The sequence below is a fragment of the Sebastes umbrosus genome, chromosome 21 (genome assembly GCF_015220745.1).
Source record: "Sebastes umbrosus isolate fSebUmb1 chromosome 21, fSebUmb1.pri, whole genome shotgun sequence".
Lineage (NCBI taxonomy): Eukaryota > Metazoa > Chordata > Actinopteri > Perciformes > Sebastidae > Sebastes > Sebastes umbrosus.
Window position 1 is genome coordinate 24,144,192 of NC_051289.1, and position 106,114 is coordinate 24,250,305.

A 106,114-nucleotide genomic window follows, 5' to 3' on the forward strand; every position below is an offset into this window, starting at 1 on the left:
TTAAGAATTTTACTTAATTTTATTTCATTAGAATCTTCCTTTTTTTGTACATAAAAGTTTACTTAATTTTGCACTTACAGAATTTACTTAATTTGTATGATTTTTACTTATGTATTCAAGGGATTTTGTACTTTGTGAATTTTCTTAATGTTGTACTTAACAAATTTATTTTATTTCAGTAGAATTTGGCTTATTTTTGTACTGAAGAATCCTGCTTATTTTTTATTTAAGAATATTGATTCATGTTGTAGTTAAGGAACTAGCATTTTTATAATTGAGGAATTTTCTTTATTCTAAATAATTTTGCTTAATTTTGTACATAATGAGTTCACTTCATTTTGCACTTAAAGAATTTGTTTAATTTCTATGAATTTTACTTACTTTTGTATTCAAGGAATTTTCTTAATTTTGTACTTTGGGAATTTACCTAATTCATATTCAATTCAATTCAATTCAATTCACACATTTATATTGAGGATGTAACTTTTACTACTTCTTTTCTAATGAAGGATTTTGCTTATTTCATAAGAATTTCACTTAATGTTGTAATAAAGAATTTTGCAAATTTTCATGATTTTCATAATTTAGTTGTTTTTAAAGAACATTACTTAATTTTGTAATTAAGGAATTTTCTTTTTCATACGAATTTTACTTAAAGGTCCCATATTATAAAAAAAAAGAGATTTTCATGTTTTCATTTCATTTTTTATTATAAAGCAGGCTTCAGTCCCATATAAATACTGTGAGAGTATCGAAACACTCAATCCACAGGGAAATACACACAGCCCGTATTCAGAAACTCTGCATTTGAAACAAGCTGTCAGGATTTCTGCCCATTTGTGATGTCACAAATATACAATATTTAGACCATTGGCACAATTTTTATCGTAAACATTGTAAATGTGTCCCAGTTCATTCCTGGTTGCAGTGTATGTGAATGTCATCAGCTGACAGGAAGTAAACATGGACCCAAGCTGTTGCCTAGCAACGCAATTCTGTTACAACTCCGTCAAAATGCACTAAAACGGAGCGTTTCAGACAGAGGGTAAATACAGGCATATTCAAGCAGACAGTATGAGGAAAATAAAACATTTTTTTAACATTACAGCATGTAAACATGTTCTAGTAGAAACACAAAATACAATTTTGAACCTGAAAATTAGCACAATATGGGACGTTTAATTATATTTCAGTAGAATTTTGCTTATTTTTGTATTTAAGAACTTTGATTAATTTTGTAGTTAAGGAACTTGCTTTTTATAATTGAGGAATTTCCTTTATTCAAAAGAATTTTGCGTAATTTTTTAATTAAAAGTTGTGTACTTGGATTTTAATACGAAATATCCTCATAACTAAGCAAACAATCTGAATAAAAATATAAACACAGGAGTCAAGCAGGAGTCAGAGATTAAAACATGAATGAAAATGTGGGGTTTATTGTACGTGGAGATGACGTCACTTTAGGACGCACATATTGCACAGAGAAATGTAGTACTAGTACTACTTAAGTAAAGTACTTTAAGGGTTGTTGAAGTCGGGTCCAGGGGGATCATTATTGGACGACACCATGTGGTCAAAACCAAACCTGAGCGTCATTAGAAGGAGAGTTTTTGACTCACCTGTGCAGATCTATGTCCAAATATTCTGTTTTCATGTCCCCATTGTTGCTGTTGGATCAGGACTCAGGTTTGCTGGGAGCTTCAATACACAGAGAGATGAAGTGATTAAGATCACTGTAAGAAATCTACCTCTACTATGACCAAACTATGACTATGAATTATGACTTACTGGCATTATTACCAGAATAGATGTGATCATTGTTAATTTATGAGGAAAGCTTCATATGGTTATTGATTGTCGCTCTTTGAGAAGACAGAGGTGTGATGATGCAGCTACCTGATTTAAGGAGCTTTTATTTCCTCCTCAGTTTGACACACTGGGAGATATCCATGTGACTATATGTAGTGACTGACTAACCGGGGAAGTGGGAGCAGGTGAGCAGGAGGTCTGCAGGGCTAACGAGGGACAGGTGAGACTAATCATGGAGGGGCAGACAGGAAAACACAAGGCAGGAAGTGAAGTTGTAGTATCAAAATAAAACAAGAAACATGAATGAATAACATAAAAAGCCAGGAGATGTAGATCCTCTAGATAAATGATCATCCTGTGATGCAACACAGTCCAATCCTCACAGAAAGTCAGAGGACAGAGAGCCAGACTGTGACAGACAAAGTCAGACATCTGAGATGCGTCCAAACGGACTTTCACCGTATTCACCGTATTGTGACAGCTGCCGACCGAAACACGTGAGGCCAAATCTTCAGATGTAGAAAAGCTGTGGTATCACTGTCTATTTCAAAACTCCGTGCAACATGAAAAACACTGGCGTAGTCGAAAAACTTTGTATTAATCCCTTTTATTATGCCGGCCTCCCAAAGTGCAATCAGTGCTTAATATTTACAAAAAGTGAAAAAATAGAAAATAAGCTCTGTACAAAACATCAAATAGCACTGAAAATAGAGTTCCACAATAACTCCATGCTTCTCTTTCAGAATAGGCAAAAACAATGCAATCTATATGTTACCTTCCTGAGTGTCACCTTCTCTGTAACCACTCCAAGATCAGACTGACTTCAGCTGGCCAAGATGACCCCCTTTTAAACCAATAGCCCCTCCCCTGGGCGTATTACTTACACAGAAAAATAACAATTAACAACATTCTTCATCATAGAAGATATTTATAGTCCCTTTAACCTAGGCATATTTTACATATAAATTATATACCTCTGTCTAAACATTCCCCCCCAACCAAAACAAGTTAATTTGCAACAAAATCACAATTCAAAATAATAAACATATTTATGCTGATCACATGATCTCAAAAACGCGCGAGGGCACCCTCTTTAACGGGGGGATTTGTTACGGCCCTGTTTCGCTCATCAAACCCATGAATGGGACATGACAGGATGGACAGGCAGCGTTTCAGCAGCTGGTGAGTGAGAATAATGTTTGTGTGAATATATGCGTATAGGAAACAGCAGAACGATCAAGTGTGCACCTTTGGTCGCACTACTGACAAACAGTTTAGGGGAGAGGGATATGTCGCGATGTGTTTTAACTATGAAGTGAATCAGGAAGGGAGTGGAGAAATGTTTGGCGTGTGTGTGTGTGTGTGTGTGTGTGTGTGTGTGTGTGTGTGTGTGTGTGCGTGTGTGTGCGTGTGTGTGCCTGCGGTGTGTGGGGCCTGAGGTGATGTGTGTGCGCTGCCCACAGTCAGTGACGGCTACTCCGTCACAATCACAAGCTGGAGCATAGAGGGGAGAGTGTAGAGCAGCAACACCTCACCTGACTGGATACCTATCAACACTTTATTATACACTCCATCCTCTAGTTAGGACGTCTGCTCTGCTAACGATGACATGTTTACTGCTAATGATGACATATCAAGAACTAATTATGAGATATCAAGTCATAATTATGAGATATTAAGTACTAAGTATGAGATATAAAGTTATTATTGTGAGATATTAACTACTAATTATGATATATTAAGTCATACATATAAAATATTAAGTACTTATGAGATATTAAATTCTTATTGTGAGATTTTAAGCCATTATTGTGTGATATTAAGTACTAATTATGAGATATTCAGTTATTATTATGAGACTTTTAAGTTATTATTGTGAGGTATAAAGTACTAATTATGAGATATTATGTCATCATTATGAGATATTAAGTATATCAAGATATTTAGTTTATTTTTAAGTACTAATTTAATATTTACTACTTATTATGATATATCAAGTACTAATTATGAGATATTAAGTCTTTTTTGAGATATTAAGTACTAATTATGAGATATTTAGTCAAAATTATGAGATATTACATCTTAATTATGAGATATTAAGTCATAATTATGAGATATTAAGTCATAATTATGAGATATTAAGTCATTATTATGAGATATTTAGTCATAATTGTGAGATATTCAGTCATTATTATGAGATATTTAGTCATAATTGTGAGATATTCAGTCATTATTATGAGATATTAAGTCATAATTATGAGATATTAAGTCATAATTATGAGATATTAAGTCATTATTATGAGATATTTAGTCATAATTGTGAGATATTCAGTCATTATTATGAGATATTAAGTCATAATTATGAGATATTAAGTCATTATTATGAGATATTTAGTCATAATTATGAGATATTAAGTCATTATTATGAGATATTTAGTCATAATTGTGAGATATTCAGTCATTATTATGAGATATTAAGTCTTTATTATGAGATATTAAGTCATAATTGTGAGATATGAGTTACAACCAAGTGTGGTGGTTCATTCTGCTCAGAAACAACTGAGATATTGATGTGTTGATTGACAGCCAGATTAACCAATCGGTTGGTTGTACCAGCTCACTTAAACAGCGGGCGGGACTGAAACAAACATTCACAGCTTCAGATCAATTTCAAAATAAAAGGCGGAGACTGAAACACGAGCCGACACAAGAGCCACGAAATGTGAGTTGATATGAATAAAGAAAGCAGCAGAGCTGAAGACATCCTGCAGCTTTCTGAAGGACTCGTTCAAGTGAAACAACACAGAAACATGATGTCAGTGAACCGACTGAGACAAAGTCAGTAAAACAAGCACCAGTTACCAAGGAAACGACACACTGAAACACTGAAATATCATCCAGCACCATTTATGATCAGCATGTTTCCTTCCTCACTGATTGATTACTTGAATAAGAGAACGGACAGATTCATCAACTATTAATATAACGGTTAGTTGCAGCTGTAGTTCAGTCTGCTCTGAATGACTCTCTGCTGAGGTTAACACATTTAACTGGAAATGATAAGAACACTCTGACAGCATTAATCTGAGAGGAACATCTCAGCCTGCCCTGGTTGTCAAGGTAACAGAAAACCACAATCCTACAATCAGTGATCTGTCAGCAGCTTTTTATCAAAATATCAGTTCACAGAAATGCAGCTCAGAGGAGTGTTTTTATTCAGACATAATAAATATATATTGATCTTTAAATCAGAGAACAAACTGATCACACACACCAAGGCTGTATTCTAACCCTCATACTATACTAGTAGTACTCATACTACACTAATAGTACTACTTCATACTACACTAATAGTACTCATACTACACTAGTAGTACCACCTCGTACTATACTAGTAGTACTCATACTACACTAGTAGTACCACCTCGTACTATACTAGTAGTACTACTTAATACTACACTAGTAGTTCTCATACTATACTAGTAGTACAACCTCGTACTATACTAGTAGTACTACTTCATACTACACTAGTAGTACTCATACTACACTAGTAGTACTACCTCGTACTATACTAGTAGTACAATCTCATACTTTACTTGTGGTACAACCCTTATACTATACTAGTAGTACAACCCTTATACTATACTTGTAGTACAACCTCGTACTATACTAGTAGTACAAACCTTATACTATACTAGTAGTACAACCTCGTACTATACTAGTAGTACTACCTCGTACTATACTAGTAGTACAACCCTTATACTATACTAGTAGTACAACTTCGTACTATACTAGTAGTACTACCTCGTACTACACTAGTAGTACAACCCTTATACTATACTAGTAGTACAATCTCGTACTATACTAGTAGTACAACCCTCATACTATACTAGTAGTACAACCCTTATACTATACTTGTAGTACAACCTTGTACTATACTAGTAGTACAACCCTTAAACTATACTAGTAGTACAACCCTTATACTATACTAGTAGTACAACCTCGTACTATACTAGTAGTACTACCTCGTACTATACTAGTAGTACAACATCATACTACACTAGTAGTACAACCATTATACCATACTAGTAGTACTACCTCGTACTATAGCTACTAGTAGTACTACCTCACACTATACTAGTAGTACAACATCATACTACACTAGTATTACAACCCTTATACTATACTAGTGTGACAGGGTCAAAAATGACTTGTGCATGATTTATGTTTTATGGTTGTTTTTATTCTATTTTGCATGTTTTATGTTTTTTTTTTCTTTTTTTGTGTGTTTTATCCCTGCATGTTGCTTGTTTGGGTTGCTTTTAATACGTAAATTGAAGTGTGTTTTTAAGATGTCATGAACTAGACCTGTGGACAGCCACACCCCCAATCAAAGAGACTGATTAGGAGAGGAGCGGCAGGTGTGGCGGAGCGCCTGCAATTAGCAGGATGCAGCACAGGTGGAGAGGACAAAAAGGAGAGAGCGGCTCACAGCAGCAGGGAAGGAGATCTTCAGTCAGAGACAGTCCAGGGACAGCGGTGCAGCAGAACAGCTCTCCTGACTACTACCTACCAGCCCAGTGACCTGAGAGTTCCTGTGAGACTACATGCAGCAGACCGTGTCCGCCAACGCAGATTCACTCAGAAAACGTAAGTACCCTTTGGTACATTTACGTGGCGGACACACTGAAATAGGCCAGGATAGCTTTTAGCTGGAGTTGTGATAGCCAAGTAGTGGAGAACACACTACTGGCCCTGGTCTCTATTTCACAGTTTCGGACGGTGCTGGAGAGACTGCCGAGACGGGCAGACGGCTGTAGGAGTACGGGAGGAGCTAAGACGTGGACACGGGAGGATCTAACTGGTATTTTAAGTTGCGGCCTTGCCATTGGCTGTTGGGCCCGGGCCACACTAGTAGTACAACCTCATACCATACTAGTAGTACTACCTCGTACTATACTAGTAGTACTACCTCATACTATACTAGTAGTACAACATCATACTTCAGCAGTATTACAACCCTTATACTATACTAGTATTACAACCCTTATACTATACTAGTATTACAACCCTTATACTATACTAGTAGTACAACCTCATACTATACTAGTAGTACAACCCTTATACTATACTAGTAGTACAACCCTTATACTATACTAGTAGTACAACCCTTATACTATACTAGTAGTACAACCTCATACTATACTAGTAGTACAACCCTTATACTATACTAGTAGTACAACCTCATACTATACTAGTAGTACAACCCTTATACTATACTAGTAGTACAACATTATACTACAGTAGTATTACAACCCTTATACTACACTAGTAGTTCAACTTCATACTATACTAGTAGTACAACCTCATACTATACTAGTAGTACAACCTCGTACTGTACTATTAGTACAACCCTTATACTATAGTAGTAGTACAACCTCATACTATACTAGTAGTACAACCTCGTACTGTACTATTAGTACAACCCTTATACTATAGTAGTAGTTCAACTTAATACTTTACTAGTAGTACAACCCTTATACTATACTAGTAGTTCAACCTAATACTATACTAGTAGTACAACCTAATACTATAGTAGTAGTACAACCCTTATGCTATAGTAGAAGTACAACCTCATACTATACTAGTAGTACAACCTCGTACTGTACTATTAGTACAACCCTTATACTATAGTAGTAGTACAACCTCATACTATACTAGTAGTTCAACTTCATACTTTACTAGTAGTACAACCCTTATACTATACTAGTAGTACAACCTCATACTACACTAGTAGTACAACCTCATACTATACTAGTAGTACAACCTCATACTACACTAGTATTTAAGAGCTGGTTTAAAGGCTAAAGCCATGGTCTAGTACACTGCAAAATACATCACTTTAACCGTTGCATTCTGCATACTACTCAGGAACGCAGTATGTACTTTTTTATTATTATATTATGTATGATAGTTTAACCTGCCTACACGCAGTTGGCATTGAAACGTTAGTCTTTAATAAAGTTTACTGCCTTAAAAGTCCTTTATTGTAAAAAGTGAGATTTTCATGTCTTTTATATTATAAAGCAGGTTTAAGTGATATATAAATACTGTTAAACTATCAAAACACTCAATCCACAGAGAAATACACACAGCCCGTATTTAGAAATTGTGCGTTTGAAACAAGTCGTTAGGATTTCTGTCCATGTGTGATGTCACAAATCTACAATATTTAGACCATTTCACAGTTTTAAACGTAAACATACTAAATGTGTCCCAGTTTATTTCCTGTTGTAGTGTATGTAAATAACATCAGCTGACAGGAAGTAAACATGGACCCAAGCTGTTTCCTAGCAACGCAATTCCGTTGCCATTCCGTTGAAATGCGCTAAAACTGAGTGTTTCAGACAGAGGGTGAATACAGGTATATTCAGACAGACAGTAAGAGAAAAATAATGTGTGTTTTTTACATTAAAGCATGTAAACATGTTCTGGTAGAAACCCAAAATACAAGCATGAACCTGAAAATGAGCATGATATGTCCCCTTTAATCCCTGTGTGCTCCAGTGTGCTTGGACCTGGTCTCTGAAGTCTCTCCTGTTACTGGATTGCCCTACTCTGTGAGCACCAGACAGGCCTACTGTTGCTTGTGAAGCGGTTGAAGCACGTTTAACCTCCTTTCTTCACTCAGTGTAAATATAATCTTTGAAAAATGTTATTGACTCAATACAACGCTCTGAGGAAGTAGTGGTGGACAATTTCACCATTATCCCCCAGTAAGCACAGTTTTGTAAATGGGTTAGAGTTTATTGGTTATAATTCAATCAGGAAAGACTCGTATGAATTGAATGATGATTTATTACAAAATGCACAAATTATGAATAGTAACAGTCTTCGGCGATTTAGACCCGATGTGAAATAATAAAGGGGAAGTGAAGCTGTAGTAGGATGTAGAAATATTCCCCCCGGGTCTAGACACTGGTGGTGGTGGTGGTGAAGACTGATGCAGATCCGATGAATGAAGTGGAGCAGGATTACTCTGATGTGATGAATCTGGAGGTGATGGGGTGGTGGAGGGTCGCGTCCGTTAGTGCTGAATGCTGACACTGAAAGCGCATAGAGGAGAATGGTTTTTAAACTTTTGACAGCAGCCTGTGATTGGTTGAGGGAGATATGGCAAGCTCTGATTGGTCGCTGAAAAGAGAGTCGCCCATAATCAGCTGACATATTAATAGCCCATGAGAGAGAGAGAACCAGAATGAATGAGAATGAATGAGCTTGTGGCAGCTGCCAATTCTCTGGTGCTTGCTGTTGTTTCCCTTTTCCCTGGTGTTTTTTTGGTTGAGTTGCTGAGTGATTAGAGGGTTATTCAGTTCACCTGTTGCGCAGGGTGTGGGGATTGGCTCTTAAATGATAGTTGAGAGCAGCTTGGTGCATTCCCCTCTTGGCCAATCAGGGTGTAACGACGCCCTTTCTGTAGGGCTTAAAAGAGGAGGGAAACTGCACACCCAGTGTCATTCTGATCTCTCCTTCACTCAATGCAACATGTGTTATCAGCTTTATCAGAAACTCTGGTCTGTTTTGGGCCCTTTTGGGATTCTGTGATCTTTGTGTTTTGTTTGTTGAGAGTGTTGACTCTCCTAGTTGGGGAAACAAGTTAAGTGCCAACCAATTGGGTTACCTGCACTGGGACGATTAGGTGCTATTTGTGCAACAGCTGGCTTGCCACTTCTGTTGTCCCGAGCTTAAATTCCTGGGTCATGTAGTGAGCAAGGAGGGAGTGCGAGCAGATCCAGCAAAGACAGAAGCACTTTGTGACTACCCTGTGCCTAGAAACCTCAAGGAAGTTCAAAGGTTTTTGGGTCTGGCTGGATGGTACCACTGTTATGTCCCTAACTTTTCAATGATTGCGGAGCCCCTGAATGCGCTGAAAAAGAAAGGAGTCGTGTTTAAGTGGTCAGAGGAGTGTCAGAAGGCATTTCAATGTCTTAAAGACCATCTGACCTCTCCTCCTGTCCTTGGTCACCCTGATATGTGTAACACATTTGTCGTCTACACCGATGCAAGTTCTACGGGTCTAGGGGCAGTTTTGGCTCAGAGATCGAACACTTCCTCTAGAGAAGAGGTTATCGCTTATGGCAGCCGCTCTCTAACAAGGTCAGAGCAAAATTACTCCACGACAGAACGGGAATGTCTGGCTGTGGTGTGGAGTCTGGAGAAATGGAGACACTATCTGGAAGGGAAACCTTTCGTTGTTGTCACTGACCACTCTTCGTTGTTGTGGGTCTTTAACACCAATAAAGCTAGCTCCAGGCTTATACGCTGGGCACTGCGTCTGCAGGAATTTTCTTTTACGATTGAATATCGTAAGGGTAAGTTGAACAACGCACCGGATGCTCTGTCGCGGGCCACTGGTCCGGCCTCCCTTGCATTGTACACTCGTTCCCTGGCACGGGATGAGAAGTTTGTACCTTTTCCTCTGACTGATGAGGATGTCTGGAAAGCCCAGAGGAGTGATCCAGACATCCAGAAAATATATCAGGCACTGCTCACTGATGACAAACCTGGCGGTGAAGCAGACTCCGGTTTTGTCATTTTGGAGGATACGGTTTACAGGAAAACCAAACATCTTGACCGTGGTGACCTATACCAGGTATATGTTCCACAGTCACTTCGTCCAGTCGTCTTGCATGCATACCACGATAACCCTTTGAGTGGTCATTTTGGACGATATAAGACCCAGCAAAGGATTCGTGAAGTTGCATACTGGCCGAAAATATGGACAGATGTCGCAGAATATGTAAGATCTTGTACTATTTGTCAGAAATATAAACCTGAGTCCAGGAAGCCTGCTGGCTTGCTCCAGCAGACAAAGGTAACGGAGCCATGGGAAATGCTTGGTTTGGACCTCATGGGCCCTCTGCCTCGTAGTTCCCTGGGAAACACCCAATTACTTGTTGTGGTAGATTATTATAGTCATTGGGTTGAGTTGTTTCCTTTACGTAATGCTACTGCTTCCACAATCAGCAAATGTCTGCGGAAGGACATCTTTACACGTTGGGGTGTCCCAAAACATGTCTTATCAGATCGGGGACCTCAGTTAACATCAGAGGTTTTCAAAGAGTTGTGTGATAGCTGGGGGGTTGTCCATAAACTCACAACTGCCTATCATCCACAGACTAACATGACTGAGCGTATTAACCGCTCACTAAAAAGCATGATAGCTTCGTATGTTGGAGAGAAGCATAAGAGTTGGGATCGTTTCATACCGGAGTTGCGTTTTGCCCTGAACTCCGCAGTCAATGAAGCCACCGGCTTTTCCCCAGCTGAGTTGCTGCTTAGAGGATCTTTGAAGGGACCTTTTGCCAGAGCTTTTGAGCCCTCTTCTCAGGTCCCACGTGCGCTGAAAAATGTCCAAGCTCTGGTAGAGTCCAATCTGGCACAGGCAAAAAGGAAACAGGCTCATACCTACAACAAAAACAGGCGACATGTCACATATGAAATGAAGGATAGGGTCTGGATGAAAGCCCATCCCGTCTCCAAGGCTTCCAAAAATTACACAGCTAAACTGGCCCCACGATGGATTGGTCCGTACCGCATTGTTGAGCAGGTAGGCCCTGTGAATTACAGGATTGTGCGTGAGGACACCGGAAAGGATCTAAGGGTGGTTAATGTGTGTGATTTGAAGGAGTGTCGCCCAACCTCTGTTGAAGTGGAGGCTCAGGAGAGAGAGGCGGTCATGCGCATTTTTCTGGACAGTGACACTAGTGATGAGGATGAATTTATGGGTTTTTTGTGACATTGTATTAAAGGTAAATAACTGTCTAAAGGATGTGTGTAAAACACCTTGGAGGCGGTGTTTATTATATGGGGGAGGGAGTGTGGCAGCTGCCAATTCTCTGGTGCTTGCTGTTGTTTCCCTTTTCCCTGGTGTTTTTTTGGTTGAGTTGCTGAGTGATTAGAGGGTTATTCAGTTCACCTGTTGCGCAGGGTGTGGGGACTGGCTCTTAAATGATAGTTGAGAGCAGCTTGGTGCATTCCCCTCTTGGCCAATCAGGGTGTAACGACGCCCTTTCTGTAGGGCTTAAAAGAGGAGGGAAACTGCACACCCAGTGTCATTCTGATCTCTCCTTCACTCAATGCAACATGTGTTATCAGCTTTACCAGAAACGCTGGTCTGTTTTGGGCCCTTTTGGGATTCTGTGATCTTTGTGTTTTGTTTGTTGAGAGTGTTGACTCTCCTAGTTGGGGAAACAAGTTAAGTGCCAACCAATTGGGTTACCTGCACTGGGACGATTAGGTGCTATTTGTGCAACAGCTGGCTTGCCTTACAATAGCCTAACGCCTGCAGGCTGTATTTTTGTATTCTATTCATTTGTTGATTTTCAATGAAACCCTTTATACCCATTTCTTTTAGTGTATTTTATTTGGGAAAACTTTAAAGGAGGGTAAAAGGAAAAACACAAACCAATATTTCAGTTTCCTTAATTGTTTGTTAATATAGAGGCATTTGTTCATTATTGAAGAGGCATTTGTTCATTATTATTATTAATAAGGCATTTTATTTTATATTATTATGTGGATGGGAACTGTTTTTCAGTTCTGACTGAACAACTAAAGTCTGGGGAACTCAGTACCGCCACAAGCTTGCACCCCTAGTCTTCCTGTCTGAATTTTCGCATAAGCTTCATTAAGCAAAAGGTCCTTATGCTGAATTGCAGGTGATGTACTTAATAAGTCAAAATAATAGTTAAGCAAATAGTTAAGGCCCTTCGTCTGCCAAAAGCGTTCTCAACCACAACCGCATCCGTCTGCTTGTTTAGTGGTTGTACTCAAGTTGCTGGGGGTGTCAGATGTCCGTTGTCTGTGAGAGATTTCATCAGGCAGCTTTTCAAAAGATAGGCTGCGTCACCAAGGACATATAGTACCCCACATCATGTCCCCAAATATTCTTTGTTTCATCAGGGAGTAGCAAACCCACATCCACCAGACCCCCACAAGCCTGACAAGGGCAGCACTCTGGCATCATGCAGGCTCCCTGGTGCTCCGTTTATACATTCCTATAAAGAAACCTTTTCCATCCACAACAGCCTGCAGGGTGATCGAATGCCAGCCCTTATGGTTGAAATATTCTGTGTGGTATTGCTCTGGTACAAGAAAGGGGGGATGTTACATACATACATGCTCAAAATATGTTGCCATTTCCTTTAAAGGTCCAATGTCGTGCTCATTTTCAGGTACATACTTGTATTTTGTGTTTCTACTAGAACATGTTTACATGCTGTAATGTTAAAAAAAACTTTATTTTCCTCGTACTGTCTGCCTGAATATACCTGTATTTACCCTCTGTCTGAAACGCTCTGTTTTAGTGCATTTCAACGGAATTGCAACAGAATTGCGTTGCTAGGCAACAGTTTGGGTCCATGTTTACTTCCTGTCAGCTGATATTATTTACAGTACATACACTGCAACAGGAAACAAACTTGGACACATTTAGAATGTTTACATATAAAACCATGTAATGGTCTAAATATTGTATGTTTGTGACATCACAAATGGACAGAAATCCTAACAGCTTGTTTCAAGCGCACAATTTCTGAATACGTGTATTTCTCTGTGGATTGAGCGTTTCGATACTTTCACAGTATTTATAGGGGACTTAAGCCTGCTTTATAATAAAACAAAAATTGGAAATTTCACTTTTTTATAATATGGGAACTTTAACAATGTTAACCCAAACCTCAGCTGCTATGGTGGGTTATCAGAAAATGAATCATTTTTTATGGTCGTAAGAGTTGTTTTGGAAGGTAATGACAAACCTTTATGACTATGTGTAATATCATCGACACAAAGCTTCAAAACGCAGCACAGATTCCTGTTAAAATAATCACAAAATAAACGTGGAAACACTGCATTGATCTTTGTCGGCCTTACAACAAGTTCTTGTGTGTATGTGTGTGTGTGCGTGTGTGTGTGTGTGTGTGTGTGTGTGTGCTGATGACCTGGTATATGTGGAGGAGAGTTGAGGACAGGTGTGTCTTTTCTGCGAGGTTTTCTCTTCTGGTCTGCCTCCTGATTCTCTGCGCAGAGAGCCACCCCTACTCCTCCTTTTCCTCCTCCTCCTCCTTTTCATCATCTCTAATTTCCTGTCCACCACCAGGCTCTCCAGCGCCTCCTCGTCTGTCACACATCCAGACAAACCCTGACATCGTCAACCATCTTCACCAAAAAGAAAGGACCTTAAAGGGACTGTTTGTAAGAATCAGAAATTGCTTGTTAACAGCGACACCTGTGGCCTTTAAGTCAACGGAAGTCAGCGTCTTGTTGCTCGCGCTCGTGCTCGCTCTACATAGACATGAACGAGCATCGCTCAAAACAGTGAGGCGACACACGTCAGCTAAAAGCACAATATCACTCTATATTTCACCTGCTTGGCAGTAGCTTGTGAGTTGATATGAATAAAGAAAGCAGCAGAGCTGAAGACATCCTGCAGCTTTCTGAAGGACTCGTTCAAGTGAAACAACACAGAAACATGATGTCAGTGAAACGAGTGAGACACAGTCAGTAAAACAAGCAGCAGTTACCGAGGAGACGACACACTGAAACACTGAAATATCATCCAGCACCATTTATGATCAGCGTGTTTCCTTCCTCACTGATTGATTACTTGAATAAGAGAACGGACAGATTCATCAACTATTAATATAACGGTTAGCTGCAGCTGTAGTTCAGTCTGCTCTGAATGACTCTCTGCTGAGGTTAACACATTTAACTGGAAATGATAAGAACACTCTGACAGCATTAATCTGAGAGGAACATCTCAGCCTGCCCTGGTTGTCAAGGTAACAGAAAACCACAGTCCTACAATCAGTGATCTGTCAGCAGCTTTTTATCAAAATATCAGTTCACAGAAATGCAGCTCAGAGGGGTATAAATATCATGTGTAAAACTAAAGAGAAGTAAGTGATAAGTGAAGCTGCAGCTCTTCCAGTGAGGACAGCACACACAGAGCAGACAGACGGTCTACCTGGACGTCATGGATCACCTGTTGCTGCTGCTGCTGCTGCTGTGGAGCTCAGGTAGGACTCTGCTTTAACCATGATGTGTTATTATTCACACCTTTATATTGATCTTTACAAACAAACTGATCACACACACCAACATGCAACCGCATGATTATCCATGATTAATCACGATTAATCACAAATTAATGGCACATTTTTTTATCCGTTCAAAATGTACCTTAAAAGGAGATTTGTCAAGTATTTAATACTCTTATCAACATGGGAGTGGACAAATATGCTTGCTTTATGCAAATGTATGTATATATTTATCATTGTAAATCAATTAACAACACAAAACATGACAGATATTGTCCAGAAACCCTCACATGCACTGCATTTAACATAAAAAATATGCTCAAATCATAACATGGCAAACTGCAGCCCAACAGGCAACAACAGCTGTCAGTGTGTCAGTGTGCTGACTTGACTATGACTTACCCCAAACTGCATGTAATTATTATAAAGTGGGCATGTCTGTAAAGGGGAGACTCGTGGGTACCCATAGAATGGCATTAAAACATATTTGCCTAGACCAGGGGTCAGCAACCTGCGGCTCTGGAGCCACATGCGGCTCTTTAGCCCCTCTCCAGTGGCTCCCTGTGGATTTTTAAAAATGGAAATGAATAACTGTTTTTTGTTTACATTTTCATGTTTATTCATCATTGTTGTAGGTCTATGGTACGACGGTACAACGGAGTATTAGGGCACACATTGAGGAAAAAAAATGAATCTGAGATTTCGAGAATAAAGTCATAATATTATGAGAATAAAGTCATAATATTATGAAAATAAAGTCATAATATTATGAGAACAAATTCATAGGTTTACGAGAAAAAAAACGTAATATTATGAGAATAAAGTCATAATATTATAAAGTAGTAATTTTAAGTGTTATTTTCTTTATTTTTTGTAAAGTTATGACTTTATTCTCGTTATATTCCAACTTTTTTTTCTCGTAAAGTTAGGACTTTATTCTCGTAATAATACGACTTTTTTCTGGTAAAGTTATGACTTTAGTCTCGTAATATTTCAACTTTTTTTTCTCGTAAAGATATGAATTTATTATCGTAATATTATGACTTTATTCTCGTTATATTACGACTTTATTCTCGTTATATTACGTTTTTTTCTTGTAAAGTTATGACTTTATTCTCGTAATATTACGACCTTTTTCTCGGTAAGTTATGACTTTATTCTCGTTTTTTTACATTTTCATTTGTATTCATCATTGTTGAAGGTCTATGGTACGACGGTACGACGGAGTATTAGGGCACACATTGAGGAAAAAAAATAAATCTGAGATTTTGAGAATAGTGTCACAATATTATGAGAATAAAGTCAGAATTTAATAACGTAGACATTTTAAGTGTTATTTTCTTTTTTTCTTGTAAAGTTTTGACTTTACTTTATTCTCGTAATATTAAGTTTTTTTTCCCGTAATGTTATGACTTTTTCTCGTAAAATTACAATTTTTTCTTGTAAAGTTATGACTTATTCTCGTAATATTATGACTTTATTTTGGAAATCTACAATTTTTTTTCCTCAATGTGGCCCTAATACTCCGTCGTACATTTGCACTTTGGCCCTCACTGCATTAGACTTATATACTATATAGTTAGACTATAAACTGTTTTACCTTCATCACAATGCTCAAATGTTTTGCGGCTCCAGACAGATTTTTTTTTTTTGCCTGAAATGGCTCTTTTGATAGTAAAAGTTGCTGACCCTTGGCCTAGACGCATTAACTTTGACAGCCCTCGTATAATCTTTCATATTTTCACCAAATCAAACTAAGTTTTTGATTCTATTTTTAGTCAGTTATTATTTCTGCAATCAATGTACCCGAATGTATACTCAGTAATGATCTCTCTGGACAGTAGTTTTCATGAGATTGAGACTTATGACACATTGAGAGGAAACGATGCAGCATGTAACCAGTGACGATGTCTGTAAGCTGCTATGATTGATATCAGCCTCACTGTTTCCTGTTCACTCTCCTACAGCCGTATCTGAGCTGCATTAAAGGTCCCATATCATGCTCATTTTCAGGTTCATACTTGTATTTTGTGTTTCTACTAGAACATGTTAACATGCTGTAATGTTGAAAAAAATCTTTATTTTCCTTATATTGTCTGCCTGAATATACATGTATTCACCCTCTGTCTGAAACGCTCTGTTTTAGTGCATTTCAACGGAATTGCAACAGAATTGCGTTGCTAGGGTCCATGCTTACTTTCTGTCAGCTGATGTCATTCACATACACTGCAACAGGAAATAAAATGGGACACATTTATAATGTTTACGTTTAAAACCGTGTAATGATCTGTATATTGTATATTTGTGACATTACAAAAGGACAGAAATCCAAACGCTTGTTTCAAACGCACAATTTCTGAATACGGACTGTGTCTAGTTCTCCGAATATTGAGCGCTTTGATAGTTTAACAGTATTTATATAGCACTTAAACCTGCTTTATAATATAAAAGACATGAAAATCTCACTTTTTACAATATGAGACCTTTAAGTTACTGCTAATTCTAACACAACATTTCCTGCTGCTGCTGCTGCTTCACATTAAAACACCTCAACTGGACAAACACAGTGGGACTTTTATTGTAAAACAGCCACAGGAAACCCAACTTATTCATCACTGAGGTCAAAAACGGGAGAGACCATAGACATACACAGTATATATACATAGACACGTATACATAGACACGTATACATAAACATATATACATAGACATACAGTATATATATAGACATATGTACATAGACATGTATACATAGACATGTTTACATAGACATACAGTATATACATAGACATATATACATAGACACATAGACACGTATACATAGACATGTATACATACTTATATACATAGACATGTATACATAGACATGTATACACAGACATATGTACATAGACATATATACATAGACATATATACATAGACACCACATTGACCCCTGGATCGTACTTCAATGTGGGCGCCATATTGGACCTGGCCAGACTGGCCTGTAACCCTACAAGTGAACAAGGGAGCTGCTGTTTTTCTGGATATAAAGCACTATAACGTCTACGTTTCTAAACCAATTTCAACGAGTCGTTATTATATTCAAACAATTATGATCTACGAGGAGTAACGTTAAGTCAACATAACAATATTTTCGGAAAGATTTTGGTGAAAAACTGTTAAATACGTTAACGTCACTGCTTCAGGTTCATGGATTAGCGGTCTGTCCTTCGATATGGTAGATTCAATCAATTATTAGGTCATTATTAAAAACTAGTACTATCAAATCACATTTTGCTTTAAGCATTTTTAACTTTATATATATAACCTTACATCTTTACAAAACGTTTGTGTCTGTAACATCAGATAAGAGGTAGCTAACGTTCCTTATTAACTAATCGATATAAGCTAATGTTAGCTAATGTTCCTTATTTTTAACTAATTGATATCGGCTAATGTTAGCTTATTGATGTTCATATCTAACATATCGTGTTTAAAACATGAAATGTACGATATGTATTAAAAATAATATGTGTGTAATATTGTAAACAAAAAAAACTAATGGCATGTCTTGGTTAACATTTACACTATTAGATTATTTAGTTTTTTATAATTGCTGTATTATCACCATTATTTCAATAAATTCAGATCATAACTAATATTATTATACTAATATTTATTGTTACCATTGTTTATTTATACACTACTATTTACCTGTTATTCTGATTGATCTTATTGGTAAGTATTTAATAGTAATATCAGCAGCAGTGTTAGTCGTAGCCTATAGATTGAAAGCATGATCGCTAAAAGGGAGGAAGACATTTCATTGTACATTATATTATATTATATTATATTATATTATACAGGGACCTCAGTATTATAGATTATATATTATAGATTAACTATCCAGAGTCTAAGTAACTGGAGAATAAACTTAATTTTTCAACTACTCGTAGATCATAATCCCTTTAATATATAACGACTCGTTGAAAACGGTGGAGCAGCTCCCCCGTTCACTTGTATAGGGTTACAGGCCAGTCTTGCCAGGTCCAATATGGTGCCCACGTTGACATATCGCCGCAACGGGCTGAAGCTTTCAATGCAGCATCTATGTATATATTTCTAAGGGAGAGACTATCGTGACTCGCTGGGCGCGCCGACCCAGTATGATGCCCACCCCTACTCTGCTTCTGTTTGGCTATACCCTTCCAGGCATTCCAGGCATCTGCTAAACGCTAACATTAGCCTAGCTATAATGCTAACCAGCGTAATGAACTAGAAAGGCCCGGATATTGGTAGTTTTACGAAAATTGATGGTGAATCAAAGTTAATTTAAGAATGAAATACCATACAAAAATTAAAAAAAAACGCAGTCGTTGATTCGTAGTGGCCAAACGGCGGTACTACAACTTCCGTGTCCGTCACGTGAGGCCATTGGGCCGATTTTTAATATTTTTTTTACAAAAGAACCAAGATATTGCTACTGATGGGCAATATACACCAAGTCAAAGTTATGACAAGCATTATTGTGTGATTAGTTAAAAATCACACAAAATCCCAGTTTTGCAGTGTTATTTGTGCACAATTTATGTTTGAAATGGTCAAGTTTCTGAGAAATAAAAAGGCAGCTAGCCATAAATAACTAATTATTTACATAACAGGCAGCATTTTTAATTTTTGTATAGCTTGAACTTGTTATTCTTGAAGTCACTGAGAATTGAGAAATAATAAACCCTTTTTAGTAAAATGTGTTTATTTGCAAGTTTAGCATGAATAAATGTTTGTGTTTACATTTTTTGATATAACTTTTTTAATTATAAAAACTCCATAATCTTATACACACTTTATTCTGCTTTCATGATATAATTTACCCCACCACCTTTATTAGTGCACAGCGGAATGGAGTAGATCCTGAAATTAGCACCGCTATGTACTGAATCGAGGATCGATTTTGAATCTAATCGTGACCCCAAGAATCAAAATTGAATCGTGAAATACTGGAAGATTCACACCCATATTTTACTGCATACTGCAGACTAAATGAAAGATTAAGTTTGCAGACTGTAAACACTGAAGTATACTCAAGCAAGACGTATCATATGACTGACTGGCTGGTCTCAAGGCACCCCACCATCTGCTCTCGCATCTCAGAAAACATGGCAGCAAATTTCCAAACAGGCATTATTTGGATCAACTGACCACATATTGGGAATCTAAATGTTTACTTTCTCGCATTAATACATATTAAAACTAAATAAAGTGACATATTAACAGCTTTTATCTCACATGACTGACGGCCAGTACGGTCTCAAGGCACCCCGTCAGGGGCTTCGTCACATCTCCAAAAAGTTACTTAAACAATAAATATTTGTGTTTTTCTACAGGACTCCAGGCTGAAGAAAATCACAACTCAACAGGTAAATTAAAAAAAGAGAAATAAAGAAATAAAGTCAAGTCTCAGTTTAATCTTTTCTTAAATTCAGTTCTTTTACTGATGACTCTCTTGTTTCTGTTCAGAGCCTGATGATGTCAGGTTGGTGGGAGGAGACAGTCGCTGTGCAGGAACACTGGAGCTGAAACATCAGGGAGACTGGAGACCAGTGGATGGCTATTGGACCCTGAAGGAAGCAGTTTGCAGAGAGTTGGACTGTGGCTCTGCTGTTTCTGTAGAACGGAGAAAGGAGTCCTCATCCAGATCTGTGTGGAGGATCAGGTCTGACTGTGTTCAGTCTGGATCTGCTCTGAGGGAGTGTGTAACACCACGTTTCTCTAAATCCATCCTGGATCTCACCTGCCTAGGTAAGCCCATCAGTGACATCATCTGTGACATCATCTATGACAGTAATGTACCCAGGTTGACACACATGCACCAGCTAGAATCACAGCAGTCTGTCTTTGCAGGCCATGATGGAGTCTGTTGATCTGCTAGGTAATCGGTGTTACACGGTGGTCTGACACACACCGATTACATGACATCCCTACCTTCCCCACCGTCGTCTTGCTTTTTTTTACAGAAATAAAACCTGTTTAGTTAATTTTGGCGTATCAGCAGCATGTTATCAATAGATAGTCTGACGACGGACGCTACAATGTGAAAGTGAATTCATCTGCTCCGTAAGGAGTCAGCTCAGAGTAGCAGGAGTCAGATTTCACACACACGAGACGAGAGAGAGAGTTGACAGACAAGACGATGACGGAGGATTTGGTGTCGAAGTGAAAAGCAAACGCGCCTATTTGGCAATATTTCTCATTTAAACCCAAATGCTATGAGGGAACCAAAATGTTAATGAGGTAATCGCTGCGAGGAGGACGGAGCGGTCACAGCCGGTGTGTGTGGCGCAGCGGCGCCTGGTAAACCCCTACAGCCCCTCAGCAAACGCTCTACTGGAGAGGCGAGACACACCGCCACCAGACGGTAAAGATCAGAGTCAGCGCGCTACACATGTTGACCGTCATCTGGTCTTTTAAAATGTCCAGTGTAATCGGTAACACACCAATGTTGTCATAAGTTTATTAACCGGTGGGAAAATTTCCTCACCGTCACATCACTGATATGAAACATACATGTCTGCTGCTTCAGGAGTTCCCTCGGCCAACCAGACACCAGCCTGAAAGGACTCCTTCTTCAGCTTGACAGCTTTCTAATGATGAACTAATGTTGGAACTGTTCTGAGTCCAGTTTGAATCACTGAATTGTTGTTTCACGACATCTTTTTATTGAGTGTCTGGTGTCTTTTATCTCTCTCTATTTTATCTTCTGTCATCTCTCCAGACTCTGTCAGGCTGGTGAATGGGACTAGTCTGTGCTCAGGCAGACTGGAGGTGAAGTCCAACCAGTCTAGCCGGTGGTCCTCAGTGTGTGAAGCTGACTTTGACCAGCAGGATGCAGAGGTGGTCTGTAGGGAGCTTGGCTGTGGGGCTCCTTCAGTCCTCCAGGGGGTGATCTATGGAGAAGTGGAGGATCCAATGTGGACCAAAGAGTTCCAGTGTGGAGGAAAAGAGTCTGCTCTCCTGGACTGTAGAAGCTCAGGCTCAGAGAGAAACAGCTGCTCAGCTGGCAAAGCTGTTGTACTCACCTGCTCAGGTAGAAGAGGAGCTGCTGCTCTGATCTGGTTCATTTCTGTTCTAATGAAACTCACTTTATTCTTTTACTGATGACTCTCTTGTTTCTGTTCAGAGCCTGATGATGTCAGGTTGGTGGGAGGAGACAGTCGCTGTGCAGGAATACTGGAGATGAATCATCAGGGAGACTGGAGACCAGTGAATGACCCTTACTCTGACTGGACCCTGAAGGAAGCAGCTGTTGCCTGCAGAGAGTTAGACTGTGGCTCTGCTGTGTCTGTAGAACTGAGAGAGGAGTCCTCATCCAGATCTATGTGGGAGTATCAGGTCTGACTGTGTTCAGTCTGGATCTGCTCTGAGGGAGTGTGCAATATCATATACCTCTGTCTACATCCTGCATCTCACCTGTTCAGGTAAGCCCATCAGTGACATCATCTATGACAGTAATGTTTCCAGTATGTTCCTTCCTCCGTCACAGTAACAGTCGGTGGTTTCCATTGGACTGAACTGTAAAGTCATCCAGAATTAACATTAGAGATATCTACAACTACATTTTGACTAGTCGTAATTACATTGTGACTAGTCAGAGTTCTTATTCCAGATATCTATAAGGTCATTGTGACTAGTCAGAGGTCTTATTCCAGATATCTATAAGGTCATTGTGACTAGTCAAAAGGACATTTAGAGATATCTGTAGTTCAGTCCTGACTATGCTAAATAACAGTTACAGATATCTCAAACCTCATCATGACTAGTCAGAGTTGTTGTCATGACGTTGCTCATCAAGGCTTCCCATTGGATATCGGCCCAACAAAGCATCTGAACAGTGTCAGCAGAAGCTTTTGCTAACTTGGATAGTTCGGTAAAGTTGGGAAGATTCACAGATTCAAACTTCCCGGATCAATAACTCATCAGACAAACATAGTCAAAACACCGACGAGGGCTCTTTCTAACCGTAGTGAGGTCCTCTGAGCTGGACTCACGACATCGGTCACTACGTGCAGCTGGCTGTGAGACGAGTGGTCGGGGACCGCTGTGAATCAGATAGTTAGAAGATTAACATGAAATAGAAAGAGCTCATCATCGAGAAATCTGTGGCCAATGAGAGCTTTGTTCACTAGAGAGTTGTGCTAGAAATTCTCAGCCTATTAATTAGAATCAGAGTTATGACTAGTCACAATGTAATTACAGATATCTGGTATTACAGTTATGACTAGTCAAAACAACGTTGCAGATATCTCTACTGAATCTCCTGTCCAGCTATTAAATGTTAAAACAGCTTGCCGTGGGCGCCTGGCTAGCTCAGTCGGTAGAGCGGGCGCCCATGTGTGGCCAAGGCTCAGTCCTGGCAGCGGTGGACCCGGGTTCGAATCTGGCCTGTGGACCTTTCCGCATGTCATCTCTCTCTCTCCCCCTTTCCAAGACTCTATCCACTGTCCTATCAATAAACGCTTAAAAAATGCCCTCAAAATAATAATTTAAAAAAAAATAAAAAATAAATAAAAAAAAAACAGCTTCCCGTAGAAGTGGGCTTGTTTCTGAAAGCTTCAAACTCTCCACAGACTGCTGAGCTTCACCTGACAGGACACACCTGTCTGTCTATAGGCCTTTCCCATTTCACAGTTTGTACATCCTCCATTCCTTTCCTCGCCTCCTCTCCTCGCGTCTTAATCCCGCTCACGAGAGACGCGAGCTGAGGAGGCGAGGAAGAGACGCGAGGAAGAGAGGAGTTGAGGCAACAGGCTTTTAACAAAATGAGACCTTGGAGCCTCGGAGCCGTCATTTTAAAGCCACATCAGTTAAATATGACATGTGGCACATTGCCACGCCTCTTTGCTACGTCACAGGTGTCTCTGTTCGCAGTTCCATTTCATCAATTTGTGTGTTATTTTAACTAAATTCTATATTCACAAATCCAAATACTTCATGACCATGTCAGACAATATATTTCCTCTATATCTGAATGTACAAACCAAAAAGCTACTAAAACATATAAACCACTGTAAGCTTTACAAGATAGTGATCTAACCCTCCTGTTGTCCTCGGGTCAAATTTGACCCGTTTTCAAACTTCATTTTATCATAAATATGGATTTCTTTCACGTAATTGCCCCAAAATTGCATGAGTGGTTCCCTTCTATGGTCTTTGCAAAAAAAGTTAATGACCACTATTTTCATTGCATTATGGGTATTTTATTCAATTTTGTAACACCTGTTGTCTTCCCAGGTCAATTTTGACCCGGTGGTGCAATGTGTCACACTATTGTGTTTTTCAGCAAATAAACACACAGATGCACAACCACACACATACACACACCTCAAACACACCTCACACACTCCTCAGATACGCACGTGCATACACACACACACAAACACACGCTCACACACACACACACACACACACACACACACACACACACACGCACACACACACACACACACACACACACACACAGCCACATTACTCATGTACTCACACATTACTGTGTTTTCCAGCATATGAATACACTACTAAAACACACTTGCACACAACCACGCACATACACACACACTTGGACGCACCCACGCGCATATGTACACGCACACACTTGCGCACACACACACACACACACACACACACACACACACACACACACACTTGCGCACACACACACACACACACACACACACACACAGCCACATTACTCATGTACTCACACATTACTGTGTTTTCCAGCACATGAGTACACTACTAAAACACACTTGCACACAACCACGCACATACACACACACTTGGACGCACCCACGCGCATATGTACACGCACACACTTGCGCACACACACACACACACACACACACACACACACAGCAGCAGCAATAGTCACCCATACTCTATACTGGGCATTGTACATTTCCAGCATATGAACACACACACACGCGCACACACGAACAACCACACGCACACAACCACACACACACGAACAATTCAGATATGATTCAGATATGCACGCGCATACACACACAACACACACACTTACTCACACACGCACCCATACTCTATAGTGGGCATTGTACATTTCCAGCAGATGAACACACACACACACACACACACGCGCACACACACGAACAATCACACGCGCACAACCCCCCCCCCCCCACACACACACACACACACACGCACTCTCACGCACACGCGTACACATCTTCAAAGCTACAGGTGTGTAAACCTGATTTTATCACAACTTTTTCCTACATCGGAACCAGAGCTTCCAGACAACACAAAATCATGCCACGCACAAACACACATGCGCACGCATGCTCGCATGCCACACACACAAACTGAATGTATCACTATTGTGCTTTCCAGCACAACTTCAAAGCTAAAGCTGTGTAAACCTGTTCTTATCACATCTTGGATGTACCGGTCCCACCATGGGCCTTGTTCAGGCTGCAAGCCCAAATCCATTTTGTGATATATACATACATAATAATAAAACATATCCAGATTGTATCCAGATTGATTTTAGAAAGTCTGGACAGCAGAAAAAACATATGAAATGCAAATTTGAAACTGCGATTCCAAACAGATTTCTACAGATGCGTCTCAGGCCGGACGTTCTGGCCTCCCAAATTGGATTTGAAAATGTGGAAGTGCTGGGCAGAATCCATGCTGCTGCTAGCAGAGAGCTATGGAGGACAACATGTAGGACAACAGCAGTCAATGGACAGAAATAAATTGTCTGCTGGCACTTTCACTCTGCTTTCACTTTCTGCTGCTGTAGTCTGTAGACTTTCGCAGTGTCTACCAGCTTCCATCGCTGAGTTTGTCTGGTGCAACGAAGGAGTTCTGCACCGCGACTTTACTAAAATGGTACCGATCGGTCGCCAGCTATTTTGACAAGCATAATTGCTACTGTGCAGCAGTAATGACACATTGTACAGATGCAGGTCATTGTGGACTTGGTCTACCTCACACCGTTTTCCCCCCGAATATGTTAAGTGTCTTTGAGATCCCTAAAAAGCGCTATATAAGTTTAATATATTATTATTATTATTAGCTTGTCTTCAAAACTTTCTGCCATTGTTGTCACAGCTGACATGCCTACTGACCCCTGACCCTGTCACAGACATCACCATACTGCCCCTACACTGCCCCTACTGTTCATGTTCATATTGCGTCTTGCGGAAGAGTAGCGCTTATTTCTGTTTACATGCAGAATCAACACTCCATACAGATACCAGTCTGTGATAATCCAAAATAACTAAATTTCTGCTTATCTTACTCAAAAACAAGTGGTATAATTTCATGTATATGAGGCTTATTGACCATACATTCCAAAAAGAGCTGTAAAACTTGTGGTTATGAGTTGAAATGAAGTTGGCTAAAAATGTGTCATTATGTGCTGTCATTGAATATTATAATATTTATAACATTCTGACTAATCTTTGACATATACCAGTCTGTGATAATCCATCAAAATATGTTCCTACAATTTTGAGTAAAGTCCAAATAATTCATAATTTCTGCGTTTTTTTCCTAAAAAAAATTAGGTTTAATTTCATATAAATGAGGATTATTGACCATGAATTTTAAAAACAAAGTGTAAAACTTGTGGTAATGAGTTGGAATGAAGTTGGCTAAAAAGATGTAACACAGAATTGGGTGATAATTTATACTGCATGCCTTATATAAACAGTCAAACCAGACCGGGTCAATTTTGACACCTATTGTCTTCCCGGGTCAATTTTGACCCGGGAAGACAATAGGTGTCACTATTTGCTGCCATTCAAAAAATAAAAATGGCAGTAAATAGTGACAACTATTGTCTTCCCGGGTCAATTTTGACCCGGGAGGAAAATAGGTGTCACTATTTGCTGCCATTCAAAAAATTGAAATGGTTTCAAAAAATGTTTTTGACTAAACTTTGACATATACCAGCCTGTGATAATCCATCAACATTATGTTACTCTGATAATAACTATAGTCATAATTTCTGCTTATTTTTACTCAAAAAATAGGTAAAATTTCACAGATATTAAGTTTATAACCCTAATTTAAAAAAAAAAAAAGTGTAAAACTTGCGGTAATAAGTTGGAATGAAGTTGGCCAAAAAGGTGTAATACAGAATTGGGTGATAATTTAGAGTGTATGCCTTGAAAACAGTCAAACAAAACCGGGTCAATTTTGACCCGGGAAGACAAAAGTTGCATGGTCGACGGGAAGACAACAGGAGGGCTAACTTTTATTTATTATTTAATCTCTTTTATTACAACCTTTAGTCCCCGTGGCGTGTTTGTAATTGTAGACTTGAGTTGTATACACAAGTGTTTTAAACTTGACAACTGCCTCAATAAAGTTGATAAAAAAAAATTAAATAAAGCACAGGTGTCGAGAAGACTTACACAAAGTATACACAGCAAGCCTCCTTGCTCCTCCTGATGCATTTTAGGAATTGGGATGTCCTTCAAGATGGAGCGCTGAGATCGATTTCTGGATCACAAGCTGGAGCATCGAGGATCAAGGAGGCACAAAATCAAGTCCATTTAGTTGAATGAGGGTCAACAAAACATAAAAAAATAAGTTTAAATGGAAATGGTGGTACATTGAAGACTCTGTTGTGCTACACCAGGGGTCAGCAACCTGCGGCTCCGGAGCCACATACGTCTCTTTAGCTCCTCTCCAGTGGCTCCCTGTGGATTTTTAAAAAAATTAGTGTAAATAAATAACTGTTTTTTTTGCTGTGAGGGAGTGTGCAAAATCAGATACCTCTTTCTCCATCCTTGATCTCACCTGCTCAGGTAAACCCATCAGTGACATCATCTATGACATCATCTAATAATGTACCCAGGTTGACACACACATGTGCCAGCTAGAATGGCAACAGACTGTCTGAGCAGCCATGATGGAGTCTGATGAGTTGCTGCCTCCGTAAATCAGCTGCTGAATGCACCAAGATGTTTATTCTCTTCCTGGTTTCCCATCCATCCCCCTGCCTCTACTATTGACCCTCTTCTAGCCACTGTCAGTGAGCAGTGAAAAGATGTGTCCTGATGATGAACTCATGTTGGAACTGTTCTGAGTCCAGTTTGAATCACTGAATTGTTGTTTCATGACATCTTTTTATTTAGTGTCTGGTGTCTTTTATCTCTCTCTATTTTATCTTCTATCATCTCTCCAGACTCTGTCAGGCTGGTGAATGGGACTAGTCTGTGCTCAGGCAGACTGGAGGTGAAGTCCAACCAGTCTAGCCGGTGGTCCTCAGTGTGTGAAGCTGACTTTGACCAGCAGGATGCAGAGGTGGTCTGTAGGGAGCTTGGCTGTGGGGCTCCTTCAGTCCTCCAGGGGGTGCTGTATGGAGAAGTGGAGGATCCAATGTGGACCAAAGAGTTCCAGTGTGGAGGAAAAGAATCTGCTCTCCTGGACTGTAGAAGCTCAGGCTCAGAGAGAAACAGCTGCTCAGCTGGCAAAGCTGTTGGACTCACCTGCTCAGGTAGAAGAGGAGCTGCAGCTCTGATCTGGTTCATTTCTGTTCTAATGAAACTCACTTTATCCTTTACTGACGACTCTCTTGTTTCTGTTCAGAGCCTGATGATGTCAGGTTGGTGGGAGGAGACAGTCACTGTGCAGGAACACTGGAGGTGAAACATCAGGGAGACTGGAGACCAGTGGATGACCCTTACTCTGACTGGACCCTGAAGGAAGCAGCTGTTGCCTGCAGAGAGTTAGACTGTGGCTCTGCTGTGTCTGTAGAACTGAGAGAGGAGTCCTCATCCAGATCTATGTGGAGTATCAGGTCTGACTGTGTTCAGTATGGATCTGCTCTGAGGGAGTGTGCAACATCATATACCTCTGTCTACATCCTGCATCTCACCTGTTCAGGTAAGCCCATCAGTGACATCATCTATGACAGTAATGTTTCCAGTATGTTCCTTCCTCCGTCACAGTAACAGTCGGTGGTTTCCATTGGACTGAACTGTAAAGTCATCCAGAATTAACATTAGAGATATCTACAACTACATTTTGACTAGTCGTAATTACATTGTGACTAGTCAGAGTTCTTATTCCAGATATCTATAAGGTCATTGTGACTAGTCAGAGTTCTTATTCCAGATATCTATAAGGTCATTGTGACTAGTCAAAAGGACATTTAGAGATATCTGTAGTTCAGTCCTGACTATCCTAAATAACAGTTACAGATCTCTCAAACCTCATCATGACTAGTCAGAGTTGTTGTCATGACGTTGCTCATCAAGGCTTCCCATTGGATATCGGCCCAACAAAGCATCTGAACAGTGTCAGCAGAAGCTTTTGCTAACTTGGATAGTTCGGTAAAGTTGGGAAGATTCACAGATTCAAACTTCCCGGATCAATAACTCATCAGACAAACAGTCAAAACACCGACGAGGGCTCTTTCTAACCGTAGTGAGGTCCTCTGAGCTGGACTCACGACATCGGTCACTATGTGCAGCTGGCTGTGAGACGAGTGGTCGGGGACCGCTGTGAATCAGATAGTTAGAAGATTAACATGAAATAGAAAGAGCTCATCATCGAGAAATCTGTGGCCAACGAGAGCTTTGTTCACTAGAGAGTTGTGCTAGAAATTCTCAGCCTATTAATTAGAATCAGAGTTATGACTAGTCACAATGTAATTACAGATATCTGGTATTACAGTTATGACTAGTCAAAACAACGTTGCAGATATCTCTACTGAATCTCCTGTCCAGCTATTAAATGTTAAAACAGCTTGCCGTGGGCGCCTGGCTAGCTCAGTCGGTAGAGCGGGCGCCCATGTGTGGCCAAGGCTCAGTCCTGGCAGCGGTGAACCCGGGTTCGAATCCGGCCTGTGGACCTTTCCGCATGTCATCTCTCTCTCTCCCCCTTTCCAAGACTCTATCCACTGTCCTATCAATAAACGCTTAAAAAATGCCCTCAAAATAATAATTTAAAAAAAAATAAAAAATAAATAAAAAAAAACAGCTTCCCGTAGAAGTGGGCTTGTTTCTGAAAGCTTCAAACTCTCCACAGACTGCTGAGCTTCACCTGACAGGACACACCTGTCTGTCTATAGGCCTTTCCCATTTCACAGTTTGTACATCCTCCATTCCTTTCCTCGCCTCCTCTCCTCGCGTCTTAATCCCGCTCACGAGAGACGCGAGCTGAGGAGGCGAGGAAGAGACGCGAGGAAGAGAGGAGTTGAGGCAACAGGCTTTTAACAAAATGAGACCTTGGAGCCTCGGAGCCGTCATTTTAAAGCCACATCAGTTAAATATGACGTGTGGCACATTGCCACGCCTCTTTGCTACGTCACAGGTGTCTCTGTTCTCAGTTCCATTTCATCAATTTGTGTGTTATTTTAACTAAATTCTATATTCACAAATCCAAATACTTCATGACCATGTCAGACAATATATTTCCTCTATATCTGAATGTACAAACCAAAAAGCTACTAAAACATATAAACCACTGTAAGCTTTACAAGATAGTGATCTAACCCTCCTGTTGTCCTCGGGTCAAATTTGACCCGTTTTCAAACTTCATTTTATCATAAATATGGATTTCTTTCACGTAATTGCCCCAAAATTGCATGAGTGGTTCCCTTCTATGGTCTTTGCAAAAAAAGTTAATGACCACTATTTTCATTGCATTATGGGTATTTTATTCAATTTTGTAACACCTGTTGTCTTCCCGGATCAATTTTGACCCGGTGGTGCAATGTGTCACACTATTGTGTTTTTCAGCAAATAAACACACAGATGCACAACCACACACATACACACACCTCAAACACACCTCACACACTCCTCAGATACGCACGTGCATACACACACACGCACACACACACACACACACACACACACACACACACACACACACACACACACACAGCCACATTACTCATGTACTCACACATTACTGTGTTTTCCAGCATATGAATACACTACTAAAACACACTTGCACACAACCACGCACATACACACACACTTGGACGCACCCACGCGCATATGTACACGCACACACTTGCGCACACACACACACACACACACACACACACACACACAGCAGCAGCAATAGTCACCCATACTCTATACTGGGCATTGTACATTTCCAGCATATGAACACACACACACGCGCACACACGAACAACCACACGCACACAACCACACACACACGAACAATTCAGATATGATTCAGATATGCACGCGCATACACACACAACACACACACTTACTCACACACGCACCCATACTCTATAGTGGGCATTGTACATTTCCAGCAGATGAACACACACACACACACACACACGCGCACACACACGAACAATCACACGCGCACAACCCCCCCCCCCCACACACACACACACACACACGCACTCTCACGCACACGCGTACACATCTTCAAAGCTACAGGTGTGTAAACCTGTTTTTATCACAACTTTTTCCTACATCGGAACCAGAGCTTCCAGACAACACAAAATCATGCCACGCACAAACACACATGCGCACGCATGCTCGCATGCCACACACACAAACTGAATGTATCACTATTGTGCTTTCCAGCACAACTTCAAAGCTAAAGCTGTGTAAACCTGTTCTTATCACATCTTGGATGTACCGGTCCCACCATGGGCCTTGTTCAGGCTGCAAGCCCAAATCCATTTTGTGATATATACATACATAATAATAATAATAAAACATATCCAGATTGTATCCAGATTGATTTTAGAAAGTCTGGACAGCAGAAAAAACATATGAAATGCAAATTTGAAACTGCGATTCCAAACAGATTTCTACAGATGCGTCTCAGGCCGGACGTTCTGGCCTCCCAAATTGGATTTGAAAATGTGGAAGTGCTGGGCAGAATCCATGCTGCTGCTAGCAGAGAGCTATGGAGGACAACATGTAGGACAACAGCAGTCAATGGACAGAAATAAATTGTCTGCTGGCACTTTCACTCTGCTTTCACTTTCTGCTGCTGTAGTCTGTAGACTTTCGCAGTGTCTACCAGCTTCCATCGCTGAGTTTGTCTGGTGCAACGAAGGAGTTCTGCACCGCGACTTTACTAAAATGGTACCGATCGGTCGCCAGCTATTTTGACAAGCATAATTGCTACTGTGCAGCAGTAATGACACATTGTACAGATGCAGGTCATTGTGGACTTGGTCTACCTCACACCGTTTTCCCCCCGCTATATAAGTTTAATATATTATTATTATTATTAGCTTGTCTTCAAAACTTTCTGCCATTGTTGTCACAGCTGACATGCCTACTGACCCCTGACCCTGTCACAGACATCACCATACTGCCCCTACACTGCCCCTACTGTTCATGTTCATATTGCGTCTTGCGGAAGAGTAGCGCTTATTTCTGTTTACATGCAGAATCAACACTCCATACAGATACCAGTCTGTGATAATCCAAAATAACTAAATTTCTGCTTATCTTACTCAAAAACAAGTGGTATAATTTCATGTATATGAGGCTTATTGACCATACATTCCAAAAAGAGCTGTAAAACTTGTGGTTATGAGTTGAAATGAAGTTGGCTAAAAATGTGTCATTATGTGCTGTCATTGAATATTATAATATTTATAACATTCTGACTAATCTTTGACATATACCAGTCTGTGATAATCCATCAAAATATGTTCCTACAATTTTGAGTAAAGTCCAAATAATTCATAATTTCTGCGTTTTTTTCCTAAAAAAAATTAGGTTTAATTTCATATAAATGAAGATTATTGACCATGAATTTTAAAAACAAAGTGTAAAACTTGTGGTAATGAGTTGGAATGAAGTTGGCTAAAAAGATGTAACACAGAATTGGGTGATAATTTATACTGCATGCCTTATATAAACAGTCAAACCAGACCGGGTCAATTTTGACACCAATTGTCTTCCCGGGTCAATTTTGACCCGGGAAGACAATAGGTGTCACTATTTGCTGCCATTCAAAAAATAAAAATGGCAGTAAATAGTGACAACTATTGTCTTCCCGGGTCAATTTTGACCCGGGAGGAAAATAGGTGTCACTATTTGCTGCCATTCAAAAAATTGAAATGGTTTCAAAAAATGTTTTTGACTAAACTTTGACATATACCAGCCTGTGATAATCCATCAACATTATGTTACTCTGATAATAACTATAGTCATAATTTCTGCTTATTTTTACTCAAAAAATAGGTAAAATTTCACAGATATTAAGTTTATAACCCTAATTTAAAAAAAAAAAAAAGTGTAAAACTTGCGGTAATAAGTTGGAATGAAGTTGGCCAAAAAGGTGTAATACAGAATTGGGTGATAATTTACAGTGTATGCCTTGAAAACAGTCAAACAAAACCGGGTCAATTTTGACCCGGGAAGACAAAAGTTGCATGGTCGACGGGAAGACAACAGGAGGGCTAACTTTTATTTATTATTTAATCTCTTTTATTACAACCTTTAGTCCCCGTGGCGTGTTTGTAATTGTAGACTTGAGTTGTATACACAAGTGTTTTAAACTTGACAACTGCCTCAATAAAGTTGATAAAAAAAAATTAAAAAAAGCACAGGTGTCGAGAAGACTTACACAAAGTATACACAGCAAGCCTCCTTGCTCCTCCTGATGCATTTTAGGAATTGGGATGTCCTTCAAGATGGAGCGCTGAGATCGATTTCTGGATCACAAGCTGGAGCATCGAGGATCGAGGAGGCACAAAATCAGGTCCATTTAGTTGAATGAGGGTCAACAAAACATAAAAAAAACGTTTAAATGGAAATGGTGGTGCATTGAAGACTCTGTTGTGCTACACCAGGGGTCAGCAACCTGCGGCTCCGGAGCCACATGCGTCTCTTTAGCTCCTCTCCAGTGGCTCCCTGTGGATTTTTAAAAAAATTAGTGTAAATAAATAACTGTTTTTTTTGCTTTGAGGGAGTGTGCAAAATCAGATACCTCTTTCTCCATCCTTGATCTCACCTGCTCAGGTAAACCCATCAGTGACATCATCTATGACATCATCTAATAATGTACCCAGGTTGACACACACATGTGCCAGGTAGAATGGCAACAGACTGTCTGAGCAGCCATGATGGAGTCTGATGAGTTGCTGCCTCCGTAAATCAGCTGCTGAATGCACCAAGATGTTTATTCTCTTCCTGGTTTCCCATCCATCCCCCTGCCTCTACTATTGACCCTCTTCTAGCCACTGTCAGTGAGCAGTGAAAAGATGTGTCCTGATGATGAACTCATGTTGGAACTGTTCTGAGTCCAGTTTGAATCACTGAATTGTTGTTTCATGACATCTTTTTATTGAGTGTCTGGTGTCTTTTATCTCTCTCTATTTTATCTTCTATCATCTCTCCAGACTCTGTCAGGCTGGTGAATGGGACTAGTCTGTGCTCAGGCAGACTGGAGGTGAAGTCCAACCAGTCTAGCCGGTGGTCCTCAGTGTGTGAAGCTGACTTTGACCAGCAGGATGCAGAGGTGGTCTGTAGGGAGCTTGGCTGTGGGGCTCCTTCAGTCCTCCAGGGGGTGCTGTATGGAGAAGTGGAGGATCCAATGTGGACCAAAGAGTTCCAGTGTGGAGGAACTGAGTCTGCTCTCCTGGACTGTAGAAGCTCAGGCTCAGAGAGAAACACCTGCTCACCTGGCAAAGCTGTTGGACTCACCTGCTCAGGTAGAAGAGGAGCTGCAGCTCTGATCTGGTTCATTTCTGTTCTAATGAAACTCACTTTATTCTTTTCCTGACGACTCTCTTGTTTCTGTTCAGAGCCTGTCAGGTTGGTGGGAGGAGACAGTCGCTGTGCAGGAACACTGGAGGTGAAACAGGGAGACTGGAGACCAGTGGATGACCGTGGCCGTTACTCTAGCTGGACCCTGAATGAAGCAGCTGTTGCCTGCAGAGAGTTAAATTGTGGCTCTGCTGTTTCTGTAGAACTGAGAGCGGCGTCCTCATCCATATCTGTGTGGAGTATCAGGTCTGACTGTGTTCAGTCTGGATCTGCTCTGAGGGAGTGTGCAACATCCGATACCTCTTACTCCATCCTGAATCTCACCTGTTCAGGTAAGCCCATCAGTGACATCATCTATGACAGTAAAGTTTCCAGTATGTTCCTTCCTCTGTCACAGTAACAGTCGGTGATTTCCATTGGACTGAACTGTAAAGTCATCCAGAATTAACATTAGCGATATCTACAACTACATTTTGACTAGTCGTAATTACATTGTGACTAGTCAGAGTTCTTATTCCAGATATCTATAACGTCATTGTGACTAGTCAAAAGGACATTTAGAGATATCTGTAGTTCAGTCCTGACTATCCTAAATAACAGTTACAGATCTCTCAAACCTCATCATGACTAGTCAGAGTTGCTTTTATGACGTTTCTCATCAAGGCTTCCCATTGGATATCGGCCCAACAAAGCATCTGAACAGTGTCAGCAGAAGCTTTTTCTAACTTGGATAGTTGGTAAAGTTGGGAAGATTCACAGATTCAAACTTCCCGGATCAATAACTCATTAGAGAAACATAGCCAAAACACCAACGAGGGCTCTTTCTAACCGTAGTGAGGTAGACAACGAGCTACAAGCTCATTTTAATCACAGAGAGCCTTTAGTCCTCCGAGCTGGACACATACATGAGATCGGTCTATTTGTGGAGCTGGCTGTGAGACGAGTGGTCGGGGACCGCTGTGGATCAGATAGTTTAACAAAGATTAACATGAAATAGAAAGAGCTCATCATCGAGGAATCTGTGGCCAACGAGAGCTTTGTTCACTAGAGAGTTGTGGTAGAAATGTACAGCCTATTGTAGTTTTATTGTCTCCAGACACACTTTATAAACCCATACGGCTTTAAATTAAAGATATCAGTTGTGGATATCCATAATGAGAAACCCCATACACATGAATGGCAAAAATAGTTTGAATGGTACTATTCAAAATGTAATTACGGATATCTAGAATTAGAGTTATGACTAGTGTAAATGTAATTACAGATATCTAAAATTAGAGTTATGACTAGTCAAAATGTAAATACAGATATCTGTATTACAGTTATGACTAGTCAAAACAACGTTGCAGATATCTCTACTGAATCTCCTGTCTAGCTATTAAATGTTAAAACAGCTTGCTGTAGAAGTGGGCTTGTTTCTGAAAGCTTCAAACTCTCCACAGACTGCTGAGCTTCACCTGACAGGACACACCTGTCTGTCTGTAGGCCTTTCCCATTTCACAGTTTGTACACACGTAGGCAAAATTGTTGGTACCCTTCCGTTAAAGAAAGAAAAAAAATTACTGAAAATGAACTAATGAAAATCAGATATTGCTTTTGAATTGTGGTTCAACAGAATCATTTTAAAAAACAAACTAATGAAACTGGCCTGGACAAAAATGATGGTACCCTTAACTTAATATTTTGTTGCACAACCTTTTGAGGCAATCACTGCAATCAAGCGATTTCTGTAACTCTCAATGAGACTTCTGCACCTGTCGACAGGTATTTTGGCCCACTCCTCGTGAGCAAACTGTCTCAAACTGTCTCAGGTTTGAAGGGTGCCTTCTCCAGACTGTATGTTTCAGCTCCTTCCACAGATGTTCAATAGGATTTAGATCAGGGCTCATAGAAGGCCACTTCAGAATAGTCCAATGTTTTGTTCTTAGCCATTCTTGGGTGTTTTTAGCTGTGTTTTGGGTCATTATCCTGTTTGAGGACCCATGACCTGCAACTGAGACCAAGCTTTCTGACACTGGGCAGCACATTTCACTCCAGAAGGCCTTGATAGTCTTCAGATTTCATTGCACCCTGCACAGATTCAAGACACCCTGTGCCAGATGCAGCAAAGCAGCCCCAGAACATAACCGAGCCTCCTCCATGTTTCACATTAGGTACAGTGTTCTTTTCTTTGGATGCTTCATTTTTGCGTCTGTGAACATAGAGCTGATGTGACTTGCCAAAAAGCTCCAGTTTTGTCTCATCTGTCCAAAGGACATTCTCCCAGAAGCTTTGTGGCTTGTCAATATGCATTTGGGAAATTCCAGTCTCGTTTTTTTATGATTTGGTGTCCTCCTGGGTTGTCTTCCATTAAGTCCACTTTGGCTCAAACAGTGACGGATGGTGCGATCTGACACCGATGTACCTTGACCTTGGAGATTACCTCTAATCTCTTTGGAAGTTGTTCTGGGCTCTTTGGTTACCATTCGTATTATCCGTCTCTTCAATTTGTCATCAATTTTCCTCTTGCGGCCACGTCCAGGGAGGTTGGCTACAGTCCCATGGACCTTAAACTTCTGAATAATATGTGCAGCTGTAGTCACAGGAACGTCAAGCTGCTTGGAGATGGTCTTATAGCCTTTACCTTTAACATGAAGGTCTATAATGTTCTTTCTGATCTCCTGAGACAACTCTCTCCTTAGCTTTCTGTGGTCCATGTTCAGTGTGGTACACACCATGATACCAAACAGCACAGTGACTACTTTTCAGCCTTTAAATAGGCAGACTGACTGATTAAAAGTTTGAAAATACCTGTGATGCTAATTACAGGACACACCTTAGTTTAATATGTCCCTATGGTCAAATTATTTTACATCTTTTCTAGGGGTACCATCATTTTTGTCCAGGCCAGTTTCATTACTTTGTTTTTTTAAATGATTCTGTTGAACCACAATTCAAAAGCAACAGCTGATTTTCATTAGTTCATTTTCAGTCAATTTTTATTTATTATTACTTTTGTCAGTTTCAAGTTATTTCAGTGACCATTGTGGGTTTTTCTTTCTTTAACGGAAGGGTACCAACAATTTTGCCTACGTGTGTACATCCTCCATTCCTTTCCTCGCCTCCTCTCCTCGCGTATTAATCCCGCCCACGAGAGATGCGAGCTGAGGAGGCGAGGAAGAGACGCGAGGAAGAGAGGAGTTGAGGCACAAGGCTTTTAACAAAATGAGACATCATTTTAAAGCCACATCAATTCAATATGACGTGTGGCACATTGCCACGCCTCTTTGCTACGTCACAGGTGTCTCTGTTCGCAGTTCTATTTCATCAATTTGTGTGTTATTTTAAGTAAATTCTTTGAAGACTCTGTTGTGCTACGCAAGGGATCAGCAACCTGCGACTCCGGAGCCACATGCGGCTCTTTAGCTCCTTTCCAGTGGCTCCCTGTGGATTTTTTAAAAAATTAGTGGAAATAAATAACTTTTTTTTTGTTTACATTTTCATTTTTATTCATCATTGTTGTAGGTCAAACTACGACGGTACGACGGAGTATTATGGTCACATTGAGGAAAAAAAAAAAATCTTTTTTCCTCATAAAGTTATGACTTTATTCCTTGTTATATGACTTTTTTTGTCTTAAAGTTATTAGTTTATTTTCGTAATACTACGACTTTTTTCTTGTAAAGTTATTACTTTATTCTCGTAATACTACGACTTTTTTCTCGTAATATTATGACTTTTTCTTGTAAAGTTGTAACTTTATTCTCGAAATCTAAATTTTTTTTCCCCTCAATGTGGCCCCATACTTCACTGCAAATGTTTTGCGGCTCCAGACAGTTTTTTTTTAGTTTTTTTTTCTAAAATGGCTCTCTGATAGTAAAGGTTGCTAACCCCTGTGCTACGCAAATGCACTGCCTTTATAATACGACGGGGTTTGTGCACGTCGCTGCTGATTGGGATTCACCTCTGACACACCCACCAAATGAGAGGAAACGCACCTCAAAAGCCTGTTGATCACCATTTAGAGGAAACACGCCGTTCAACCCGGAAACCGTAGCAAACCAGTGGACGCTGTTTTCAGACTGAACGTGCCCCCAGCTCTCAGCCAATCATCTCTCTGTATTTACAGATCTGCTGCTTCAGCCCAACATCTCTGGGTCCTCCTCTGTGGACGGGGTCTCCGAGGCCCAGCAGCAGGGGTTTCACGTGTTCAGGGGCTCCGCTTTCAACATCAGCTGCTCCGTCCAGCCACAGTACCCAGGAGGCTCCTTCCAGCTCGCCTTCACCTCCTCCAGCTCAGCACTCAACTACACCAAGCCAGCTGTCAATCACTCCGCCCACTTCCTGTTTCCTGCCGCAGAGCCCGCCCACCAAGGAAACTACCGCTGTGTTTATCACGTCTATGTTTTTTCTCACGACTTCTTCTCTGAGAGCCGTCCGATCTCTCTCACCGTCGCAGGTAAGATTCAAGAAGTGATTTTAGATTTCAGGTCACTACAGTTTGTGTTTAACGGGAGCTGTTGGACTCGTGATGTGATGTGATGTGATGTGATGTGATGTGATGTGATGTGATGTGATGTGATGTGATGTGACGTGATGTGATGTGATGTGATGTGATGACTGTCCATGTTTTTTGATTAGATCTAAGGCCTTTTATCATCAGAGCGATCGTCCTGCCTCTGATTCTGCTGTTGGCGAACATTGGCCTTTACTTCTACTATAAGGTACTGACACACGTCTGTTGTTCAGACCGCTGACTGACATGAAGCACTCAGTCCGTGTTTATTGAAATGAAGAGAGAGGAGTGATGCAGGATGTCACATCTGTGTGCTTTCATGTGTCTCCAGGCCAAAAGGGGGCAGAGGCCGGGCAGACGGGAGAAGGCTGAGCCGGATTATTATAACCTGGGTGTTCCTGCAACTGAAGGAGGGCCGACTGAAGAGGAAGGAGCTCGGGGAGCAGATTAGCACCTCCAAGGAGCTCATCTCACATCCAGATGGATTTATAACACACAACCCAGCAGCAGGTCATTTTAGATTAATGTTCCCTTTAAAAGGTCCCACATTGTAAAAAGTGAGATTTTCTTTTTCTTTAATATTATAAAGCAGGTTTAAGTGCTTTATAAATACTGTTAAACTATCAAAACGCTCAATATATGGAGAAACACACACAGCCCGCATTCAGAAATTGTGCATTTGAAACGAGCCGTTAGGATTTCTGTCCATTTGTGATGTCACAAATATACAATATTTAGATAATTTGACGGTTTTAAACGTAAACATTCGAAATGTGTCCCAGTTTATTTCCTGTTGCAGTGCATGTGAATGACATTAGATGACAGGAAGCAAACATGGACCCAAACTGCTGCCTAGCAACGCAATTCCGTTGCAATTCCATTGAAATGCACTAAAACTGAGCGTTTCAGACAGAGGGTGAATACAGGTATATTCAGGCAGACAGTATGAGGAAAATAAAGTTCTTTTTTTAACATTACAGCATGTAAACATGTTCTAGTAGAAACACAAAATACAAGTATGAACCTGAAAATGAGCAAGATATGGGACCTTTAAACAAGAAGGCTGGATTCATTATGTCACTTTATATACTATATTTGTCTTACTCTCAACATGAAAACCAACAATGTGTTAGTCTTTTCATACTTTCTGACTTTCTGTCAGAACGTATGTAGGCCATTGGTTCCTACCGAAGATGTAAATCTCTAAAAACACCTCACAAACATAAAGTGTCATTGAAAACTAGACTTGAAAGCAGGAATACCGGCAGGAGTCTGACCCAGGCCGATCGGGAACAATGCTATATATTACATCAAAATAACTGTGAAACATTGATATATATCCTTTAAACTCTGAGTTACCAATGTGCAAATCAAATTTGAAGACAATTGAAGAATGAAATCCTGAGATAAGAGTAAAAACATGTCACAGAGCCACCGACTGTTGGATCTGGAGCACATCCAGGGTTGGTGAAGCACATCTGCTGCCACGTTGACAATCTGTTGATGTTTGTGATTCACCAATATATATAATGAATGAATCAAAGTCATGTAGCTAGCAAACAAAGTACAGTATTAAAAGCCAGAGGCTGTTTTCACATCAGTTTCATCTTGTTAGTGACACGTGAACTTTATAACCTCACTTTAGCGCTCCCTTGTGGTTCACATGGCTCATTTATTGTTGGAAGCACACACCACATTAAGCTAAAACAAATAACCATAATAATACAAATGGGAGCAAAAATAAAAGAGTACTAACAGCTTGTAGTGTGATGAAGGAATTTTATTATTTCATTAGAATTTTGCTTAATTTTGTACATAAAGAAAATTGAGAATTGAGAATTTTACTTCTACTACTTTTTTTTCATATGAAGGATTTGCTTATTTCATAAGGATTTCACTTAATGTTGTAATCAAGGATTTAGCAAATTTTCCTAATGAAGTAATTTACTTATAATTTTAAGAATTTTACTTAATTTTATTCATTAGAATTTTGCTTTTTTTGTACATAAAGAGTTTACTTAATTTTGCACTTAAAGAATTTACTTAATTTGTATGATTTTTACTTACTTTTGTATTCAAGGGATTTTGTACTTTTTGAATTTTCTTAATGTTGTACTTAAAAAAAATATTTTATTTCAGTAGAATTTGGATTATTTTTGTACTCAAGAATCTTGCTTATTTTTTTATTTAAGAATATCGATTCATGTTGTAGTTAAGGAACTAGCTTTTTTATAATTGAGGAATTTTCTTTATTCAAAATAATTTTGCACATAATGAGTTCACTTCATTTTGCACTTAAAGAATTTGTTTAATTTCTATGAATTTTACTTTTGTATTCAAGGAATTTTCTTAATTTTGTACTTAAATTTACACAAATTTATAATTGAGGATGTTACTTTTACTACTTCTTTTCTAATGAAGGATTTTGCTTATTTCATAAGAATTTCACTTAATGCTGTAATAAACAATTTTGCAAATTTTCATGATTTTCATAAATTACTTGTTTTTAAAGAATTTTACTTAATTTTGTAATTAAGGAATTTTCTTTTTTCATAAGAATTTTACTTAAAGGTCCCATATTATATAAAAAAAGAGATTTTCATGTTTTTTTATTATAAAGCAGGCTTCAGTCCCATATAAATACTGTGAGAGTATCGAAACACTCAATCCACAGGGAAATACACACAGCCCGTATTCGGAAACTCTGCATTTGAAACAAGCTGTCAGGATTTCTGCCCATTTGTGATGTCACAAATATACAATATTTAGACCATTGGCACAATTTTAAACGTAAACATTGTAAATGTGTCCCAGTTCATTCCTGGTTGCAGTGTATGTGAATGTCATCAGCTGACAGGAAGTAAACATGGACCCAAGCTGTTGCCTAGCAACGCAATTCTGTTACAACTCCGTCAAAATGCACTAAAACGGAGCGTTTCAGACAGAGGGTAAATACAGGCATATTCAAGCAGACAGTATGAGGAAAATAAAACATTTTTTTAACATTACAGCATGTAAACATGTTCTAGTAGAAACACAAAATACAATTTTGAACCTGAAAAATAACACAATATGGGACCTTTAATTATATTTCAGAAGAATTTTGCTTATTTTTGTATTTAAGAACTTTGATTCATTTTGTAGTTAAGGAACTTGCTTTTTATAATTGAGGAATTTCCTTTATTCAAAAGAATTTTGCGTAATTTTTTAATTAAAAGTTGTGTACTTGGATATTAATACGAAATATCCTCATAACTAAGCAAACAATCTGAATAAAAATATAAACACAGGAGTCAAGCAAGAGTCAGAGATTAAAACATCAATGAAAATGTGGGGTTTATTCTACGTGGAGATGACGTCACTTTAGGTTACGCATACTTGTATTGCTCAGAGAAATGTAGCACTAGTACTACTTAAGTAAAGTACTTTAAGGGTTGTTGAAGTCGGATCCAGGCGGATCATTATTGGACGACACCATGTGGTCAAAACCAAACCGGAGCGTCATCAGAAGGAGAGTTTTTGACTCACCTGTGCAGATCTATGTCCAAATATTCTGTTTTCATGTCCCCATTGTTGCTGTTGGATCAGGACTCAGGTTTGCTGGGAGCTTCAATACACAGAGAGATGAAGTGATTAAGATCACTGTAAGAAATCTACATCTATTATGTTCAAACTATGACTATGAATTATGACTTACTGGCATTATTACCAGAATAGATGTGATCATTGTTAATTTATGAGGAAAGCTTCATATGGTTATTGATTGTCGCTCTTTGAGAAGACAGAGGTGTGATGATGCAGCTACCTGATTTAAGGAGCTTTTATTTCCTCCTCAGTTTGACACACTGGGAGATATCCATGTGACTATATGTAGTGACTGACTAACGGGGAAGTGGGAGCAGGTGAGCAGGAGGTCTGCAGGGCTAACGAGGGACAGGTGAGACTAATCAGGGCGGGGCAGACAGGAAAACACAAGGCAGGAAGTGAAGTTGTAGTATCAAAATAAAACAGGAAACATGAATGAATAACATAAAAAGCCAGAAGATGTAGATCCTCTAGATAAGTGATCATCCTGTGATGCAACACAGTCCAGTACTCACAGAAAGTCAGACAGATGCGTCCAAACGGACTTTCACCGTATTCACCGTATTGTGACAGCTGCCGACCGAAACAGGTGAGGCCTAATCTTCAGATGTAGAAAAGCTGTGGTATCACAAGCTGGAGCATAGAGGGGAGAGTGTAGAGCAGCAACACCTCACCTGACTGGATACCTACCAGCACTTTATTATACACTCCATCCTCTAGTTAGGACGTCTGCTCTAATAACGATGACATGTTTACTACTAATGATGACATATCAAGTACTTATTATGATATATCAAGTACTAATTATGAGATATCAAGTACTAATTATGAAATATCAAGTACTAATTATGAAATATCAAGTACTAATTATGAGATATCTAGTACTAATTATGAGATATCTTGTACTAATTATGAGATATTAAGTTATTATTGTGAGATATTAAGTACAAATTATGAGGTATTAAGTCATCATTATGAGATATCAAGTACTAATTCTGAGATATTTACTACTTATGATATATCTAGTACTAATTATGAGATATTAAGTCTTTTTTGAGATATTAAGTACTAATTATGAGATATTAAGTCATAATTATGAGATATTAAGTCTTTTTTGAGATATTAAGTACTAATCATGAGATATTAAGTCATAATTGTGAGATATGAGTTACAACCAAGTGTGGTGGTACATTCTCCTCAGTAACATCTGAGATATTGATGTGTTGATTGACAGCCAGATGAACCAATCGGTTGGTTGTACCAGCCTCACTTAAACAGCGGGCGAGACTGAAACGAACATTCACAGCTTCAGATCAATTTCAAAATAAAAGGCGGAGACTGAAACACGAGCCGACACAAGAGCCACAAAATGTGAGTTGAAATGAATAAAGAAAGCAGCAGAGCTGAAGACATCCTGCAGCTTTCTGAAGGACTCGTTCAAGTGAAACAACACAGAAACATGATGTCAGTGAACCGACTGAGACAAAGTCAGTAAAACAAGCACCAGTTACCAAGGAAACGACACACTGAAACACTGAAATATCATCCAGCACCATTTATGATCAGCATGTTTCCTTCCCCACTGATTGATTACTTGAATAAGAGAACGGACAGATTCATCAACTATTAATATAACGGTTAGTTGCAGCTGTAGTTCAGTCTGCTCTGAATGACTCTCTGCTGAGGTTAACACATTTAACTGGAAATGATAAGAACACTCTGACAGCATTAATCTGAGAGGAACATCTCAGCCTGCCCTGGTTGTCAAGGTAACAGAAAACCACAGTCCTACAATCAGTGATCTGTCAGCAGCTTTTTATCAAAATATCAGTTCACAGAAATGCAGCTCAGAGGAGTGTTTTTATTCAGACATAATAAATATATATTGATCTTTAAATCAGAGAACAAACTGATCACACACACCAAGGCTGTATTCTAACCCTCATACTACACTAATAGTACTCATACTACACTAGTAGTACCACCTCGTACTATACTAGTAGTACTACTTAATACTACACTAGTAGTTCTCATACTATACTAGTAGTACAACCTCGTACTACACTAGTAGTACTCATACTACACTAGTAGTACAACCCTTATACTATACTAGTAGTACAACCTCATACCATACTAGTAGTACTACCTCGTACTATACTAGTAGTACTACCTCATTCTATACTAGTACTACCTCGTACTATACTAGTAGTACTACCTCATACTATACTAGTAGTACAACATCATACTACATTAGTATTACAACACTTATGCTATACTAGTAGTACAACCCTCATACTATACTAGTAGTACAACCCTTATACTATACTAGTAGTACAGCCCTCATACTATACTAGTAGTACAACCCTTATACTATACTTGTAGTACAACCTCGTACTATACTAGTAGTACAACCCTTATACTATACTAGTAGTACAACCCTTATTCTATACTAGTAGTACAACCTCATACTATACTAGTAGTACAACCTCATACTACACTAGTAGTACAACCTCATACTATACTAGTAGTACAACCCTTATACTATACAAGTAGTACAACCTCATACTACACTAGTAGTACAACCTCATACTATACTAGTAGTACAACCTCATACTATACTAGTAGTACAACCTCATACTACACTAGTAGTACAACCTCATACTATACTAGTAGTACAACCTCATACTACACTAGTATTTAAGAGCTGGTTTAAAGGCTAAAGCCATGGTCTAGTACACTGCAAAATACATCACTTTAATCGTGGCATTCTGCATACTACTCAGGAACGCAGTATGTACTTTTTTAATATTATATGATGTATGATAGTTTAACCTGCCTACACGCAGTTGGCGTTGAAACGTTAGTCTTTAATAAAGTTTACTGCCTTAAAGGTCCCATATTGTAAAAAGTGAGATTTTCATGTCTTTTATATTATAAAGCAGGTTTAAGTGATATATAAATACTGTTAAACTATCAAAACACTCAATCCACAGAGAAATACACACAGCCCGTATTTAGAAATTGTGCGTTTGAAACAAGCTGTTAGGATTTCTGTCCATGTGTGATGTCACAAATCTACAATATTTAGACCATTTCACAGTTTTAAACGTAAACATACTAAATGTGTCCCAGTTTATTTCCTGTTGTAGTGTATGTAAATAACATCAGCTGACAGGAAGTAAACATGGACCCAAGCTGTTTCCTAGCAACGCAATTTCGTTGCCATTCCATTGAAATGCGCTAAAACTGAGTGTTTCAGACAGAGGGTGAATACAGGTATATTCAGTCAGACAGTAAGAGAAAAATAATGTGTTTTTTTTACATTAAAGCATGTAGACATGTTCTGGTAGAAACACAAAATACAAGCATGAACCTGAAAATGAGCATGATGTGTCCCCTTTAATCCCCGTGTGCTCCAGTGTGCTTGGACCTGGTCTCTGAAGTCTCTCCTGTTACTAGATTGGCCTACTCTGTGAGCACCAGACAGGCCTAAAGTTGCTTGTGAAGCGGTTGAAGATAAGTCAAAACAATAATTAAGCAAATAGTTAAGGCCCTTCGTCTGCCAAAAGCGTTCTCAACCACAACCGCATCCGTCTTCTTGTTTAGTGGTTGTACTCAAGTTGCTGGGGGTGTCTAATGCCTGTTGTCTGTGAGAGATTTCATTAGGCAGCTTTTCAAAAGATAGGCTGCGTCACCAACGACATATGGTACCCCACATCATGTCCCCAAATGTTCTTTGTTTCATCAGGGAGTAGCAAACCCACATCCACCAGACCCCCACAAGCCTGACAAGTGCAGCACTCTGGCATCATACAGGCTCCCTGGTGCTCCGTTTATACATTCCTATAAAGAAACCTTTTCCATCCACAACATTCTGCAGGGTGATCGAATGCCAGCCCTTATGGTTGAAATATTCTGTGTGGTATTGCTCTGGTACAAGAATGGGGGTGTGTTACATACATACATGCTCAAAATATGTTGCCATTTCCTTTAAAGGTCCCATATCGTGCTAATTTTCTCAGGTTCATACTTGTATTTTGTGTTTTTACTAGAACATGTTTACATGCTGTAATGTTAAAAAAAAACTTTATTTTCCTCGTACTGTCTGCCTGAATATACCTGTATTTACCCTCTGTCTGAAACGCTCTGTTTTAGTGCATTTCAACGGAATTGCAAAGGAATTGCAACGGAATTGCGTTGCTAGGCAACAATTTGGGGCCATGTTTACCTCCTTTCAGCTGATGTTATTTACATACACTGCAACAGGAAACAAACTGGGACACATTTAGAATGTTTACATTTAAAACCGTGTAATGGTCTAAATATTGTATATTTGTGACATCACAAATGGACAGAAATCCTAACGGCTTGTTTCAAACGCACAATTTTTGAATACGGGCTGTGTGGATTTCTCTGTGATTTGGGTGTTTTGATACTTTCACAGTATTTATATATCACTTAAACTTGCTTGAAAATGAAAATCTCCCTTTTTACAATTTGGGACCTTTAACTTTTCACTGTTTGGGACCTGAATAACTTCTGTCATGAGTACCTTCTCAAAACAGAAGCAGAAATTGTTTACACAGTGATGCACCATAGTAATGCCGACTCCAAATAAATGAGAGATGCTCCTGTACTCTGAGTTGGTGGCGGGTTTTCACTGTGACATGGCGATTCTTTTTTGAATGGGTACATAACAGCGGTAGTTTGTGTCGCTTATATCCAGTTCTGTTTGCAATCGATTGGCAGAGGTACATAAAAGTGTCCTCTCTGAAAGTTGGAACTATGGTTTCCCACCACTTCGTTGCTCTATTGTGTACCCAAACAGATGGCAAAACATTTTGTAGTACTCATATATCTGAAACACACACAAAGGTGCGAAAATTTATTTATTAATTTACAATAACATTTGTAAAATCTCTTTATGATATTTAAGTCTGGCGTTTAGAAACCGCTTTGCTACTACTGCTCGTCTCTTTTCCAGCGTTGACTCAATGACCCCATTTTACAGAGAAGTAAATCACGATCAACAGCAGCACAGCGTGAATCTCCTCCATGTTTACTGTCGCACGGATAATGATGCCTGTTTGTCGCTTTTTATGGTATCGTGCTTGTTGTATTGACGTGTTAAAACAGCCGCCGCTTTTTTATATACGTCAGCGGACTAATTTGCCAAATCTTCGCAGGTCTTAAGACCGTGGTGGAAACACAAACAACAGTGGGCTGAAGGAACCGTTTAGTTCTTTAAAGGGCCCATATTGTAAAAAGTGAGATTTTCATGTGTTTTATATTATAAAGCAGGTTTAAAGTGCTATATAAATACTGTTAAACTATCAAAACACTGAGTACACGGAGAAATACACAAAGCCCGAATTTAGAAATTGTGCGTTTGAAACAAGCCGTCTGGATTTTTGTCCATTTGTGATGTCACAAATAAACAATATATAGATCATTACACGGTTTTAAACGTAAACATTCTAAATGTGTCCCAGTTTATTTCCTGTTGCAGTGTATGTGAATAACATCAGCTGACAGGAAGTAAATATGGACCCAAGCTGTTGCCTAGTAACGCAATTCCCTTGAAATGCACTAAAACAGAGCGTTTCAGACAGACAGTATGAGGAAAATAAAGTTTTTTTTTAACATCACAGCATGTAAACATGTTCTATTAGAAACACACAAAAAAAGTATGAACCTGAAAATGAGCATGATACGGAACCTTTAAAATTTGTTCCAGGGGCTAAAAAGTCCCAGAAACTTTTGGTTGGAACCCAGCCTAAATTACCAAGGCAATCTACCCCGGTAAGAAGTGAACCACTGTCGAAGGACCGGAAACCCTGAAGGGTTAACCCTGAGGTTACCTCCTAGTACAGGCCCCTGGACTAATCGGGGAATTTAACAGCTGCCTTGTGTTGTAAATCACTTTGAGTTGCTGTAAAGACTGGAAAAAGGTAAATAAATGCAGTCTATTTACTACAAACAACATTTAATGAGACTGTGAACATTTATTGACAACTAAATTAATGATATATACAGGCTTTAATCCTTCACGTCTTTCTCCTCATCCTCTAAGTGGACCATCTGCTTCTCCACTTTCAGCAGTCTCAGTCCTAAAGAGAAGAAAAAAAACAGCTTTAAACCCAGAAGACAGTTCACTTATACAACTTCATTTTTATTTTTCTTAGATCTGGCCTTTTGGTTCTAACAGTTGTAGTAACACCAACTCACGAAGTAAATAGTAACAGCAGCAGACAGACAATCAGACAGGCTGGACACAAATCGCCAGGTTAGTTATATGAAAAGAGAAAATAAAGGTGAAGGGTAAAATAATTACTCAGACAGTCTGTAGAAAACATCCATCACATCTCACAGAGCCACTTCCTACTTCAACTTTGACCTCTGGTACATACTGAAGTCGTCTTTTCTAAAAATAGCTCAAAGTATAACCCACTAACCGTGGTGAAGAATGATCTGTAATGTTAAAGGACCCATATCATTCTCATTTTCAGGATCATACTTGTGTTTTGTGTTTATACTAGAACAGGGGTCAGCAACCTTTACTATCAAAAGAGGCATTTTAGGCAACAAAAAAAAATATCTGTCTGGAGCCGCAAAACATTTGAGCATTGTGATGAAGGTAACACAGACTATAGTCTAAGTATATAGTATATACTGTAGGTCTAATGCAGTGAGTGCCAAAGTGTAAACGCACAACGGAGTATTAGGGCCACAATGAGGGAATAAAAACCCGGAGATTTCAAGAAAAAAAGTCATAAATTTACGGAAAAAAAAGTCATAACTTTACGAGAAAAAAGTTGGAATATTACGAGAATAAAGTCATAACTTTACGCGAAAAAAAGTTGCAATATTATGAGAATAAAGTCATAACTTTACGAGAAAAAAGTCATAACTTTACGAGAAAAAAGTCATAACTTTACAAGAAAAAAAGTCGGAAATTTACAAGAATAAAGTCATAACTTTACGCGAAAAAAACTCTGAATATTACGAGAATAAAGTCATAACTTTACGAGAAAAAAGAAAATAACATGTCAAATTGCCTCTACTATACTATTATATATATATATATATATATATATACTAATATTATGACTTTATTCTCATAATACTATGACTTTTTTTTCTCTTAAACCTATGACTTTATTCTCGTAATATGACCTTATTCTCGAAATCTCAGATTTATTTTATTTTCCTAAATGTGGCCCTAATACTCCGTCGTACCATCGTACCATCGTACCATAGACCTACAACAATGATAAATAAAATTGAAAATGTAAACTGGAGAGGGGATAAAGAGCCGCATGTGGCCCCGGAGCCGCATGTTGCAGACCTCCTGTACTAGAACATGTTTACATGCTGTAATGTTAAAAAAACACTTTATTTTCCTCATACTGTCGGCCTGAATATGCCTGTATTTACCCTCCGTCTTCAACGCTCCGTTTTAGCGCATTTCGACGGAATTGCGCCGAAATTGCAACAGAATTGCGTTGCTAGGCAACAGCTTGGGTCCATGTTTACTTCCTGTCAGCTGATGTCATTCACATACACTGCAACCAGGAATAAACTGGGACACATTTAGAAGGTTTACGTTTAAATCTGTGTAAAGGGTCTAAATATTGTATATTTGTGACATCACAAATTGACAGAAATCCTGACAGCTTGTTTCAAAGGCAGTATTTCTGAATACGGGCTGTGTGTGTATTTCCCTGTGGATTGAGCGTTTCGATACTTTCACAGTATTCATATTGGACTTAAGCCTGCTTTATTATAAAAAAAAAAGAAAATCTAATTTTTTTATAATATGGGACCTTTAACAATGTTAACCCAAACCTCAGCTGCTGTGGTGGGTTATCAGAAAATGAATCATTTTTTATGGTCGTAAGAGTTGTTCTGGAAGGTAATGACAAACCTTTATGACTATGTGTAATATTGTCGACACAAATCTTCAAAACGCAGCATAGATTCCTGTTAAAATAATCACCAAATAAACGTGGAAACACTGCATTGATCTTTGTCAGCCTTACAACAAGTTCTTGTGTGTGTGTGTGTGTGTGTGTGTGTGTGTGTGTGTGTGTGTGTGCTGATGACCTGGTATATGTGGAGGAGAGTTGAGGACAGGTGTGTCTTTTCTGCGAGGTTTCTTCTTCTGGTCTGCCTCCTGATTCTCCGCGCAGAGAGCCTCCTCCTCCTCCTCTTCATCATCCTTCATGTCTGACTTCCTCTCCACCACCAGGCTCTCCGGCGCCTCCTCATCTGTCACACATCCAGAAAAAAACGTGACATTGTCAACCATCTTCACCAAAAAGAAAGGACCTTAACGAAATGGTCAGTTTTCATTCTCAGCTGGCATTTCTGCGTATGTGATCTGAAGCTTTTGAGAGGGTCAGTTCATCCAAATCACATCAAAACAAAAGAGATATTCCCTCTTATAGGTCCCATATCATGCTCACTTTCAGGTTCATACTTGTATTTTGTGTTTCTACTAGAACATGTTTACATGCTGTAATGTTCAAAATATACATTATTTTCCTCGTACTGTCTGCCTGAATATACCTGTATTCACCCTCTATCTGAAATGCTCCGTTTTAGTGCATTTCAATGGAATTGCAACGGAATAGCGCTGCTAGGCAACAGTTTGGGTCCATGTTTACTTCCTGTCAGCTGATGTTATTTACATACACTGCAACAGGAAATAAACTGGAACACATTTAGAATGTTTACGTTTAAAACCGTGTAACGGTCTAAATATTGTGACATCACAAATGGACAGAAATCCTAACGCTTGTTTCAAACGCGCGATTTCTGAATACGGGCTGTGTGTATTTCTCCGTATATTGAGCGTTTTGATAGTTTATCAGTATTTATAAAGCACTTAAACCTGCTTTATAATATAAAAAAAATGAAAATCTCACTTTTTTACAATATGGGACCTTTAAACCTGCTGTTCGAAGGATGTTTTTTTGCATCATTGGCCAAAAAAAAATATGAAAATCCTAATAAATTCTACAAAATGATTCATCAAAATCAAGTTTTAAAAGCACAATCTGCAACAGCAGCTCTTATTGACACATATAGTATGGCGAGTGGTGTACAGTACAATCTCTTTTTGCTCATCACATCATTATAGTAAACTGATCTCTGGGGGAGATGAATGTCAGTGTAAATCAGCTATTTGTATTTCTTCATTGAAAATTGGAAAAAAAAGAGCTGTAAAAATTATTTTCATTAATTTTCATTAAAAATACAAAATGTCATTGTCGGCAGCACGATAATAGCTGTGTTTGAAATATTGTCTTATTGTTATTATCATTTAAAAAAAAAAGGGCAGAGCTCTGCACTTACAATGTTTGCTCTCCTGTGTCATCAGTCGATGTTCAGGCTCCAGAGTCGACCTCATGCAGCCGGTCGTCATCACTGAGGTCCTTTGGGCTGTCTACACAGATCACATAACACACACACACACACACACAATCCATTATTCATTAGCGGACCTTATGACACTAACAAAGGATAAAGCACTTCAGGGCTGTGTGTGTGTGTGTGTGTGTGTGTGTGTGTGTGTGCGTGTGTGTGTGTGTGTGTGTGTGTGTGTGCTCCCTCACTCACACATCTGCTTTACTTATAGACACAAACTTTGATCAAATCACCACATTCAAACAGCAGATCTTTGTCACCATCGCCTGTTACATACTTTGCTTTTTGAACTTTTAACATGACCAATTATAACATGCATGTTTTTAACATTTTGTCCAGTTAGTTAGAAGCAGTCTGATGTGATTCTCCCAAATGGACAAGGAGGACAGCCGGCAAGGAAACCAGAAGAACTAAAAGTGGTGAAGGATGAAGGGCTGCAAATAAATAAATAAGAGAGATGCATAGAAAAAGAAAAAGAACCACATTGGAAAGAGTGAGCTAAAGAGGAAGACAAAGCCATGATGAAGACAGAATCAAAGTGTGTTCTTACCTCAGTGTCAGCAGTGTCTCACAGACAGGCTGGGGCGACGTCTCTGTGGGTTATGAAGCTCGAAGGAGGAGCATCCGTTATCTGCCAACCCCCCCACAGACTGGAAGAGCAGACCGACCCTCTCAAAGCACCTGGCATTGGGCCTCATTCACTAATGTGTGAATAGAAATGGTCTTACTTTGTGCACACGCAACATTACCGTCGGATTCATGATATGTGTGCACTGGCCAATTTAGTTCTTACCGCTGTGCGTTGCTTAGTGAACCAGAATCATTCTAAATGGACAGGAGTGTTCACTGTTTAGTATCATTATACTGCAGAAAGGGGACACTTTTCAGAGCTGTTTCCACGGGACTGACGATAAAAAAAGAGGCTTGGGCTGCATTAACGACCGAGGTGAATGTTGTGTCAGATACAGGCTACGGACTGTGGCTAAGGTAATTCAATAGTTTGATATTAAAGGTCCTATATCGTACTCATTTTCAGGTTCATACTTATATTTTGTGTTTCTACTAGAACATGTTTACGTTCCGTAATGTTTAAAAAAATCTTTATTTTCCTCATACTGTCAGCCTGAATATGCCTGTATTTACCCTCTGTCTGAAACGCTCCGTTTTAGTGCATTTCGACAGAATTGCAACAGGATCGCTTTGCTAGGCAACAGCTTGGGTCCATGTGTACGTCCTGTCAGCTGATGTCATTCACGTACACTGCAACAGGAAATAAACTGGGACACATTTAGAATGTCTATGTTTAAAACTGCGTAAAGGGGTCTAAATATTGTATATTTGTGACATCACAAATGGACAGAAATCCTGACAGCTTGTTTCAAATGCAGAGTTTCTGAATACGGGCGGTGTGTATTTCCCTGTGGATTGAGCGTTTTGATACTTTCACAGTATTTACAGTATATAGGACTGAAGCCTGTTTTATAATTAAAAAATGTTCTTGTAATATGTCCCCTTTAAAGTCGATGTGAAAAAAACAATAACAAACAATAACAAAAAAGAAGGAAACAGGTGGAGGAGGAGGAGGAGGAGGAGGAAGAGGACCACCTGGCCTTTCAGCCCAAGATGAGAGACAATATTAGACAAACATCCATAAGTCGGATATGTCCAATAAATGAGGGTGAAAGCAATAACAGCAATGACTTTCACCCAGAGGTCATTTATTTCATCATTGTTATACAGTAAGGCTGTACCAGATAGTTCGACCTTTTTATGTTTGTTTGTCTGCTCATTCTGTTTAAACACGCTATTTCTGCACAGTTGCAGATAAAGATCAGGCTACACTAATAATATCTGTATTATTATATATTATATACTGTATCGCAGTACTGTGTAGTAGGGGTAGAAGTATTCTATGAATTTGTAGTTATAACTGAATCTCTTCAGTATTGCTCAGTGCTGTCTGGGCTCTGTCTGTATGTCTATATGTCCTCCCTCTCCCTCATCTCTCTCTCTCTCTCTCTCTCTCTACCTCCCTCTCGATCTATATGTCTATATGTCCTCTCTCTCCTTCACTTTCCATCTATATGTCTTTATGTCCTCCCTCTCCCTCATCTCTCTCTCTGTTCCTGTGAAGGGGCAATAATCTCTCTGTAGTTTGGAGGGCAGTTGGTGGGTACATTAGTGCATGTGTGTCTCTCTCTCTCTCTCTCTCTCTCTCTCTCTCTCTCTCCAGGTTCTGCCCGAGGTTTCTACCCGTTAAAGGGGAGTTTTTTTCTTGCCACTGTCACATCTAGTGCATGCTGATGGGGGATCTCTTGTTGGGTTTCTAGATTATAGAGCACAGTCTAGACCTGCTCTATATGAAAAGTGTCTTGTGATAACTTCTGCTATGATTTGATGCTATATAAAAATTAATTGAATTGAGTTGAATGTCGGAACAGTGTTTTTTTGCCCTCCAGGCTCTGCGCGTCACGTGACTGAAAACTATGAGTTATATAAGCTCTGTTTCCAACAAATAAAACACTTGTGATGCTCCAATCAAACCAAAGCCTTTTGAAGTCTTGATGAGAGATTGTACTCTGGTAATTGGTACATCCTTCTCTCAAGTGTGTGCTGTAGTTGGTTAGAGCTTATTGTTCCAAATCTCCTTTGTGGCACGACAGCCTCAATGTGTTTGGACTCATAGAGTATATGAACATACAAACAACATACACGTCTCGCTGTTCTAAGGGTTATTGTAGTAGTATTGTTTAGAATATAAACAATGTGCTTCATATGATGAAGCCTGTGTGACCTCAGGTGTAATTACATCATTAAATAACTCATTCTTACATTATTGAGATATTTTACTTTATAAATAAACATTTTAATAATTCAAAAACAGCCTATCATATTGTCGTTACCATTGTTTCTGTCTTAAGTCCTATAGGATTATACATTTTTCTTTTACAAAAAAGACTCAGAACGTTGCATCTCATGCAGCTTTTAGTGCTTCTAGAGTCACACGAGAAACTTTCATCGCAAAACTGTGAATCTGAAAAGACGAGGCATATTCTTCAGTGAATGGAAGACTTCAGGAAGCTTCTAGTTCTCGTGGGTCACTCAGCACCCCCGACACCTGAAACACAGGATGATATAAAAGTTGTGAAAAAGCACAACAAGAGCACGATAATGCATAATACAAATGACCTAAAATGACTGATCCATTGAGGGTAGGAATTATAAAACCATTATTAGTAACACTGGCAATTTCCATCTTGAGTTGTCCGATGGTGTGAACTAGGGTCGGGGTTCCAAAGCATTTCATCAAATTTTAATCTTTATCCAATCTTAGTTGTTGTAGGTTGCAGCTTTCAACATTTATGAGTAACTTCAAATCCTTTAAGTCAAACATCTCTGTTGAACTTTGTTGGTTTAGATGATCTTCGAGGGGGGCGCTGGCTTAACCAGAAAACAACCATGTTTTACTCGAATTATTGCAGAACAAATGTTAACAGCAGCTGATTAGACTGTCCGGTTTCACAGAAAGACTTTGTATACTAAATATATATATTCATTCAATATTCTCAAATTTCACATTATATATATAATAATTTCCTGAACGGCATGCCATAATATATATATATATTTATACATATGTATATATATTTATATATATATAAAATGCTGCAGAAACTTCAACATTCAACGCATCTGTGGTTTGCAGAAACGTCCAATGTCAAAAAAAAATTCTGTTGACTGGGTTGAAATTATTGATGATTTGAGATATCACCGCCATGTGGAGACTTACAGGTACATGCATTCATGATAACAGAAGTAATAAGTAGCCACAGCTGTGTGTAATGTACACAACATGTACAAGGGCAGCTGCTCTGGTGTGGTTGGAGAATCTGCAGCACAACGGTGAACTGCAGTTCTTCTTAGTCATAGACAAGGACGGGTCTACATCTAGTTGAGGCTAACTGTGGAAGTAGAAAGGAGGATTGTGCACATGTACCAAACGAACCACCGACCTCATGATTTGTGGACGACCTGCTCTACCCTCTGAGCGACAGCCACCCATAGCTGTGCTTTTTGTTATTGTGCAATGAGCTTTTCTTTCTTTCTTTCTTTCTTTCTTTGTGGAGAGAATAAATGACCTTTGACTCAAGAGTATAGACTGTTCAACAACGAATACATGATTAATGAAAATCTCACCTTTTATTCCAACGAGTCTGTGTTGACAGAATGACGTAAAGACTCCTTCAACTGGAAAACAGGACACACAACATTTAGGAAGTACTATGATGTAAAAATACATCTGATGTCATATACTGTAGATAGTAGCATGATATCCTGCATATACTGCACTCACCACTGAAACAGCTTCTGTACTTCACCTGCATGTTTTAATGGACATTCCTTTTGCTTTCTCATGGTATTACTACTTATTCAATGCTCGTATGACCCTCGATGTAGTATTCAGTATCATTTGTATCACATCAGTTATGGTTATAGGCAAACGTAGGCTACAGTAGTAGTTAAATATCGGGATGTAGAGTAGCTGTTAGGGTAATTGAATATTGCGGTGTCACATGCAGTGATCAGGTTGGATATTGGCAGGCAGGTGGAACATTTTGATTTTTTAGTGGGTGGACATGCTAACAGCCAGGTAAACACCCACCGCCTGCTGGGTTGGCTTCAGAGTGGCCGCCTACTTCCTTGTCCAATGTTTCCTGACACATTGAGGCAGAGTGGGAAAATCTGGCTGTACTCAAAAGGGCTGAAGCAGGAAAAGCCAACACTAGGATCAGCATTGATTCATGGAAAGACCTTCGTCTGGTCAGCTAACGTTACTGCCAAGCAGCTGAAATATAGAGTGATATTGTGGTTTTAGCTGACGTGTGCCGCCTCATTGTTTTGAGCGATGCTTGTTCATGTCTATGTAGAGCGAGCACAAGCGCGAGCACGAGCAACAGGACGCTGACTTTCATTGACTTAACGGCCACAGGTGTCGCTGTTAACAAGCAATTTCTGATTCTTACAAACAGTGCCTTTAACGGAATAGACAAAGTAATTAGAGTCTGATCTACCAATATAGACAAAATCTGGAGTATGTGTTGAACTTCTTCGTTGATGTACCGAGTTGATAACCACCGTCGTTGGACCGCTTAGCGGGATTGCGGTTGTTACGGTTAGTTTAGCCAGATAAGGAGAAGATACCCTGGGTATGTTAGTACAGGCCTCCGGGGGTCAGTCTACCTGTAGACCTGCAGTGAATCAGCTCGTCACCTCTCCCCGGCTCCCTGCTCTGCTCCGGCGTTTTGGTCCACCTGTGTGACACCACAACCGTTGCAGAGCTACTTTTGGTTCTTCTGACCCGTATGACTGTGGACCATGTTCTTATCGCATCGTTGTTTTAGTTTACAGTGGGACATGGCTTTCCGAGCACAAATGAAGCCAAATAAAATAAGAAGTCACACAGAGTTCTCCATAACTCTTGAGCTTCATTTAGACCTAAATACATAAAGAATGGGAACTTTTTTAAAGTAAGAGTTCAAGGCTTGTATTTGGCATAACTGACTGTTGTCTAGCTCTTCCTAGATAATTTATTTAATTTTTATATTAATATACACATTAATACACAATGACAGCGATGTGTACAATGTTAAGCTGGGCAAGACAAAACTATGACAATAAGACATAGGTTGTAGAATGCTAAAAACTTCCACTGATTTTGTAAAATTGAGGTTGAAAAGGACTGAAATCGACCGCAAGACAGTTTAAAATATGTTCTATTTAATTACAAAGAGGCAAATAACACATATTATACTGTACATTGTAGTGAATTGTAAATGCAAATGCAGTTTTTGTGTATATTTATTATTGTGCATACATTATTTAACATAGAGCAGCCCTGACACAGAAACATTTATCTATCAGTTATTATTTTAATCAGTTGATATCTCCTGTTGTCTCTCCCATTAACTCATGTGATCAGGATTACATCACACATGTTAATATCTCCAGAAATGTGAGTTCCACTTTTTAAAAAGATGCCATCTGCCCAAATATATTGGTTCAGAAAAGCTGAGTTGTAAGTCTTGAATGTAGCAGGCAAGAGTAGCTGATTGCTCCCTCTCTACTTGTTTCCCTACGTACATTTAATAAAGTGTTATTATGTTCTTACTCTCTGGAGGAAGCCCATCATGTCCAGCTTGTCTGCCTTAGTGGGAGAACAGCCCAGGCCCTCGCAGATGCACTTTGATCCAGGAGGCGACTGGCTGAGGGAGCCGTCAGCCGGAGGGATCCAGGAGGAGCCGTCGGCCGGAGGGATCCAGGAGGAGCCGTCAGCCGGAGGGATCCAGGAGGAGCCGTCGGCCGGAGGGATCCAGGAGGAGCCGTCAGCCGGAGGGATCCAGGAGGAGTCCCCAGCCGGAGGGATCCAGGAGGAGCCGTCAGCTGAAGGGATCCTGGAGGAGTCGTCAGCCGGAGCGATCCTGGAGGATTCGTCAGCCGGAGGGATCCTAGGGGAGTCGACAGCCGGAGGGATCCAGGAGGAGCCGTCAGCCTGAGGGATCCTGGAGGAACCGTCAGCCGGAGGGATCCTTGAGGAGCCGTCAGCCGGAGAGATGCAAGGGGGGCCGTCAGCCGGAGGGATCCTGGAGGAGTCGTCAGCCGGAGGGATCCTGGAGGAGCCGTCAGCCGGAGGAATCCTGGAGGAGCCGTTAGCCGGAGGGATCCAAGGGGAGCCATCAGCCGTAGGGATCCTGGAGGAGCCGTCATCCGGAGGGATCCAGGGCTGCAGACAGCTCTGAGTGGCTACTGTCCTGCTGGAGGCGGGGCTCCTTCCAGGTAGAAAGAGTTGAGAGCAGAGCAGTGACTGCTCCTCCAACAGTCTGTGCATCTTCTACTCAAAAACAAAGATTATAATCAGAAAACATACTGTACATAGTAAAAAAAAAGATTACCACTTTCCTTTCTATCGGTAATATACAGTCAAGTCAAGACAAAATGCCAACAAGTGCAGGGCAGTGGTGGCCTGAAGGTCAGAGCAACGGGTTTAAGACCTGGAGGAGCCCTTGAGCAAGGCCCTTAACCCCAACCGCTCCAGCAGATCAGACTGTGGTTGTTCTGGGCAGCTTCACTACCATTAGATGTTTGATACGATTCCTCAGTTTTCAGTTGGTGCCCATTTACTTTAATATCAGAATGATGATACTTTATTTCATAATCGATGGCAGTCATTGACATTTTAACGGATATCAGTTATCGTCAGTGCATTTAGTTCCTTTTTCCCACATCTTTTCCATGAGGACTGCTCTCCCAGTGTGCAGTGTGACTCAGTGTATTACCATTTTCAAGCTGTCGTCATAGTGATGGGCCAGTTCATTCAGCTGCATCTCCAGCTCTCGAGCCTCCTGTTTCACTGCTCGCCTCAGCTCCTCTATGTCCTGGACCTTCTCCCTACACACACACACACACACAGTGGTATTATTTCAAATAAAACAACTTGCTTATTACACATACATTTCAAGAGAATGATTTACTGTTAAGATGACAACAGATTATTTGGTCTTTACTATCAAAAGAGCCATTTTAGGCAAAAAAAAATAATATTATTATATTATTATTAATCATAATATTAAGAGAATAAAGTCATTACTTTACGAGAAAAAAAGAAAGTAACACGTAAAATTACTTCTACTATACATATATACATATATATATACTAATATTATGAATTTATTCTCATAATACTACGACTTTTTTCTCTTAAACTTCTGACTTTATTCTCATAATATTATGACTTTTATTCTCGTAATATTATGACTTTATTCGCGAAATCTCAGATAATCTTTTTTCCCTCAATGTGACCCTAATACTCTGTCGGACCGTCGTACTGTAGACCCTGTATTATTATAACGGAAGCACATTGCATTCACAAAAGAAAATAGACACCATATCTTGTAATTATGAGTTACTCTCTCATAAGGATCTTTAGAGCCAAATACATTATATCATTATAGACTATAGTCAGAATGTAGTAGCCTTAATGCTGAGACTGAGTGAACGTGTCAGGGTCCAAACAGAGCTGTGTAAACTGGACTGTGTACCTGTCCTGGTCAGAGAGAGCGCTGTAAACTGCAGCCTGGTCCTCAGAGAGCTGCTCCTCCATGTTACTGAGTACTGAGCGAAACTGCTGCAGACTCAGCATCATCTCCTCCAACTCATCCAGAGAGTACTGTAGAGAGCAAGAGTTACCTTTCAAACACTAAACCAGATAAAGGAACTTGTGTAAATGTAACCGTCAGATTTTCTGTATGTTCACATCCATTAAATTCTTTTCTGTTTTTTTACAATATTTTATTCACTTAATTTTACTGTATTTAAACAACATATTTTTATACTTTTATTTAACAGACATTTCTTGGAAGAGCCGAGGATGGACATGCCGATTTTCCGGTTAGTCGACAACCCGCTCTACCTCCTGAACCACAGCCACTCCATGCAGGACCTTTACTTTTATGTTGTATTTTTACGTAAGGGCTTCGCGTCGGGGTGCAGCATCACCCTGTCCGGGATTCTTTCACAACAACGACCCGCTAGCTGTACATTATCACGTTTATTACACAGCTACTTACTTAAGAAATCTATATTTTGACGCAAAAAACGGTTCGCCAGAGTCCAACATCAGAGCTGCGCCCATAGCAACGGTCTGTTATAAAGAAATTACAGACCGCAGAACGCCGTGATTGACCAATCAGAATCGAGTATTCAACACAGCCGTGTAATAAATAGCGGTAACGCTACTTTTACTTAAGACCAGGAAAGTGGACCACATCAGTCAAGTTCTCAGGTGTTTGCACTGGCTTTTTGCATGTCAAACAATTTATTTGAAAACTGCTACTGGATTATAAAGTACTGAAAGGTTTCTGATCTGCTGCTAACCATCCAGACCTCTCAGATGGTCTGGGTCCGGTCTGCTAGTGCTTACTGTCCCCAGAGTCAGAACTAAACCTGAGGAGGCATTATTCAGCTTCTGTGCATCACATTCTGTACCTGAAACAAACAGACTCTGTCCAAATCTCAGAGAGCTCCACAAGCTCCACATGCTAATGAGACATTGATATGTTAATGTGGTCCTGGCTTTGAAAGGCCTCCATCTCAAGAACTATGGTAACGTGACAATACACTGTTTATATCAAACATGGTGACTCATTGGAAGATGGACCCGTCATAGCACACAGCTCACTCCTGTTTCTAACACTGGTGAGTACAAAAAAAATCAAGATCGGTAGTCGGAAGAAACCGTTTCACCGACCAAAACGATGTTGACTGATTCTGTTGTTCATTCGTAGCAGTAGCTGGTAGACAGGAATAGAAAGAAGTCGAACAGCATTTCAGGGTGTGTCAGTCTTTGTTGTGGGCACAGGGGAGGAAGAGAGTTCAGATGGGCCAGCCCGTTCTCAATCCCAGGGCGTAAAATACCGAGGCTTTGTCATGGCCGTCTGCATTCAATACTGCCGCACAAGACACCTTTTATGAGACACACCGCACTCGTGTCCCGTGTTCACAACGTTCAGTGTCATTTTCACTGTACAAGCGTAGGAGTTTTAAGCCCAACCATGTCATTTTTTTCCTAAACCTAACTATCGTGGTTTTGTTGCCTAAACCTAAAGTGATGCTAATGGGCGTGAGGCTAAAGTGGCGTGACGCTAAGGGGCGTGATGCTTAGGCGCATAACGCTAAGGGGCGTGACGCTAAAGGGGCGTGACGCTAAGGTGGCGTGGCGCTAATGGGGCGTGACGCTAAGGGGCGTGATTCTAAAGGGGCGTGGCACCAGAGGGGCGTGATACTAAGGGGTGTGACGCTAAAGGGGCATGACATTTAAGGGCGTGACGCTAAGGGGCATGACGCTAAAGGGGCGTGACGCTAAAGGGGCTTGATGCTAGCGTGGCGCTAAAGGGGCGTGACGCTAAAGGGGCTTGACGCTAAAGGGGCTTGACGCTAAGGCGAGTGACACTAAAGGGGTGTGACGCTAAGGGGCGTGACTCTAATGGGCTTGGCGCTAAGGGGCGTGACTTTAAGAGGCGTGACGCTAAAGGGTCGTGAGTCTAAGGGGCGTGACGCTCAAGGGACGTGACGCTAAGGGGCGTGACTCTAAGGGGCTTAGCGCTAAGGGGCGTGACTTTAAGAGGCGTGACGCTAAGGGGCGTGATGCTAAATGGACGTGATGCTAAGTGGCGTGACGCTAAGGGGAGTGACACTAAAGGGGCGTGACTCTAAGGAGCTTTGCGCTAAGGGGCGTGACTCTAAGGGGCTTTGCGCTAAGGGGCGTGACTCTAAGGGGCTTTGCGCTAAGGGGCGTGACTTTAAGAGGCGTGACGCTTAAGGGGCATGAGTCTAAGGGACGTGACGCTTAGGGGCGTGACGTTAAAGGGGAGTGACGCTAAAGGGGTGTGGCACTAAAGGGGCGTGAGGCTAAAGGGGCGTGACGCTAAGGGGAGTGATGCTAAAGGGCCATGACGCTAAGGGTCGTGATGCTAAAAGGGCTTAACTCTAAGGGGCGTGATGCGTGGCGCTAAAGGGCCGTGACGCTAAGGGGCATGACCCTAAAGGGCGTGAGGGTAAAGGGGCTTAACGCTAAGGGGCGTGAGGCTAAAGGGGCTCGAAGCTAAGGGGAGTGACGCTAAGGGGTGTGACAAAGCGGCGGTATGTGACGAGTTGGGATGAGAACGTGTTGGGTGGGTGTGTCTGATAGTAAATAGTCAATGTATGGAGGACAAAACAGCGTGCTGCAAATTAGCAGCGAGCATGCGCCTGCCTAGCATGTTTAGGTGAAGACGGTCTCTTTTACTGACATTTAAAATGAGTGACCAGAGATAAAGTTAGAAGCAACAAAATATATCCATATCCAGTACAGCCACTAAACATTTGTTGCCACATCCAACTTGCAAACGTATAAAACAATAAATATCTAGCTATGGATGTGAATGTGTAAAGTGAAATGAAGACGCACTACGGAGAGTGTGGGATTACTCACAGGGACGTCTCCCAGAGTGTGTTGCTTGTCCTGAGTACAGCAGGTCCACTGGTGGTCACAGGAGCAGCAGCATGCTATGGTGGCTGTTTGATTGCCTTCCCAAAGCTTCTCCTCATCTTCATGTCCATTCCAATCCACCTCTTCGTCCTCATCGGGCCACAGCCCTTTATCCACGGAGACCGACAGAGTACGGTTACTTCTAGTCATCCCAGAGAGACAGTCCTGTGACTGCCAGTCATATTGAGACGAAGTGAAGTTCAGCGTAGGTCTTTGTATCGTTTCTGTGCCACTTGTGGATACGGTGACTTCCTCCGGGGCGGTATGAAGAGCCCCCTGTGATAACTTCTTGGTGAGAGTGTTTCGTTGAAGCTGCAGGTCTGTCCATGACTGGACGGCACGGAAAGGGGTGGAGGTGTCCAAAGGGCGAACGCTTGGGGGAAAAGTGCGTTTTGAGTCAGTCGTGTAGGGAACGTCCTTCCTGTGGACAATGTGAGAAGATGGAGATGAAGACATCTGGACAGAAACAGATCGGCTCAATGACTTGAGGTCTGGGGTTGCGTTGGGGGGTGGGGATGGAGCTAGGCTCAAGGAGGAGGGTGTATCGGAAGAGGCCATTGCATTTTGTGACATCTGGTCAGTGTCCATTGACCTTGAGGAAGATAAAGGCATAGCTCTGGCTGTGGATGAAGATGAATCTAGAACAGCTGGGAGATCAGGAGATCCGTCTGAGGCCTCAAATCTGGCTGACTCTTCCAGCCCAGGTGTTGGATTGGAAACCTGGATGGGTTCTGCCCAATAGGCTCGCCCTTCAGTATCTAGCTGCTGAAAAAAGGCGTCCACATCTCCGTAGTCACTTTCCGAGTCGTCCACTGAGGTTTGAAATACCAGATCCAAGCTCTCAATCTTGATTAGATCTTTTGGTTGTACTTCAGTTCTACTGTGTGTCTCTGGCACATCGTCACGTAAAACTGAAGAACTTCTGAGTGATTCACTTTCTGAGCCATTAACTACTTCCCTTTGACTCTCTTCCGGTTGGGTTCCAGTTGAAAGCTCATCGTGCAAACTGCAGGATGGGAGCTGTGGATCTATTTCTGTTTGGTTACATACTTCCTTAGAGACTAATCTAGAAGCTTCTGACAGGCCTGCATAACTCTCTGTATCTGAGATGTAAACAGCAGCCTCTTGAGTCTGCACAGTGTCAGCATGTCTCTCAACCTTTACCGCCCCCTTTCCATTCCTCTGATGGGTATCCTCAAAGTCCAAGGAGAGGTGATTCGTCTTAACATGAATAACATCGTGGACAGGAGAGGCTGGAGCAGGCTCTGCTGTATCATCATATTGGGAGATGGACTGCTCAATCTGGTCTGAAATTCTCCCGACAGCTGGATCCATCAGACCATCTGAATCATGTGACTGTGATGACAGGGCAGGCTGAGAAACTGCAACGGGAGGGTTAGGAGGGCGCTCTTCCAATTCAGAGGAGTCCAGAACGGGAGAGGATGGAGCCGAGGGATTGTCCTCGTCCAACTGAAAGGAGAGAGAGGAGGGTGTTTCTTCCTCTTCCTTTTGTGTATCGGTAGGTGGATCAGAGAGGTCTATTCCATCTGAGTCTGGGATAAGGGAATCTTTTTGATTGTTTTCTGGACTCCCGGACTGTGAGAGGGACTCGCTTAGTGGCGGAGAGGCTAAAAACCGTGGACAATGAAAATCAGGAGGGGCAGAGGGAGGTAAAGATGATAAGCCACAAGCAGCAGAGAGGGAGTTCCCTGGACTTCCAGAGGGGGAGTCAGACTTTGGAGAAGACATAGAGGGAGAGGGGGACGAGGCAGGAGGAGGGACACTTGAACAGCTAGAGTGGCCTGTGCCTTCAGAATCATGAAGTACAGTAGAGAGGTGGACGGGTGGAGCATCCTTGTCCTCAGTTTCAATCTCCTCCGACCCTCTAATCACCGGGGCAAGTTGCATGGGGGCAGACGTCGGGGACGGAGAGATGAAGGTTGCAGGAGAAGGGAGATCTGGATGACGGGAGTGAGTCACGTCCTCCAGTGAGGAAGAGCGAGGAGGAAGGTCTTCACACGCCGATGCAGGCAGCGAAGCAGGCGAAGACTCGTCCTGATCTGGCGGCGTCTCCGTCTCTGAGTTGCACAGGTCAGATTTTGGGAGACACGGCGAGACAGGAGATGGGGAAGGGCTAAAGACAAACAAAGGCTGTGGTGAAGGACCGGTCATAGAGGAGGAGAGCAGGAGAGATGGAGGGGTCTGAGGGGAAGAAGGAGAGGGGGAGTCCGGCCTCTCACTGCTGCCTCCTGACAGGCCTGACAGAGCCTGAAAGCAAACACACAACACAGACAGTCAAACAACCAGACACATTCACTGTCCTATATACACTGGATAGGGGTGACATGATTCTTCTAATCCACCGTTCAATTTGACTTTACGTTTTAAGGTCACGATTTGTGACCAGTACAGAATCATTACAATACCAGTATCTGTGTGACCCCACCTCAGTACGTAATCATTACAATATCAGTATCTGTGTTGTTAGAGGTCCGTCTGTTGTCAGTGTTAAACAGCTCTTTCAGTAACAGGATGCTTCAGTGTGTGAAGCAGAGATACTGCAGGTCCTTCTGCTGCTGGAACACTTTACCATCAACACGGTCCGTCTGTTGTTCACACCGACAGTTAACACAGATTTTAACTAGACGGTGTATCAGAAGATAGAACTTAACTATAAAACTTTTAATCTGTGATCTGTCTTCACTCCGGTAAAAAAACTCACTGATGTTGGCGTGTATCAGATCAGTCCGATCGGCTGCAGCGTCCGATCAGTAACTGATATACAATAAGGGGGCGTGTCGGTCGGTAAAAGACTTCTGTTAAGGCTGCTCTCGCGTGTCCTCGCTCATGGCTCCTCATAGATCCCTCCTCGCTCCTCGCTCCTCTGTGCAGAAATAAGCGCTTTGAGACGGTCTTCAAGATGGCGCACCGTAACATCTTCCGGTTCTAGTGAGGAGCGAGGAGCGAGGAGCGAGGACTGAGGAGCGAGGGGCGAGGAGCGAGGAAACGACAAATAAGAGACTTGAGATGCAGCCAGGGACGGCCCACATTTCCCATCATGCCTACCTGGACTGAGTAATTTCAGTGTGCTGTTTTATGTTCCAAAATGCAAATGTTACTATAGTTAGTGTTTGTAATGTAACGTGTCGGTTCAGAACATGGTGGCTGATGTTAGTAAGTGTGATGTTTGCGCTGGTTTATAGTAGAAACAAAAGTATATTTTTAAAGTACAAAAAAATAATCAACCATCCTGCATTTCATTTCGATCGATTTCCAATTTAGAATCAAAATCGTGACACCCCTAATACTGTCTATATTATACGTCATGTTGTGTGATCTAGTCAGCGGGTGTGATTTAAAGAGGTACAGTGGTTTGTGAGTGTCTGTTAGTAAGTGAGAAGAGACCTTGATGAGATCAGGTGCTGGTGACGCCTGCTGAGAGAGGGAGGGGATGAAGGGCTCCTCCAGGAAACCACTGCTGTCTGACTGGCAGCTGTTGGTCCGGATCACACCCCGCGCTGGGTAAACACACAGGGGAAGGAGGGACCGTGCATTATAATCATAGCATAACATCCAGCGGATCACAGGTTGTGAAGGATTTAAAGCAACAGTCCTAGATTTTGTGGAAAAGTGGTTGTTTTCCTTCTTTCCAAGAGGCACACGAGAGGATGTCAGTGTCATGTCTGTGTGGCCAGTACATACAGTATATACAGTACATTCAGCATGTGTTTAGCTTAACTGAGCTCAAAGACAGACACAGGGGGTAAACTGCAGGACTCATCTAACTCTGCGTAAGATAGCAAACAGGACTACTTCCTAAAACAGGGGTCAGCAACCTTTACTATCAAAAGAGCCATTTTAGGCAGAAAAAAAATAATGTGTCTGGAGCCGCAAAACATTTGAGCATTGTGATGAAGGTAACACAGTTTATAGTCTAAGTATATAGTATATAAGTCTAATGCAGTGAGGGCCAAAGTGCAAATGTACTACGTTGTATTAGGGCCACATTGAGGGGAAAAAAATTGGAGATTTCCAGAATAAAGTCATAACTTTACGAGAAAAAATAAAATAACACGTAAAATTACTACTTTATAAACTTATGACTTCATTCTCATAATATTACGACTATTTGTCTCGTAAACCTATGACTTTATTCTTGTAATGTTATGAATTTATTCTTGAAATATCCCTAACCCTCACATTTATTTATTTTCCTCAATGTGGCCCTAATACTCCTTCATACCGTCGTACCATAGACCTACAACAATGATAAATAAACATGAAAATGTAAACAAAAAACAGTTATTCATTTCCATTTTTAAAAATCCACAGAGAGCCACTGGAGAGGGGCTAAAGAGCTGCATGTGGCTCCGGAGCCGCAGGTTGCTGAACCCTGTCCTAAAAGGTCTGGCGGCCCTTTAAGATGAGTTCTAATATTAATAATGTCCTACTTTGTAATGTAGTCGCTGCTCCGGAGGGAGAGACGAAAAACCAATAAGGGCTTCTTCTATCACACATTTGCATTTGAAACGTGACGATATCATAAAGGTTGATATAATGTACGACTGGTGAAACCATAACATCTTGCCCTGACAGAAAACATCACATGCAGTCAATGACCCCAATATGAAAATGACCAATAATGACTTTACATCATGCTCGATTGTCCCATGAAACTTGTATGCACATGATTTACATATCCATGTGCCCATCGACTGCAGGTCTAAAACTAACACTCTGCAAAGCCAGATAACCTTTAAAGCGATGACAGAGAGCGAGCGGGAGAGAGAGAGAAAATATGAAAACTTTATGAGATTAATATATGCTTAATGACCCACCTGAATGTTCTGCTCCTCCTGTGTAGTTCCCTGTGGCACTACTTTCGTCAAAACTTTGGATCTGGAATGACATATGAAACAAGACAACGTTAATAGTAATGTGACTACAGCAGGGGAAATATTGCTTCTGAGTTATCATGCAATCCAACTGCAAAAGCTCAGTGTCTCCTAGTGAAGATATGATGTTCAGTTTTATGTTAGTTCACTAAAGACTTTCACCATTTGGGGGTTGTGGCTTTCCATTAGTGATGTCTCTCATATTCTGCCCCTCTCATGTCAACCCTGTCTCCTATAACTATTATGAATGTCCTGTACCGTTATATATATATATATATATATATATATATATATACACCATACTGGTTCACAACATTTTGTTCTAATGCAGGAATTAGTGTGATGTTCTTCTCGGTTCTTCTCCAGAGAGAAAAGTAATAGGAAGTCAACACAAAAGTAGGTAAGTGAAAGTAAGAACTGAGTACACTTAACTCAAACAGAACCATAAACATGTACATCAGGTTTATTGTCACTGGAGGTCAAACAAAATGAAAAACATTGATTGAGAATGTTTTGCCAAAAAATGGTAAATATGAACTTTTGCATGTAGACTCAATCGAAATGTATCATTGTTAAAAAAATAAAATATAAAATAATACTGGCCAGCATATGTTGCAAAATGTAAGTCAATATGAAGTAGTTAGATATGAATGCAAACCACTGGAGACATATTTGCCCATGTGTTGTATATGAACGGGGTCGATCGGAAAAAAACAACAACAATTAAACAAAAAAAAAACTGTCGTAAACATTTAGCTGACATCAGGATTAAATTCGTAGCAATAAAGGATTTTTTTTTTCTGTATAATCATATAGAAAACAAATATAATATTTTAAAACTACAACAGGAATGTTGCACAGTTGGAGTCTTTTGGTGAAATGAGGTTTGTACATTTAAGTAACCATTGAAATCTTATAAGCCAGGGGTCAGCAACCTGCGGCTCCGTAGCCACACACAGCTCTTTAGCTCCTCTCCAGTGGTTCCCCGTGGATTTTTAAAAAAATAGTTTTTTGTTTACATTTTCATTTGTATTCATTGTTGTTGTAGGTCTATGGTACAAAGTAGTATTAGGGTCACATTAAGGAAAAATAAATCTGAGATTTCGAGAATAAAGTCATAATATTATGAGAATAAAGTCAGAAGTTTAAGAGAAAAAAAGTCATAGTATTATGAGGATAAAGTCATTGTATAAGTATATATATGTGTAGTAGTATAGTAGTAGTAATTTTACGTGTTATTTTCTTTTTTTCTCGTAAAGTTATGACTTTATTCTCGTAATATTACGACTTTTTTTCTCGTAAAGTTATGACTTTATTCTCGTGATATTACGACTTTTTTTCTCGTAAAGTTATGACTTTATTCTCGTTATATTACAACTTTTTTTCTCGTAAAGTTATGACTTTATTCTCGTAATATTATGACTTTTTTTCTAGTAAAGTTATGACTTTATTCTCGTAATATTACGACTTTTTTTCTCGTAAAGTCATGACTTTATTCTCGTAATATTATGACTTTTTTTCTAGTAAAGTTATGACTTGTTTCTCGTAATATTACGACTTTTTTCTCGTAATATTATGACTTTTTCTCGTAAAGGTGTAACTTTATCCTCGAAATCTCAAATTTGTTTTCCTCAATGTGGCCCCATACCTTGCTGCAAATGTTTTGCGGCTCTAGACATATATATTTTTTTTTTTTACCGAAAATGGCTGTTTTGATAGTAAAGGTTGCCGACCCCTGTGTTAAGCAGTCTGAACACAGCCTCCGGTCTCCTTGGAGGAACAAATAAGTCTAGTGTTCCAAAACCATCCTTTTATTATTACTTTTATTACTACCGGAGTGATCCCCATGTGTGCATGGGCCTAATGTCCTACAGACGAACCACGCTGCTATAATAGTGTTGGTGGTGCCTTTGATGAACTTTGAGAACTGTTGTACTTCAACTTGCCTCTTCCATTTCAAATGACTCCCTGGTCGGCCCCGGGCTCTTCTTCCTCAGTAAAAACGTGTTGGCTGCCATGGGGTGACCTTCCGTCAGGGGCCCGTGTCTCAGTGCTCCCTCGTGGGCTATCAAAGGAGCCACGTTAGGCTGGGGCTGAAGGTCTGGACCAGCTCCTTGCTCCTCTGCCAGAGGACTCAGACACACAGTCTCTAGAAGAAGTCCAGGTTTGACTCTCTTTAAGGGGACTTTCTTGTCTCCATGGCTGAATGGAGGTTGCACTGACTCAGGTGCGGCGCAGGGAGACGCGTTGGCAGCAGGCGTGGTTAGGTCCTGGCTTTTACGACTGTGGATTTGGCTGAGCGACTTCTTCGATGCTCGTCTGAACAGCATGCCCACGCGCCTCCTCCTCTCCCGGGCCTCCGGAGGCAGGGCTTTCCCTGAGGAGGGGGAGGAGGGGGAAGACCCCACCAAGGATGAGAATGCTGTAGTTACTTGCTGGAGAACCTCAAGCTCTCTAAAACGATCTGAAGGAGACAGGAGAAGAGAGAAGACAAGGAAAACGTTATTCAAACAAATATGAAACAGGAGGGCTACGGTAAGCAGATCTGTTGACAGCAGTGTCTACAGCATGATCCACTGATATTATACAACATTTATAAAACAACCATTTTCATCCGACACTAATATCACCGCTCCTCTTACATCATTTTTTCATACAAATGTTGGAAATCTTGTGCTGGCCGCAGACATATTACTATGGAATCAGTCAGACTTACACATTTGACTGTAAATGCCTGTAAGTGACAGGAACTCCAGGCAAATCCCCATTAGGGAGCCATGTTAACTTTGACAGAAACTTTCTGTAAGAGAGCAAAAGTACCAGTTTTCTAAACTGCTCCCATGATCACGTTCGACACTAAACACACACAAATCTCCCACTATGTGTCCATCAGAGGGGCCGAACTCCTAACGTGAACAAATCTAAGCGATGTGAGTTAGGTTGTTTTGTCTGAGAGGCAGTTGTTTGACAAGAGCACCTCTGGTAAACACCTGGGCAAAGCCCCGTCTGACTGAGGATTCACTCATCAGTTAACGTCAAAGGTTAACATCAAAGGTTGCCCTGGTAACCTGCTACACAGACACAGGTGATAGAGATGAGCTAATCAGTGCAGGTTGACACACACAGAGACGCACAGACGCACACTATTTACTGTGTCACAGCCATTTCTGTGAGTCAGCATGCTCTACACCAGGGCCCTAATACACCTCAATGGATCTGATATCTGGTGGGAGGTGGGTGAAACAACAGCTGCCTGAGCTGGGTGAGCCGGGCCGTAAAACCACGGAGGACATGGCTCACTGGCTTGAGTGGGAGCGGAGTGGGAGCGTCCTGATTGGCCGGCTACGTTTATGCAAAGTTCAGCGGGCGGATGCGTTGCTCGTTATTGGAGGAGAGTATTACCCATAGAATCCAATAGAGGGCGGAGCTTGTGTGAGATAGAACTTAGACTTACTGCTGACATCTGGGTTCTCCAGGTCCAGCCGGTTCTTCTGGGCCTCCAGAAACACCTGGAGGTTTATTCCTCTCGCCCGAGACTGATGATTGATGAATCGAGCCGGGATGCGTCCAGAGAGGTCAGGTTCGTCACAGCCAAAGCCCAGGTCCAACAGAACCTCCTCTGGGTCATCCTTCCACAGGTTGAGTATGTCCATCACACTGTATGTCCAACAGGGGGGGCCAATGGAGCCTTGCTCAGAACTCATTGTGTGTCTCTACTGTACACTAATACACAGTTGCATCTGAAGTGTGTGTGTGTGTGTGTGTGTGTGTGTGTGTGTGTTTGTCTGACCTGAGTGGTCCAGAGTGACCTGAGGTTGCTGAGCTGAAGCTGTTCCACCTGCTGAGAGCTGGACTCGACCTGCTCCACCTGAACAGGTACAATACACAACAGAGGGTTCACGGCTCCGGTCACACAAGAGTTTCAAATGGTTCAAATTCGTAATCTGCCTTTTGTAAAAAATCAGTTCAAGTTTATTATGACATTCTATTTTATTCTTTTTCACTGTCAATAAATCCCATGTGAAACCAACAATGGATTGATGCGACTAACTAGTGTGTAACAAAGCCTGATATCTCTTCTTCCTCTGTGCCTTAGAGCTCCATTAAATACACATCAATGAGTAGGAGTGTCACAATCTCAATTCTTAATCAGAAATCAAAAGCAGGCTAAATTTTTTTGGCTGGACCGCAGAGGGCCAGCCCTACAAACGCAAAAGTCTGTTGCCTGAGTTGACTGACTGAGTGATGAAGTTACAGGATTGGTCGGCCGACTGTTGGAGTTTCCTCATTGGCTGTTGCTCTTTCAAAATGAAAAGGTGGAGACCAGTTCTGTGTTCACGTTTTCTGGGGAGCGTGTCAGCGGTTCAATGTATCATTACATAGTGCTGTTGTTGTGCATGTGCTATTGTTTAAATGTTCGTTTAAGTTACGTTATGTTGTGCTTCATATTGTGCTACCGTGCATTCACACCAAGTGTGAAGCAAATTTTCGCCTCGCTCTCCTCCATTTCCTCCATCAGCCATGGAAGAAATAACCACTGTTTCTGCTTTGTACATGTTGTGGAAGTCCCAGATATGTCAGAAAACCAAACGCCGTCGTGTCTGGGTTCATCACGTCATCCGGGGGCGAGCTGTATTCACATACACTCCCATTGCACTGACTGTATCTAGCAAGCCACACGTCACTACCGCGGTATAAATCCAAAATAATAATAATAATACAATAAACGGATCAAAACGATGCCGAAATAACGACATTATGATGTTGATTTGTAAAAAGACAGACTTCATGCTTTGACAAGTCTGTCCGCAACACAACAAGCAAACAACTTTTAAAATGCTTGTTTTCTGAATGGAGTTCTGATCGATCAGTGCCAGGCCATGCTAACATTGTAGCTGCTCCATCATCACTCAACATAACGTCATCTAGGCGTAAATATGGCAGCGACGTTGTTGTAAACGGATCAAAAGTGAAGCCGAAATAACTACATAATGATGCTGTTTGGTAAAAAGTCTGAATTCACGCTTTGTCAGGTCTGTCCGCAAGACGACAAGCAAACAACTTTTAAAATGCTTGTTTTCTGAATGGAGTTCGGATCGATCAGTGCCAGGCTATAATGCTGCTCCATTAACACTCCATCTAAGAATAAATACGGCAGCAACAACGTCAGTGATGACAGCGGGAGAAACTCAACGCTGATAAACTTTCGTGACATATGTAATTTATATATTGTTACACACAACAATCACTATTACCACCATCAGCCACCATGCTCTGAACAGACACATCACATCACAAACACTAACAAAAGGAACATAAAACAGCAGACTGAAACTACTCAGTCCAGCACTCAGGACCAGACAGGCATGATGGGAAATGTGGTCCGTCCCTGCTGTCGCTACGATACTCAGAGCACTTCCTGTATGCCTACGGCGTTTTACACTGCAGGAATTAGCCTAGCGGCTAGCAGACTTTAGTTAGTTAGTTAGTTAGTTAGATTTCCTTACTCATCATAGCTCTTCTACTCTTACGTGGTTTAACATTATGTCACTGCGTCTCCTGACAGAACAACACCACGGTGGACTTTCAGCCTACATGCACGTTTTTTTCAACTCAACATTGTTGAATCAGAGCAGCTGATAGTGGAAGCAACAAGCTAGGGGTCACAGATCACACAGTCACACAGATCCTGGTATTGAAGAGATGCAACTTTTTATTTTTTATTTTTTTATAGCACTATATCATTTTTTAAAACACTTTCTAAATAAAAAGGAAGTCCAGTTCTCTTTTTAAAGAAGAATTTGAAAGTGTAAATGACAGTTGTCAGGGCATAAAGCCGATGATCTGTTGATCTGAATATATATATTAGATATGAATCTAACAATGTTTTAATCGAAGGTCAAATCGAGTCGTGACACCCCCTATCAATGAGCTGTTGCACTGGGTGACATGTTCCTACATTACCATGAACACACACACTGTGGTTTATTTAGACTGAACCCCATATTATGTGGGATTAAGTCTAAATGGGAAGAATTGATTTTAAAAAGTTGACTCAAAATGGGAAAAAAAGTAATTAAAGCACCAAATGTGGATGAATCCATCGCTGAACATAGTCAACAAATAAACAATTTACATCTGTTTACGTAACGTTAGATAAAAACAATAGTGAGCAGCTGTTTAAGGGATTTATTGAGCCTTTGCAGAACCAATGGGGTTGGGTCTGTGAGCTCCAGACAGGAAGTCAGAGAGTATTGAGAGACGGACTAACTGGTCTTTTCATAGGAATTGTTAACTATGAGAAAAAGTTACAGTAGCTACTTTTATTTAACCATCGTGACCACTTATAGTGACACTGTAAACTGTAAGATTAAGATCATTTTTTTCAATTCAATTCAATTCATTTTATATACAGGTAATTATTCTCGTAATATTACAATGTTTTTTCTCATAATATTGTGACATTATTCTGTAAATCTCCGAATTTTTTCCCTCAATGTGGTCCTAATACTCTGTAGTACATTTGCTCTTTGGCCCTCACTGCATTAGACTTACATACTATATACTTAGACTATAAACTGTGTTACTTTCATCACAATGATCAAATGTTTTGCGGCTCCAGACAGATTTTTGTATTTATTTTTTTGCCTAAAATGTCTCTTTTGATAGTAAAGGTTGCCGACCCCTGATATAGACCTAACGTGAAACACCCATGAGCATGCACTGTTACTGTAACTGTTACATGTCAGTTGATGTTACACAGTATGTTAACCATGCCCCGCTTATTTCAATCACACAGTAAAACCCACAGAGAAAGGTTACTGTTTGATAGTCTGATGGATGACTTGTTGTAGCCTGTTTGAACTAATGAAACCTTATTTGGAAACTCTGAACACATCCTACTGTTGTCAGAGTAACTGCAGCCTCCTGTCTTCTGTCTTTTTCTCAACACCTCGGTGTGTGTTGAATAGGTCCAATTTAAAAAAAACTCTAAGATTTGAATTGAGATGAATCTTCAGTACACAAAAGGATATACAGTGAATAACAGCTGCTGTGTACTCACATTTTGCAGCAGGTCTTTGTTGATCCGAACCCTGGAACCTGTTGTCCTTGATCTCTTATACCCCTCTGCCCCCTCTGCTCTTAGCTGATTCATATTTTCTGTACAGCTTTCAAGCATTGTAATAACTTTCCTCTGATCCTTTCGCCTTCTATGCAAACCGTGGCGTGCACAGGGGGGGAGGTTAGGCTGATTTGCCTGGTAAATATGACTCTAACTATCTGTTGAGGTCCAGAAGCTGCTATCACAGCCTGAACTAACAACCGTCAGTCAGAGACACTCTGCAGTGGAGCCTTCTAATAGTGTTTCATCAACTACAGAACATTTATTCTTTCTGTTACGGCTGCCGGTCGTATTTATGTGTATTTATGTCTATAAATTGTGTACTGGTAATGGTATGGCTAAATGTGTGAGAGCTCTCGTGTTCTTCAGAGGATCTGTGTTAATAGGTGCCGTTTCCATTGGCTGGCCTTCGATGACGTCTCCGCTGCGGATTGGCTGAGGACGGCGGGTTGGTCTATTTAACTTCCGGGAAAACACAGCTGATACAAGCTCGAAAGCTGTCGGGTGTTTGCTTCGATCCTCCTCGCTAAACCAATCTTTTCAACAGCATTTGTAGCGTTGTAGTTGTAAACTGTTTGTAGTAAGTATTAAAGTAGTGACCACGTGTAGAGTGGTGCAGTTTGCTTTAGCTCATGTTAGACATAGCTTTTTTCATGTGTAGCTTTAGTTTAAGTATCTTTATAAATAAATTGGACTTTAATCCTGAAGCTGTAGGGGTGAACCGCCATTTGATTTCATTTGTTTTCTCCTGTTTTAAGTTAGGGAGTTAGGTTTAGCCCATGTATTTTTGTTTGTTTCTTTTGTTACAGGGTTTAGTTAGAACCTGTTTGAGAAGTTGTTTTTGTGTGTTATTTGGGCCGTTGATTCGTTCATGCATTTGTAAATAGATTGTTTAATTATTATATTTTACGTTGCGCTTCCACACCCCTAGAGTGGAGCGTAACATAAATAGGGGGCTCGTCCGGGAATTGAACCCGGGACATCTCGCAGAGAATATAATCAGACAGATGATACAGTAGTATCATGTCCTTTGTGACACTTGTGAAGCACATATCAGACATTTCTTCTAATCACTCTGCTTATTCTGCATGAGGTTATCAGGTCTTCTCAACATAAAGGTGCTTCTGTAACCACATTAGAGCTAATGCCTTTATGCATCTCTTCAAATGAATGTGATTTAATATGTGTTCATCTGCATAATGTAACGTGTTTCATTCTATCAACCCTCTTAATATCTCCTGTGTTGTTGTGTTGTGTTCCATTTATCTGCCTCTCAAAGTCTCCTATTGTCTCTAAATAGGGCTGGTTTGAATAGACAACTGTTTACAACAGTAATATTGAACTGTTGGGACGCGTCACTTGGATCACCATAATAACATGCAAGGAAGGATCACAGCCAGCCAGGCCAAGCTCATTTTGCTCATAAGGAACAGGACAATGTGCTTGAGGTTTGATGAAGTATCTTCACTAGAGCCGCCTAAACGCCGTGAGCTGTATGATGGTTCGACATTCTCCATCCGCTGCGGTTAGAGACGACACTGCTGTGTTCAGAACACCTTAAAAGGTCCCATATTGTAAAAAAAGTGACATTTTCATGGCTTTCATATTATAAAGCAGGTTTAAGTTCTATATAAATACTATGAAAGTATCGAAACACTCAATCCACAGAGAAACACACACAGCCCTTATTCGGAAAACTGAGCTTTTGAAACAAGCCGTTAAAGTTTTTGTCCATTTGTGATGTCACAAATCTACAATATTTCGACCATTTCAAAGTTTAAACATTCTAAATGTGTCCCAGTTTATTTCCTGGTTGCAGTGTATGTGAACGACATCGGCTGACAGGAAGTAAACACGGACCCAAGCTTTTGCCTAGCAACGCAATTCTGTTACAATTCCATTGCAATTCGATTGAAATGCACTAAGACAGAGCGTTTCAGACAGAGGATGAATACAGGAATATTCAAGCAGACGGCATGAGGAAACTAAAGGTTTTTTTTTAAACATTAAAATATGTAAACATGTTCTAGTAGAAACCCCAAAATACAAGTATGAACCTGAAAATGAGCATGATATGGGAACCTTTAAAGCCCAACAGGATAATGAACATGAGATTATGAGATTTTGCAATGTGTCAACCCTTATATTGTGTTATAAAGGTATGCTGAACATGTTATAGATCTGGGCTTCGTAAAAAGTGTTTCAGATAGCTTTCGTGGGGTTCAGAGAGCATCGCAGCGGTGTAGTCGAGTGAGAGAACGTGCACAACATGTAGTAAACTAGCAGCAGTAAGAGAGAGAAGAGGTCCCACCGCAGGGTTAACATAAGACGTGTGATGGTTTGACAGGGAATGTGCTCGGTGCAGCTGAGCACAGCGCTGTTACTAAGTTATTGTGTTGGTGGAACAGAAACCTGAGTTAAACCAGCAGCTTTGTGTTCCTCCAACAAGGTAAGGCATTCAGCAGAGATTAGGGATGCTGTAAGTTTGTTGATCCAAGATCTAATTTATGTACTCATTAATTCTAATCTTCACATCGGTTATACGGCGGGTTCGATTGAGGGGATGAGTTTCACAGGCCTCTGAGACAACGTCATCTTTGCAAAACAAATCTGTTCAAGTTATAAATGAACCATAAATACATTTTAAATGCGACTAGAATTTCAATAGAAGTTTGAGCCGCAACACAAACTTTGATTAATTCCAACCTTAAAAATGAAATGTTTTCAAATTGGATTCAAGATTATAAACAGGTTAATTTGATCTGACGGAAGCTGTCCAGCTCTACATTCCAGCACTGCACAGTGTGACAGGAGATGAGAAGAAGAAGAAGAAGAGAGGTGTCCTTACCGCAGAAACTCCTGAACCGTCCTCACTCCCTGGCCACCATATAAAGACGCTGCAGGAGACAGAAGTTATGTTATCTGGACGAGGAAGCAAACAGGCCACGTGGGGCCATACATGACACAAGAAGAGAAGGGAATCAGCAGGCAGAACACAGGGAACGTCTCCTCCACTTTCTGCTGGTTGAAAGTCAGCACATCCTGTCCAGGCCTGGTGTCAAGGCTCCTTGAGCTATATTAGGAAAGACTTTCTCTCTCTCTCTCTTTCGCTCTCTCTCTCTCTCCCTCCCTCTCTTCTTTTTCCTCCAGTAGGTGTTTTGGTTTTGGCAGTAGACTCTGCCTCCCCTCTCCCAGACTGGGACTCCATTTGACACTGGCATGGTGTCAAGAACAAAGTAGTCTTTCTCCTTCTGTAGTGTCATACCTTTGTGTTTTTAAAATTCATACATCATTTCCGACGTCCAGTTAACCTGCAGGCCTTTATCTGTGTCCTTTAAAGGGCAAAAGTAAAAGAATAAACTCCTCATGTAATGGCTGGTGTCCGTTTTGTTTTGGTCCACAGTGCTCTGATGTCACAACACAGATATTGATATCATATCTTATCATCTTTATGGAGCACATTGATCTTATATCACAGTAGTGTGGCCTGAAGGTTTCAACAAGCCAGTACCGGAAAACCCTAAACCAGGGGTCAACAACCTTTACTATCAAGAGAGCCATTTTAGGCAAAAAAAAAAAAAAAAATCTGTCTGGAGCCGCTAAACATTCGAACATTGTGATGAAGGTAATACAGTTTATTGTCTAAGTATATAGTATATAAGTCTAATGCAGTGAGGGGCCAGAGAACAAATGTACGATGGAGTATTAGGGCCACCGTGAGGGAAAAAACATCTGAGATTTCAAGAATAAAGTCATAATATTATGAGAAAAAAGTCATAATATTACGAGAATAAAAGTTATAACTTTACAAGAAAAAATAAAATAACACGAAAAATAACTTCTACTATACTATATATATATATATATATATATATATATAGATATATATATACTAATATTATGACTTTATTCTCATAATACTACGACTTTTTTTTCTCGTAAACCTATGACTTTATTCTCGAAATCTCTGATTTATTATTTTTTCCTCAATGTGGCCCTAATACTCCATCGTACCGTTGTACCATAGACCTACAACAATGATAAATAAAATTGAAAATGTAAACAAAAAACAATTATTCATTTCCACAATTTTTTTCAGGTTGCAGACTCCCGCCCTAAACCCTCGACACATGTAGAGGACTGGCCCCGGGTCGGCCGAGGCAACACAACACTTGAATTTCCACCCCACCGCTCTGCACCCCCTCCCCTCCTCTCAGTATAAATTCCTCCACATTCTCTCTCTGCTGCTGTTGTTAGATTCCCACTGATAGAGAGATAAATCACTGGCCTGCTCTCCTAAACTGAACAGTGTTCGCCTGTAAAGATTCCTGCTGTCCAGAGGAGGAGGCTGTTTACCTTCCACACCCAGGACCAGGTCATCCTCACCGCTGGGGTTCCTCCTCAGAGGCTCTGCAGGGGAAGAGGAACACGGCAACATCAGAACCACAAAATACTAAATCAATGCTATCAGCTCATATTCATAAAGCATGTTGGGAGAGAAGAGGAGAATAATCCCTTTTCCTCAGGACACGATACTTCTTTTGCTACATGACATCAATATATAGCAAACATAACAACACACAAGGTAATATATACAGTATACAATACATATAATAGTACACTGTTATCGTTACATTGAGAGAGATGGTGCTATAACTGCCTCTTCTCACCACTCTCTTCATAACTTGCACTGCTGCCTGGTCATTAATAAGTGCAGAATGAAGAATATTTAGGACAACGCCGGGCAGCGAAGGCCCTATTGGAACTGTAGGAATTATTATTAGGGATGCACCAATACCGATAACAGTATCGGGTATCGGGTCCGATACTGTGCTCATGTACTTGTACTCGCAAAACGGCTCCGATACAACGGCACCAATACCACTTTACAGCAGCGCGACGTTAACCTCTCGTCACCATCTTTCGGGTCCTCACGGTCCACCTCCCCGACGGTGCGGGCGAGACGGGCCGGTGGTGCGCCCAACCCCGCGAGGCCGGTACCCCACCTCAGCCCGGCGCGCGCTGGCCACGGCACGACACGGTTGTGGCGCACTAAGGACAGTCCACCCCTGTCGACAGTCGCACCGGGAGCAGGGAGCCACGTCACGGTGCGGCAAGGTCCGGGCGGGGAGCGCTGTAAAGCTACAGCCGCGAGCCACCTTCGCCCCGAGCCTTACCAAGCCGACCTAGAGCCGGTCGCGACGCACCGCCTCGTATGCGAGACTCCCCAGCCTGCCGTGTGTCGCTCACACCCTCCAGCTGGCTGTTAACAAGGGTCTTTTGGTACAGAAAAGTACTTGTATGGGTACTCGGTATCGGCGAGAAAAAATGGTATCGATGCATCCCTAATTATTATTATAATGAATCACATTTTTGAGGGCCTTAACGTGTTCAAAAAGTTGGTTAACTTTGCACACTTATCAGACGCGGTGAAAAAGTTGTTATTGTAAGGGTCCCGGGCTTGGGTGTTGCAAAATGGCTCGCCAGCGCCCCCTAGAAAGTTGTATGTGTGAAATTTGGTAGGCAGATGTAACATCTGGAGACGCACAAAAAAGTCTCTAGATGTATGCCCAAAACTCAACAGGAAGTCAGCCATTTTGAATTCAATGTGCGATTTTTCGACCGTTTTTAGCATTTTATAGGCCGTGTACTTTAACAAACTCCTCCTACAGATTTAATCAGATCGACTTGAAATTTGGTCAGGACCATCTTAAGACCTTAAGGATGAACATTTTTTTTTCATTAAATGACCTTGTCGTGGCGTTCAGTAAATATCAGTCTACGGTAAATATATGGAGAAGAACAGCATTTCTCAACGGGGGCGTTCAGAGGACATCGGGGGGTGCTGGAAGCAATATCTTTGTGAGGGGGGCGTTGAGGTGTTCTTGGGGGGCGTTTGAACTTTACACCAAAGATTCATGACAAGACGAGTTCAAACTTGAAACTACTTGCAAAAGAATGTGGTCTGCAACATTAGAAAACCTGCCAGTTTACACCAATACAACTAGATGAGATGGTGTATCATCTTTACTTCAGTGTTTCTGTCAGCTTTCTGTAGCGGCGCTCCATATGCTGCCTTCACTTGAACGGGACGTCAGAGTATCATCTATATAATCTTTCACCAACATGGCATGGCATGGACGCTCTCTTCCTTGGTATTAACCGTGGTGGATATTAAGAGTTTCTTCCTCTCTAAAGCATCCAATTCTCCCGAGGATACACAGTGAAAGCCATGTTATCGCCGTGGTTACAAATTTACAAGAGGGATATTCCGCTTTTGGACTTCCAGCGAAAGCAACTTAGCGTGGAGCAACCAGCCACACACGAACTTGCCAACCCTCCCGTGTTTCCCGGGAGACTCCCGTTTTTCATCGCCCTCTCCCGGTTTGTTCCCGGGGTCACAATTCTCCCGTATTTCTCCCGATTTATGACAAACTTTCCCACTTTTTTTCCTTTTCGTTACCTTAGTCTGTTTCTGGAACTGAACAGTGTGTAAAGTCCCTACTGTTTCCACCCGGACGACAATAGAGCTACACCAACTGTCGTAGGGATTGAGTCAAAATGGGAAGAATTGATTTTAAAAAATTGACTCAAATGGGAAAAAAAAAAGTCATTGCATGGTAACGCTCCCACCGACTATTTTACTGCTTCAGCCTTTCTGTCCGAGGACGTCACAACATCTGGTTGAAAGGTCACCAGACTGACACATGGAGCTACTTTGAGGGATTTACGGTGCTGGAAATGCATTTACTGTATGTTTGTTTTGATTATGTTTAGATTAGTCAGTGAGGCTTCCTGCTAAATTACTGCAACTTCATCATCATCATCATCATCATCATCTTTGCAGCAACAGGAGCGCAACCTCCCAAGCACCTTGGAAGGAAAAACAAGCATCACAGACGCAGGTTTGAGTACGGCCCATGATCTGAAGGGGGGGGGGGAGCGGCCGGAGGCACGAGGAGCAACTTGTCGTTCCCATGGTTTTCTCAACCACCATTTGCATGCTGTTTGAATGGGCTGGCCTCAAGGCGGAGGGGTGGGGGGAGATTTGTAGGTTAGATAATACTCACTGCTCAACAACAATGTGTAAATTGTGGTCTTTGATTTCTCGCCGCCACATTCATTTACAGGCTCATTGATTCAGAAAGAAGATTATTAATTCAACATTATGGAAATGTGTAAAAAAATACTCCTCGACCAATAAGAAGTGTAACAACTGATGTGAAGAAATAACAACATTCAGCTACTGCATCTTCTCTTACTTACTAATGACCTCTGACATAATACATGCAGCCGCAACATTCATCTTCCACTCCACAGTTTTAGCAGGCCGAGCTCTCACCCAGTCAGAACTCAACTAGAACTTCTGAGCTTGTTACATCACAAAGCTCACTAGACCACTACAGAACCAAACAAAGGCTGTACTCACCATCACGTACCACTGAGTCACACAAGGAAGAAGACAATATATAACGTAGACACAGAATAAAGGCGACAAACACCTTCTCTATACCTCTACCGCAGACAGAGACAGAGAGGGATTTCCATTGGTCGTACCTGCAGCTTTCAGTACTGGCTCACGCTTTGCATCTTCCCTGAAAAACACAGGTCACATTTTATTAGAAGGAGGGACAGAGAAGGAGAAAGCACACACACACACAGATCTTTATACGGTATCTTTCAAATACAGCACATAACAGAAGGAGGAGTATCACAGGAAGACAACCAATACCAAGATCATTCATCATAAAATCATCCATTTAGTCAATATTTAACACACTAATACAATTAATAAGGACAACATCTTGTCATTATTTCTATGTTTTTAACTTCAGTCATTGATATCACACTGTGCGTAAGTCACTTTATAGATTGATTTTAAAGGCAGAATGAATGAATGATCCTCTGAAGGCCAAACTGGTTTTGTTCATTTACATGCACATGGACAGACAATACATATCGTAAATTAAGCTATACTCAAACCATGTCTCCTCTATATGTAAAATTAGAAAAAAATATAATTTCATGGAGGTAGTAGCAGTTCCTGCTCACACTGAACCAGCATGTACAGCCTACAATCACACGGATTTCTGAAGAAGAAATTAAATCTATAATTGATTCATTATGTCTATATAATAAGAATAAGAATAAGTCTCTTTCATTTATGAATTATTAAATCACAATGGATTACATATTACTTATTACTTATTAAGTTTCAATACTTTAACACAACACAGAAATGTGTCATGTTTCTGAAGCAGGGTGAATCTTGTGTTAGGGGTTCTGCAGGATATATCTGGGTAATGAAGTCTGCAGCTGCCGGGAGATAAACTTTCTCACCTCTCATATGTGGAATTGATAGTTGTGTAGTTTCACAGTCAATACCAAAATTTGTAATTTGAAATATTTTGTTTGTTAACAATGACCCAGCAGCCTATACTGTATGTTCCCATCTTGATACTCACGCGGTGACAGTGGTGGTGAGCCATTTCCTGACACCGTCCCGGCTCCAGTTTCCTGTGGCTGACATGATGCAACACGTGATAATAAGGCCGGTGACGAGTTTACCACCGAGAGCAAACACATGAAGTGAGCTGAGCATCTCTTTGTGCTGTGCGGAGAGAAAAACTGAAGGTTCTGTACAGAAATAGTTACTAATACATGTAATAGTGTCATGTGACATGTCTATAACAGATTTGTCATGTTGGTGCCTCCGTTTAAAATGACGGTCTTTTACTGGAGAACACCTCATTTTGGTCATTTACTAGACAAAACCTTGTCTACATTAACAAAGACGATATTAAAATAATTATGTCACTGCAGTCAATTGATGTAAACTCTACAAATTAAAGTGTGTATTCAGTGTGTAAACTGAATATAGGTAGCTTCAACATCAACTGTGCTGATCTTAGCCAGAGTCACTGTTCAGCATTAAAGGTCCCATATTGTAAAAAGTGAGATTTTCATGTCTTTTATATTATAAAGCAGCAAAACACACAGCCGGTATTCAGAAATTGTGCGTTTGAAACAAGCCGTTATGATTTCTGTTCATTTGTGATGTCACAAATATACAATAATTAGACCATTACATGGTTTTAAACATAAACATTCTAAATGTGTCCCAGTTTATTTCCTGTTGCAGTGTATGTGAATAACATCAGCTGACAGGAAGTAAACATGGACCCAAACGGTTGCCAAGCAACGCAATTCCGTTGCAATTCCATTGAAATGCACTAAAACGGAGCGTTTCAGACAGAGGGTGAATACAGGTATATTCAGGCAGACGGTACGAGGAAAATAATGTGTTTTTTGAACATTACAGCATGTAAACATGTTCTAGTAGAAACACAAAATACAAGTATGAACCTGAAAATGAGCACAATATGGGACCTTTAATGTTTTAGCCCATTTTCTCCAAATCACCTGTTTCAAGCATATCCTAGTTTCTGAAGCATACCTACACTAACATGAATCAACTACCTGGCAACCGAAAGCTTGACTTAGTTAGGAGGTCCGGCCCAGTTTTATCCACGTTGTGTGTGAGTAACAACAATAGCAGACCCTGATGTTCACTGATGTTAACTCAAGCAAGTTCAAAGTGTCCTGGGTTGAATGTCACAGATGGACAATTAAAAAACACAACAGCACATTTTCTGAAACGGATTGAAATGATCTTTTAGTTTCAGTTTAACTTTACATTAGGTGATTAACAGTAACTGGGATTAAATTTACAAAGTAACCTCCTTTAATTTCACTATGTATATACATGTTCATAGCTTCCATACCATGAGCCTCCTGGTCCTCCTCCTCAGGTAGGTCCATGTGGCTCCAGTGGACCCTGGATGCAACCAGATTGGTCCTCTTGGCCGGAGCTCCTTCAGACGCCATGGAAAAGGAAACTGGAGTGGTGGAAACACATCATCAGATGACAAAAAATAAACAGCAGGAAAAGCAGAGACACCTGTACACACACAGCACTTACCTGTGTGACTGGACTGACCCCGATAGTTCTGGTTTCACATAGTCCTGAGCAGCAGCAGCAGCAGCAGCAGCAGCAGCAGCAGCTGAGTAGATCCCAGCAGTGAGGAGGCTGCTGTGTAGAGATGCAGCAGACTAATGCAGACAGCCATTGTCATGGAGCTCCCGTTCCGCCCAGCAAACATGCCAGAGCAAAGGAGGGACATGCAAATGACGGGTTAGACTTGTCAGCCCTACAAGGAAATATTAGGTCCCTGCACGCTAGTTAGAGCCTTCCAATCGCTTCCTGCTCCTCTTTTATCAGTTGCAGCCTGCAGCCTGTGGCCAGACACAAACACATCTCTTCAGGAAAAGTCTTCATGTTCCTGGAATAGTACCTTTAAATATAATATTCATAACACACATACTATCGAGTGCAAAAAACAACAACAACAACAACAACAACAATGCTCAGTGGTAGAGGGCCTTTATAAGCAGGAGAAAATGAGTTCTCCTTGACAGTCACATGACAGCTTCTGGTGTTTCATCTCAAATATTTTATGTTATAAATATAGATAATATATTAATATAAATAGAGTTAATATTGCTCTGTACTGTTTATTATTTCCATAACGCAGTGTCTTTTCCTGACACGCTTTCTATCCAACCCCAAAGAGAGCATCGGTTTGTGTGTATATTTGTATCATTATACAAATGTTGTGGTTTCCTCATGTTAAGCCGTGTCACACGCAAGCTTACTGTCACTGCTAATTCACACATTTACGATAGAAACAACTCAGCAGAAGCTTGATTGATTTGAATCTCTCAAACCTTTAGACAAAGTCAAACTTTAAAGTTTGGAGCAGATGACTGGATAGGAGTATTAGGTGATGTCTGCTCTCAGCAACACTTTGTATTACTGTAACAGGCAGCAGGTCTCTGAGCTGATAGGCTGCCTTTAATATGCAAATGGGTCCTCTTTCGATAGTTTTAAGAGATTAAGCTGTGGGCGTCCTAACAAGAGGAGGTAAAGAGAGCGTGTGTGTGTGTGTGTGCGTGTGTGTTGCACTGTATGATTGTGTAGCTGCTGTCCTTTTTCTTTCCACCACTAGGAGGGGACAGAATATGTCAGATCCAACATAGTGGCTTTAAGTAACCCAACTATCATACTTTCTTAAAGGTCCTGTATCGTGCTCATTTTCCAGTTCACACTTGTATTTTGTGTTTCTAATAGAACTTGTTTTAAATGCACAATTTCTGAATATGGGCTGTGTGTGTTACTCCGTATATTGTGCATTCTGATAGTTTAACAGTATTTTTATAGCACTTAAACCTGATTTATAATATAAAAGACATGAAAATCATAATGGTTTTTTTTACAATATGGGACCTTTAAACTCTTCTTGTCTTATTCACCATCAAATTAAACAAATTGTTAAAGAAATTGTTATTTGGGGGAAGGGGGAGGGGGTCGTATCTTGTCTTTGAATGAATTTAGACCCTGAAGTTTATCCCTGCTTCACATTGTTTGAGACTGGGGCCAAAAGAAGAGGCTGCCATATGCACAGCTTGTATGTGGGTGGCATGGCACCCAAGGGAGTCAGTAGGGGAGTGTGCAGGGTGCAGAGGGCCGAGTCCATGACTAATCAGCACCCTGAGCAGGCTGCCAGATGGGCCTTTTAGATCATCTGTGCATCAGGAGGACTGTGCCAGTGGCCAACCCATCAGAACAAAGAACAACCAAGAGAGAAGTGTAGACACCGTGTGTTGTTACGGACACACAGTATTTTTATTTATTCTTAATGCAAATCAACAAACAATCACTGTGAGGCTATACAATGCTGTGACTTCCAGTCCTGGAAGAACTACTGCTTTATAGCATACAGGGTAAAAAGTGTTTGTGCAACAGCTTCACTTTAAAATTGACATTTTGCTGAGACATGTATCATTAGCCTACTCAACTGAATGTTTTACAGTTGAATTTGTTTATTATTATTATTATTATTTAGATGTTGGTATTTCATAATTGCTTCTATTCCCATATGTGTTATTGGTAATGCTATTAAATATATTTATTACACGGCTGTGATGAATACTCGATTCTTATTGGTCAATCACAGAGTTCTACGCTTTGTTATTTCTGTATAACAGACCGTTGCTATGTATCACAGACCGTTGCTATGTATAACAGACCGTTTCTATTTATAGCAGACCGTTGCTATGTATAACAGACCGTTGTTATTTATAGCAGACCGTTGCTATGTATAACAGACCGCTGCTATGTATCACAGACCGTTGCTATGTATAACAGACCGCTGCTATGTATCACAGACCGTTGCTATGTATAACAGACCATTGCTATGTATAACAGACCGTTGCTATTTATAGCAGACCGTTGCTATGTATAACAGACCGTTGCTATTTATAGCAGACCGGTGCTATGTATAACAGACCATTGCTATGTATAACAGACCGTTGCTATTTATAGCAGACCGTTGCTATGTATAAAAGACTGTTGATATGTATAACGGATCGTTGCTATGTATAACAGACCGCTGCTATGTATCACAGACCGTTGCTATGTATAACAGACCATTGCTATGTATAACAGACCGTTGCTATTTATAGCAGACCGTTGCTATGTATAACAGACCGTTGCTATTTATAGCAGACCGGTGCTATGTATAACAGACCATTGCTATGTATAACAGACCGTTGCTATTTATAGCAGACCGTTGCTATGTATAAAAGACTGTTGATATGTATAACGGATCGTTGCTATGTATAACGGACCGTTGCTATGTTTAACGGACCGTTGCTATGTATAACACACCGTTGCTATGTATAACGGACCGTTGCTATGTATAACACACCGTTGCTATGTATAACACACCGTTACTATGTATAACGGACCGTTGCTATGTATAGCAGACCGTTGCTATGTATAGCAGACTGTTACATGCCTGCAGGGCCAGACAGGCCTGCAGAGCCTTTCGCCTGTGCTGTTCTGCCCCTCCCCCTTGTCTTGCAGGTGCTTCCAGGATTGAGAGTTAATGGAGGTGATTGGAGTCCACCTGTGCAGAGTTTGTCAGCTGCTGAGTGGCTCACTCTCATTCCATCCAGCCAATCGCCGTCGTGGGCTGCATTTAAAAGAGGCACACTCTGGGCTGCCTCTCTCTCTCTCTCTCTGACTCATTTGTAATGAAGTAGTTGACTTGTAAAGGCACTTGTTGCCAGTGTGAAATTAAAAGATAAGGTTTGTGGTAAGGAGGTAGAGGGCATAGGTAAGTTTGGGGTACCCTGTACATCGTTTGCACGTAGGTTTTTGTCATGTCTAGCAACACTAGGTTTATTGGTTGTTGCCAACCCCTGTATGTTTTGTAAACCGCTGTTTGTAGATAATTTAGTCAGCCTTTTGTTTGTTGTGTTTAAAGAATACAGAGATTTAGTTAGGCCTAGTTTTGATTTGTTGATTTTGATTCTTTGGCACAACCATTTTGTCCCTACCTCCACCACATTTGTTAACCTTTAGTTTTCCTTTAATAAACCTTTAATTTTTGCACTTCACTTTGGCTCTGTTTAATCTTTGGTTGTTGTTAAGTTATTGTTCCACTTAGTGGACGTAACACAGACCGTTGCTATGTATAGCAGACTGTTGCTATGTATAACAGACCATTGCTATATATAAAAGACCGTTGCTAGGTATAACAGACCATTGCTATGTATAACAGACCGTTGCTATGTATAAAGGACCCTTGCTAAATGGCAGACCGTTGCTATCTATAGCAGACCGTTGCTATGTATAACAGACCGTTGCTATGTATAGCAGACCATTGCTATGTATAGCAGACCTTTGCTATATATAGCAGTCCGTTGCTATGTATAGCAGACCGTTGCTATGTATAGCAGACCGTTGCTATGTATAGCAGACTGTTGCTATGTATAGCAGACTGTTGCTATGTATAACAGACCATTGCTATATATAAAAGACCGTTGCTAGGTATAACAGACCATTGCTATGTATAACGTACCGTTGCTATGTATAGCAGACCGTTGCTATGTATAACAGACCGTTGCTATGTATAAAGGACCCTTGCTAAATGGCAGACCGTTGCTATGTATAACAGACAGTTGCTATGTATAACAGACCATTGCTATGTATAGCAGACCGTTGCTATGTATAGCAGACCTTTGTTATATATAGCAGTACGTTGCTATGTATAGCAGACCGTTGCTATGTATAGCAGACCGTTGCTATGTATAACAGACCATTGCTATGTATAACAGACCATTTCTATGGGTGCAGCTCTGATGTCGGACTCTGGCGGACCGTTTTTGGGTCAAAATATTGATTTCTTCAGTTATTAGCCGTGTAATAAGCGGGATAATGTACAGGGGTAAAAAAAGGGTTCATGGTAGAGCCTCCTAGGTGGGTTCTAGATGAAACCCTTGGAATATAAAAGGGTTCATGGTAGATCCCCCTGGGTGGGTTCTAGATGAAACCCTTGGAATATAAAAGGGTTCATGGTAGAACCCCCTGGGTGGGTTCTAGATGAAACCCTTGGAATATAAAAGGGTTCATGGTAGAACCCCCTGGGTGGGTTCTAGATGAAACCCTTGGAATATAAAAGGGTTCATGGTAGATCCCCCTGGGTAGATTTTTTGTTTGCACCCTTAGAAGATGGAAAGTTTCTGGATAGAACCTCCGGAGAGGGTTCTGGGTGGAACCATTACACTACAGAAGGGTTCTCTGTAGACCCTCCTTTCATAGATCATTCTATGCATAACTCCTTGTGGTGTTCTAGGTAGAACCCTCTGAAATGGTTCCAGGTAGAAGGACAGCGGATATACAAGCCATTGTTACGATACGTACATGAAACATCTTCACACCACTCAGCTTCATTCCAGATGTTCATGTTGCTGTGAAAACATCTGTGTGTTAGAACGATCAGATGAAATGAAGATGAACAATGTGAAGAAACTTCTGTGTGTCGTCTTGACTTTACTCGTTGGCTTGCTTTCCTCACCTCTATTTCTCTTCTGGTGCCGACGGCGAGGGACACACCACAAAAACTACACCGATGCTCACCGACAGCCCCAAACTGTCCGACGACCGACAGTTCTTGGTGTGTCGGGACCTTTAAGTTACTATCAACACAACTTCCTGGCAGATGTTTCACAATAAAAGCCTATCATGGAAAGGGGGATTTTTTTACCTTAGAACCACTGGGAAGCTTTATATGTGAAACATTGCTGCAGAAAGTGTTCAATACGTTTGCTGCTTTGCATAATAGCAGTTATGAAACAGTCATTGAGGTTGAGTATCTTTATAGGCTGTTGTTTAGATGTTTAAAGTTACTCATTAAGGTATTTATTACTGAAATTATTACTGTATTTTTTTAAGCTCATAGCTTTTAAATGTAGCTAGAAATTCTTTTTTTCCTGTTTACTGTGTGTATCTGCTGATCTGAAAAGAGGAAGGTCACGGCCCCAGGTCAGCAACTGAATGTGCCAGTGATGGTGGACCCTATGAGAGGGAGGGCTCACAGCTCATCTCCAACCTACTAAATATACAGGAGCTCCTGGAGAGGAGCTAAAGAGCCGTGTGTTGCTCCGGAGCCGCAGGTTGCTTAGAGACCCCTGCACTAACCAGTGTATGTACAGTCCTTTGTATAAAACTAATGATACTGTGTGGTCTAGTTAGTGATATGGTGTACTTGGTAGAAAAAGACATTATCTAAAAGCAGAATTATTTGACTTTAAACTTACATACCTCGTTTTAGGTTAGAATGGGGGAAGAAACTAATGGTATTTTTAGGGACTTTGATGGGGTCATTAGCAGTTAGCTGGTAATATACTAAATGGCCTCATTGTATGACACCGTTCCAAATAGCTCTTAATGTGGCCCTGATTAGCCGGAGTCAAGGACAGACAAACTTCATGTAATCTGTCCAGACAGGATCCGTTCATACATATTTTATATGTATGAAGTGACATTTATTATTCATAGCTTCCAGATAGATGAGCTCAATTCTTTTCATTCCACGAGGCAAACGTGCACTTGTTGGAGTGCCGGCCTCTGGATGGACATGTCGGGAGGACATTTTGCTGTCCTTTGTTGAGGTGAAAAGTTAGAAGTTTGTCAACGTGAGCATCGGGACGCTCAGCAGGATGGCATGATGTACAGACAGAAGGATGGGACGTGTGTTTTAGACTGTGATATACTTTCTGTTCAAGCAGCAGCCACTGGCTGAGTGTTTAAGCCAACACTGAGGATCCCTAAACACATCATGCTGTCAAAACTAGAGGACAAAGTCAAGACAAGTCAGGACAAAGGAGCGCCTCTCTGGAGCGCCTCTCTGGAGCGCCTCTCTGGAGCGCCTCTCTGGAGCGCCTCTCCTCTCTGGAGGGCCTCTCCTCTCTGGAGCGCCTCTCTGGAGCGCCTCTCTGGAGCGCCTCTCTGGAGCGCCTCTCCTCTCTGAAGCGCCTCTCTGGAATGCCTCTCCTCTCTGGAGCGCCTCTCCTCTCTGGAAGGGCCTCTTCTCTCTGGAGGGCCTCTCCTCTCTGGAGCACCTCTCCTCTCTCGAAGGGCCTCTCCTCTCTGGAGCGCCTCTCCTCTCTGGAAGGGCCTCTCCTCTCTGGAAGGGCCTCTTCTCTCTGGAGGGCCTCTCCTCTCTGGAGCACCTCTCCTCTCTGGAAGGGCCTCTCCTCTCTGGAGCACCTCTCCTCTCTGGAGCGCCTTTCTGGAGCGCCTCTCCTCTCTGGAGCGCCTCTCCTCTCTGGAGCGCCTCTCCTCTCTGGAGCACCTCTCCTCTCTGGAGGGCCTCTCCTCTCTGGAGCACCTCTCCTCTCTGGAGCGCCTCTCCTCTCTGGAGCGCCTCTCCTCTCTGGAGCGCCTCTCTGGAACGCCTCTCCTCTCTGGAGCGCCTCTCCTCTCTGGAAGGGCCTCTCCTCTCTGGAAGGGCCTCTCCTCTCTGGAGGGCCTCTCCTCTCTGGAGCGCCTCTCCTCTCTGGAGGGCCTCTCCTCTCTGGAGCACCTCTCCTCTCTGGAGGGCCTCTCCTCTCTGGAGGGCCTCTCCTCTCTGGAGCACCTCTCCTCTCTTGAGCGCCTTTCCTCTCTGGAGCGCCTTTCCTCTCTGGAGCGCCTTTCCTCTCTGGAGCGCCTTTCTGGAGCGCCTCTCCTCTCTGGAGCGCCTTTCCTCTCTGGAGCGCCTCTCCTCTCTGGAGCGCCTTTCTGGAGCGCCTCTCCTCTCTGGAGCGCCTTTCCTCTCTGGAGCGCCTTTCCTCTCTGGAGCGCCTTTCTGGAGCGCCTCTCCTCTCTGGAGCGCCTTTCCTCTCTGGAGCGCCTCTCCTCTCTGGAGGGCCTCTCCTCTCTGGAGCGCCTCTCTGGAGGGCCTCTCCTCTCTGGAGCGCCTCTTTGGAGCGCCTCTCCTCTCTGGATCGCCTCTCCTCTCTGGAGGGCCTCTCCTCTCTGGAGCGCCTCTCCTCTCTGGATCGCCTCTCCTCTCTTGAGGGCCTCTCCTCTCTTGAGCGCCTTTCTGGAGCGCCTCTCCTCTCTGGAGCGCCTCTCTGGAGCGCCTCTCCTCTCTGGATCGCCTCTCCTCTCTGGAGGGCCTCTCCTCTCTGGAGCGCCTCTCTGGAGCGCCTCTCTGGAGCGCCTCTCCTCTCTGGATCGCCTCTCCTCTCTGGAGGGCCTCTCCTCTCTTGAGCGCCTTTCTGGAGCGCCTCTCCTCTCTGGAGGGCCTCTCCTCTCTGGAGCGCCTCTCTGGAGCGCCTCTCCTCTCTGGATCGCCTCTCCTCTCTGGAGGGCCTCTCCTCTCTTGAGCGCCTTTCTGGAGCGCCTCTCCTCTCTGGAGCACCTCTCCTCTCTGGAGGGCCTCTCCTCTCTGGAGGGCCTCTCCTCTCTGGAGCACCTCTCCTCTCTGGAGGGCCTCTCCTCTCTTGAGCGCCTCTCCTCTCTGGAGCGCCTTTCTGGAGCGCCTTTCTGGAGCGCCTCTCCTCTCTGGAGCGCCTTTCCTCTCTGGAGCGCCTTTCCTCTCTGGAGCGCCTTTCTGGAGCGCCTCTCCTCTCTGGAGCGCCTTTCCTCTCTGGAGCGCCTCTCCTCTCTGGAGGGCCTTTCCTCTCTGGAGCGCCTCTCTGGAGGGCCTCTCCTCTCTGGAGCGCCTCTTTGGAGCGCCTCTCCTCTCTGGATCGCCTCTCCTCTCTGGAGGGCCTCTCCTCTCTGGAGCGCCTCTCCTCTCTGGATCGCCTCTCCTCTCTGGAGGGCCTCTCCTCTCTTGAGCGCCTTTCTGGAGCGCCTCTCCTCTCTGGAGCGCCTCTCTGGAGCGCCTCTCCTCTCTGGATCGCCTCTCCTCTCTGGAGGGCCTCTCCTCTCTGGAGCGCCTCTCTGGAGCGCCTCTCCTCTCTGGATCGCCTCTCCTCTCTGGAGGGCCTCTCCTCTCTTGAGCGCCTTTCTGGAGCGCCTCTCCTCTCTGGAGCGCCTCTCCTCTCTGGAGCGCCTTTCTGGAGCGCCTCTCCTCTCTGGAGTGCCTCTCCTCTCTGGAGCGCCTCTCTTCTGAGCGGCTTAGCTTCTTAAACCCACTAATTAAAACTAGAATCCCTCCATCAGGCTCCACAGCACCCTTCTCATCCAAAAGTAGATTATGGACAATTTAATGGAGGAAACTGTGTGTCCCACACCATCTGCAACCCAGAACTCGTGGCAGCATTTTGAAAATGGTGAAAGATGGAGAGAATAGAGAGTGTGTTTTATATACATGCATGTGTCTATCTGTTCACTCCGCAGACGGACACATGCCGACAAAGACTTTTTTTAAATGAATTGTCATGTGATCCTGAGCAAACATACTGTATGTTCTAATAACAGGAAGTTTGCTGACATGTGCATGTTTATGACAAGAAGAAAATTCTAACTATTAGATTGTCTGCAGAGACACAACCCTGAATATAAAACCATTCTGCTTCTTCCCTTTCATTCTTTTGAAATTCACATCTTAGTTTAACTTTAATTTCATTTTTCCAATTCAGTCATTTGCAGTTTATAAAATTGAAATACTCATGCTGATAAATCAATAATCCTAGGCTGCTGAGCACAGCCTGTCCTTTTTATCAATCGCTTGGTCCTACAGACATATTATTTCTATATTATCCGTCCTCAGAGATCTTAAACAAAATTCAGTTGCACACTTATGTGTCAGTTAATCTTATATTGATATATGTTTTTAACCTACTTAATGTGTATTACACTTTTAACGTTGTTTATGAACGATACATACATTGACTTCTTTTTACTGTTACACATGCTTAGAACAACATGTAGAATTGAGTTCATGATATTCAACCCTGTTTACATTTCCCTTAGTTTCATGTCGTCTGTTACTGCTGGTAACCAGGACAACCTCCCATCTGCACATCACTCATCATCAGAAGGTGATATAAATATAAGAGTTTGATGATTAGGCTCATGAACAAATTAAGAGTCAAATAATAAATAAGGTCAGTTTAAGAAATTGATTATTGATATTAGATGCAAGAATAATTAAGAAATCCATCAATAAGCTCTAAACCTAAATTAGACCACGCCTAAATTTATAAGATGAAACTGCTTCTCAGTCTCCCCCCGGTGCTTCTTTAACTCTCTGCTGATGAACTCTGCATTAACACCAAAACCACATATATAAATATATATATATATATATATATATATATATATATATAGTATATCAATCACTAACTTAACCTGGTCACTTTTAATTTGTTTCTGTTCATAAATGTTCATATTGTACTCACTGTATTCCTTCTTTTATCCTTTATTATTTATTATCATTCACTCTACTCCTTTTTCTTTTTGTTTCATCATTTATTCAATTATTGTCTGTTAGTAATTTAGTCATGTAGTTAGTTAAATTTCATTTATTAAGAACTTGGTTATTTGATTTGTGTGTGTGTGTATATAAAACAAATTGAATCACTGTTCACTATGAACTCCATAGCAACGCTGAGATTACGATAGTACAGTAAAACTAATTGTGTTTGACATCTGAAGCTGAGTGTCGTCGCTCTTTTTCACCTTTTACACAAATCCATTTGTTTATGATTCATCATTTAGAGTTATTAATTATAGAGACATATTTTGATCTTAATGAATTATTATGAATACGCTCTATGCAATAATGCTACAATATCTCAGATCACCCTTTTAAATGAAAATAACATCATTATTTCAGTAAGTGCTGAGATCTGGAAACAGGACTGGATGGCAACAACAATGTCCAGACAAGGGACAAGAATCATGGGTAACCTTCCTTTTACACTCCCCTAATTACCAAGTATTTACCTGGTAAATACATGGTACATAATAGTATATTATTGAGTAAATACCTGCAATTACCAGCAGTAAATAAGTAAGTAAATACAAAGAAACTACAGCTGAAATACTTCACTATTACCCATCAACTCTATTAAGTTCTGTGTAGTTGTGACCTGTTTAGGTTGGTAATAGCTCAGGTACAATTATGTACTTTCTAGGAAACTAAGCAATGCAATATATATATATATATTGATGTTTTGATGAAGTTGTACGGTATAATACTGTTGGAAGTTGGTTCTCACAGAGAAAATCCTGTTCGAGGATCCTCGATATGATATCAGTTATTTGTATGTGAACCTGCAGAATTGCACACGAGCCCGATGGCTAAGATGTAGAATCTTGTGATGCATATAAAATATAGAAATGACATTGAATTGAGTTAGCCTAGCAGATGATAAACATCTCAATAGTTATCCAACGCCTCCAACCAAAACACCGCTGGGTCATGAAACCGTCTTCTAACGACAGGTGGATAAAAAAACATGCAGAGATTCCAGTTTAGGAACGTACTGTATACTCTCACACTGATTGTTTCAACTTGTGTTTTATTTGTTGTATAAATCAAAGCTGCACCAGAATTAACAGACCGACCTCACCTAAACATCCACTCCTTATCTGATAACAATTTGCCAAATGAAACCCAGCAGCGTTAGTCATATTTGTGATGCATTTTCAAAAGAAGGCAAAAGTCTTCAGTAAAAAACAGAGCAACAGCAGCAGCACCTCTACACCACTGAGGAAGAAAAATAATCCAGATGATATCGATATCACATGCACATTTCAACAGCACATTCTTCTGTCGGCCAACTGTAGCAATACATTAAGTCTGAATAAAGTACAATTTGAATTAGTTGCGGTGAGAATACTTATTTATCTCCTGAACATGGTAAGGCCTGAGTGTTAAGACAACATTATTACCACCAATATCTAAATCAATGTGGCTGTAGGATTCCAATAAACACTTAACATACAGTTCCAGCTATACAAACATAGAATTAGTTATTTACATATTTTCAATGAAAGTTTCACTCAATAGGCTACTTTCCACAAAAGCACAAAATTAGAAGGAAAAAAAAGCATTGATTATTAGTTATACAAATGAATAAATATTAAGTAATAATACATGTATAATAGTAGTCTAATAATGAGAAATGCATAGTTCCCTGTGGCTTTCGTCTTTTCTCTTATTGCGCTGTGGTCCGTTGTAGTAAAAATACCAGCTTTAACTGTACTGTTGTCCATATCAGCGGGATGATTGGGCTTCTGTTTAATCATCATCTCCATGTGTGGCTCATTCATTTAGGAAAGGCTTATTTAGTTCCTCCTGAACCTGGTAGAACTGGCCCCGGAGCTGGACGTCATACGGGCCGAGGTCTGCGGAGGAGCCCTGGCTGATGGAGCAGTAACGGAGGCCGTAGTAACAGCTCCGGTAATCCACCGGCTCCTCGTGTTTCACCGAGAAAATCCCGTTGAGGTTGATGGGCGGGCTGAGGATCCCTGCGTCCAGAGGGCCGGAGCTGTCTGGAGAGGGGCTGTCGTACAGAGCCTCGTAGGGTCCGCGGAAGGAGCCGAAGGGCCTCGGGGGCCTGCAGCCGTCAGCCGGGCCGGAGCCCCCTACCTCCTGACCGTGGTGGTGAGTGTGGTGGTGGTGGTGGTGATAGTTTGGGTAGAGGGGAAACGCCTCCCCGCCCGGCTCCGAGGTGAAGCTGCGGGAGTTGAGCTGCAGACAGCCGGCCACCAGGTTAGTGGTGGGCTGGGTGAGACCCTTACACAGAGTCTGGACGAAGGTGAGCAGGTCCGGCCTTTTCCCGGTGCTCAGGATCTCACTGAGGGCCCAGATGTAGTTCTTGGCCAAGCGGAGGGTGTCTATTTTGGACAGTTTCTGCGTCTTGGAGTAGCAGGGGACCACTTTCCTCAGGCTGTCCAGCGCGTTGTTCAGACCGTGCATCCGGTTCCTCTCCCGAGCGTTGGCCTCAATGCGCCGCAGTCGAATCCGGTCCAGCCGGGCCTGGCTCGGCTTCTTTTTATGAGAACCCCTTCTTCTCAGACTTTCAGCCACTTGTTCCTCTTCCTCCTCGTCTCCACCGTCCCTCTCTTCGTCCTCTCTCCTGGACTCCATCGTGTCCTCCAGGGCTCCTCCGGGCTCCGGCTTAACCCATCGGACCGATTGGTTGGTGGCCAAGCTGGTTCTGGAGGGACCGCTGGTCCAGTTGGAGGACGGCTCATCAACAGGCAGAGTCAGCATGTTCTCCTGCAGCACGACATGAATATTAGATCAGATAAACACAGCACTGATCAGACTTTAGTTATTATTAATATCAGATCAGCTAAACACAACACTGATCAGACTTTATTTTTAATATTAGATCAGATAAACACAACACTGATCAGACTTTATTTTTAATATTAGATCAGATAAACACAACGCAGCCCACCTCTTTATCAGGAGCCTCTTCTTGTTCTTCTTCTTTTTCTTCTTCTTCTTCTTCTTCTTCAGTTGGACCAGTCAACCTCTGTGGTCCATGTTAACGTAGATGTCCTTCCGTCAGAGGACGGACGAGCTTCTCTCCCAGTTATGGTGTTAAATTCCAGAGAGCATCTTCCTGAAGCTTCCAGACACTCAGAGAGGCTTTCAGCGGCAGATATCAGTCCTCCTCCTTCTCTTCCTCCTCCTCCTCCTTCCTCTCCTCTGTCTCTCTTCTTCTTCCAGCAGTAAAAACATTGATGCCATCTGCTGCTGACGTCACCGGGCAGGTTATCTCTCTCTCTCTCTCTGTGTCTCTGTGTCTCTCTCCCTCTCTCTCTCGTTCCCAGTGCTCCCAGTCTGGCTGCCGTGCTGGGATTCAGTGCCAGTCTGTTTCTCTGGGGACTGATTTGAGTTTCCTAGATGAAAGTGTGAGCGGTGCAGCTCAGTCACATGATCCTGTGAAGTGATTATACTGGTGGATTCTCATTTAATCAGCTTGCTGTGCCTCAACATGCACAGAACTTCAGGAATCATCCATGAAAAGATGCCTCTGAGCCAGAGAGAGCATTTGGATGCATGTCAGCAGAAGCAACCTGACAATCATTATTGATTACCATAGCAGAAAACTGTGTGAGGTAAGTTATGTTTATACTCTACTACAATCAACACGACAATGACATTTTGATCAACAATTACGAGGTAACGTCTGGAATGTAGGGATGCACCGATACCACTTTATTTCAGACCGAGTACAAGCACAAGTACTTACATTTGGGTACTCACCGATACCGAGTACCGATACGAGTACTTCTCTGTGCCAAAAGACCCTCGTTAACAGCCAGCTGGAGGGTGTGAGCGACACACGGCAGGCTGGGGAGTCCCCTGGGTGGTGCGGCGTGACCAGCTCTAGGTCGGCTTGGAAAGGCTCGGGGCGAAGGTGGCACCCGGCTGCAGCTTTACAGCGCTCCTCGCCCGGACCTCGCCGCACCGTGGACAAAGGGCTCCCTGCTTCCAGTGCGACTGTCGACCGGGGCGGACTGTCCTCAGTGTGTCCCAACCGCGTCGTGCCGCGGCCCACGTAAAAGGGGCCAGAGGTCTGTGGCGATGTCGGCAACCCACCCGACTCGTCTTCAAACACGGACCAAGGAGTCTAACGCACGCGCGAGTCAGAGGGTGCAAGCAAAACCCCGTGGCGAAATGAAAGTGAGGGCTGGCGTGCGCCGGCTGAGGTCCCGCCTCGCCCGCACCGTCGGGGAGGTGGAGCGTGAGGACCCAAAAGATGGTGACGAGAGGTTAACGTCGCGCTGCTGTAAAGTGGTATCGGTGCCGTTGTATCGGAGCCGTTTTGCGAGTACGAGTACATGATTACAGTATCGTACCCGATACCTGATACTGATATCAGAAAGGTCCTGCAGTGAGAACCACCCAAGCCCATGTTCATGTATGACTCTAAATGTCCCGTAGGTGTGAATGGGAGTGTGAATGGTTGTCTGTCTGCTGACATGGCAAGAGACTTGACACAGTAGACAGGTAGGTAACAGGAAGCAGTTGGCCGGCAGCAAGAATATCTAAAACCCAGGGAATACCAAGCGTTCTGTCTGAAACACCGTCTGGAACACGAAGCATTAGGTACGAGGAACTAACCCTAACCCTGGCCAGGCACAAAGAAGCTGGGCTAGGGTTAGGGTTAGTGCATGGCTGATTGGGGAAGTGAGAACAGGTGAGCAGGAGGTGATGTGATGCAGGACTAAAGAGGGACAGGTGAAACTAATCAGGGCGGGGCCGACAATCAAAATTGGCAGGAAAACCCACAAAGGCAGGAAGTGACACATGAGGAGTGAGCCTACAAAATAAAACAGGAAACAGGCTAAGCACGAATGAATAACACGAGACACAAGAATCAGAAAACCCCAAACTAAACCTCAAGATAACGAATCACATAAAAGCAAAGCCAGATAATCACATAAAGACCACTAAAAAATTACACTCACACCTACAAGTATACTACTACTACATTGATATGAGTATGCTTACTACATAATAACATTGAACTTTACTTAAGTATACTTCATGAGATAAACTTGAGGTAAAGTATACTGCGGTATACTGTAAGAGAATGTTTGTGTCAGAAAGTGTGTTGTGTTTTTGAATGTTAAACTAATACAGCATATGGACAGTTTGATGAGAGTGAGAGTGGATCTGCAGTTAGAAATAAACTGGATGGAGGAAGTGTGTTTTGGTACCATGCATGTCCAGATGGGCACACACACACACACACACACACACACACACACACACACACAGACTAACTGCAGCCCACACAAAGACCAACTGGTGTGTTGGCAGTCAACCTCCATCTATGATCTGGAGCTTAATGTGAGAGAGCAGACTGGGTGGAACAGCATGCAAGAAACAAGCCTGAAGAAAACACTACAGAATGTTAATAACACGCTTCTTTATCATTTTACCATTATAGAGATTATGGAGGACAGAAGAGTAGTCATATAGGGGCATATACACATACTAATAAAGCTGGTATATGAAAGAGTCTTCCAGAAACAACAATGAAACGTCCGTTACGATCAGGCACAGATTTTTTTTCAGGTGGGTCAAAATATCAAATATTGCACAGCAGCTTTCTAAACCACTTCTCTGTGTGCTCTCTCTTCATACCTCTAAACCAGGGGTCAGCAACCTTTACTATCAAAAGAGACATTTTAGGCAAAAAATTAAAAAAAAGAAAATCTGTCTTGAGCCGCAAAACATTTGAGCATTGTGATGAAGGTAACACAGTTTATAGTCTAAATATATAGTATATCAGTCTAATGCAGTGAGGGCCAAAGAGCAAATGCACTACGGAGTATTAGGGCCACACTGAGGGAAGAAAAATCTGAGATTTCCAGAATAAAGTCATAATATTACAAGAAAATAGTCATAATATTACGAAAATAAAGTCATAACTTTACGAGAAAGAAATCGTAATATTACGAGAATAAAGTCATAACTTTATGAGAAAAAAGTCGTAATATTACGAGAATAAAGTCATAACTTTATGAGAAAAAAAGTCGTAATATTACGAGAATAAAGTCATAACTTTATGAGAAAAAAGTCGTAATATTACGAGAATAAAGTCATAACTTTATGAGAAAAAAGTCGTAATATTACGAGAATAAAGTCATAACTTTATGAGAAAAAAGTCGTAATATTACGAGAATAAAGTCATAACTTTACGAGAAAGAAATCGTAATATTACGAGAATAAAGTCATAACTTTATGAGAAAAAAGTCGTAATATTACGAGAATAAAGTCATAACTTTATGAGAAAAAAGTCGTAATATTACGAGAATAAAGTCATAACTTTATGAGAAAAAAGTCGTAATATTACGAGAATAAAGTCATAACTTTATGAGAAAAAAGTCGTAATATTACGAGAATAAAGTCATAACTTTATGAGAAAAAAGTCGTAATATTACGAGAATAAAGTCATAACTTTACGAGAAAGAAATCGTAATATTACGAGAATAAAGTCATAACTTTATGAGAAAAAAGTTGTAATATAATGAGAATAAAGTCATACCTTTACGAGAAAAAAGTCGTAATATTATAAGAATAAAGTCATTATTTTACAAGAAAAAATAAAATAACACGTAAATTTACTACTTTATAAACTTATGACTTTATTCTCATAATATTATGACTTTTTACTTTTAAACTTATGACATTATTTTCATAATATTACAACTATTTTTCTTGTAAATCTATGACTTTATTCTTGTAATATTATAACTTTATTCTTGAAATCTCAGATTTTTTTTTTTTCCTCAATGTGGCCCTAATACTCCATCGTACCGTCGTACCATAGACCTACAACAATGATAAATAAAAATGAAAATGTAAACAAAAAACAGTTATTCATTTCCATTTTTAAAAATCCACAAGGAGCCACTGGAGAGGATCTAAAGAGCTGCATATGGCTCCGGAGCCGCAGGTTGCTGACCCCTGGTCTAAACAAAGGTCTTTGACAGCGAAGGTGACATAGAAGAGAATGTGTCTGAGACTGAGGGTGATGTTGAGGAGGACCATGATTATGATCCTCTGGTGATCCTCTCCTGAGGATAACAGAAGGGTTAATCAGATGCAGATGCTGTGAGAGCTTCAGATGGAGCTGAAGGTGGTCTTCAGATCTGTTTCAGTAAGTAAGTATACTTTAAGGTCATTAACTCAAAATATACAGATTATTATAGATAAAGATATGGAGCGTTAGTTATGTAAATTGCAATTCTCCCCTCTTATGTACTTGTATGTCCTGGCAGTTCTAAAAATAGTAGAGATACCATGCTGTCTCACACAGATTCTTCAGACATGTTTCAGATAATACCATAATATTTCTTCCCAAGATGGCGCAGTGTGTTGTAAAACCAGGCTTTAGTATGAATGAGTCATAAAATACTTTGACACAGAACAACATGATGCCATATCTGGTGGAGTGAAACAAACTTCCGTTCATCATCTGTTTATCTTATTCTCAGATTTATTTGTTTTTTCCTCAATGTGACTCTAATACTCCGTTGTACCGTCTTACCATAGACCTACAACAATGATGAATAAAAATGAAAATGTAAACAAAAAATCAGTTTTTGATTTATTGATTTAAAATCAATCGAACCCGACTGGAGGATCAGCGGGCAGAAAATAAGGGAAGCCTGAGTTTCCATGATGACGCCATCCGACAGAACTGATAGGGCCTCCACCATCGCCCCCGTTCTCCTTTAATAAAACATTTCTGTATTTTCAAAGTATGAACATTAACTGGCTAACCAGTTTCTCTCTTTCATTTCCTCTTCCTCTCTCTCTTCTTTTAAGTTCATCCCATCTTCATCTACAAATGGATGGTAAGATGTAAATGAGATCCTTATTACAGCATAGTTCATCAAGCTGCTGCTGGAGCGACATCAATGGCTTGATGAATGTGCATGCAAATTTGTTAATTAAGTTAATTATTCTGCTGGAAATCCATTTGTCTTGCTGAGAAAATCTTTTAGTGTGTTTCGGTCATTAGTCACTTGCAATGCTATTTAAAAAACACTTTGGTTCATTCCTTTTTTAAGAGGACAAGAAAAAGGAAAGTTCAACTGCGACTAGGACTGGCTAATAATACTTGATACTTTAAAAGTACTGGCCAAAATAACCCAGAACCAAGAAGTATTAAAACTTCTCCAGTCAAACAATTAATCCTTTTTCTGCCCAGATAAATAAAAAAAGACTAATTGTATGGTTTTACTCACAGCCAGCAGGTGAAAAAATCCAAATGAACAGACTACCATGACTCCCTCACTGAACACTCCTTCTGTGATAGGTAGAATATTATTGAAGAAAGCTGATCAGCTACAAATAAACTTCTAGTAATAAAAGCAGTTGTATTGACATAAAAGATTAATTAATTGTTAAATAGGTCATAAAAATAACTGAAATCCATGAAGGGTTAAAAACATTTAAAAGGTTTGAGTGTTAAAAGCAAAGTCTTTTTAAAAAGATTAAAAACACTTTAAAAACGTTTTTCTTTAAAACCTCTCTTAATGTAAGGAGATCTTCCTGTCAGTAGCTCATCTGTGATCTACCTGTTAAGTCTGTTGTGAGATTGATTATACCTGCCTAGGCCTGAAGGGGAAGCTCGCGACTACGGTGCCTCAGTCTCATGAGACTGCCAGAGAGTAAACATCGTGTCACGAGTCTCACTACAAATATTCCCCTTATTCAGGGCACAACACTTGCAGCAGGGCATTCGTGGTGATGAAGTTTAGCAAACTTGCAACCTTGAAGACCTTAATATTGCTGCAGGCCCAAGTACATGCACAGCTCCTGGCTCAGAGCTGCTATGAACTCTGTAGACTCTGAAAGGAGAGAAGTCGTGAAGGACAGACGTAGGCCACAACCCAAAGGAGAATATCAGGCAAACTAAGGAGTCTCAACCCAACATGGAGACCACTACTTCTTCTAAGCCAACCTAGAAACCAGCTGGTACAACCTCATTATTTCCTTGGTGCTCTCTAGTTGAGTGTCTGCATTATGACAAGGTCTGTGTCTCTTAAGGTCACTGTAAGTCACAATTTGTCTTGAGCATCAGCTCAAGGTCTTAAGAGGGTCTGGTCCAGGGGTCGGCAATCTTTACTATCAAAAGAGCCATTTTAGGCAAAACAACAAAAAAATCTGTCTGGAGCCGCAAAATATTTTCAGTGAGGTATGGGGTCACATTGAGGGAAAAATAAATTGAGATTACAAGAATAAAGTTACAACTTTACGAGAAAAAGTAATACAATTACGATAATAAAGTCATAAGTTTACAAGAAAAAAGTCGTCATATATTACCAGAATAAAGTTACAACTTTACCAGAAAAAGTCATAATATTACGAGAATAAAGTCATAACCTTATTAGAAAAAGTCATAATATTATGAGAATAAAGTCAACTTTACCAGAAAAAAGTCGGAATATAACGAGAATAAAGTCATAACTTTACGAGAAAAAAATAAAAATAACACGTTTACTACTATACATATATACTGTATATATACTAATATTATGAGTTTATTCTCATAAAATTACGACTTTTATTCTCGTAAACCTATAACTTTATTCTTGAAATCTCAGATTAATTTTTTTCCCTCAATGTGGCCCTAATATTCCGTCGTACCGTCGTACCATAGACCTACAACAATGATAAATGAAAATGTAAACAGAAAAAAGTTATTCATTTCCATTTTTAAAAATCCACAGGGAGCCACTGGAGAGGGGCTGAAGAGTTACACCGGAGCCGCTGACCCCTGGTCTGGTCTTTACTGCAGGTCTTAGCCCTGGGCATGGAGCTGTTAAACACTATACAGAGATTTAATGGATTCAACTCATTAACTCATTAACGCATTAATTTTCTCATTATCTTAATGTTCAATTTTCAAGGTTCAAGGGACAGGTTTTTAGATCAAATGCTGGGTGTTGAAGTACATTTCAATAATTTTGTTTTTTATTGGTGTCATCTAGTGTTTGTACATTGTATCTATACTGTACATCTAGCCATTAAAGGTGCTGCTGAGATGGAATTGGGGGATCAGAGTCCTATACTACAAAATCATAGGCAGGCTAGTCATAACCACTGTAATGTGAGGGCTGGTGAGGACTCCTCTACTGGAGGGCATTGTAACAGTGCTGATGGTATTGGAGTTGTTAACTTTATTGGCTGTTTCACATGATTTCACAGAACTGTGTGTGCGTGTTAGAAGATGTCATTTAAGGAAATACTAAGCAGGTGGTTATAAGACATGAAGACAGAATTTTGATAGATTTTTCCATGAGTGAGGTTTATAATGAATAATAACACATGTATATGCATGAAAAGAGCTTTGTACGTTGTGTAAAACTGGTCAGGATTAATATTTTGGACTACAAGCGGTCAAGCCTGAATAGAGAGGGATGACACATTTCTGTAGTCCAACAGGAAGTGATCATCTCCCTGGTTTCCTCCACTGAGAGGAAGTGATCATCTCCCTGGTTCCCTCCACTAACAGGAAGTGATAATCGCCCTGGTTCCCTCCACTAACCTCCACTTCATGATTTATGAAGTTTGAATGCAATCACCAGAAGTAAAAAGCTAACGTTAGGCTATCAACGAACTACACCACGGTCACATGACTCCACATCACCACCACTAAGCTAAAGGTGGACAAGTGTTCGGTGTGATGACGTTTAGTAGTGTCAGTTAGCCACTTGTTATTAAGACACGTACAACTAGTGTTAACCACGGACCTTATTTCAGGCATCTAACTAAAAACCCAACGAACTCACTGAGACGAGGGAACCCGAAGTCCAGAAGTTCTGACTCATTTCGGGGTTTTAGGAGTCCTGCAAAACTCAACGAGCACAACTGAGCAGCCTGACGCTGGTTATATATCACGCTAGTTGTGAGTGTTTAGTGATACAACCGCTCGAAGTTGCCGAAGTAAGAACATGTTGAATACACATAGGGGTTTTAATAATACATAATACAGGAATAATATAACAGTAATACTAAGGTAAAAT

At 41.0% G+C, this 106,114-nt stretch overlaps 5 protein-coding genes and 1 long non-coding RNA gene across 9 annotated transcripts; 3 read left to right on the forward strand and 3 right to left on the reverse strand.

Annotated features, from left to right (window-relative positions):
* The first annotated feature begins 14,556 nt into the window (after nt 1-14,556).
* Nucleotides 14,557-22,434, forward strand: LOC119480961 (scavenger receptor cysteine-rich type 1 protein M130-like). The gene is made up of 4 exons (XM_037757620.1): nt 14,557-14,888; nt 20,276-20,308; nt 20,409-20,690; nt 22,367-22,434. Exons 1-4 carry the CDS (start codon nt 14,846-14,848, stop codon nt 22,432-22,434), a joined length of 426 nt encoding a protein of 141 aa, XP_037613548.1. The 5' UTR covers nt 14,557-14,845.
* Nucleotides 22,435-34,277: 11,843 nt separating this feature from the next.
* LOC119480342 (scavenger receptor cysteine-rich type 1 protein M130-like) lies at nt 34,278-39,768 on the forward strand (the record flags this gene model as incomplete). The annotated part of the gene is made up of 5 exons (XM_037756512.1): nt 34,278-34,584; nt 34,678-34,971; nt 38,748-39,077; nt 39,260-39,342; nt 39,466-39,768. Coding segments are annotated over 5 exons (1,134 nt in total), but the record flags the coding sequence as incomplete, so codon positions are not given.
* Nucleotides 39,769-48,704: 8,936 nt separating this feature from the next.
* On the reverse strand, nt 48,705-53,289 carry ppp1r17 (protein phosphatase 1 regulatory subunit 17). Of its 2 annotated transcripts, XM_037756513.1 has the most exons (4): nt 52,702-53,289; nt 52,080-52,170; nt 50,826-50,990; nt 48,705-48,829 (listed from the first exon to the last, which is right to left on the reverse strand). In XM_037756513.1, the coding sequence occupies exons 2-4, from the start codon at nt 52,147-52,149 to the stop codon at nt 48,759-48,761; spliced, it is 306 nt and encodes a 101-aa protein (XP_037612441.1). In that variant the 5' UTR covers nt 52,150-52,170; nt 52,702-53,289; the 3' UTR covers nt 48,705-48,758. The 2 variants fall into 2 exon arrangements, with proteins under 2 accessions (XP_037612441.1, XP_037612442.1); XM_037756514.1 differs by lacking the exon at nt 52,702-53,289 and having other exon boundaries at nt 52,080-52,268.
* A 563-nt stretch (nt 53,290-53,852) lies between these two features.
* On the reverse strand, nt 53,853-85,385 carry itprid1 (ITPR interacting domain containing 1). 3 transcript variants are annotated; one of them, XM_037756464.1, is made up of 17 exons: nt 85,235-85,385; nt 85,038-85,151; nt 83,718-83,775; nt 82,810-82,847; nt 79,609-79,662; nt 78,101-78,149; nt 71,920-71,997; nt 71,584-71,786; nt 70,076-70,593; nt 68,073-68,133; nt 66,640-66,752; nt 63,178-65,502; nt 60,248-60,375; nt 59,486-59,597; nt 58,321-59,040; nt 56,349-56,399; nt 53,853-55,269 (listed from the first exon to the last, which is right to left on the reverse strand). In XM_037756464.1, the coding sequence occupies exons 2-16, from the start codon at nt 85,138-85,140 to the stop codon at nt 56,352-56,354; spliced, it is 4,608 nt and encodes a 1,535-aa protein (XP_037612392.1). In that variant the 5' UTR covers nt 85,141-85,151; nt 85,235-85,385; the 3' UTR covers nt 53,853-55,269; nt 56,349-56,351. The 3 variants fall into 3 exon arrangements, with proteins under 3 accessions (XP_037612392.1, XP_037612390.1, XP_037612391.1); XM_037756462.1 differs by lacking the exons at nt 85,038-85,151; nt 85,235-85,385 and having other exon boundaries at nt 83,718-84,203; XM_037756463.1 differs by lacking the exons at nt 53,853-55,269; nt 56,349-56,399; nt 85,038-85,151; nt 85,235-85,385 and having other exon boundaries at nt 57,879-59,040; nt 83,718-84,203.
* Nucleotides 85,386-88,539: 3,154 nt separating this feature from the next.
* Nucleotides 88,540-88,767, forward strand: LOC119480353. Its single transcript, XR_005204886.1, has 2 exons — nt 88,540-88,630; nt 88,669-88,767. It is a non-coding gene; the product is annotated as an uncharacterized LOC119480353 (long non-coding RNA).
* A 7,336-nt stretch (nt 88,768-96,103) lies between these two features.
* neurod6a (neuronal differentiation 6a) lies at nt 96,104-98,664 on the reverse strand. The gene is made up of 2 exons (XM_037756507.1): nt 98,014-98,664; nt 96,104-97,829 (listed from the first exon to the last, which is right to left on the reverse strand). Exon 2 carries the CDS (start codon nt 97,821-97,823, stop codon nt 96,870-96,872), a length of 954 nt encoding a protein of 317 aa, XP_037612435.1. The 5' UTR covers nt 97,824-97,829; nt 98,014-98,664; the 3' UTR covers nt 96,104-96,869.
* Nucleotides 98,665-106,114: the final 7,450 nt, after the last annotated feature.

What these genes read in the sequence shown, in the direction of transcription:
- LOC119480961 (XM_037757620.1), top strand. Translation starts at nt 14,846, where the DNA reads ATGGATCACCTGTTGCTGCTGCTGCTGCTGCTGTGGAGCTCAG. An exon ending in GCTGCTGCTGTGGAGCTCAG is followed by an intron (nt 14,889 to 20,275) that starts GTAGGACTCTGC and finishes GTTTTTCTACAG; the next exon opens with GACTCCAGGCTGAAGAAAAT. An exon ending in CCTGGATCTCACCTGCCTAG is followed by an intron (nt 20,691 to 22,366) that starts GTAAGCCCATCA and finishes TCACCTGTTCAG; the next exon opens with GTAAGCCCATCAGTGACATC.
- ppp1r17 (XM_037756513.1), bottom strand. Translation starts at nt 52,149, where the DNA reads ATGACGACCGGCTGCATGAGGTCGACTCTGGAGCCTGAACATCGACTG. An exon ending in GACACAGGAGAGCAAACATT is followed by an intron (nt 50,991 to 52,079) that starts GTAAGTGCAGAG and finishes GATGTGTGACAG; the next exon opens with ATGAGGAGGCGCCGGAGAGC. An exon ending in CTCTCCTCCACATATACCAG is followed by an intron (nt 48,830 to 50,825) that starts GTCATCAGCACA and finishes TCTTCTCTTTAG; the next exon opens with GACTGAGACTGCTGAAAGTG.
- itprid1 (XM_037756462.1), bottom strand. Translation starts at nt 84,013, where the DNA reads ATGACCAAAATGAGGTGTTCTCCAGTAAAAGACCGTCATTTTAAACGG. An exon ending in CCTGGTCCTGGGTGTGGAAG is followed by an intron (nt 78,150 to 79,608) that starts GTAAACAGCCTC and finishes TGTCTCCTGCAG; the next exon opens with CGTCTTTATATGGTGGCCAG. An exon ending in TGATGGGCTTCCTCCAGAGA is followed by an intron (nt 56,400 to 58,320) that starts GTAAGAACATAA and finishes CCTGTTTTCCAG; the next exon opens with TTGAAGGAGTCTTTACGTCA.
- neurod6a (XM_037756507.1), bottom strand. Translation starts at nt 97,823, where the DNA reads ATGCTGACTCTGCCTGTTGATGAGCCGTCCTCCAACTGGACCAGCGGT.